The sequence below is a fragment of the Pelmatolapia mariae genome, linkage group LG10_11 (genome assembly GCF_036321145.2).
Source record: "Pelmatolapia mariae isolate MD_Pm_ZW linkage group LG10_11, Pm_UMD_F_2, whole genome shotgun sequence".
Lineage (NCBI taxonomy): Eukaryota > Metazoa > Chordata > Actinopteri > Cichliformes > Cichlidae > Pelmatolapia > Pelmatolapia mariae.
The window spans coordinates 57,798,161-57,942,339 of record NC_086236.1 but is presented as its reverse complement, the minus strand read 5'-3'; the positions used below and the strand labels follow the sequence as shown (position 1 = coordinate 57,942,339).

General features: G+C 40.8%; 6 protein-coding genes and 2 non-coding genes across 13 annotated transcripts in view; 3 read left to right on the top strand and 5 right to left on the bottom strand.

Moving 5' to 3' along the window:
* rusc1 (RUN and SH3 domain containing 1) overlaps positions 1-8,790 on the bottom strand; it is an 18,114-nt gene extending 9,324 nt beyond the window's left edge. For 2 of the 4 annotated variants that reach the window (XM_063485040.1, XM_065471729.1), the window contains exons 1-3: positions 8,680-8,790; positions 2,899-6,222; positions 1-831 (exon numbers count right to left, since the gene is read on the bottom strand). The exon at positions 1-831 is cut by the window's left edge and continues 60 nt beyond it. In XM_063485040.1, the coding sequence (XP_063341110.1) occupies positions 1-831; positions 2,899-6,103 (4,036 nt within the window). In that variant the 5' untranslated portion in view covers positions 6,104-6,222; positions 8,680-8,790. Of the gene's footprint in view, positions 832-2,898; positions 6,223-8,604 lie in introns of all 4 variants that reach the window. The other 2 variants (XM_063485039.1, XM_065471730.1) reach the window with 2 other exon arrangements.
* A 1,461-nt stretch (positions 8,791-10,251) lies between these two features.
* Positions 10,252-14,915, bottom strand: fdps (farnesyl diphosphate synthase (farnesyl pyrophosphate synthetase, dimethylallyltranstransferase, geranyltranstransferase)). Of its 2 annotated transcripts, XM_063485968.1 has the most exons (10): positions 14,757-14,915; positions 14,174-14,326; positions 13,950-14,090; positions 13,414-13,494; positions 13,166-13,288; positions 12,447-12,535; positions 12,285-12,357; positions 12,121-12,198; positions 11,863-11,997; positions 10,252-10,874 (listed from the first exon to the last, which is right to left on the bottom strand). In XM_063485968.1, exons 1-10 carry the CDS (start codon positions 14,757-14,759, stop codon positions 10,674-10,676), a joined length of 1,077 nt encoding a protein of 358 aa, XP_063342038.1. In that variant the 5' UTR covers positions 14,760-14,915; the 3' UTR covers positions 10,252-10,673. The 2 variants fall into 2 exon arrangements, with proteins under 2 accessions (XP_063342038.1, XP_063342037.1); XM_063485967.1 differs by lacking the exon at positions 14,757-14,915 and having other exon boundaries at positions 14,174-14,607.
* Positions 14,916-16,065: 1,150 nt separating this feature from the next.
* On the bottom strand, positions 16,066-27,170 carry fam189b (family with sequence similarity 189 member B). Of its 2 annotated transcripts, none has more exons than XM_063487846.1 (15): positions 26,195-27,170; positions 25,683-25,952; positions 25,527-25,583; positions 25,016-25,123; positions 24,752-24,865; positions 24,507-24,614; positions 23,097-23,257; positions 22,874-22,973; positions 22,721-22,793; positions 20,484-20,781; positions 20,050-20,387; positions 19,927-19,968; positions 18,304-18,479; positions 18,059-18,199; positions 16,066-17,971 (listed from the first exon to the last, which is right to left on the bottom strand). In XM_063487846.1, exons 2-15 carry the CDS (start codon positions 25,914-25,916, stop codon positions 17,717-17,719), a joined length of 2,205 nt encoding a protein of 734 aa, XP_063343916.1. In that variant the 5' UTR covers positions 25,917-25,952; positions 26,195-27,170; the 3' UTR covers positions 16,066-17,716. The 2 variants fall into 2 exon arrangements, with proteins under 2 accessions (XP_063343916.1, XP_063343915.1); XM_063487845.1 differs by having other exon boundaries at positions 25,683-26,644; positions 26,792-27,170.
* Positions 27,171-28,892: 1,722 nt separating this feature from the next.
* Positions 28,893-35,718, bottom strand: rab13 (RAB13, member RAS oncogene family). The gene is made up of 8 exons (XM_063487812.1): positions 35,143-35,718; positions 34,393-34,453; positions 33,242-33,302; positions 33,033-33,110; positions 31,227-31,316; positions 30,838-30,903; positions 30,662-30,712; positions 28,893-30,555 (listed from the first exon to the last, which is right to left on the bottom strand). The coding sequence occupies exons 1-8, from the start codon at positions 35,264-35,266 to the stop codon at positions 30,484-30,486; spliced, it is 603 nt and encodes a 200-aa protein (XP_063343882.1). The 5' UTR covers positions 35,267-35,718; the 3' UTR covers positions 28,893-30,483.
* A 1,700-nt stretch (positions 35,719-37,418) lies between these two features.
* rps27.2 (ribosomal protein S27, isoform 2) lies at positions 37,419-42,136 on the top strand. The gene is made up of 4 exons (XM_063485971.1): positions 37,419-37,495; positions 38,182-38,290; positions 38,701-38,811; positions 41,073-42,136. Exons 1-4 carry the CDS (start codon positions 37,490-37,492, stop codon positions 41,099-41,101), a joined length of 255 nt encoding a protein of 84 aa, XP_063342041.1. The 5' UTR covers positions 37,419-37,489; the 3' UTR covers positions 41,102-42,136.
* LOC134638060 (small nucleolar RNA SNORA13) lies at positions 38,498-38,629 on the top strand. The gene has a single exon (XR_010095232.1). It is a non-coding gene; the product is annotated as a small nucleolar RNA SNORA13 (small nucleolar RNA).
* LOC134638059 (small nucleolar RNA SNORA13) lies at positions 39,369-39,500 on the top strand. Its single transcript, XR_010095231.1, has one exon. It is a non-coding gene; the product is annotated as a small nucleolar RNA SNORA13 (small nucleolar RNA).
* Positions 42,137-60,090: 17,954 nt separating the features above from the next.
* Positions 60,091-122,865, bottom strand: kcnn3 (potassium intermediate/small conductance calcium-activated channel, subfamily N, member 3). The gene is given in 12 exon segments (XM_063485897.1): positions 60,091-64,361; positions 65,860-65,929; positions 67,076-67,203; positions 77,272-77,382; positions 84,614-84,755; positions 86,772-86,893; positions 87,978-88,274; positions 106,693-106,788; positions 120,599-121,005; positions 121,008-121,113; positions 121,115-121,719; positions 122,348-122,865. Coding segments are annotated over 11 exon segments (2,475 nt in total). The 5' UTR covers positions 121,694-121,719; positions 122,348-122,865; the 3' UTR covers positions 60,091-63,944.
* Between the last annotated feature and the right edge of the window lie 21,314 nt (positions 122,866-144,179).

Here is a 144,179-nt window from a genome sequence, read left to right as displayed (position 1 = left end):
GCGGTATAGGAGGGTAGAGGTTTGGATAGTAGAGGGGTGCAGCGAGGGCAGGCAAGGTGTGCGAGCGGGGGAAAAGCGGGGAGCTGAGGGAGGAGCCTGCTGCACCGGGAGGGGGTGCTCCGGAGCGATGGGGAGGGGAGAGGGCTCCGATAGGAGAGAGGCGGGGGGGAGCCCCCCTGTGAAGAGGGCAGTTCTTAGGGTGGTACAGGTAATAGGTGGGGAGGGGAGGGAGATCTTTGGATGTCCTAGCCTTGATGCTGTCCTGGTCTGTGTGTGAGAGTGAGCGCTTCTCTGAATACATCGAATCCCTAGCACCGATGCTGTTTGAATACATCATCATAACATCAATATTCTTATACGGTGTGGTGCAACCTGGAGCTTCAGCGGTGCTGCTAACAGACACGGCGTTGGCATCATTCTGCTTCTCTGAATCACTTTGGTAAAGGGAGTCAAGATTGCAGATTGAGTCAGTTGCAAAGTCCCTTTCATTGGTTTTGGGATCGCTGTTATATTGGTAAGCTGAATGTGTGTTTTGCTTAAACCTATCCCCACAGTCACGTGGAGACTCTACACCAAAAGCAGCCGGGGATTCATCTTTAAACCCAGAGCTTATAACAGAGCTCGATTCATCTCTGTGGATACAAGCTGAGCGGACAGCAGGGGTCCACCGTGTGTTTCTGTGTGTGTCTGTGGGCCCTTGGCCTACATGACTGCGGGGCCTGGGATCTGCAAGGGGGTGGGAGTAACAGTAGCCTGGGCGAAAGGAAGGGATAGCGGTGTGGAGGAAGTAGGGTTGGGAGGACTGGGCGAGGGAGAGCGGGGGTGAGGAAACTGCTTAGTTCAAAGGGAGAACAAGGCCAAAAAGTGCAGGAGTTCGGATGGAGAGGGCAGAGCGCACAAGCATAAATGGTAATGAGGGAGCGATGATGCCAAAATGGAGACAACCGAATGGAAACAAACCAAACGGGATGGATAAGTGAGAAAAACAAGGAAGATAAAAGTAAGAAAGAGGTGGCAAAGAAATGGGAAGGAGAGAGAGATGCAGAACATGTTAGTGTCTGTTGAGAGAAAAAATGCACATGTGTATTCTAGCAGTCATCTTCAAAACACCATGCAGTATTTATTCCAGTCAAACGTCTGATTGACAGTTACACACCGACGGTGCATGGAAGTCAATGGAGCTGATTTATGAAGAGCAATAAACACAGTCTTTCGCTTAGGAGGGGTCTGACATGACAGGAAATGACACGGAGGCTGTAAAAGAATAATTACGGAGCAGTCTCACAGCTGCACGGTAGAAGGACTCGGTCTGTCATTCACTCGCTTAATTCATCATAATTAAAATGCCATTCCTGAAGAGTCATCCTACTACAACATGTGTTAAGAATCCACGGTTTCTTTGTGACATCAGATTTCTGTTTGACACCTGAGAGTTATGAGTGATAACCACAGTCAGTGACTGGTGTTGCTAAACGTTTTGTACTTTACTGCAGTGCGTGCTGTCATCACCTCTGGATCACCTTCTCTCTCACTCTCTGCTTTTAGTTTCTATCTCTCTCTCCATTCTTCCCCACCACCCCTCCCTTCTCCACCAGTACAGCAAAAACTGTACTGCTGAGTCAGTCAGCAGATAACAGATTTCTGTTCCTTTCTGCTCAATCATCAGGCCCGCCTTTGTGGAAATTCAGAGTGGCACCACGACTCTCGTTACACTGTATTTACCTTAAACTAAAAAAGGAGCTAGAAAGCAACCATACCTTTGTTAGACTTCAGCTGTGTCTGAACTGCAATAAATACATGATACTTCCTAGTTTTCTGACCCTGGCTCACAGTAATTGGTCCATGTACTAAGATCCACCCCTTCAGCTCTTAAAGGTGTATACACCTATCCCCCCCAAACCTACCTCGCTGCAGTGGTTTTGAGAAAAGATCTGAAACTTTTGCAAAATAATCCAGTGTAATTTTTAACCTATAAATCATTTAGAAAAAATAACCCAGTCTTGGTTTTAAATACCCTGCTGTACATGAACAACTTAGTTTTAATGTAGCCTAATGTAGGACCATATGAGCTATGTAACCTGATCTGAGCTATCTGTGCTGCTCCAGGGAGCAAAGGGTGGGGTGTTGGGGTGGAGACAGCATAAGTAAAAAGCACATAAATGTCCCAAAACTGGGATTCAAAACTATTAAAGAAGCAGAGAGAGAGGGGAGAAGGAAAATATTTCAGGATGCCCACAAAGAAAGAAAAAAACAAAAACAGGAAACGGAAAAAGTCAGATTTAAAGTGAGGAAGGTAGTGAGCTCCATTATTCCTCTCCCCCTCAATCTGAAGAGTGGATGAATAATTGAATAAGTCTGTGATGACATCACACGCTGATAACCCGTACAGGAAATACTGGCTGGAAAGTTTCCAACCTCCCCTTTCTCCTCATATTACCTTCACTAGCCTCACTATATTCTTCCATCTCTTACTGTTGTGTTCACATTTCTTACTCTCCTATCTAAAATCACCCTGTTTATCCCCTGCCATCACATCATTGCATCATCCTTTTTGGTGACTCATGTTCCCACTCCATCTCTCTTCCGTGGCTCCATTTATCATTTCCACAAATGAGTGTACTTTTTTTTTTCATTTCCCTTGGCTTTCTGTTTCTTTTCATTGTAATGTCAAAGGATATTATTTGTGCATCACTGAAGAACTGAGCAAGACGACTGTGAGTGTGCCTTTTCCCCATCTGTTCCTCTCCATCATCTGCCCGTCCCAGATCTGTTCTGTCATCCAATTTGCTCTGACTTATTTTTGTGTGTTTACTTTCTTCTATGCACATGCACAGGCAGGAATGTACTTTGTGTAATTGAATATAACTTCCAATTTACTACCATTAAAATCACACTCACCTGAAGTTCTTGATTCAAAAGTCCGTCCTCCATCAGCTTGTCCTCTCACCTCCACCTCCTCCTTTTGTTTGTCCTTCCCTTCTTTTTCTTCCTTCTTAATTTCTTCCCCCTCCCACTCTCTGTCCAAGGTCCACAGGCTGCTGTCACTGACTGAGCAGCCAATCTTCTGTGATGGGCACAACTCTAGTTGCCCCCCCTCTTTATCAGCTCTCTGGAGCATTTCCTGCAGAGCAGCCATTGAGGTGAGGGCTGGCGGCGGCTGCATGAAGAGGGCCTGAGCCTGAGAGGTGTACTCCCACTGGCTGCCATCACTTCCCTCCTTGTGTTTCCTCCACTTTAAGTTGTAGAGTATATCTGGATCTGGAGTGATTATTGTGGGGTCAGGATCAGGCTCAATGATCACCTTAGTCGGTGGAGAGGCGCTCTTGTTGCGGAAACGCAACTCTTTAAAGGTTGTGACCTTTGGAGCTGACCCTGGAGAGGTACCTGACGAATTGGGCTTCTTTTGGGTTTCCACATATGCCTTTCTCTTTTCTAGGGGTGGCAGCTGTGGTGGGGCTTCACACTCAGGTGTGAATGCTATCAGCCAATCAAAACGCTCAGGTTGTTCAGAGTTGGCGGGCAGAGTGCTGACTTTGAGGGATGGCAAAGATGGAGGAATGGGTGGCAGAGGGCGAGGGGGAGGAGGAGGCGGCGGTGACTCTGGTGGCTCAGCAGAATAACGGGAAGCCCCAAAGCTCACATTCTTTGCTTTATCTTCATATATATTGCTTAAACTGTAGTACTGGTCGAATGCCAAGCCAGTGTTTTTCTTCCTTCTCCTTGCCATCTCAGTAAATGACGTTGTTCTCTGTGTGTCTCTGACCTCCTCTTTCTTTTTGTCTTCTTCAGCTATATCTGCTTTATGATCTCCCTCCAACTTTTCAGTGCCCATCCATTGATCTCTGGCCACCAGCTGTGTGTCAGGCTCACTTTCCTCTTCTCTGTACCGCAGACTGAACTCTTGTGACTCCAGAGATTTAGGTTTCATGAAATTATCTCCATCTCCCTCGTCTTCTAACCCCCCGACACAGACACCAAGCTCAGGGCTGAGTTTGAGGAGCTCGGCTTGGGTAAGTCCAGCAAGCATGAGCAGTTTCCGAATCTCTACATCCAATGCGTGGAAGGATGGCGGAGGAGGCAGCGCAGGTGGAGGTGGTATGGCAGGAGGAGAGGAAGAGGAGACTGAGATAACAGGTGGAGGAGGGAGTGGGGGGGGGCGGGTGGTAGGTGGGGGGAGGGACATGGGGGTCTTTTCCTGTTCGGCTTGAAGAGCCGCGAGGCGCTGCGCTTCCTTCCGTGCGAGGTGTCGCTTTCGAGGTGGAGGGATAGGAGGTGTTGGGGTGGGGATAGAGGGAGGTGGAGAAGGGGTGGTATACAGAGTGAGGTAAGGAACTGGCTTAGAAGCAGGGAGAGGAGGAATGGATGGTGGAGATGAAGGTAGGGATTTCTCACACCTAAAAGTGGTGAATGTGGGGGATGAGGAGTTAGGTGAGAAGGTAGACAATGTAGGAGAGGTGGAAACAGCGATGGAGGTGGTCTCTCTGCTGATATTTATGTAGGTGTGGAGGTCCGAGCTCACGCTGGCATGTCGCGCTGGAGGTTTTGGGGGTCTAGGTGGCGGTTCAACAGGGGAAGGTGTGAGGGAATCTGGAACGAGGGGATCTTCACAGTCTGACGGAGCGGTTAAGTCGACCCCAGCATCCGAAAACTCCTGAGATTCTCCCATCGTTCCATCATGTGTTTTATACAGCTTCCAGGGAATGTCAATGTTGCCCATTTCATCCATGACATCCGAAAGGTCCTGCTCATCCAGATCTCCAAGATCAAGTCCCTTCTCGTGGAGTCTGGCGATGTAGGCCAGTTTTACTTCCCTGTTCACCTTTTCCAAACGATCCAGGTGATCTAAGTGATCCCGCAGAACATCCCAGTGCTGTTCCCCGTCCAGATCCCAGCGAACCACTTGGATCACCTGGCTGAACCGCTCCATTTTCCCAAATTCTCCGACCGATTCTAGAAAGTCAAGCAAGCCTAATTTGGTGACCTCAGAATCATCTTTGACTCCTAAGTAGTCAGGGGAAGGTGTGTCAAGCGCAGAAGGGTAACCCTCATCTGGGGAGCAAGGTGGACTCGGGGAATGAGATGTTAAACAGAAGGGATTTCGGTTCAGAGGGAGGGATGGAGGTGAGCGAGCAGGAGGCTTGCTATCAGGGCCTTGTGGGAGAGAGTGGTCTTTGGAGGAAAGAGAGACGGACAGATTGTCTTGATCTTGGGAAGAGCAGATGGAGGCAGATTGATCGGCACAGTCAGACTCCAGATCAGAACAGGAGCTAATGGAAGTGGAGGAAGAGGAGGTAGAAGAGGAGAGCGAGAACTCCAGGAGGGAGGGGGGACAGTCGCAGCACGAGGGGACCAGGGTGTCATCATCTTCATCGTCATCGTCATTGTTATCTTCCTCTTCATCGTCAATCTCAATATCCCCGCTGCTCTCTTCCTCATCATCTTCCTCCACCTTTGCATTTTTCTTATTGTCTACTTCAGTGTTTTCATCTGAAATCTTCTCTTCATTTTCCAGACTGGCAGCAGGGCAGGCAGAAATTTCCATCTGGGCCTTTGCCTGTGCCTGCTCCTTGGCCCCGGTCCCATCCTGCCTCAGGGGCATCGGAGCCGGTGGAGGCGGTAGCTGCAGTTGATGTCTGAGGGAGATGGTGTTGTTGTTGTTGTGGTTGTGGTTGAACATGCTGTTGTTGTCCTGCGGGGATCGGCCATCACAGCATAGACACGGGAGGCTCGGCTCGTTGCAGTTCGGGTCAACAGGAAGAACTGAGGGAAGCGGAGGAGGCGGATCCGCTGCAGGTACAATTTGAGTTGCTGCAGATGCACGGGCATTCTTGGGTTTGGGTTTAGCTAGTTTAGAGACAGTAGAACCCTGTTTCTGTGAGCTTAACCTGGACTGGCTTACTGGAGCTCGAGGCTGTACGGCCACTCTGGTCCTGGAGGGAGCGGTGGGGCCCTTGGTGGCCCGGCGTGGGGACGGCGTGGTGATTGTGTTCATGTTTTTATCCTCCCTCTGAAACCCAGGGCCGTGAGACTTTGGTGCAGCTAAGTTATTGGTCCGCCTGCTGACGTCAAAGCGCCGTGGTTTCGGCGGCTGAGAGGACTGCATTGTGGGAATGGGACTTTTTTGGATATTCTGATATTTCTGTTGCTATGGAAACAAGTATTGTAGAGCCTCCAAACTATGACGCGCCGTGACAGTCACATCTTGGCGTGACTCCCGAGATCCTGTAACATCAAAGAAGACACACAGTGAATAACAAATATGAGCAGCTTCTGCTCATCACAGAGCGATTTCTTACTCTACACATGTTTTCATATTAGGTTTAAGCTTTGAAGCGAACCCATCATCGAGACTATTCATTAAAAGGCAACTGCTTTTGGGGGTTTTCTGTTCTGTAATTATCACAGCCCGGGAAGTCACACACTGTGACTCACAGTTAGAGTAGCACATTGTCAAGCATTGCCCCTTAAAATAAATACGTTGAGAACTCTTAGTAGTTAATTTTAATTCCTCTGTGTGTGTGTGTGTGTGTTGAGGTGGGAATTTTTCTTTTAGTATTAAAGGTGAGCATACCAATCCAAACAATAAATGCAAAACCAACCAAAAGTAAAAAACAAACAAACAAACAAATAAAATATTTAAAACCAGGTGCAGCAGATTACACTGCTGTGTAACAGGGTGTTAAATTATAACTGTACACTTTCACACAAAGTCTGGTTTACATTGTTTGAATTTTTATTATTATTTACTCCATCCTTTCAAGCATTTATCACATATATTCATCTTAAACAGGTCAAATAAGGGTTAGTTTTTCCTGCAGGAAGTCAAAAAAATCTGCTAACACATGCAGATCAACCAGGATCATTACAGACATGCAGGTTTGATAAAAATAGATAAGCCGGCGTGATGGTACTTAAATATAAGATTTGAAAACTAGATATCCGAATGCCACTCTGTCCTATCATCAAAAATATATGGAAAAAATTTGCTCTTTCCATCCCACAGCCTCTCCAGCAGTCAATTTCACTGAAAGTGAATCAGCAAGAGTCATAATCAAATAATCATTTAACCCTGTGAGGTCTTAGTCATCATTGATAAGCCCTGACCATATGCTGTGGATACAAATCAAAGGGACTTTTTCTTGAGAAAAAATGCAAATAATTTTTTAGACTTTTTTTATACTGGCAAACTGGTTCTCTAATGTGGTAGTGGTTTACATCTTTGCCTAAAAAATGAAAGATTTCCGGTTTGATCCTGGAAGGAAATCTGCCAAATTAAACATGAAGAGCTACTCACTGTGTCGGCCCCTTGAGAATAAAAGAGCAGCTAAAAGTAGCTCTATTATTTAGACTAGCAGAATTATTTTTAAAAGCCAAAAATTAAATATTCTGACAGCTTTAGAGTTAACCTTAGGAATAAGATTTAGAGGTACTATGGTAGGTACTGAGACATCTAAAGACCACAGCTGGGACTCATCTGTTTGGAAAAATGTAGCCCTAACATATAAAATGTCTTTTTATATGTTAGGGCTTAAAATGACTATTAATATGATCAAAAATATTATTCAGATCTGGGCACCTGTCCAGAGTGAACCCTACAATATCTGCGGTAAGCTCCAGCGTCCCTGGGAATAATAATATCCACATAAACAAAAAATTACATTGTCATAATGGTGAGATGATGCAAACGGTGATAATACTGTAATACAGAAGGTGGTGTCTTCCATACAAAATTTCTAATACTTAATTCCTGCAATCTTGCAGCTAAATAGATACTTTTAGAGCTTCTCTATTTGTATGCAGTGCTTCTGCAAGATACCTGCACGGCTCCTTTCATCTGCTGGTTTCACACAACACCCAACTATTCAAACACCCACCCACACACATGAAATGATTCTCCTTGTAATAATAATTGTCAACTAATTTATAGTCTGATAACTGTCATCAGTTATGCTCATCTTCACTGGGCTATGATATTCATGGAAATCTGGATGAAAAGAAACAAATCGTAAATAACAAAGAAAACACACATACCTAAAGTGATGGCTGAACATAATGCACATTTAAGTGGAGCATGAAATAATCATTCAGCGGTAGAGAACAACACCCAGTCTGCTTTTTAAAAGCCCATCTACTGAAGGCTATTGCTCATATATTCCTCCACAGTGCCCTTCACATCACTGAAGAATATAAATCACTGGAGTGCCTGTTTACACTGCTGGGCCTCCGTCGGGATGGCCCTTAGCAAACTAAGCCTTGAAATAAAATATAAAACACAGCATACCGTCATATGTAATGCAATCCGTCCTGTGCTCAGAGTTTAACCCTGTATTTATTGATCCCACAGAGCTGATGGAGACAGGGGTGGATGGGTGGAGGAGGGAGGAGGGGAGTACCTCCAACCCGCATCGCTCTGATAAACGGGCCCATACGCCCCTATTATAACTCAGACAAAAACCATCATTTTCACACTACAATTAGAACAGACAAAACAGTTATTTGCGTATTTACGCAAAGCTATCTAATCCGCCAAATGCCACCGCGAACAGAGGAATTTATTGTCTTATCCTACGCAGTCTCAGGGGGGTAAGAGGAGGATTTTCTTACCCGATCGTCTCATGCAGGTTCGCTTGAAAGACATCTACATGCACGATAGAGCTGATAAAAATGCACTTGACTCACATTCAGATAAAGATGGATGAAGGTCTCCATCTCGTCGGGCTCTCTCACATCCCCAGTCCGTGAGAATGTGAATCTCGAACAGCCTCAGCATCTGTCTTCTCGCGAGCGTCCAGCAATCCCCCCACCTCCCCCGATCAAACCGCACCCCTTACCCCTCGCCTTATCATCACATTCAGTTAATCTATAGTCCTTATTAGCTTTGCCTCCTTAAAATTATGAGTCTCAAGTGTTCACCCCCAATTATCATGAGTTATGCATTTGGTGATTATTTTAACAGAAAATTAACTCATATAAAAAAAGGTCATATTTAATTGCGTTTAACTGCAATTTAAATAAATATAGAAAATGACAAAATTATTATCCCCTCCCAACACACACACACCCACACACACACACACACACACACACACAAAATAATTTCTATTTGTACATAATAACAAAATTATTTCAGAAAAAAATACCATGACCAAAATTATTAGCCCGCTGAAAAACGGATCTTTTTACTGAGGTATATCATGAACCACTGCTGTGCAATGACATGCTATAATTTTGTAGTGCTCAAAGCTAAAGCTGACGGTTATCCTCCAAGTTAAACACAGTATAAAAATGTCAGCAAGGGTTTGAGCCGTCACTTGAGTAAAAATCATGCCAAAAACAGAAGATATCAGTTATGAGTCGAGAAAAAGAATTATTCATGCTCACAAAGAAGTAGATGGATGTAAAACGTTATCACAGTGTATCCAAGTGTCAAGAACTGGAGTGAGAAGTGTCATCAAGAAATTCAAAGGGAGCCACACAATACAGACCAAGTCTCGCAGACATAGGAAGCAAAAGATTTCAAACACTCTGGAAAAAAAAACTGCGAGAAATTTTGAAGTCAGACTAAAATATGTTAAGTATGCTGAGTGCTTTCCTCAGATGAGCTGAAACTAGAGCAGGGATGCTGCTTATGTTTGGAGAAAGAAGGGAGAGAAATACAACCCAAAGAACACCCTCCCTACAGTGAAACAAGGTATTGGGGGTACAATGCTGCGGGGATGCTTCAGTGCATTTGGAATTGGGAATCTCATGAAAGTGGAAGGAATCACAAAGAAATAAGGATATGTGAAGATTCTGAAAGAAAACCTCAAGCAGTCATCGCTTTGTTTTCCAAGGTGAAAGTGACTTAAAACATTTGTTGCCTCTGTTGAAGAACTGCTTCCAGAAGGCCAAAGTGAACATTACAGACTGGTCTGCACAAAGCCCTGACTTTGAAAATCTGTCGGGAAGACCGAGGTCCATGCCAGAAGACCATCAAATCTGGAGGAGCTTGAGAGCTGGGCTGAGATTGCTCAGACGTATGTGAGGCTTCGTGAAAACTAGAACAACTGACTACAGGCTGCAAATTGGACACACCATTGACTATTAGCATCATGGTGGCTAATAATTTTGATTTGTGTGAGGAAAGTAAAATAACGTAAGCATACAAAATAAAACCAGGATGTTTGGAAAAGCTGTGCTAAAAAATCCTTTGTCTCTTTAAACAACATAACACCACACAAAAAGATGACATGTACACAACCATGTTTGTTGATACACTATATATTATTTATTAAAAGCAATAAATTCTTGGCTAGTACGGACTTTAAACACTATAAAACATATGGAACAGTTTGTCAGTTTTCATCATCTGTCCTCTGCCATCAGCATTCACCCATTTATTATGCAATCAAAAAAAACATTAACCTATCATCCCTCTCATGTGTTCCTCAGTTCAGGCAAACACTGAAGTTAAATCAGACCCTTTGTGATTCACTCCAAAGTTATCCTTCTATCAGTCAGATTCCTCTGACAGAGGACATCGTCTATTAAACAAAGTCCTGACTGGGTTACACTGCTGAAGCCTGAAACACTTTATTTAAATAAGAGAGGACCTGATTGTGCGTATTCATAAGAGTCACCAGACTTGTGTATTTGATGCTGTTAACATATTTTCTACAAAGCAGCAAGCCCTCTCACTTGTTTCTCTTGTAGATTTTTTGGGCAAAATTGAGGAAAACAGAGTGAGGAAGATTTTGTGCGTGGCTGGCGATGAGTTTCTGTAGGCGCTGGTAGCTTTCCTCTTCATATTTTTGGTACAATGATGGAATCTGCAGGCTGTTGTACAGTGCTTTGACCTTTTCCACACTGGCTTCATCATGTTGTCCATAACATCCCTGAGGAGGAGATCAAAATGAACTTGTTAACACTAACAAATGACTCTAGTCATGAGTCTAAACAAGGTGGGAACAGATGACGTCAAAGAATTAAAGGTGTAGACGTTTTAATACTGACTTAAACTGTACCAATGATTACATACATCAGGGGAATTTTCTGGATGCCCAGAACATTGAATATCGGCTAGTAAGCAAAGTTAAGGGTAAGATTAGCAATTTTATGTCATATGACGCAAACAGAGCTGAACCACTACTCCACCAGAAACTAGTATTGATTTCTTATAGAAGACGCAAGCCAGCAATGCGAGCTTTAGAGCATAGAGCTGCATAACTGCCAGCACTAAATCAAGCTGCTGTGTAGTTTGTTATAGTTGGATGTATCTCAACTTGTTGTACAACAAGCAGACAATAGAGTATAACCGTTGACTGGTCTCTATGGCATGTGACTGAGGCCCTAGCAACATCTGGCGATGCCAAGGACTAATTTCTGCAACCAGCTGACATGAATAATGAAGCTAGCCCGGCAGCAGATCTAGATGTTTATTCTATCCTACTGCAGAGTCTAACGACGGTATACACAAACAGTGGTTACTCTCTTGTCCGTATGAAAATTCTCTCTAGATGAGATGCTATGTTAACTCAAAATCAGCACCTTAATTACAAATTAATATTACAAGAATGTAAGGAACAGGGCTAGATGGAGAGATTGCTACTTTCTCTGCAACATAATGTATTAATACTGTTAATATTATTATTATTTTGCTCATTATATCAGTTGATTTAAAAAAGAAAAGTTTTAAAACTAACAACCATACAAATTGCACATTTAAAGGATAAAAAAAAACAAGGGCACGTACAGCTAAGCATCATCAAAATCAAAATTCTACACAGTGGAATTCCTGCACAGTATGTGCAGCAACCCAACTCTGCCACATATTTATTAATTTTACGTGATCAGAAGAGAAGCATTTATTTAATGAGGCCCAACCTCTAGCTCTTCTCTCTGCTTAGGAGTCATGATTTCCAAGGCTGTCACTACCAGCCAGCTGCATTTGTTGTCCTGAATGTCTGTGCCAATCTTTCCTGTCACAGCAGGGTCACCGTAACAGTCCAAGTAATCATCCTGTGACAGAATACATCAGATGGTCATTAAAACAGAATAGTCAGCAGCGTATTATGCAACACGTGCAGCTAACGAATGGGAAATATTATGCTATGAAGGTCAATGATGAGGAAAAGTAGCTACTTGTATTTGAAAGAACTCCCCCATCTCAAGTAAGATGTGCTTGGCGTTGCTGTGCTCTTCTTCACTGTTGATTCCTGCCTGGAAAAGAAAAAAGGTACAAAGAGTGTTTTAAAGCTGTATTATTTTACCTCCATTTTTATGCAACATGAAGTTGACACACTCACCATATACATTGCAGCTGCCACTGGGAGGTAAAATGAATAAAAGGCAGTCTTGTATTTTACGATTGCTTTATACCTTTAAGACAAAAAAAGAAAAAGAAAAAAGAAATAAATACTTATTGCAATAAACAACAGTCATCTTTCAACACTCTCTCCCTTTCTTACCTTTCGATGGTGAATCTGTTGAGGTCAATTTGTCTGGGTGGAGCAGTCATGAGATCCAGAGCCTGACCGAGTTCTGTCTGGAAAGTGACCTGAGGGAAAAAGAAAGAAGAAAACACACAGGGTAAATAAAAACTTGCAAGTACTTGAGTTTCTGAAATAACTGGTCGGTCACTTAATATGCAAATATTTTGACAGCTGATGAATCATTTGAGACATTTTAATTAAAGAATTAGGAAACTGTGTTGAAAATTTTGTGGTTCGTTTTTATGACAATCTAAATATGCAGGCTGATTAAATTGGTTGGCTGAACAAAACACACATCAGCAAGATGACAGTGTTGGCTTGAGGAAAATATTGTAAAGGACATTTTTTCCTCTTCCCTCTATGGCAGCTGGGAAAGGCTCCAGCCACCTCCCCACTGCCACGAACGGGATAAGCGGTAAAGAAAATGGATTGATGGATGTTTTGCATTTTCTGAGGAGTAGTTTGTGGACAGTGGACAATGTGGAAGATGACGATGAAGTGTTGAGCTGGATTTAACTATGTAATAATATATTGCTCAAGCTGGACATTTGAGTGAAATCATGCATAACCACAGTCATAACCTCTTCAGCAGTCTCTCGGTTGGCTTTTAAGAGCCGTTACTGCATACATTTTACGAACAAAGTGATTAATTTGCTGCCAGATGCACAAGCACACTTTCAGCCAAGAAGACCCACTTCGTTGAACAGCTCCAGGAGGTGAACATAGTAGGGCTGATCTCTGCAATATCTGCGAAGCAGTCTGTAGATCGACCCCTCTAACAGAAAGGAATCATTAATGGCATCCAGACCTATTCCATCCTAAAAAAAACAAAAAACAAACAAACCAATAGGTAGGATTTATATAGGTAACCAGAGGGAAGTGGGAAAATAACCACAGCACAAACTCATACTAGTCTCTTTTTCTGGAATATATTAAGTTTCACCTTCTTGTACCAGCAGGGTTGCCCTCTCCGAGTGACAGATCCATCCATGATGTCATCTGCCACGAGGAAAAATGCTTGAAGCTGCAAGTATCAGACACACAGTGGCAACACCTAAATTAGAAAACGTAGCACTTGTGAAAAGTGTCAATGCTACAGTCAAGAGTCTGCTCGTGAGAGAAAGTTTTAAAGAGACACGACCTGCATATGCCAGCTACCTTCCTGTCAATTTAGTAAAATCCAGCCTCAACGATGATTAAAGATAAATCACGATTTAACATGTGTAAATTTATTGGTTAAAATAGTAACAATATTGTTTGTGCTGATTATTGTGGTCCCAAGCCCCCACTGAAGACTGCAGACTTTAAAGGAGGTCATAACTATGTAGTGCAATCTTTTAAAGCAGCTTAACATCTTGATGCTTAATTAGGTTGGAACAGAATTAAAATCACCTGTGACCGACACGGACTTTTAATGGGTAAAAAAATTAATGAAATACTGTCAGACTTTTAATTTAGCATGCCATACCAAACCCTCACCAGTTCAATGCACCAGCCGACCAACAGAGCCCGCTGCACTGTGTCCTGGGTAAGCTGGGAGGGCGGGACAAGCTCCCTGAGTGAGCCAATCACAGAAAGGCCTCGGTTCCTCTTTCCTCCAGGAGTGTTGTATACCAAAACCTTAAACAAAAACACATATGAACCTCTACATATCATTGTCCCCGTCTGCTAAACGAAACAAGAGACCAGTCATACATACTTACCTCTCTCAGTCTTTTCAATGCGTCTGCCAGCACGGGATCTGTAAAGTCTCTCTCTGTGAGCTCTGTGACGAGCTCCTCAAACTGGTCTTCAAACAGCTGAGGGTCTGAAAGCAGAGCCTTCTTGTTGTGCGTCCCATTGCAAACTCTGTCTCCCTGCAAAGACGAGATGCACAGCAGGTGAGAGGTGTTTCTTGGCCTGAGGGGGGACACGGTCAGCCAAACGGTCCGGATAATTTTATGGGCACTGGTGACCCAGCTCAGCAAGCGTCTCATTACCCTTCAACCGTGCAATTGTGCCGACCAGTAACAAACGTTTAGGTAAAGGTAAATCACATGGTTGCTCCAGATGAGGATCAACCAGGTGACTGTAACACTACCAGGTTACTTTAACACTACTAGGCCATGGTCTATCCGGCAGAGTGGATTAAGAGAAACTATTATTAGCTAGCTAGTTCCGTTATCATGAAAAGAAGCGTTTGCTGACTTTAGCTTACATCGTTTTCCTTCATTCACTCTGTCTTCTAGGCTAGTTATAACATAACGAATGAAAATGTTTCTTATTCATACAAATGCATTTACTCACCATAATAACACCGCCCTGTAATCCCAGACTACACGATGTAATACAGTATAAAATGCCGGTCTTCACTTTCTCAGTCTTGTTGTCAAACTGGAGTCTGTGAACGTCTCCTAAAACCAGGATATCAGACTGTAGTTTGCTGTCGCGCTGCTGTCTGTTTTATTACACCGCAGTCGAACTAAATGTCCCAGTGTTCCTTGCGAGTGGTTAAATATGGGCGGAGATTTTAAAAGGCTCCATTTGACATTAAGGGGTTTCATTGGTTTGGTGCATCGAACCAGGATGGGCTTTCACAATGGCTAACCAATAGGACTTGAGAAGAGGCGGAGCTTAAGTGGAGTGGCAAGAGTGGAGAGAGGAGTATGATAAAGGAAATGAAGAAATTTCTATACTGTATTATAGTACACAGTAGTATACAGTACATAAGAAAATTATATGATCCTATTCAATACATAGATAATTTCTATACTGTATTTTTGTACTCATATACATCCCACCAACATAGGTATTTTACAGTGTCTTGAGCCACCCCTAATTTCTTTCTATTTTGCTTGCATGGAGCAAGTAATTTTTTAAAGTGATCTTGAGCAATAGCTGAAGCTTTTTTAAAGGTTTGTTTTTCCTTGGACACTAACCACTTTTTCATTCATTTTCACTCCAGTCATTGTATCTGGCCATTTTGAGATTATTATTATTATTATTATTATTATTATTATTATAAATATTATTTTATTTTATTGTTTGTTTTATTGTATTTTTCTTGTTTCTTTAGCTGAATCTGGAAAACAGGTCTTTTGATCCATGCAATACCATCTGGAAAGTATCTGATTGGTTAAAAACGTAATTTTTTCAGCACGACAGTGAACCCAAATACACTGCCAATGCATTACAAGCACACCTGGAAAAAAAACACACACACGATTAGTCAAGGACTGGCCTCCCCAGAGCCCAGACCTTAACATTACTGAAGAATCGTGGCTTCATGTTGATAGAGAATTAAATGAAAAAGCAGCCAACACCCAAAGAAAGGATTTGATTGTCCTTCTAGAAGCCTGGACAACAATCCATCAAGACTACATAAGAAATCTTGCCTAAGAGAGTTCAGGCTCTGTTGTATATTTAATATTAGCTAAATAATAGCTGCTTTAAAATTGACCTTATACACTGTATTTCCATTTATGTTTGCATATATTTCAATAAAACACTGAAGCTACTTTACAGTTTACTAGCAAAATATAAATAAATGAGGAGTTGAAGACTTTTACACAACACTGCATTTTGTCTATCATTTATTTCATTTCATGAAATACATTGACACTGCATTTAAAATCTGGAATAGGTGTCATACTTAGATTACATTTATTGTTCAGGTCTAAAGGCTCTGTCCTGTTAAGCCTGCAATACAGATATACATTTCTTGAAATAAATTATGTTTTATGCAAGACAGGAGGTAGAAACACAGCTCAGTGCCTTTATAGGTGTATGCATGTGCCTGTAAGTGTGTATGTGTGTAAATCTTTAAACTTAGTTACATACGTATGAGTGTATCCAAAATGTGCCTTTACTGATACGTATTCAGTATCATCACTTGGTGAGCACACCAGAAAGTCTTTCTAAAGAAAAAAAGAAATCCAATCTGATACAAATATATTATTACACTTCAAAATTCAGTACCCAGAGCTGCCAGACCCATCACAAATTCCCTGTCATGAGAGTATCTGGAAGATTTTCTTTTTTTTTTTTTTGTCATTCAACTAACCACCAGCAACCCGTAGAGTCCACAGGGACATGTGCTAACACATTTTGTGAAGCCTGACCACATAATGAATTCATCTGTACATTTACTGTGAGAGACTCTTCATATCATCGGAGTACAAGTTACACCTATTTATCTTACAGGATCAAGCTGCTTTAGCCAGTGTCACATATTGAAACTCGATTAAAATCAAATTGGACACAGAGGCATGTTTGGAGCCTGTGGGAGTGCTGCAGATCCTTGTCCTTAGAGCTAGCTATTAAAACAAATACATTTTAACTGCCGACTATCACAGGTCTTGGGTGCAAGGGGAGGAAAAAAAAGGAAGCATAGTCAAAACATGCAGATAAAGACATTCTGAAGGACATGTTACTTAATTACACAGACAGTCAGGATTCAATGCACAAGGTTTCTGCTGTATCGCCGGTTGTAGCAAAACATGCGCACGGGCAAACGAAATGACCGTGTCCAGGGGCCACCCACAGAGAGTACATTTCACAGGCTGAGCATGTGTCTGTGGCGTGCATTAATGTCAGTGTCTGAATGCTGGCTGCCTTATTTTTCGAAGGCCATCGTGTAGGTGGAAAAAGTGTGACTGAATTAGAAAAACACAAAATTAGCAACTCAGTAATGTGAAAGCATTTCTCATGTGTTGTCCGTTTATCTTACATTGTACTCAGCTGACTATATGATGATGCATTTTGTTTAATCAATGGAAGACAAAGTAAGAGCTTTCCTTGATCACTTCACCTGAGCGATCCCGTGAATGAATAGCAATGTACAAAAGGGCCAGAAGCATATTGCAACCCATTGTGTAACAGACTGAGATTAAAAGTAAGTTGTCTGAATGCTAGTTGAGTTCCATTTCCAGTCAGCGTTAGGAGCTCATTGGTGTGGCAGAAAAGATGCTTCTGGTAGGTTGATCTTGGCCAATAGGTTCTCTAAAGAGAGCCCATCAGAAATAAACATCTACAGAGCACGGCACTGCTGTTGATCTGTGAGGGAGCTCTAAGGTGTTGTTCACATGATAAAGAGCACCACTAAGTAAGGCCATTTGCACAGCTTGCTCCAAGAAACGGAAGTGAATAAGAGACAAAGGAGGGAAGACAATATCTCAATAGGCTTCTAGATATTTCCCCCTACAGCCCTGTCATCTTGCGTGCCACCTATTTTCCTCCTCCACCCCTCCTTCACTCTCCTCTTCTTTTCACAGTGCAGACTCTGAGTAGAGAGCTCCCGATGACCCATGTGGTGCATGAGGTGTCACTAATCGACGCAGTGACGCTGAGGAGGAGAAGCTTAAATCTCCACAGCTACGCAGGTGGATCCCTTCAGGCGCCCGGCTGCTGTAGTGTCGGTTGTGACGACTGTCACTGTGGGAATGGTGATGTCCGCGTCGATGAGGATGATGGGAATGATGGTTGGCTTGTCCGCGGCTTGTGCTCCAAGGCGTTCGCAACACCTGAAGATATTTTTATGAAGTTGTGAGAAAGGGCAGAAGGTTTGCTGCAAAGGGACATAACAGCGTAATCAGGACTTCTTTTTATACCTGCTCCAAGGGCAAGTGGTTGGCACCCTCAGCTCCACTCCTTCTCTTAGGTCCCTGCCCTGCGCTGCCAGTATACTCAGATGGGGGCGCCAGGTTACGTTTGGAGCGCTGCAAGAAGCGAGCCACCAGAACCCGAGTGACCTGACGGAAACACAAGGAGATCAGAGAATGAGCAGACTGCACAGCCATTCATATTTGCCAGCTTACTGCTCCTGTAACTTCCTTCAAGAATTTTTTTGACTTGCCTTAAGGTCTCCGAGAGAACGGTGGCAGTCTTTAGGTAAACGTAACGGTGAAGTGGGTGCAGGTTTGGAGGGGACCTGCACCCCCGTGGCTGCTAGTTTGATGGTGCCTTTCCTGGGCAGAGCAGCAACCGGAGGCACAGAAGTGCGGGGCAACAGACATGCTTCAGAGGATGGGCCTTTGCATAAGAAGAAAAAGAAAATGTTACATGCAGAGCTATAATACCCTTTTAGCTGATCCAGCAGCAGAGTTGCCAGGTCTGTGCGACAAAACAAGCCCAATGCCAAGTCAAAAATAACCTTAAAAAACAGACACAGGCACAGAGCTGTGCAGACCATTATAGCAACCTGCATAATGCTGATCTGCAGGGGGCTAAGTATGAATAAATTATCTATCTATCCATCCTCCCATCCTATCCCAGCTGTCATAGGGCAAAAGGCAAGGTACACCTTAGAAAAGTTGCCAGGGGCAGGCCCATTTACTTGATTTAAAATAAGGATCTCTGTTCATTCTAGACATTCAGCTAATTTTACCCAACCAGCAGACAAAAAGAAAAAAAATGTGACTGCAGCAGTATATAGTAGTTGCAGTTTGATTGGCGAGATGCCACAGGAAAACTGTAGATCCCTCCACAGTACAGTACAATATGTGTTGATATTTTTATTCTTGCTGTATAATCTATATAAATAAAGATGTAGGCAGAGTCCAAGACAAAATTGCAAACCATAAAGCTCTGAGCCGATAGAAAAACAAAATGGTGAAAAACAACCTTAACATATACTTAGAAAGGGGGGAAGTGAGGGAAACAACATACAGGTAGACATAACTGAAATTTAACAGCTAAATTACAAACATTCTGACTTTTGCTGCATAGAAAAAGCAGATGAAACAGCTGCAAAAACACAAATATTGCTGCTGATGATTCAAAGAGGTATAGTGTATATAGACTGTAGGAAGTGCTGCATGGTATTACAGAATGTACCAGACTGTCCCCCTGCTCTACTAGACAGTAAAGAGCATACTATTTAGTGTGTCTGATGGAATAATCCATTATAATAAATTAGGCTACCTAAAATCTTATGCCTGTGATAGTGACATTAAGGCCTGTATCATGGATAATCATGGATTATTGCATTTTTCCATGACGTACTGTATCCATGACTTTGCTGCTTGAGCATCCATCCATTGGGGTCTGTCATTTGAAAAAGAAAATGCAGATAAGAAGGCACATTACTGTTTCCACAAAGTGATGTCATTTATCAATATGTAATCAAATCACTGCTAATTTTGATGTTCTGGAAAAGTTTCATAAATCACGTGCACATAAGGCTAGATCTCCATGTCTCCTCTGAAGCGTACGTTTCCAGTCGTTGCTAAGAGGCTTTGATGAATGAGGGCAATTAGCGGTAAATGAGCTGAGCTATGTCTCATCAAAACAACTTAGACATGATTTCTTTTGGGGTTTCTCCTTCTAATTAGACAATCTCAAGTAAAGAGGAAGAAAGGATGACAGAGGTGCTGATGAAATGCAGCAAAGGTTCAGCTCTTTAACTAAGAACATTTGTACATTACACTGCCTGATAAAGTTTATCTCATCTTTAAGGTCCATAGGAGTGAGCTCTTACCTGTGTCTATAGATGCCTTGCTGCTTCCAGAGCCAAAGTCAACTAGAGAAATGTAAGTTCAGACAGGTTATGGGATCTATAAAGCTAGTTTAAGACATGTGTTTACGTTGGTGTCTGACTTACCTGTCTCAGTTGAGGAGCCCAGACCTGGCTCACTGTGTGACCTCACAAGGCGTAGGAAGCCTTCCCGGTCTTTTTGTACATTCTCTCCATCTCTTTCATTCTTCCCAGCTCTCCGGTGAAGATACAGGGGTTGGTGCGGATGGGGTTGCTCACTGGTAGCAGAGGAGGATGAGGTAAGGGGAGCAGAAGAGGCTGGGATGGCTCCTTGGACTGAAGGGGTGGAGGGGTGAACTCGAATCTCTGGGATCGAGGATTGGTGTTGAGAGGTGCAACTCCCTACTGCTTCCAGCTGGGAACAGCTACTAGCCAGGATGGTCTGGCGCCGCAACACTGGAGACCTGGATGACAAAACCGGATAATGCCAAAACATATGTTGGCATGTGTTTGCAGTTTCAACTTCTGATTTTAACCCGGCATCGGGCGTTTGCACTCACCTGTATGTGGTGGTGGCTGTGCTGGGTGAGGAGCAGGAGTTGGACCGCTCTCCTCTGAGGAATCGCCTGGCTCTTGGCCCTCCTGCCAGAGGACTCTCTGGTGTTTGAGACGGTGGGCCACCTAAGTTAATATACTCCCTACCATCTCCTCCGTCTCCACCCTCACTAGCATTCCTGTTACGCCTCTCCCCTTGGTTTCTCAGCCCAACCTCCAAGAGGCAGGAGTCCTCAGAGGGGGAGGAATCATCAGGGATGTCCACAATCTCTGACATTAACAGAGATCCACTGTCCATGGACACTAAGAAAAAAAGGTAATCCTTTATTATGTAGGGAAAATGTTACATTTTGATTTCATTTATAGGACTTTTTAAATAATCGAAGAAAATTCCTTACTATACCTCAGCAATAATATTGTCAGTAATAATTATGATTTAATGCTTTTTTGTTTTCTGTTGTACAACACTGCACAGAGTTTGTGGAGTTTTAATGAGCTTGAAAGCGAAAATTTGATATGACCACCTTACTTCTTCGACATAGCCTGAAATCTTTTTACGCAAGCTTTCTTGGCATTTATTTAAATAGTGTTCAGGAATAGTTCTAGGATTTTTGAGGGACATTCGAAGCTCTTCTTTGGCTGTTGGCTGCCTTTTGATCCATTTACTGTCGAGATGATCCCAAACTGCTTCAATAATGTTGAGTTCTGGGCTCTGAGGAGGTCAGCCTGCAACTGAGTGTTCCCTTGTGTGTTTTTCTATCCAGGTGTGGTTTCACTCCATTGGCAGTGTGTTTGAGATCATTGTCATGCTGGAAAATGAGCCGTTACCAATCAGAAGTTTCCAGCTGGTGTTGCATGGTGGATCAAAATTCTAGGGTACTTCTGCGTGATCATATTTTCATTAGTTTTGGGAAGATCACCAACACCTGTGGCTGAACTGCAGCCCCAAACCATCGCAGAGCTTCAACCATAATTTACAGGCAGCTGTAGATCATTGTACCCGACCTCCTCTGTACATATTATTGATGATTTGAACCAAAGACTTCACATTTGGATTCATCACTCAATAAGACCTAATGCCACTGGTTTTCTGTCCAGTTCTTGTGTAACTTGGCATACCTCAGCCTTTTGTCCCTGTTTCCCTTGCTTAACAATGGCTTCTTGACAGCCACACTTCCACTGAGACCATTTCTGATGAGGTTTCACTTCTCTTTGAGAATCACCTTGTTGGTGGAAAAATACTGTGTGAACAAATTATCTGTTTTTGTGACAGGCTGTTAATAACAAAGTGTCTAAAGACACAGTTAAAAATGGATTCTTTGTTAAGTTCTCTGTTATGTGCAGATACAACACTAGTTCCTCCCTTGAATTAGGTGGCTTTTCATGCCTGAATGGTCAGTCTTAAGAGGCATGATAAGCACAACCTTAACCCTAACTCCATAAATAAACATTAATCTGAAAATGGTCAGGTAGAAACTGGACTGAAAATAAGTGGCAAAGGAGCCAATCCTCAAATAAACACTTAGCAAGAACTTCAGAAAGCCTGGAGAAATATTCCTTATGATCACTGAAAAAAAAGGAGACAATATGTGGCTCCTTGGAAGCAAAATATAAAGAAATGAGAGGTGGTGCAGGACTTTTACACAGTACTTTATGTTTCATTTTCAGTTTGTCTTCATTTGAAATATAGATCTGATTAATTCAATATATTTACTGTCAGTGAATACTGATTTTAGTACATTGCTGACATTTGAAAAACGTCACTGGCAGAAGAGGTTTAACACTTGTGTTAAATTCAAGGTATAATCTAATATAAAATTAACCACACTTGTAATGTAATGTCATAACAAGAGTACTGTCCCGTTTCTGAAATTATGACGAACAAAAAAAGAAAAAGATAGACAGAGTTCACACCAGTCATATTTTTTAATAGCAGGCTAACACTGGTGTACCTAAAACATCTGTTTGTGTACCTGTATGTCTATCTTGTATGGTTTGAAAATTGCTTTAATTAAAAAATGTTTATTAATGTTTTTGTCTTTTTACAATCATGTAAGCAAGGCTAAATAAAAATCTGTATATTTGGTTTGGGAGTGAACCACCCTTTCAAGTTTGGAACTACTTTTTAAAATGATAATTATGTTGATTTTTAGTAACTTTTTCTAATAATTTTCTAATAATAGTTGTTTTTTAATATTCCAAATGCAAATGGCTCTGTAAAAAATATGTTCCATTAGCTAACCTTCTCCACTGAAGGCGGTGGAAGTTCCTCTCTCTCCAGACAGCTCAGTGCCTTGGGGGTCAAACACTGTGGCCTTGATAGTCACAAAAGACAAGGATCAGCTTCTCACTAAGTCCATCACACAAACACCGATACAAGTACACACATACTTACCTGGCTGGCAGCTCTCTGTCCCATCACAGCTTCATAAGGAGGAGGGCAGTCAGTGGGGTAAAGGGGAACGGGGCTCTCCATGGAGCCATTATAGGTGATGCTAAATGTGGATGCAAAAATATAATCGTTTAGATTTACAAAATGTAGCCTGATCATGTAAGTGAATGGCTACTAAATGTCGAACACAAGTGATATTGATGCATTTTAAGTGCATGTTTAGTACCTCTGAGCATCTGTCTCAGAGCTGCAGGTGTACTCAGGAGGATAGTAGGGGGGTGGAGGGATGGGTGGAACAAACTCCTCAAAGTCCATGATGTTGGTCAGGAAGGCATCCTGAGGAGTGGTGCATTCTGGGTTGACAGACCGAGAGCGATGTGGGGCCAGCTGGGCAGGAATAAAAAATTGGGTACATCTTTAAAAGATACGGTGTTGTGACAAAGTATCTTCTATCTTTCTGATTTCTTATTTTTGGCATATCTGTCACACTTACATGTTTCAGATCAGCAAACAAATTTCAACATTAGAGAAAGATAAACTGAGTAAATACAAAATGCAGTTTTTAAAGGATGAATTCAGCTATTAAGGGAAAATAATATGCAAACCTACCTGCCCTACGTGAAAAATTAATTGCCACCATTATTAAATCATTAATTCATTGTGATTAACATTTTTTGGAAAGTTGAGTTTAATTTAATCAGCTACACCCGGGCTGGATTTCTACCAAACCTGTTGAATCAAGAAATCACTCAAACAGAATCATTTGCCAAAAATCAACTTGATGATCCCCAAGACTTTGGGAAAAATATTCTGTGGACTGATGAGACAAAAGTTGAACCTTTTGGCATATTTGAGTCCTGTTACATCTGCATTAAACGAACACAACATTTCATAAAAAGGACATTATATCAATAGTCAAACATGGCGGTGGTAGTGTGATGGTCTGATTTGCTGCAGTACCTGGACAACCTGCCTTAGCTGAATGAACCATGAATTCTGCTCTCTATCAGAAAATCCTGAAGGACAATGTCCAACCATCATTTCATGCCCTGAAGCTCAAGCACACTTGGGTTATGCAGGAGCACAATGATCCGAAACACACCAGAATGTCCATCTTTGAAATGCTAAAAATGACAAAATTAAGGTTTTGGAGTGGCCTAGTCAAAGTCCAGACTTAAATCCGATTGAGATTATCTTAAACAGGCTGTGCATGCTGGAAAACCCTCCAGTGTGGGTGAATTAAAACAGTTCTGCAAAGAACAGTTGGGTCTAATGGCGAGTTTGAAAAACCCATTGCCTATTACTGCAAACAGTTGATTGCAGTTCTTGCTGCCAACGGCGGCACAACCAGTTATTAGGCTTCGGAGGCAATTACTTTTTCACAGAGGGCCAGGTGGGTTTGGACGTTTTATTCCCTTAATAAATCATTTAAAAACTGAATTTTGTATTTATTTGAGTTATCTTTATCTAAACGTTTAAACATTTTTCAAAATCAGAAACAGGTAAGTGTGACAAATATGCAAGAAAGAAATCAGGAAGGGAGCAAATGCTTCTTCACAGCAATATATATATTCTAATCTCTTAAGGCAGCAGTCCAGCACATTTTAAATGTAAAATGTGCTGCATCTGTTCCTACCAGGTGCAGGAGGTCCAGGGAGAATATGTGGATACTGCAGGTCACGGTGGACAGGGTACAAATGATGGTGGAGAGAATGCTGAGACCACACGCACTGAACAAAAGGTCCTGTAAAGACGATGCATTCAAAAGAAAACAAAATCTACATCGTACAAGCGTTGTCTTTCAGCATTTTAGGCATTAGTTTGTGAAATCTTTTATGTGCAAAATGGATTTCCAGTGTAGTCAAAAAATATTCTACCTACCTTCAGCTGTTTTCTGACTGAGTGGCACCCATTATCCTGGTTGAGGACCAGCTTTTCCTCATCTGTGGAGCAGGGGTCTGTGCGTGCACAGCACACACACAGACCATTTTCCACCTAAACACATTGGATTGGTGTAAAGCACTAATCGGTAGATCAAAAGTGGATATTTGCAGCTATTCCTGTCACGTTCTCCATGCATCTGGCTAGAAGGGCATCTAAGCATGAAGGTAGAAGACAAAGCTCGCATAATATTGCTCACTGTACCTGGCAGGTGAGCATGGACTTGACCATCTGTGCATTCTGACAGGACAGCATTGAGCCAGCTAGACTGAGTATCACACACACTGCAGACAGCAGCATAAACAGTGACACCTGTGGAGATACACAGAGATGATGTTTGAGTTAGAGCGTGGCATTCAACCAAAGACCACAGCAGGATATCTCATGGTTTAAAATGCTTTCAACCAGAGTAAAGAACATGTTCAATGAAAGTGCCTGTTTTAGATCCTGGTCCTGTTTTTGGTCCTGAATGCACTGAAATCTTAAGCCTGCTAAGTGTTTTACTTCATGTGCACAGTGTAATCAAAATATAAAATATAGTTTTTTTCATGCAGATATAGAATTGTTTAAACCACATAGTGACAAAACACCCCACTGCAAAGACCCTCAGTTATCAGTTATGCAAGAATGCACATTTTAAACTCCCCCTTTTATGCCAAAAAGGATGAAAAGTTTGAAATTCTCAGAAAAATTTGATGCAATGTGCTACACATACCACCAGCGTCAGAGGTCTCCTCCATGAGATTATTCCAACAATCCCCGATGCCACCACCTGGAAACAAAAAGCATGTGCACCATGAAATACCTCCTTTAGTATATCTGCTGTAACATACTCTAAATGTTGTTTGTTTTCAGTATGAGTTACACTTACAAAGAAACCAGCCCAGAATGGACAGGACTGCCTTACGCGGGGAGTGGTGGTGAAGGCCATGCTGGTGAAAGAGAAGGCCAGGACCATTGCTCCCAAGCCCAGGTGGCACAGCCCCAGGTAAAGGAGCAGTCGGGCCCCACCAGGCCCCCGGCCAGACATGCCCCTGCGGCTGTCTGACCAACCCCGGGACCCAGAGGCTGAAGCCACGCTGCTAGAGTCTGAAGGTGAAGGCATGTTTGGCTTGTGGAGGAGGCAGGGAAAGGTTTTACACTTACAGCGGGTTCATAAAACAAGTTGTGTGGGCAGAAGCACAGGAGAGTAGGAGAGAGAGAGACATAAATGCTGGCTTCAGAGCTTTGCTCTGTCACAGTTATGCACCAAATTCTCCACTGGCAGGTTCTGCGCAATGTCCCATGGTGCGCACTGTAGTCCAGTCAGTGAGTCCAAGAACTTTGTCAGCAGAAAGTTGAAAAAATGAGCTGCTACCACACAGTCGCAGGCACCATACTCACCTCATCTGACGTTTCAGCTTTTATACTTTTAAGTCCACACAGCGTCTCTTTCACCCCACTCAGTTCAGAAGCCAATGTAGCTTATATAGTACAGTCTACGCCATTCTGCTGCCCAGCCATTCTTTGATTAAAACGCTAACAGGCAAACTGGGCAATTCGTTTTCCTTTTAAATCTTCACATTATTGCTATTATTAATCATTTGCTTTTTGCTGCTTCCTCCTCTCCACCTCCTCTCGTCCCTCTCTCCCTCCTCTAGCCCGTGGCATTGCGGTAACTGGAGACCAGAGCAGGCCGCAAATTCTAAAGCATCTCAGAGATAGCAGCTGTTCGCTTGTAGTTTTACTCCCAGCAGAGGCGGCATGTGGGGGTCAGTCCGTGCGTCCAGTCTTGAGGAACATCATCTGAACATGTGCGCTCCCCTCCCGCGACCTTTTTATCAGCTCCTTATCCTGTCACGGAAGAGAAAAAAAGACGGCGAGGAGATCAAAACCCTAAGATCACCCTAAGACTAATTAGCTATCCCGGCATGAACAGGAAATAAATGTTCCATCGATTTTCAAACTGCACCAAAATAGCAGCCAGGCTGGAATATTTACCAGCAGACTATCTATCTTTGTTAACTCCACCTCGGAGGTTTTTGCGGCGGTCCACACAAGCACCTAGACCCCCCTCCTCCTCTCGTTCTTCCTCCTCCGCCGCCTCTTTCCTCCCTGCAGTCACGCGGGCATCCCGTTCAGCCCGTGTGTTTGTGAATGTGTGTATGTACCCCCGACGTTTACCTCACAGCCTTTCACCAGACATCACACCAATACAGCCGCTTAGCCTTCCCGTGCCCCCTCATAGCACAGCAACTTAAGTTTATCTTTCATTATCGTGTTTACTCGCCCCTCCCCTCTGCTGCCCTCGCATCTCTTCCGCTGTTTCCAAGCCGAGCTGTGACTCTGGCAGAGGAACGGATCGTGTTTGCAAACCACAACCTGCCCTATACGTGATGACAAGGCACGCAGAACGTGCAGCCAACTCGGTGATGCGGCAGAGAGCGTTAACACAGTCCTGGTGCTGATGCTGGGAAGGAGGGGTGGTTGCCTAGCGACAGGATCCAGCTTTTACTGCTGCAGCGACGATTAAAACAACAACAACAACAAACACACACAAAAACCCGAAGCAGTTGCTGTTGCTGTTGGCAGGAGATTTAAAAAAAGAAAGAAAGAAAAAAGAGAAATAGACGGTAGCAGAGATTCTTTGTAGTGAGAATGTGTGTCCTGTAGGTGGCTCGTCTAATACAACCAGCGATGTGTCTATCACATGTAATGTTTCTTGTTCGTTCAAAGACCCTCATAGTGACTAACAGATCTTGGTGTCAGATTCTCAAAATAAATACTAAGGGACTTACAGGACCTTACCATTATACTTGGATGATAGATTTTCACAGTAAAAGCCCTAATTTTTGTGTGTGTGGAATGTCCAGTATGCTTTAACCACAGACAAAATAAAAGATGGAGATATCTTCCAGGTCGGAAAAACAAAGCTAATGTGGAAGTGTTGAATACTCTGAGAAGGTGATAACTTTCAAAAACACTTCCAGTTCTATAGAAGTCACAAAACTGCTTTCTAACTTGAACTCTGACAACAGTTTCCTGTTGAGTTTAAAGGCTTGGTCACTCATGTGGGGTTGTATTGAATAATAATAATTTTTAATGAGTGTATTTTGTAAATCTTTGTCATATTATGTCTCAAAATAAATTTGTGGTGTGAAACCACAGCTCATTGGCGAACAATGTCTTAATCTCAAGTCCTTAGCCAATGAGCACAGTTTCACAGTCAGTCATCACATCACATAATTTTTCTTTTTCTTTTGGAAATCAAGATGGTGATAGCAAATCTCAAGGCTTCACAAACCAGTGGATGATGTTATGGTAGCTATGTGCATCGTTTATACTCACTATGGCTTAAATGCATTTGAAATTTCCAAAATAAAAGCCCCCCCCCCCCCCCCACTCAGTGATAAGAAAATGATAGCTTTAACTGGTGTTATAACCAGAGGTATGTCAGACAGCCCCCCCCAAACCCCCTAAATTAATAAATAAATAAAGTCCCCCAATTTTAAAGAATGCTTTAAAATGTGCTTTTGAAAAATTAAAGCCACCACTTACTTGTTGAATATCATGAAATTGCTTTCACACTGAAGAATTTTCAAAACAAAACAAAAGACCCCAACAACACAGTTTTATAACCTATGTCCCTCTTTTCTATAAAGTCTATGGACTAGGACACAGAGTTTAACATCCCTTAATTGATGTCAATTAAGGTATTTAATTAAAGAAAAAAAGATTTTCTGCCTAGCTAAATCTTTCAGAATACAACACTATATCCATATTTTTCATAAATGATAACATTATGATTTTCAGTATTGAAATTGTGCAGCTGTCATTTCACTATTTCACATATCTGGGATCACTGCTCTGTTCCTGAGGTTTCCTTCATTTTTTCCCTTTAAATGGATTCTGAGGGGAGCTTTTCCCTTATCGAGATTGAGAATCTAAAGATAGAGGATGTTGGATGCTGTACAAACTGTAAAGCCCCTTAAGGCAAATGTGAATACAGAGAATAACATTTATGACAATGCTAAACCAGGAAGGAAAAACTATTGTGTCACTGTGCCAACAGGAACTTAAAAAAATACAACAAACAATATAGTTATAGTTTTGCAATTTTATTCATCAAGCGTCAGGTCTTGCATACAATCTGGCAGGTGTAAGAAAACTAACAATGTGGAGGAAATTACAAAAGAAAACAGAAATTTAGAGCGTGTGTGCAGAGAAAAAAAAAGATCTGTCAGAATCAGATGAAGACCTGCAATCAGTTATTTTGAACGATCATCAAACTGCCTGAACAGAGAGGCTGCCATGTCAGATGTCGCTAATATGTGGTAGTGTTTAGTAAGAGCTTTCCCAGGCACTTCAGATAAAAGGCAAGACCCACTAAATCAATTCGCTATGAGGGACACATGAACACGCTGCTGCTTCCTAGGCTTTTACATCCTGCCCATTCACTTGCTTAATCCATCTTTTTTTTTTCTCATCTCTCCACTCATCTTCTCATATTGCACTTATCACTGTCCATATCTAATATCTATATCCACATTCTCAATCCATTCATCTATTAAAACAAGGTGTTGTTTTACACAGAACTTGTTTCACATTCAAGTCCAGCGACCAACTTGTGTCATCATCAATGTGTACGTCATGTTTTTACCTTCGCTCTAACAATTCTGGTCATTTTATCATTTAGAACTTAAAGCAGACCTATCATGCTTTTCCTTTTTGTTATGCATATGCCACTGTGCTAATGCCAAAACTTCAAATAATGAGGTCACTGTTTATGCAAGCAATTCACGTGAGCCAAAAACTCAGTTTTATACATTTTTTTTCTACTCCTGGATCTGTATGATGTCAGAGACCACACATTCCTAATATGGTTGACTTGGACACACAGATATCACAGTAGCCCCACCAACCTGCAGTTCAAGTCTTTTGTTTGCAGTGGGCAGCTAATGTGGCTTCAAGGGAAGGTCTGCACAAAGGTCACGCATTAAAAAAAAAAGTGTGAATCATGTAAAGCTACTTTAGCAGAGACCAAGACTAAAAAAATATGAATTTGGAAATTAGCATAATAGGTCCTCTTTAATAAATTTGAATTCCCCTGTAGTATTTAAACCTCAATTTCTCAGATGCTTATGACCACTTGAACTCTAAATAAAACCCTGTGTCCATCATGTGAATCAAAACAGACCACATTAGTGTTTTACAGCCAACTGAGCTCCATAAACTCCTGCACATGCTCACACATTAGAAATGAATGAAATGGTAGCATTAAGAGACAGCTGCAGTTCTTTTAAGTGCTGCTGTAGGAACGATAAAGTAAGCGAGAAAGATATACGGTTCAGTGACAGCAATGTATGCCATGGTGGGGACCTTTTTTTTTTTTTTTTTTTTTTTAAAAAGGTCTCGGAGTCAGACTCCAACTTTTTGTGGAATCATCGCTATTGCAGTAGATGTCACATAAAGGATATGTTCAGTTTGAAAAACTGGGGCTGCTTTATCCATATATTATTTTGGAGACAGCAGAATTCTTGTGGAAGAACTTATAAAGGGAGTATAATGTAGTTTAACAGAGCTTTAGCACCTCTCTGTTTTTGATATTTGCAAACCCTGCCACATTTTTCCTTGTCAACACAGGCGCTCCTAAGTTTCTATGTTCTTTCTTCCATACACTAGTGAAATCATGTCTAGAGAAGAACGCACTTGGAGGATTTTTTCTCTGTGCTGCTGGTGATTTTCACCTGTTGACCTCCGGGGCCCTGACAAACAAACAGACGAAAAAATTACGTTACCGTCATACAGTATGTAGAGCATGCAAAATTACTTTTTATAGCGCTGCATTACTGATCTTGTGTTTTGACTTACTGGCTTCTTGCTGGATTGTTGTAGTATGTCTCGTGCCAAAGCCAGAAAAGACTGCAGGACAGATAGATTGAAACACAGAAAGAGAGAAAATATAGGTCTGTTGCATATTAACACATAACAAACATTAACAAAAGAGCTATAATAAAACAAGCTCAATGTATGGAGAAACTGCTCACCTCCTCGACATTAATGCTGGACTTCGCACTGGTCTCAAAGAACCTGATGCCGTGATCTTTGGCCAGCTGTTAACATTAGGAACAGAGATGGTTACAGGAGGACAGGATATGGGTAATAATCACTTCCTGGGTTTTATCTCGAGTAAATTTAGCAACTTTGACCATTTCCCAAGCATTCTTGTCCGCTAAAGTTTAACAGGGAGGAATCCATGCAATAATCTTTCTCAAAATGAAATCTTTGCAAAGTAGCCCCACAAATGATAAATTTTAAATCAATCTACTCATGTGTATCTTACCCTGTATGATCTTTACTACTTTAACTACCATCAAAGTACACCTACACCTCTGCTGTTTCATTGCAAGTAAAAAAAACGCAAGCAACATCTTACCTTTTCTCCTGTCTCTTTGGAAACTTTCCGCTTTGCCTCAATGTCACACTTATTACCTAGTAACATCCGACTGACCCCAGCTGATGCATTCTGGGAAAGAGGGAATGTGATTAACTGATCAAAATGACTTCAGCAAAGTGTTTTGCACAGAGAGCAAAAACCTCAACAGAGACACTAACAGCAGCTGTTTGTCAGCAGAGCGGTTTCTCCCTTTAAACCAAGACCATTTCCCTGAAATGCTCCATTGCCATCTTTCCGCAGTTCGTCAGTGCTGCCGTCTACAGTTTGTTTACAGGCAAAACAAGCCGCCTGTTACCCAAAACAAATCTCTCAGAGTCGCTGACAACTTGCGGGCCACAAATACATGAAATCATAACAGTTGCTTTATGAAAATGTGACTGAATCATTCATATGTTTAACAGCTGTAAACAGACTGAAAACAGCTATAAAAGCGATTTTCAGTTCAGCTCAGTTGTGATGCTTACATGAAAGTGGGTAAAAAAACAAAAAGAAAATGAAAAAGGTAAGCAAGTGCCATGTATATCTGTAAACAATGACACTGGTTATGCATTTATAGCCATAATATGTTCTTAATTTTACTTGATGTAAAGATATTGAACACCACGTGTTTGCATATTGTCTGTTTAATTGAAATATTAAAATGGGCAGCATTCACTTATTGAAAAAGTTTCTTATAGTTTTGCAATTAGTCTCATTAGTTTTTATTTTTATTTCATTTTGAGTTTTTGCTTCTAAATCAGTTTAGTTTCAGTCAGTTTGCCCATTTCAGTTCATTTTTTATTTATGGAAAAAGTTTCTATTAGTTTCAGTTTTACTTTTAGTCTTTGTTATTATTCCTGTGTGTGGAGGGCATATGCCAGTGTCAATAAACACATCTATCAAAGCCTCATAGGGCAAGTTCTTATATGTTTTTTTTAACCAAAGTAACAAACACTCGAGTTCACAAAATCATTTGTTAGCTTTGTTTCAAAAGTCTAGTTTTTATTTTATTTTAGTTAGCTGATTTTTTTTAACATCTAGTTTTAGTTCAGTTTTAATAACCTTGCTTCCTGCATTATCTTTAGCTTTTCTTGAACATCTGAGCAACATTAAAAATCCAACTGAGAGTTCCCGGGTGCGGTGCCTACCCCCAGCTGCCACTGGGTGGGCAGAGGTCCCGCACGGGGCTAACAAAAACACATATACACATGCTTGGTCAAATCTACACCTATGTCCAATTAACAATCATCGGTCAACCTTATTTCAAAGGACCAGAAATCTGTGGACTGTGGGAGAAAGCTGGAGCCACAGGGAGAAGATGTAAACTCCACACAGAAAGGTCCCAGTCGACCAGGAGGCTCAAAGCACCTTCTTGCTGTGAGACAACAGCGGTAACTTTCCTTTCATGTTATGCCCTTGTTAGCTTGGCTCCTAGCAGATAGCCAGTTCTTTAGAAAGTTGTACATTTATCTGAGGTCTCCCACACAGCGTGACACCTAGCCGACAGGTGAGTAGAAAACCTTTTCAGGCCTTAATCAACTAAAAGTTTTACTTTGGTTGAAAAATATCATTAACAAAGTGAGCACAAGAGGCCATGCTGGATAGTTTTATGCTAGTTTATAAACAAGGAAGGTTATCCTGAGGACAATCCACATACATAATGGCGTAGAGATGACTGTTTCCTCAGTAGAAGATACAGGAATTTTGCTTCTTTGATTTAAATGAACTGACCAGATAAACTCATTAGTTTTGCGGTCTCGGTTTTTCCTAGTTATCTTTGTCATGGCTAATAGAAAATCGGCTTACTTCTCTGATGCTCTTCATCCAGTTCTGAATGTTTTCAAAGGACTTCTCGTCAGTGATGTCGTACACCAGGATGATGCCCTGATGAACAGAGAACAGACAGGAGAGAGAGGATTTAAGGAGTCAGTCAAAGGTGCAGACTGAGCACAAAGAGGCAGTGATGTCAGCCTGATTATCCAGGCCTGATTGTCCTGGAGGCATACTGCGCTCACCATGGCTCCTCTGTAGTAGGCTGTTGTAATGGTCTTGAATCTCTCCTGCCCTGCCGTGTCCCTACAAAAAGCACACACTTAGAATCAAAAAGATGCTGCAAGGTCTTTAGAATACTTCTATCATATGACAAAAACCTGGAGTATAGCAGAATGCAGAAAGATTCATTTGAGGTGAGACACTACAGGCTACAAGCTACAGGGTAAGTTTGCACTAACAGATACTTTCCCACTAAAATACTTCCAGTAAGAATATTTTTTTGCATCACAGGTTTTCTGAAACTATGTGTTAATATCAAAATGTATAAATTTAAACTTTTTTGCAAACTTCTACAGGTGAGAAATGTAAACATTCGATGAAGCCTGGATCAAAGTTCTCGTTTGAATTTTGCTGGCATCCCAGAGCCGACGGTTTTTATAGAGGGGATTTTGGATCTCTTATTTTCTGTACTCCATAAATCAGAAAGATCTGTCAACAGTCATAAAAGGTTTATTTTCACCATGTATTCAGAAAGAAAACTTCTATAAATTTGGTTCTGAATTATATATGAGCAAACCTCTCTTTAAAAAAGAAGAAAAACAGCAGAATAGAGAGAATCGCTCAGCAATGATTGGTGTCTGTAGGTGCTACTGAAAAGGAGAGTTTAGGCTCTAAAATGAGGGAAAAAAATCATTTTGAGAAACTGTTTTGTAAAAATCCATACGTTTCTTTGCTGTAATTGTAGACAGATTACCTGCATGCATTAAAAGGAATTTACAGCAAGATTAAACACATTTACGTTTGTATTTTAAATACTTCCTTTATATTGATCTGGAAGAAGGAATCAAAACAGGCCAGATCTGACCAAAAAAACCCCAACAAAAAATAAATGTGTTTTTGCCTGTGCTGGTATTTGACGCTGCTATATCTTCTCTAGCAGCACCCTTAAATGACATGGAGTAGCTCTCTGTGGTGGCCATGTGTGATGGACTTGGACATGAACCCTGTCATAAAATCCTGATTTGGACAAGAAGAGGGAGGTTCCTCCTTCCTCTCAGGAAAACGAGCCGGAGGCAGTCAGAGGGCAGAGAAAGATAACTCAACAAATCAGGGTTTATCTGCCTCACCATATCACAAACCGTTTGCAGACAAACAACCACATGGCACTTCTTACCAGACTTGCAGTTTCACTTTCTTTCCATCCACTTCAATGGTTTTTACTTTAAAGTCAATTCCTGGGAGACAAGGGGGGGGGGGGGGGGGGGGCAAAGACTGGATTAAATACCCCTATTGGAGACAAAAACTCACACATTGCAGTTGATATGAGTCACCCTCACTCAGGTGGCAACACTGAACATACACCCACCTACCCCCCAGGGAGTTACCATCCACAAGCAAACATAAAGATCAGACATACAGACCTGCAAACTGCTACAGACTGCTGTGTTTTTGTTTTTTTTTCTGCTGGATGGACAAGCTGACAGACACATAGACAGTGCGGGGCAGAAGAGGGGGTTGACTGTGCAAAACTGTGCATGCCAGAAAGCCAGCCATTCTTCTGGGAACGTAGAGATGGTAAAAGAGATAGGAATGAGGGTGGGTGGACCCTCTGTGAGCCAAATGAGAGGAATGAGATCTGAGGGAGAGATGGGGGAGAGGGTCAGGGAAGAGAGAGCACACACATTCAGCAGGGAGAAAAGAAAAAAAAGGAGAGAGAGACTAAATAAAGAAAAAGAAAATAAGAGAGCACAGACTAGTTGGGACATGAAAGCAGTCCGGGAAACCAGCTCTTACAGTAAACAGAGGCAGAACGGAGCTTGAAATGTCAGCAAACATTTGTCTTGCTCATATCCCAAGTTTCACAGAAGCCAATCATAAGCTGAAGCAGAAATGTCGCAGACTGTAATTCAAACATTAAACGTACCGATGGTGGAAATGTACGTAGAGTTGAAATTGTCCTCAGCAAAACGAATGATCAGACAGGTTTTTCCCACTCCGCTGTCCCCGATGAGTAACAGTTTGAAAAGGAAATCATACTTTTTCGCCATGGTCGGAGTTGTTCTTCAAGCAGAACTCAAAGCAGGAGCGGGGAAAGTTTGGTCTGTCTCTTCACCGGAGATCTTCTCATCCACCACCAAACGCGTTAAATCTCGATTTCTTTTCCTTGTGACTTAAAATAAGCAATCTCCTGAAAAGGGGCGCTCCATGTAGCGAGTGGATCCTCTTCTTTTTCCTCTTTTCACTCTCAGACTTGTCACCGGTAAATTCCGATCCTCCTCCGTGTTGTGTTTGGACTGCGCAGGATAAAGTTGTACAGACTCTTTCAGATCAGCCCTCATGTATTAAAGTTTCATTCCGCTGCCATTAGAAAGTCGTTATTATCCCGCTTACAAGCATACCGGGGTGGAAACAAGTTTATCCAGTCTGCAGAAATACCAATTTTTTAAAAAAAGAAAAGGGAACTTGCTGTCGGCCCCAATCCCACATCGGCTACGTGTGGGAGAGCTTTATGGGAGTGAACGGTTCACAGTTCGCAGGCACTCACTCAGCACGGACACTAGGTGGCACCATTTGATCAGTAAACACGTGTATATGGACCGATACAAGTGAAAAAGTTGGTTTAAGCAACATATGCTCTTTCCCTACATCCTCCATGAAATAAAATAATAATAATAAAAAGTCGTTCCTGTAAAAACATCAAACCAGTGAAAGGTCATAGGACTATTCAGCGTTTGTATCTGTAGATAAATCATGTAAGGTTATAAATGCACAGCTCACGTAAATGCTACACTGTATCCTTATGAACACCTGATCAACTGAATACAAAAAAATACTGTAAAATCTTTTATATAGTACTATATTGTTTTTTTTATTTGTTTGTTTTGCAAACAAACACAAAGTGTTTTTGAAAATATTTGTTTCAAATCACTGTCAGTACATTCATGAGCTGACTGCCAAAAACGTTGTTTGGATATTAATTTCAAGTACTTTTTATGCTACCAGCTTCTAAAATATGACATTTGTTACATTTAAAAAAAAATGTAATTTATAATCTATAATCATGGGGTTTTCTTGTTGAGAAATGCTCTTGGATAACTCTAACAGCATTGCTCAACTTTGATTTCTTCTCAGTCATTTGATTATTAAAGGAAATAATCAGGAATTGAGGTTGAAGTAAAAAAAATTCAAAAACAGTAAAATGCTGCTTAAAGTTCTGCATTCATGTAATTCTCCCTCACTGAATAGTACTTTTACTTAAACCTTTACTTAAGTAACATAATGCAGGGCCTTTACTTGGAGTACGTTTTAAGTAAATACTTTGTACCCTTAATAAGACAAAGCAATACAAAGCTAACATTGTTTATGAAGCGTAATCAAATAACAACTAATGTTCTACATCCATGCAAGAAAGAGACTGTTGGATATCAGAGTCATCGTTTAAAATGTGACTACCAAGCATGAAAGTTGGCCTTGACAGAAGAATATATGTAAAATCACACTTTCTTAATTCTGCTCAGTGCTTTTGTACCTCCAGTCTAACCTGCACCACCTACAGGAAGAGAAGCACACTGAAATTGTAAACTTTCCCCAGGTGTCACCTGCAGGTAACAACAGTTCCCCTCTGACTTTCTCAGGTGTTTATGTCTTTAGACCGGAGGTCATTTTAGTTCATGGGCCACATACAGGCCGGACCACTAAAGCCAACTTAGATTTATTTATCTAATATCTCTGTTTGTGTGTTACCATCTAACCCTGCAGTTTACAGCGGGTTCACAGAAGCACAAAGCTTTTTACATGTAAAGTATTTTGGAACATAACAAATTATATTTTTACTGTCCTTTATTTTCCACTCCTAGTGGATGCTGACATCATTACATTGCATTTATTTTATTGAGTAAAAAAACAAACATGTTTTAAAGACTTCTTTCACGTGTAGATGATGAGGGGTCTGACCTACTTTTTCAACAATTCTAATTGTTGAAAAAAGTATTTAAATTACAGGATAATCGTCTGCTTTGTCAGGAAATCGCTATACAGTTAGAAGATTTAATCAAATGCGACAGAAAAACACATGAAAATTGTATTCACGGTGTATTTACACGATTAAGTTATTTTCATGCATTCATTTGATGTTATCTAACGGATAATTTCACGTAAACACCGACGAGAATTTTTATTTTTTCTTCCTCCAGGTCTTCCTCCCAGTCAGTCAGCAGTTTCCGGTACGTGGACAGCGAGTCTTTTTCCGGTGAGAGTCCAAACACGCAGACATGCCTGTAAGTAACAAAAGCGTCTTTGTACCTACTAACTTGCCTCAGTCGATAAAGTGTGCTTTTATAACGCGGTTAAAATATTTTACAGCTTAAAAAGTGCGTTTAAAAAAATCCGTCAGCAGTTTTTTTCCCTTTAATGTAAACGTAAAGATCTGAACGAGCGCAATATGGCGAAACACGTGTTCAACGAGCAACCCACGAGGCTCGCTGACAGCACACAGTATAGCTTTAAGTCTCAGCATTGAGTGTATTTAATGTCTTTATTGGAGAGGAAGCTGGTTAATGTCGCGCATTAATGTTAGTCAGCAGTCTGATAACTGGGTGTCGTGCTCGTTTGTTTGTTTACTTGTGACATATGTTGGGTGTTTTGGGGGTTAATTAAACTCTTAGCGATGTTTCATCTGATTTCTTTTTTTTAACGGCATCGCTGCGATTGCTTCAAGATTATTCCGATAATTTCATTTTAACACTTTCCAGTTTCCTTGGAAAGTGTATCGAGGTCTCGACCTTTGCCTCGCTGTAACTGAGGCCTACAACCGCAGTAGTTTAATTACATGTTAAAGTCAATTCAGCACCTTCTGGCTCATTTTTTTCATTAATAATTTATTTATGTATTTATTTATTTATTTTCAAAGCTCGTGTTTAAAAAAAAAAAAAAAAAAAAAAAAATGTTGCTTTCTCCCCCCCAGCTCGCAAAGGATCTTTTGCACCCAACCCCCGAGCAGGAAAAGAGACGACACAAGAAAAAGCGTCTTGTTCAGAGTCCTAACTCCTATTTTATGGATGTCAAGTGTCCAGGTCAGTTTACTTATGAGTAGTACTTAAGATTTAAATGGAAACATGTCCACTAACAATAAGCACATTTGCTTGAGTTGATTTAATTACAGTTTTAAATCAAAGTGGTGTATTTCCCATTTGCAAGTCGTGGTGCAGGAGAAGTATTTACTTGGGTAATTTAATGTTTTGGAAAACCTTTGAGCACTTCTTCCACTCCTGTGCTACATTTGCCTTTATGTGTTGCCCTTTCATTGCTTCGTTGGTGATTGGGGTGTCAAGTAAGGCATACAGTGACGGTTGTGGCCATTTGTGACATGAGCTTCAAGTGACTCTTCTACACAAACGGCTGCAACGACACACCAGTCATCAGGAGTACTCCTGACATCATCTTGTTGTTGTTGTTGTTTAACTGGTTTGTGTGCTGTTTGCAGGGTGCTACAAGATCACCACAGTCTTCAGTCATGCTCAGACTGTAGTTCTGTGTGTCGGCTGCTCCACGGTCCTGTGCCAGCCGACAGGAGGGAAAGCTCGCCTGACAGAAGGTACAGGGAAACCAGAAATCTCAACTATATGTGTAGAACTACACAAATGGCACTGGTGGTACTGGAGCATACCTGTGCTAGATGCTTGTGCACGGCTGAGCTGTGGCTTGTTACCGAGTTATGACATTTTATATGAGATGGAGGCGAGGGGGGGGCGGTGCTTAAAGATTTAAATTTGGGATTCTTTTGGAGGATTCTCTAATGGCAAAAATAGAGAGGGGAAACAACTTTTAAAAGCTTGTTTTTAAAAACATTTTCGGGAGTTTTTGTCTAAATCTAATATTTTTTTTGCATTTGATGGAAATTTAGACGGAAGCTACTTTTAGCTGCTCCCATGTTTGTTTCGGCAGAGTTGTGTTGGGTGGTGTTCTTCCTGATGTAATCTAGATTTGTCTCCCCTCTGGGGTGACTGTTGCTCTGGATTGGCACTATGTAAATAAAACTGAATTATATTTTAATGACCCAAGGCAGAAGCTTTTCCCAAAATCCCCAGATTTTGTGGCCGGAGATGAGTGGTCGAACTTGACTGTACACACACTCAGTTACTCTTTCACATTTGCCTTTGTGTTGCCCTTTCATTGTTTTCTTCATGAACAGGGTGTCAACTAAGGCATACAGTAACTCTTGTGGTTGTGAGAGGAATTCATCATCACTGATCCATTCCTACACAATCAGCTGCAAGCACAACTTTTCATTTACACACATTTTATTTAATTTATTTTTTTCAGATTAACAGGTAGGCCCAGTATAGATTTAAGGTGATGGATCGTCTCTTCTATTTAATAAAAGATTCAAAAATTGCTCATTTCCAGCTTTGTATTTTTATTGTTGGACTCTACTAGCCTGAGCTTTTACATTGTTGTAATTAGTAAACGGTTAATGCAAAACATCCTTGAATTAAAGTTGGTAGTTCACTTCACATCTTTGAGTGTTTGATTTAAAATCCACTCCTCTGGTGTACATAGTGAATTATTTAAAAAAAACAAAAAACGTCATTGTTTAAATATCTATGGGCTTTACTCTGTGTGCTTTTGGACAGCTTGTAAAACAAAGCTGAATAGGTCTCCTTTAAAGAGGACATGAAATGAAATGGGGAAAATCCAGCTGTTACCTGTAATATTTGGGTTTGTAAAGCACTGTATAAATGAGGAGCGTTTGGAGGAGAGCCTGTTTGAGTCACCAGACCGACAAGCTGGAGTCCAGCATTTCCAGCTTTTCCTTATCAGGCCGGGTGTACCGAGCTGTGCAGTCAAGCAAAGCAGATGTTCGCATGATGCGATCAGCACTTTTTTTGTGCAATAAAATATTTTCTTTTCCCAACACAGCCAAGCAGTTTACAATATAACGAGTCACTACATGTGTATCACACCAAAAACATAACTATTTCTTAACAAATGCAACTGGAAATCCCAACATTCATCAGCATGTACGCAGGGAAAAAAATCTCCACCTTACAGTCTCCTTCACTTACATTTCAGCTTCGCTTTTCCTCACTTCTAAACTGAAGTAATCCAGTCAGTGAGATGACGTGAGGAAAATACAAAAGATCTCCAAAAAGTATGGCATCTCTTCCTCTGAGCCTCGACTACTTTTTTTTTTCTCCTTTTGCACACATTGACCTATTTTCCCTGCAGACGTGGTGATGGGATTCCTGGTCGTGCTTCGGTAAGAAACACAGTTATATTTGTGGTGTGTATGTAGTGGCCTGGATGTGCTTGAGAAGAGGGAGATTATTTTATTGCATAAAATAGCGCTGATCGCATCAGCTCATTGCACCGCTCAGCCCGACACCCGGCCCGATGAGGAAAAATCAGTTTCTGTCGGTCCGTTTAACAACCTGTCACCTGTATGTAAATTAGCCTTTATATGTGTAGCGTTTCATGTCCTCAGGGTTCAAGGTTCAATTTTACTGATATTCTCATCGTCACACCCACCCCACCCTCTGCTGCTGTGGTAACAGGAGCTTCTTAGCAGGAACTCTGAGCAATAAAACCACGAGTGTGGTGGTGATTCAGCCTTTGTGAAGGCAGATGGTGGCATGAGATTCACTGTTATCTTATGTCTTCTTGTTAGGGAGTCAGTTGATACACCTTGCTGCACTGATTGGCTTTTGCAAGATTGGCCGTTTTTATAGGCTGTCGATATTTATGGAGGATTATAAGGTTATAATATAACCAAGACTTCTCTAAGTGTTTTATAATAAAGCTGTCTTGTTGATTTCTATCAGTGTCTGAGCCACAATCTCTCGCCTCTTTCTTTAGGATGCTCATTCAGGAGGAAACAGCACTAACCTGATCAGACGTGGTTCGACATCCTTGAGGAGAAGAGTAAGAACTTGATGGACATCAAGTGACACTGCCATAGAACTGATGCAGGGAATGGGGAATGGCTAAATCATGTAATATAAGAGGGAGTCTATCTACTTAATATGCAGAAAAATGCCTGGCCTTGTTGAGAGACCACCAACAGCTTATATGATTCATTCTTCACTTTAAATAAAGTTTCATTTGATAAATAATCTCGTTAGGTATCTTTCAATTCATCATTTTATCTGGAAAAACACATCTTTTGTCCGCTGACAACCCTTTAAAGATGACACGATGCATGTGGGGTTTCCGTTTGACTTGCATTTGTTTGCATTACACCCTTCATCAACTAAGCAATGATTTACAGGACGGTGTGGTCAGAGATGAGGCCCGGCACTAGATGCAAAGTTCCCCTGGAAACGGGGCCAGCTCTAGAAAAGGAAGCAAACTGTGGCTACGTCTCAAGAAAACTGACTTGACTGCAGAGTTTTGTTGTGTAAAAAGGGCACTCTGCATGAATAATAATTAATACATTTCTTGTGTCTTATGTTTTAATGCCACAGTGATGTCAGCACTATAAAGTAGGCGATGATGTCAGTGGCATCAGTGCAGGGTTCCCTCAGTCTGAATGAGGGTCGATTCAGGGAAGGTCACTGTTTGGTCTGCTTTGAAGAAAAAAAAAAAAAAAAAAGGAAGTTAATTAAATTTCAATGAACAGTGTGGTTGTGCATTTATGTGTGCTTGCGAGCTTTCTGTGCAAATGATAATGTGGGATGAATTCTTGTCAGGTTGTGAAAAATCAGTAGTTCTGAAAGGACCGACACTGCAGGAGCAGGTTGTGGCTGCAGGTTACTCTCACCTGTGGTTTACGCTTGCGCGCACGTAGGCCCTGTGCACAGCCTCTGTGACAGCAGTGATTTGTACACTGAATAAATATGAAAATTAAATTAGGAGACGGAGGGATTTGATAACTTTGTTGTTGCTATGGTTACATTTTTATTGTCTTGCTTGTATTGGACACTAACAAATAAAATTATGGTAAACAGGAAATGAGATTCTGGTGCGGCTTGTGTTTATTGAATGACTAACACAGGATAAGCATTGTATTCTATATGATCTTTTTTTAATATTAATGTCACTATCACCATTCTAATTTTCTATTTTATTCATACTTTTAATCATGTAGTACCCTTATACAACCACTTTTTCACTATTCAAATATAAGGAGTTTAGATTTAATGTGTAGGCTTTTATAAAGGTGCAGTACTGTGAAAAAGTCTTGAGGCACCCCTCACTTTTTTATTTAGCTTTTCTTGTTTGATAAGCTGCTTGATACTAACCTATGAATCATTCAATCATAAAATGATACATAACCTGTGGGATTAACCAGTCATGTGTCTACACATTACAGACAGCTTTGCAAAGAACCAATTTTAAATAGCATGTTACTAGCAGCAAGTTGAATACCCAATAACCAAATTTCCCCTTGTGGGACAATTAAAGGATTATTCTATTCTATTCTAATAAACATGAAACATGCCAAAGATGACATCGTTTGACAGGAATAAAATAGTATTTCTGCACCAGTAAGGTGATTCCCAAAGACCTATCAGTCGTAATCTTGGCGTATCTGTCAGATACTACAGCCAAATTTTGATCCACCATGCTATACTGTTGTGAAAGCATCTTCAATGATCCCAAACAAACGGCCAATTTATTAGAAGCACCCGAATAAGAAAACACACAACAGAACATCATCAGTCATGGATCGACCTCACCAGAGCGTAGACCCCAACCAACATTTCAATAAATTGCTGCATCTATTTTCCATTTTCCTGGCAAAACAACTCACAGAAGCCCCAAACCTACATATCCAGAAAAAATAAGTTCAGTAACTGAAAGCATGTGGTTTTACCATACTGTCACACCTGAGCACAGTAATGATGAGCTTACTGGTTTACTGCAGGAGAACCCATGAATCTGACCAGTGGACACGAGGCTGTCATAAGGTCACTGACTATTTTGATGTATGTCTGCTCAGTGTAATTATACTGGGGGAGTGGAGATGGGGTCTGAACTCTACTCGGTGAGGTGGTGACATTCAGTGGATTCAGCTGTGGAAATCTACTCAAGAGAAAGTATGGCTGTCACTATGTGGTCATGTCATAAAAAAGAAATAGAAAAAGAAGAGCCAAACCTGTCCTCAGCTGAAAAAGTTGTTTTAATAACAACTTCTCTGAACTACTGAAATTTAACACTAAATATTGATTTAACTCAGAACCTCTTAACAGTAACAGGGAGAGAGAGAGGCTAGACTGACTTATTTCAGACAGAGGATAAACTGAGATTCTGCACAAAAGCATGGTGTAAGACAAATAAGGATTACTTTGAACTGTGAGTCATGCAAAGCCACTCTAGTATAGCTCAAAAAATAAAACTATGGAGCAGAAAAAGAGCACGATAGGTTAACTCTAATGAATGTCCAGGTTGCTGAGTTTGGATACATATCATATAACCTCAGTGTCACCAGAGAAATTTCTGCCCCTCACTTATGTCGGTCTCCAGACTGCAATCAATGAACGGATGAATGAGAGAGAATAATTAACTATTGTTTGGAGCTCAGGCATCCACTGAACACTGACCTATATTTGAAATTTTAACAGCAGGAATTTAAATGTTACATCCACAACAATTCCACTTCTTTCAGCTTCCAAAATGAGTCTTTACTCGAAACAATGAAAGCAGATAATGCATGTCTGTCAAAGAAATTACATGATGTCAAGAAGACTGCAGTTCATGTTCCCTCTGTTTTGATTGATTTTTCACTCACGCTTTAGTTTTTTTTTCCCACAGTGCATTTCATAAATGTCCTAATTTGTGGGTAAGTACACGAAAGGCTCAAATAATCTATTCTGTGGATGTTTGCGTGTCATACCGATGAAAGCATGTTCTTGCTGCCCATCACCGTAAACTCAACCCCAGGCTGAGTGACAGGGAGCAACACAGATCGGTGGAGTGCCAACAGGTCGGGCAGCACCTCTGGGACACCTGAGAGCAGCTCTGACAGAAAGGGGACTGACCCCACAAAGAGAGGGCCCATCAAGAGCAGCTGGTAACAAACCCCTCCTGAGACAGACACAGTGACTGTCCGTAAACAACTGCAGGGAATGAATGACGGGGGAAGAGTTTGTTAGCAGCAAGCCATGAATTGTAAAAGCTGTTGTTTTAGGGCTGACTGTAAAAATGCAAAATTGAAGGTAGGGGGAGCTAAAGTGCAACACTAACTAAGCTTTCTTACAAGATGGTGCATAAAGGTGACAGACATTAAGAGTGAAAGGATGGAAAAAGATGCATGCTCATGGTAATTTTTCCTCACATGCTTCAGTTTCATGTGTGCTTGGAACCCCCCCCCCCCACCTGCAGAGGTTAAAAGAGTAGGGACTGTGGAAGCTTCTATTTCACCCAGAAGACAGAGGACATGAGCCCATTGATTAGACACTAGCAGCCCAAACTCTACCCATTTGTGCCCATTAAATTTCTCTACCTGTAGCAAGCTTTCCCTCTCCCCAGATGCTATAGGTCTGCCCTGTAATGCCTGATTAAATACCCATTGCTGAAACCTTTTGCTTGTTACAGAGTGTCATGCATTCTCCTTCTGGACTGATGCAGAGATGGAAAACATTAAATTATTGGGGATTATAGTCACTAAGGGAGGTATTATTGGCCCTGCTGAAAATCTTTGTTCTGCAAAGTCTGGACACCAAAAACATCTGTCAAAATCTGAAGTAATCAGCGTCAGGTCATCTCTGAGTGGGAGGCAGAGTGGAGGATGGGACAGGAGGATCGATAGAGAAGGGCAGAAAAATCACTGAAAGACATGGCAGATGACTTTTTATAGTATTGATCTGAGCAGTTTGGATTCTCTTTTCAGCGTTAAATTTGGCAAAATGAGAGCTGCAGTAGAATGAAAAATTGACATGAAAGAAGGCTGTTGAGAAAGAAAGAAAAATCCAGAGCCAGAAACTGTGGAGAAATTAAACGAGTGTACGGGAAAGGCTGTGGGGATGTGTGCGTGTTGTGAGTGTAGCTCTACTGACCAAGGTTATCGCAGAATAGTGACTTATAACAAAGGAAAGACAGGCTGACTGGGCCCTCCCACGCTGTAGCAGAAGCACAAACCACTCTGGTGAGACACAGTTCATCTGTACACATATGTCTCTTTGTTTGAGTTTTCCTTTGCCAAGGCCAGAGTCATTACACATCATTAGTATACCCTACTTAATTAACTGACCTGAACACTTATGAACAAGGTCTGGCTGACCCTACGTCTCCACAGCAACGACCTCCAGCAGAGGAGAGTCAGTGTTTGAGCCACTAGTCAGCATCCCCTGGGAGCCCACAGTGACAAGTCGTGTCCTGTCACATGCTGACACAAAGCGTGGCGCACAGGCCAGATGGCATCTCTGGGACACAAGACAACAACAACACACAAGTTATGTCAAACAGACTTCTGGGTATTTTTTTTGTCAGTGTCCAAAAAGTACCCCAAGATTTTATTTATTTTTGTTAGCTGAAAGTAACCAGCTGGCACGACTAAAAATCAAAAATGAAAGTACTGTTTATTTCCAGATGAATGTTTTAATTGTGTTTGGCAGAATAACTGGGAGAAACTGTGAGAGAAGCAAGATTAAGGAATTATCCATTCCAAAATGGAGGTAGTAATTGTGCAAAACACAATTGCAAGCACTCTCAGTTTAATTTATTACCATATGGACACTTAATATCGATGAATGATTTTATTATCATCCAGTCTTCCCCACTACTGAGTGTTCTGCCACTATAATAGGGACTGTTTACCTTAAACCTTATAACAAGAGTACCTTAGTCATACTGTGCTACAGAGAGAGCTAAAATTTTTATATGTGAAGGTAAAAATGTGGTAAAGATGATGAAATGTAAAAGCACGGCCCCCTGCCAGGTCATGTCAGGAAAGCTAGTTTCAGGTAGTGTTGTGCTCTGCTAAATATCTTTTACTATCGCAGAACAGTAACCCGTCACGTCCACAGTCACAAGGTCAATGAATTAGTAAACATATGCTTAATGATACACAGCTTGTTTTAAGGTGTTTTACATAAAGTCAAGTATTGCAATTCTGCATTTGAGCACCAATTTATGCATTTAGGCTCATCAGGCTTCATTAATTTGTTCATTGTTTATGCCCATACGTCACAGATATCTGGGACCTTTCCATGCAGGGAAGCACAAAACACACTCACAACAATAGGCAATTTACCGTCTCCAGTCCACCTGACCTACATTTGTCTGGAAAGTAAGAGAGCACCACAGCAGCACACCGGCAGAGAGACAAGCATATCAAGAAGAATGCTACAAACAAAACACAGCACAGACAAAAATGGTCACAGTCACAGTATACTGTGCAACAAAGACAAGCGTATTCATGTATTTATCCTAAATTTTGATGTCACCCCTCTCAGGAAAATAACTATAACCTAGTGTGCAATCCAAAACCTGGAACAGTCACATCTACAATTAAAGTCTTCACACAATCAAGTTCACTTTTCTCACATTACAAAAATTCCATCTGATGAAATGTGAAAGCTCGTGCCCCTGGCAGGTCATGTCAGGAAAGCTGCAGAGGTCTCAGGTGGTTGTGCTCTGCTAAATATCTTTTACTATCTCAGAATAGTAACCCCTTACCTCCACAGTCACAAGGCTGATAAATTAGTAAACATATGCTTAATGATACACACACATACGCTGGCATTCACACCCACCTAAAAACACACACTGAACACATCTCTGCAGGAGTGAGGGTCACCGTGATGGATGCTATCCCTGGATGGCCGTGAGCATTAAAAGCCTGGTGGCCCAGCACCAACAATCGGTCATGTCGGTGTTGTCAGAGCTCAAAATTAATCATTCTTGTCTCGGTGATCATTTCCTGCATTAATTATTCTGACGATGTAGCTGAAATAGTCTGCAAGCTGTGAATGTCCCTGTGTGCGAGAACATTTAGGGAGATGGAGTGGAGCTTGCAGAGTCACTGGGAGGGATCGGAGGTTGTCAAACTGTACCCCCTTCTGGTCACACTCTGCTAACTGCAGCTCTACATCCTTACTACATGACATCAGGAGGAAAAGAGAGAAGAAAGGTGGAGAAAGAAAATATAATTGGTAGAATATCTGTGCAGATATTTGGCAAAGCAACAAGTAGAGTGAGTGAGAGAAATGAGTTGGAGGAAGAAAAACAAGGCGGCAGAGAAGAGCTGTAAACACAGGCTGTTTCTGCTTTGTGTCAGCCAATCACAGGCTAGCTCTTAATGGAGGAGACAAATAATGTGCTAGGACCGTTGTCAATACTTAACAAGAGGGAGAGGCTTAGAAAATGTAAATATGTAATCACTCGCCAGATGCCGCTTAGTTGTTTTATGGTCGTCCAAGTCGTTACCAAATACGTTTACGCAGGGATCAAAATGATTTATTTCCCCTGTCAGAAATGTTCTGCAGTATATTAATGCATATTTCAGTCGGTGTTTTACATAAAGTCAAGTATCGCAATTCTGCATTTGAGCAACAATTTATGCAAAGTGCATTAATGTGAAAATGATGAGTCTGAACGAGCTGGTGCAAAGTTCAGTCTGGCTTGTCGGGCTTCATTAATTTGTCCATTGTTTATGCCCATACGTCACAGATATCTGGGACCTTTCCATGCAGGGAAGCACAAAACACACTCACAACAATAGGCAATTTACAGTCTCCAGTCCACCTGACCTACATTTCTTTGAAAAGTAAGAGAGCACCGGGGCAGCACACCAACAGAGAGACGAGCATATCAAGAAGAATGCTACAAACAAAACACAACACAGACAAAAATAGTCACAGTCATAGTTCTGTGCAACAAAGACAAGCGTATTCATGTATTTATCCTAAATTTTGATGTCACTTCTCTCAGGAAAATACTTAAGTGCAAAATAATAAGAGAAGTCTTCACACATTCAAGTTCACTTTTCTCACATTACATAAAGGGCCACAAAAATTCCATCTGATGTGAATACTCAATTTGTAATATGCTGCGTGTTATTCCTGTTGGAATCACCCAATCAACATATTGTTCTGAGCTCATTAAAAATAAACACTTAGTGTGAAGGACACAGTGATTGCTAATCAACAGTTTTACGAATGCACGCATGTGAGTGAGGGAGAGTGTGTGTATTTCCGTGGCTCCCCGTGCTCAACATCGTTTTCAGCGTGAGGAAACTCCCCTCTAACATAGACACAGGCGGTTACTATAGAAACCAACATCACTTTTCAGGGAAGTAAGCTGAGGAAGGTCGGAAGAAGGCAGCGAGGAGTGGAGCCACGTCAAAGCACTGTTCAAATGAATATGAAACTCTAATGTAGTTCTGTCCATGTCTCTGCTTGTGTGTGTGTGTGTGTGTGTGTGTGGATGCATGCAGCTCATTGTCTGTCTGTGAGTGCATAACTGTGATAAGCAGACGAAGGTGTAGCAGCTAGCAGCAGGGAGGTAAGATAGAAAAGAGCAGAGGAAATTAAACTAAATGAAAAAAAAAAAAACTTGCTGTGCTTGTGGGGTACTGGGACTGAGGGTGGGATTTGGGTCAAACAGAGGAGGAGGAGGAGGGGGACAGAGACAGAGAAGAAGCACAAATTATAGGTCACTTTCAACCTTTTAATAAAAATGGAAACAGCCTAGGTGTTTTAAAAGTGAAGTCAATGGACCTTTTTCCTCAGCAGCACTGTCACTAACCAACAAATATGAGAATATCAGTCTGATCCACTCCTCACGCAAAGCATTTGGGTTTAAAAAAAAAAGCCAAATGCCAAAAAAGCATTTGGCTTTTGGTTATCCCAGCCGAGATGGCGTTGCTTAAAAAGGTGAGTTCACAAGATAATTGGTGACATAAGGTTCTATCTGGATGCTAAGAATGAGATTCTATCTACATTATACAGGCTTCACACTAGGCAATATTATTAGGAAGGCATAGCATACATTTTAGTTGCTATGCAGATGATACCCAGCTTATAGATCCATGAACCTGATGACATACACCATAGTGAAACTGCAGGGATGTCTTAAAGATATAAAGGCCTGGATGACCTAGAATTTCCTGCTTATAAACTCAGATAAACTGTTGCTATTGTACTTTGTCCTAAAAATCTATTAATACCGTGAGGAATCGAACTATTTTTGACCAGGATATGTCCTTCAGTGCGCAGATTAAATAAATAAGTATGACTGCTTTCTTACATTTACAAAATATTTCTAAAATAGAAACATCCTGTCTCAGAGTGAAGCTGAAGATGTTTATGCATTTATTACTTCTAGGTTGGACTTCTGTAATTCATTGTTATCAGGCTGTCCTAAAAACTTCCTTAAAAGCCTTTAGTTGAAGCTGCAGCAAGAGTATTGTCTTGCTCTAGAAAGAGAGATCATATTAATCCCACATTAGACCTCATAGTATCATAGTGTCCTCTCTCTCTGCCTTGACTCTCTTTCTGCTCTTTCTCTCTCTCCCCACCCCCATCCACTCTCAGAAGACGTCTGCTTCTTCCTGAGCCAGATTCTGCAATTTCTTCCATTTAAAAGGGAGTTTTTCCTTCCCACTGTTGCCAAGTGCTTTCTCATAGTGGGTTGTCTGCTTGTTGGGGGTTCTTTCTCATACTGTAAGATCTTTACCCTATAATATAAAGGACCTTGTGGTGACGGTTGTGATTTACTGCTATATAAATGAAATAAAACTGAACTGAAATTGAATGAGTACCAGTTTACTGCTGGCTATTCCTAGCCTCTAATTAGCTGACTGTCTTCACCTTCACCAAGAACACTCTCACCCCTAAGGGACTGGAGTCGCCAGCTTGAGACGTGCCTCATATACAATGAGGGCTGAAACACACACACACACACACACACACACACACACACACACACACACACACACACACACACACACACATGTCTGGTTTGCTATCCTCGTGGGGACATCCCATTGACATAATGCTTTCCCTAGCCCCTTACCCTAACCCTAACCATTAAAAATGAATGCCTAACCCTAACCCTTACCCTAAACCTAACCATAACCTAATTGTAACCCTGACAGTAAAACCGCATTTTGAGTGTGAAAATTGCTTTCAACCCCGAGGGGACCTGGATTTTGGTCCCCACGGTGCAGAAAGTCCCCACCAGGATAGTAAAAGTCAGATTTTGGTCCCCACCAGGATAGTACGAACCCGTACACACACACACACACACACACACACACACACACACACACACAAAGTCAAATAAGACACACAGAGAAAAAGTGAACTGGGACTTCAAGATACAAGTGGGTCTGGGTCTTCACTGTGGGTATAATATGCAGAGGGTTTACAAGTAGCCCAGTTATGTCAGTTATGTCAGTGGTAGTCGTATCAGGAGAGGAAGCAATGCACAAGTCCCCTGCGGCATCATTAAAAACCCCATCATTTCTCCCTTCATCCCAATTCATACAAACAGCCTGAAAATAGGTCAATCAGCAACCTCTGCTCTCATACCCCCTTCTCTCTCACACGCACATATGCAGCACAGGCAAGTCCCCTGAATGCAGACTGAGCGAAGTGTGGGAGGCCAGCGTTACCATGGAGCCGATATTGTACTGGTCCACTTCTGTGGTGACAATGGCATGGCCTTGCTTCACTGTTTCTACCTGCACATCAACCTGAACAACGATCATCACGCTTTACAGACATGCAGACATCATTTTTACTTCCTCACCACACTGAGAAGGTTTATCACACATTGAGGACAAGAAAAAAGACAACTCATGCATAGCAGCCTGCTCCCTAGAGAATAAAGCATTTCAACTTTGCCAGTTCTTTCTAAGAACAATAATCCCCTTTTTAAGTGCCTGACTGAAAATATATATGCAGTCCACATTACTGTATAAATTTCTCTTTGGGTACTGGCCAGTCTTCTTATGTGTACATAAAACATTAATAGACTTTGAAAATAAAATTACTGTTGTATAGTCAGGGTGTGTTAGTCAGATTTTAATGCAGAGGAAGCTGACTGCCCATTCAGCTAAAGCTTGAATGGACCAGGCAGACATTTAAGAGCCTGTAATCTGATCTGGAATACCAACAAAACAACTCATTAATATTTCAAACACATTACTCCTAAGATTGAATGTGTATTATAGAACCTGCTGATCTAGTTATATTTGTAATGGATTTAGCGTGAGAAAGGTTAATTGAACAGAAAAGGCTGGACGTATATTGCTCTTTAGTAATATATTTTATGCATCAAGCATTAAAAAATAATGCTCATACAGGTGTCTATGAAATGAGGGCTTGAGAGTAAGTAGGTGAGGGATGGCGATGTGCTTCCACAACTCTTCGGCTTACTCAGGTCAATCTGATGACCAAACACACCCACCACTAATGTAAGATGTTGAAGTGCTGAGGTAACTAAGAGATGTGGAGGTGTTGGGCAGATGCTGAGTCAGAGAAAAAAGCAGGCTGGGCTAACACAGATGAGTTCAAAGGTTCACAGGAAGAACACAAAGGCAGTATGGCACATAAAGATGGGAAAATGGTTGGTATGAATATATAATCTCAATAAGTGAATTTGTGACCACTAAAAAAACATTACAGGATCTAGTTACTCATGCCAGTGGCAGTGCCTAATCTAGAAATGGCTCCATCCAATTCAGCGAAAAAGCATTGATGTCGGTGCCAAACGAGCTGGCTTGAGCAGAGCGCTGACTAATTGCTGGGCCCAAAGTTGGAACCACTGACGTCATTGGCTATGAGAGGGGCTAATGTAAAAAGATTCACAGATGATTTGCGCATGAAGCATGCAGATTCGGTTGAGCATGATTTTCTTCAAACAAATTATCCCTAACTTTGTCTTCATCTTCTCAAAATGCAACAAATTAGCCAGCATTTGCACTGTGTAAGTGGGAAAGTGTTATATAGTGAGAAAAAGAGTCACAAAGAAAGGTGTCACTATGAGACAAGAGCTAAGTGCGTATTTCGCTTTTGTTTATACAGCTTTATTTGAATTTGTATCTTTGCAATTGTGTGTGTATCTGTGTGTCATTCATCTTCTCTGAGGTGGCGTTTTAATGTTTAACTGTATCGACTTTCTGAACTGCAGTCTTGCCCAGCTTCTTTCGCAGCTATTGCAGTATTTTTCCTTTGATCATCACCACAGCAACATCACTGTCCAGGCTCAGAGTAAAGGCTCCCCGCATCTACCTGCTCACACATTTAGACACATACACACACACATGCAACAAACACAGTGGCTGTGAAGTCAATACTGCCTCTACTAGTAAATATACAAAGCACATATGTGCACTGTGTAATATCTGTTCCTGTGGTTATCAGGTAAACACCTGGACGGAGCATGAAAATGATCTGCACATGAGTCTGCACATCAGCCCTTGCAGTCACCTGAAGGGCAGTAATGTCATGAAAAGTAGTAGTAATTCAACAGTATGTGCACATATATGTCCTTTCTCACATAAATCCATATGAATAAATGTGTGTTTCTGACCTGCTGAGGACAATACTATGGTTAGTTTGCAGAAGCCCCCAGTACAGAACAGCTTATCTCTAAGAAGGTGGAGATAACAGATTCGGCCATAAGTCTCCTGCTGACAGAACCTGGTGATATTTGACCCGACTCTAAAATGATGACATTACATTTGACAGGTATACCAGTACAGCATGGACCAGTCCAGACCTCCAGCAACTTTTCCACTTACAAAGCTCCATGTCGTGCACACTCATTAGTCATCTTCGCTGATACAGAAGTGTAGTGTTAGGTGACCGTTTTTTATTCTTAATGAGGCAGCTGGTGTTCATTATGCAGAAGCAGCAGTAGAATCAGTTAGGATGGAGAAAAAAGACATGAATAAACTAACATATTCATGAATAGAGCATAGTATATATATATATATGTGTGTGTGTGTGTGTGTTTGTGAGTATATATATGCTTGGTTAATGCTGGGTACGTAAGCCCAGCACATTCTTGTAAAAGACCACTATTGCAGTCTAGGTGAGTCAAACAGACTCCTTTAAACTACTAAAAACCCAGATGACACCTGATATACTGGACTTGGAACCTTAAATTGGTTTTCAGATGGGCGTCTTCAAAGAACAGCTCGCAAATCCCAGACACCAGAAGTAAGTGATTTAAAAACATTTCCCTAACAGTCCTGAATATTGCACACATTTGCAACAATTTAATATCCAGCCTTTCAGTTCAATCATTTTGGCTAAGGTAAAGCAATCCTGAAACAACATTCATGTTGGGGAACCAAACTAAATGTATGTTTTCCCTCACATGAATGGCCTTCAATCAGTTCCAGCTTCCTAAAAACACACCACATAAAAATGCAAATAAGAAACCATTAAAATATATCTAATATTTGAAAGTTCTCTGTGCTGTTATTTTCATCCACTATTTAAGACTATAAATTACAATCACTCAATGGTATTTAAAGGGTTGACTGCACACAGGAGTTTGGTCTGTCTGCATACACTAATGGTATTAAGTCTGTCCTTCATTCGTTGACAGAAAGCTATTGTTTAATAAAATTCTATGCAGTACTGGATATTGTGTGCAATGCTTCAGCTAATATTCACAAGAGCAAGATAACACCTCAAGGTACCCTATAATATCAGGGAGAACAAACCAACAATCAGATCAGATCAGATCTATGAGCAGCACTTTGGTGACAGTGGGAAGGAAAAACTTGCATTTACCAGGAAGAAACCTCCAGCAGAACCAGACTGAGGGTGAAGTAGCTACCTGTTAGGGGGAGGAGGAAAAGAGGAGACAGAAAAGGAGAGTGTAGCAAGACAAAATAAATAGGGAGACTAGGGCAGGCTATAGCAGGAGAATTAAGGGATTGTTAAGGCTTACTGGATCCAGCTCTAACTATAAAGCTATAAACCTGGAAACTCCAGGAACCACATGAAAGCCTGCAGTCTGAAAACTGGTGCTCATGATGTCTGAGCAGTAGTATGGATAATGAGATGTAAAACACGTAGATTAGCAGTTCTTGTCTAGACACATTAAATATCAATGTTATCATATTTTAGGTGTAATATCTGATGCTCCTATTCAAAGTGATTTGTGGTTTTGTTTTGTTGGATTGCATTTATATAGTGCTTTTATTGTAAGTGCTCTACAAGCTGCCTCTCATTCACCCACTGGCAGCACACCTATGGCAGCAAGCCACTATGCAATCCACTAATCAAGGCATTAAAGCCAATGTCTTACTCAACGTGTGGAAAGGAGCCTGGGATTGAACTGCCAACACTGTTATCAATCCACAACCTGCCTCCAGCTAGTCATTATTTCAGAGACTGAACACACAGTTCAAAGTGATCAGCCGAGGTATTAAGTTTTTTTTGTTTTTTAAACTTTAAAAATGCCAGTTTTTCTCACTCCTTTAGCGTGTTCTTTCATGTCCTTTAACGTGTCTCATTCTTGCCATTTTCTTGCTTTTGCATTTAGTGAATTGTACCTATGTAATAAAATGTCTTGCAGACATATTTTCACTATTTTCGGCTAAAAATGAGTGAATGTATATGTTAAATTTTCAATTTTGTCTGTATTCTTTGCTACCCTTGGCTCAGACAGAGAACCTGAAAGTGTAATTGGGTTTCCAGAGAAATGGAGAGAGGCCGAGAGACCGGTGGAAAGAGGAAGAGGGAAAAAGACTAGACTACAGACATTACCTTGGCCTTAAAATTATAGAACCCAATCATGAAAATTCACATCGCCTGAGAGAGATGATGAAAGCCCTGGGGGCAGTAGAGCCTGCCAGTAAATAACACAGATAACAAGCTCATCACATCTGGGTATGTGCAGTGCCCGGGGCAGAGCACTGCCTCAGGCTGCCTGGCTTTCACACCTCTGTTGTTCTGCTTTATTTTCACTCTTGGCTAAACACCCAACAGGCCAGTTTATATGAAACCTGTTTCATGAAAAAATAACAAACACTCTCATATATCAAGGAAGCAATGTGTGAATATTGTGACAGATGAATTTATTTACTCATAATAAGCCATTAGATTAAGGTGTGATCACCTTTGGGATGAGCATCAGTGTGAACTAATTGGAAGGTGTTTAATTTAAATAGCTTTGACTCTCATCAACATCTATCACTCATCTGTAAGAACGACGACTTTGAGAAAGCTATGAACCACATAAAACATTGCTGTTAGGATCTCACTTAGACAAATTCTCAGTAATCAGTTAAAAAAAGTTACGGAAGTTTAATAATACAAACACATTTATGTGTCAAACTTAAGCGTATTCAATAGATAAGACAAAACTGAAAAAGTGAAGTCAAAGAGAAAACTTACTTCTCCTTATTTCCATGTCTATTATGAGCTGAAACTTTACTCCAAACGCACTCTGCTAGGCCTGCAACAGTGAGATTATACACCAAACAAAGGATTACACCTAATTAGAACCAATATGCCCGACAAACAATAAGCAAGAAAGACTTCCAAACACAATTTAAATGACAGAAAAATGTAAAGTAAGACAAACTGTGTCACAGTATGAGTGAATGAGCGACCTGCGAGTCTGTCACCACAGTTATTTTTACACGTTAATTAGGCAAGGTCCAAACCGGAGATCAGTTCTGCTGCTATATCAGCCACTGAAGTAAATACAAGCACGCCGTGGCCTTTCTTCTTGTATTTGTGTGTTTTTGTTCTCATTATTGTCACTGAAGAGTTCCTTCAATCTTCTAAAGCTTTTGTAAGAAGGCAGAGTATGCTACAGCCCTGTTTATATTTCATTTGAGTCTTATTTCTCAGCACCAGCAAAAGGTCAGTTGTTTCTTACTTCTGTGATGCAGCAAGTTTATTGCAAACCTCAGTAGCATCAGAGCCACAAAATGAAAAATTTTTCTTTTAACTGTTTCATTCTGAAAATAAATATAATCTCGAGAATGAGGTCAACTCCCTTAGTCCATGGGCATTTCTCAAGTCACAGCCTGATCTTCTGATACAACATACATCCTTTGTACTTGCTAAAGCTGTATCCATCGATATTGTTGTGTTTGTCCATTACCAATTATTTCACTCTGCACAAATGCAGCCAACTCTTCCAAGTTTGTGTTTTTTTCTCTCTTCTGAACAGTTTTCTGCACCATCTCTTTAAAGCCCTCATACTTATTTCACACTGTGTTTGTGTGCTGAAAATTCTGAAGTGTGCTTTCATTAACTCATCTACACAAGGCATTTTGTAGAGGATCCAGCAGCGATGCACTAATGATACAGTTGGATTTGAAACAACTTTATTCTCAACAATTTAACTTTTGCTTCCCTCAGAATAGTATTTTGTTTTTTTCCTTTTTCCTTTTTTTCTATTGTCTATTCTCCAGCCATTCATCTATTTGCTTCTGCTTATCCAATTCAGGGTTGAGGGATGGCAGGAGCCTATCCCAGCTGTCATAGGATGAGAGGCAGGGTACGCACTAGACAGCTTGCCAGTCTATAACAGGGCTAACGCTTCTCTATTCTCAAAATACAATGTTAAACAAAAATCCTTCTAATGCGTATACAGTTGTGGTCACAAGTTTACACTCACTCATCATCAGCATGAGTGTTACAGTAATTTTAGGGGTTTTTATGATTTCTTTCTTCTTTTTCCAGGGCTTAATGATTGTGCATATACATCTTTAATGGCTTTAAAAACAAGAATTGAGTGCACACATTTGAATTTATTTAAGATTTTCTCTAAGTCACAGACTACACATACAGGGTCAAACATATACATACACTCACTTAAATCTTTTGTGATCCTGAAGGTTCTACAATGTCTTTTAACTTGACAAGGCGACAGCCTATTAACATCTCATTAGCGATCATGATTGACTGCAACTGGTATTTCCTCTTTGCAGCCATATAAAGGATTTGCATGGCGGTTATTGCACTGACCAATACTCAGAACAATGGAGTTCTGAGTAAGTCCAAGGAACTCAGTGAAGATCTAAGAAGGAGAAATGTAGATTTACACAAGTTGGGAAGGTCTTTTGGAGCCATTTCTAAACAACTACAGAGTCCAAGATCATCCATTCAAACAAATGTATGCAAGTACAAGTTATTAAGCTCTGGAAAAACCAGAATATGAATTTTTTATTGTCACTGTAGCAATGAAACACTGAACTACAAAACTGAGGTGCAATTCTCTCAGTGCAAAATATTAAACAATCAGTCAATAAAATTAAAATTAAATTAGAAAATACTATATATATATATATATATATATATATATACACAAATATGTTTAGAAACAACAAACACAATTGCTTTCATATTGCACTAGTCCCCATTTGCCAGTGTTACTGTACCAGTGGTAAAATGCAGTTGTAAACATGTAAATATGAGACTGTGTTGTAACACTGTAAACATCATACACAAAGATTATATTGGATCAGATTAATTTAGCAGCATTTAGCATAGTGATGGCTAAGGGATATAAGCTGTTCCTTAGTCTGTTAGTTTTTTGTCCTTATGGATCTGAATGGTGAGGCTTTCAAATCTAAAAAGCACCGTACCAACTGTCAAGCATGGTGATGGTAGCATCGTGCTCTGGGGCTACTTTGTTCCCTATGATAATAGTACACTGCTTAAAGTTGACAGCATAATGGAGGAGGACTACGTCCAAATTCTTCAACTCTTAAATCAACAGCTAGATGAAACTTGGACACAGCTGTTTGTTCCAACAGGACATTGATTCCAAACACATGTCAAAACTGGCTTTGGAGTGGATCAAGAAGGCTAACATAATGCATCTGGAACGGCATTCCCAAAGCCCCAACCTCAGTGCTATTAAAAATTTGTGGACTAGGCTTAAAAGCCAGATCTGCACCAGGAAATGAACCAATTTAAATGAACTGTTCTATTCTGTCAAGAAGAATGATCAAATATCCAGACAGCATTATGCCAGAAGCTTGCTGATGGCTACCAAAAGCATCTGATTGAGGTGTAACTTCCTAAGGGACAATATGTCTGTGACAGTTCTCAGTCATCCAGGTCATCGTAGTCATTGTAGTCTAAGGAGCTTGGAAAGAAAAGCGTCTGGACTTCTTTAAGTTGCTTGAAGACGTTTCACCTCTCATCCGAGAAGCTTCTTCAGTTCTAGTTTAAATCTGGGACTCTCCACCATTTGACCCTAGAACTGAAGAAGCTTCTCGGATGAGAGGTGAAACGTCTTAAAGCAACTTAAAGTCCAGACACTTTTCTTTCCAAGCTCCTTAGACTTCCTAAGGGACAATTTACCAAATATTAATAGGGTGTATTTGAGTCTGTATGCATACTTTTAACTCTAACATTTGATTGTTTTTTTTTTAAGTCATTAAAGACGTGTGCTGTACAATCATTCCACCTTGAAAAGAGAAATGTTCAAGTAAATCATTAAAAGCCTCAAATTGTCATAACATTCATGCCCATGATGAATGTATGAAAACTTCTGACCTCCACATTTACAATGTGGCTGTAATACTACATACTGTTGTATGACATACAACATAACCCAATTTCCTGCGGGGTCAACCTTCAGGATCAATAAAGTTTTACTGAATTTTATTGAACAACATTTCTATGTACTTAATTGTAACTCAATCTAAAGTAAGAAACACCTCATCATGCATTTGTGCTGAATGCAAAAAAAAGTACGAATGAATTGAGGGTTACAGCTGCAGCCCTTATTAGCTGGATGACAATGTTAAATGTCACACTTTACTTGGGTTAAACCACAGAAAGAAATAAACCAACAGTTTATACTTACCCTCACCAGAATCCCACATTCATTTATAATGCTGTTGGTGCCAGCATAGAGGACACTGGTAAAGCGGAAAGGAGGACCTGCTTCACACACAGAAATAATGAATAGAGGGAGGCTTGGCCACTGGAAAAGACTGGACACTGAATGTTTACACACCCCCTCACCACCCACTAATACATCATGTCTCTTTCTGTTTTTCTTCCAAACACTGTCCTCTCAGTTAGAATTGGATTCACATACATTCAAAGTCATATATCACAGCGCCCACTAACTTTATTAAAACCCAATGAATGACTTTGTGTTATGCCACAGTACATATTTTCTCTTCAGTACCAATCCGGTATGTTTTAATGACAGTGAGTACTTTTCTAAGTAGACAAGCCACCTCTAATCATATTAATATTGTATTGTGACATCAAAAACACAATTTTTTTTAATCAAGACTGATAATGTCACCGTGATTTGGCAAGCTAACAGTATTCAACAAGCCCAAGAAAGCAAAATATACTGCTATAAAGTGTGCCTGGTTATAATGGGGTACTTCACAGTAGCTTAATTTTGTAGCATCTTACCATACTGAAGTTAGCCTATCAATACTTATATAATTATAGGACTTAACAAATAAACGACTTAGCTAGCGTAAAGCTTCCACAAAAAAGCCTATTTTAATAAAACAAACAAACAAGCAAACAAACTTCCAGCTCTCTACTGCCCCCAGAGGTGTGCCCCTGTGCTTAAAGACAGCGTTAAGTTGCTGTTTCCAAACATCGCGAGAATGAGCGAGAGAAACGCTCAAATTCAAGTTGGGGGAGATTTTTTCCCCCTTTTGACAGTGAAAGATACAAAGACAACAGAAAAATAAATAAAACGTGGTAGCAATTCTTAAAATTCCTACAGTATTTATATATTTAATAAATTACTCTACTGAACAGAACATAATCTCTACAGGGTGAGTTAGTGTTTACAGCTGTTTTAAAATTACATGAATCCCCGAGGAATATGAAGTACCCGAAAAAAAAAAAGCATACAAACGAAATAAATAAATGATAAAATAAATAAATAGAATAAAAACTTAGACTCATTAAACATGAAAGCTGTAATGTTATAGATATATACTTTATTAATTCTCTCTGATAAAATAAAATTACAAAATAATTTCAACCTCAAACGGCACTTTCCTTGTTCGTGATTATTTAACGTATTGATAATACATATATTATAATTGTCATGACGAATGAGAAGAATACTATAGTTTAATAAGGTAAGATATCAGCTATAACTGCTTTTAATCATAATGGTAGAAAAGACTAAGCAATACAAAGCTATATTTCGTTAACAGCATACTGTACAATATTCCAAGCGTATGTAATTCAGTATTCCGGCCACAGCGTGTCGCTAAAAGATAGTTTTCAATATTGTCTCCAATGTAAAGGTAGGCTTGTCTCTTTTCCCATCACGTCATTACAATTCCTCTCAGATATATCTCAGTCTTTCATTTTATTTATTTCATGAACATCTGTTCCTTCATGGCCATTTATCCTTTGTAAGGTTTATTTGTGTTCCCTTGTGTTCATCCATAGTCCACCTTCATCTGTTACAGCAGTCCATGTACAGCACTGTAACAAGTCCATGCTGAGATTTTCACAGTTATTCCCTCAGAAATATTGTCAAGATATCTGCAACGCCTCCTGCTATCTTTTGTCCCCAGTGACAGCAGCGTTCCCTGCCTCTTATTGAAGTCCATTTAAGAGAGAGCACTTTGGTTGTCGAGGTGTGTGTGTGTGCGTGCGCGTGTGGGTGTCTGTTCCTGTGTCTGTGTGGCAGTTTAAGTGATTGAGCAAGCGAGTTTGAGTGTATTTCTTCACACAGAATACATTCATGATAACAGTGAGCTGTTTTTCGGACCACAAGTTTGACAAAGAATGGCAGTAAAGTACTACTACTTCCCTTTATGAAAGGTCATAAAAAAATCAACTAATAAAAACAACTTAGAGTAATACAGCTAAATCACTGCTGGATTTTAACAAGTGCCAATGACAGACAATATTTATAGAGTTGCATGTAGGTCGGTCTGACTTTAGTCAAGTAAAGGATTTTTTAAAATTGTTTTGATTGTTTTCAGTGCAGTTAGGCCCATAATTTGTTGGATAAAGAGACAACTTTTGTGATTTTGCCTCTGTACACCTCCACAGTGAATTTTAAATCAAGTAATCAGGATGTGATTGAAGTGCAGACTTTCAGCTTTGACTCACGGCGCTTTCCTAAGTTTTTGCATTAACTGTTTAGACACAGTCCCCCATTTTCAAAGGCTCAAACGTTAATTGGACAAACTAACATGATTTTAAAAGTAAGGACTGTTTTAAATACTTGAATGAAAATCCTTTGCAGCCTTGGACATCACTAAACGCTGTGTTTCCTCTCTTGAGATGCCAGGCTTTTACTGGAGCTGCCTTCAGTTGCTGCTTGTTCGTGGGTCTCTCTGCATTCAGTTTTTGTCTTCAGTAACTGAAAAGCTGCTCCGTTGGGCTGAGATCAGGTGAATAACTTGGTTATTGACGAATACTCCATGTCTTTTTGAGTATAGCCCTGTACACTTTACAATTCATCCTGGCACTTCTGTTAGTCACGCCATCAATAAACACTAGTGATGGGGTTCCACCAACACTTCTCCCACTGTTTCTGACAGATAATGTGTTATGTTCAAATCAATAGGTGTTTCTCTCTTTCCTTCTCCTTACTTCTTTCTTCCCATAATTCTGCCGCAGGCTCATCTTTATTTAAATATTAATTTTTTAGATGTTTTTTTAGGAAGTATAATCTAACCTACTTGTTTTTAAGTGTAACCACTGGTTTGCAGCTTGTTGTAAACCCTCTGGATTAACAGTTACAAACTTACAGATGTAGACTTTGACAGTGATACATCTACTGTACATCCTGGTGAGAGGTTTTTTTTTTTTTTGACTCAGTTAGATGCTGTGAAGTTGTTTTTTAGCCATTCTTTCATCATCCATTTCAGTTGTTTTCTGTTGTCTTTCTTTTCAAGAATGTACCAGACGGTTAATTTGGCCACTCAGCAGTTGACAGTTATTGACTTATTTTGAATTTTTAAGCCTAATGACGACCTCCCTCACTTGGAATGACAATGAAAAATTATGAAATACAAATTCCACTCTTTGAATCATGTCACGAAATAACAAGGCAACAGGCCCCACCTAGCTATGAAGAAGCATGTCAACTGTCAAGATACTTTTGAGCCTCTGAAAATGGGGGACTGTGTATACAAATGTGGATAATTCTTAAACAGTTAATGCATTTTTTTTGGGTAAAACCTCTTAAATTAAAGCTGAATTCTGCACGTTAATCACAACCTGTTTGATTTCTAATCCACATGGAGAGACAAAAAGACAAAAAAATGTGTTTTTGCCCAACAAGTTATGGACCTAACTGCATCTGCGGTAGATCTTTGGGTCAAAACACCCAAATTTAGTGGCATTAAACGAGTACTCGCACTAAATGTGGAGCATCAAGATTGTGCAAAGAGCCAACTTTAGAGTTCTGCAGGGTTTGTTTTAACGGGTATCATCTTCAGAAATTAATCAACCATTTTTAAATGCCAGTACAAAAAATACGTGTATAACAAGCTAATCTTTCTTCTAATAGCCGCCCCAGTATTAATGCACTTAATACAACTACTAATTGTCCACTTTCTGCTGCTGTCATACCAAACGTCCACAGAAATGAAACAAGATCAAAGTCTTATTTCAGCACAGCAAAGTACACTTTAAACATCAGTTCATTTCAATCTGTAATTCTGTAAATGCAGTAATAAAGTCCTGTAGTAGTTGTGTTAGGTTATTTTACCATCAGCTACTGTCTTCATCATCACAAACAGACATTATGATGACTCACGTCCCTCTGTATCAGCTTGTTTCAGCTTGATCTATAATTTGTGTAGTTCACTGAACGGTTACAATTCTCCCGGCTGAGTAGTTAAAATGTCACAACTATGCATCGTAAGTCTAAACTACTGCATCAGCTCACACCCACAAAAGATAAATTGTTAAGATGAACATTTTTTACAGTGTGTCTACATCGCTTGGCAGTGCTCTATGGAGATTGACAGTGCATCATGTGCTTGGCAGTATTGGCTTTTAGTATCATCTTGTGGGCTAGTGCATTATTTTCTGTGTGTGAGCGTAAATAGGGCCTTTGTGAGAGTCTGTATATTTGTGTTTGTGCTGTGCTAGCTCGTATTGCGTGGATGACATGATTTGTGTGTGTGTGTGTGGTGCATGCCACTAGTTATTTATTTTTTTATTTTTCATTTTTTTAAATGGTGGTCGTATTGATCGAACCTTTTGTTAAAGGGATGCTCGTTAATACACAATTAGCATTCAGATAGAAAATACATCATAAGGATAAAAAGTCATGGTCATTAATTCCTGATGACGGGAGTGAGGGATTGGGAAGGGGGAAGGAAAGAGAGGGAGAAAGAGAGACGTAGAAGAGAGAGAGATAGAGATAATAAAAGGCATTCTTCAGTAATTGGAGTGGATTCCATTTAGGAGTTCATATAATTATTCTTCGTTATTTCTCCTCCTCTCTCTTTCGTCCTCCTCATTCTCTCTACCTCCATTTCTCACCCTCTTGGCATCCTTCCTCCCCCTCACACCTTTTAGAGTCTCCATTTTATCCCCATTTTTCTTCTCCTTCCCTCATCAAGTAAAGCGCCCCAAAGTCCCTAACATGTCTCATCACTCATACAGGCCCTCCATCTTAATCCCATTATTTCTCCTCATAGTCTTTCTCCCTCCCTCTTGGAGCGTTAGTTTCCGAGGATCACCAGACATTTCTCTCATCTCCCATTTCTCTCCTTTAGTCTGAAGTGTGAGGACTAGCGCAGCCCCCGTCCTTCCTCCCTGTTTTTTCCTTATATTTGTCCTCTCCTGGTCCAAGAAAAAAAAAGAAAAGAAAAAAAAGCTGTCCTCAGCAGCTAGAGGTGCACGTGTTGGGGTTGGAGCTAGCCTCCAAGCTCCCCTCTGGGCTCAGGGGTGGGGGCGACAGAGGGGACTCCAACGCCAAAGTAGAAACCGGAGCTGAGGGTGGTGCAGGAGCTGTGACCTGGACTGGAGAAACTGAAGCTGGCGCAGTGGTTAAAGAAGCAGCAGGGGACAGTGGAACCACAGCACCTCCTCCTCCTCTACCATCCCTTGCATCCCTCTCCCGGAGCAGGTGAACCAGGGCAGCATGCTGGGCGCTGAGGGTTGCAGACAGGTGAGCGGGCAAGGCGTTGAAGCCCGCCGTGAGCTGCTCCACCCGCTGCTCCAGGGACAGCATCTGACGCTCCAAGTCCTCGCTGCGGTCGTTGAGCTCGGACATGAGCTCATACATGACACTCTGCATCTATGACAGGAGAGAGTGGAGAGTGAGAGATGAGTCAGTGCACACTGCGTACTTTGAAGAAGGGAGACAGACTGCAAACACGTAAAAACAGGAAGATAACACAGCCGCTCTATGAAAGCTTGTTTAAAAAAAAATAAATATAAATGTTGGTATTGAATAAGGAGAGACACTAAGTAGAGCAGGGATGTCAAATTCATTTTAGCTGGGCCACACGCGGCCCAGTTTGATCTGAAGTGTGCTGGATGAGTAAAACCACTGCATAAAGGTAAAAAAAAAGAAGAAAACACCTTGAAACATTTTCCCTGTCTTTTAGCATAAAAAGTACATTCTGACAAACTTTAATGAAAAATGAACAGCCTGAGGTGTAAAAATAGGTGAAATTTTAATAATATGCCTCAGTTTTTCCACAATTGACAGCCTGCTGACAATACAAAGAAATGCCACAGTTGTAAATGAAGCACTTCAGCACGGCTCCTTGGCTTAACCACCTTAGTAAGAAAGCTTTAAAACTGGCCGTTCAGGGCAACGACTCTAACAAATCTGGAGCAGTGACTGCCTGTCTAGAACTACCAATGCAATGCCAAATGAATAATAAACTTTTTAATTATGATGTTTTTCTGCTGTTTTAACTTTGTGTGTGTTACATATGCCAATACATATACATACATATTTTGTATGCAATTTTCTGTAACTACTGTCTTTGTCTTCACGAGGGTATTTTAAATCCTATCAGCCCTGCCTCCTGTCCCTGCAAATTTTTACACTTAGGTGAGTCAGTTTGTGGACAGACCGCAACTGGTCACCCATGGTTACAGAATAAGGTAAAGTATAAGAAAGAGAAAGACTAAGCAAAAATGACAAAAAAACCTAAGAGGGATTAGAAGTTAGAAATCACACTAGGCCGGGCTTTATAACACTGTGAAGAAAGAAAAAGAGCGAGAAGAGAGAGGATGAAAGGAAGCCAACAGAATGTCCCTGCCTTGCACATCCCTGTCTCTGTAACCATGGTAAATGCACAAGTGGCCAATTGAGACTGAGATTGCAAAATTGCAAAATATTTGGTGCTAAAGGCATCGCTCCTCTGAAAGAACACACACACACACACACACACACACACATGCACCCTCGCTCAATCTTTGTCTCCTTCTGATTCAAATCTGTATCTCACTCACTCTCCTCTGTTTGCCTCTCTCTCTTTCACACACACACACACACACACACACACACACACACACACACACACACACACGTGCGCTTACATTCTCACTCAAACACCCACACAGTAACAGAAAAAACACGAGCACTCCCCTCCCTCCTCACTCAGTCATCCCTGTTTTAACACTTCTTCTGGTTGCTAGGAGACGCAAAGCCACAGAAACAGGCAGGTCAGCATGGAAACGGAGAAATGCTGTGCAAAATTTTTGGGGGGAGCAAAAGCATGTCAGGTATGAGCGACTAACCTGTATGCAAAAATGAAGAGCACTGATGTGTGCCTCACCTTTGAGAGATCCACTAGTGTGTTGGCCTGATCGCTGAGTTTCCTCTGCTCCATTTTCACGCTGCGTAATCTGCAAACAGATGCACACATAAAACACACATACAGGGTGGAAACCCAGTAAATATGCTGTGGTTGGACCAGAGAGTTAATCCCTCAGGGTTCAGACAACACCACTCTGGAGCGGTCACCTTGCCAAGTTGAGCTTCATTTCTACCTGCAGTGTGTCCCTTGATTTGAATGTACAATAACAGCAAGCACACAGTGTGGACTGAAACATAGTAATCTTATCATGAAGTAGAGAATCCATATATTTGTATATATATAATGAATGCAGAAAAAGAAATATTAAAAGTTAAAAGATAGTTATTATTAAGGAAAACTTCAGGGGCACAAGACCTACAGGGAAATAAACCAACAGGAAAAAATCAGATTAAAAAAAATCATTGTACTTCAGTCCAATTAAAAGCCTATTGGACTCTCAAAGCACAATACAATAATTGGTGAACTAACCTGTGTTTTCATAAAACAAACCCTGTGAGGCTGACTTTATGAGACTGCACCCCCAGCTGAGCCCGTCTCCCTGTTATGCTAACAGATTTTAACCACAGAATGGGATGCAATTCCCATCGAGTCAGCCCGGTTACTGTGTTGACACAACCAGTCCACAGTCCACATGAATAAGGATTAGCCTTTGAATGTTAGAATTAAAACAGCCTTACATCTCTTGACTCTGGCTTTTGAACTGTCCTTGAGTTGAACAGTTAAAGATCAAAGGATCAGGAAACATTAAAGGGATCCTTCATTTAGATGCTGGACAGAGGATATACAAAAAATCTTTTTCTTTATGTGTGTGAATTACGCTCTGTGCACTTGTAACAGCAGCAGCACTTTTTGGGAGAGATGACAGGATGATCGGAGTGTCTCTAACAGCACACAATGCACTGATTATCCATGCCCACAAGTGTATTTGCCTGGATTGAACCTGCCCTTTCGTAGATGATGAATCACATCATGCGTGTGTGTGTGTGTTTGTGTGTGCGGGGATTAATGCATTTTATCTGATGATCAGCGTTGATTCAACCTGTGGGTGGATAGAAAGTACAGCTGATTTCAAAGGCTTCATCAGCTCAGCAGCGCCGTCGTGCGCATGTGCTCGTGTGCACGGGTGTGCTTGCGTGCGTGAGTGTATGTAGTTGTGTGTGAGGTGCGGTCTCACTGATGTATAGCCTGGAGGAACTTCCGCTGGTGTTTGCGGACTCTCGAATGGTCGATCTTCTTCATCAGCTTGGTGTGTTTGTAGATGAGCCAAGTCTCTCTTAGTACGTTAGCAGCTGCATTCTTTATCTGCTCCCAAAAAAGAATAAGCACACATATACACACTTATTGTTAGCAACAGGTGGTCCTTGGCAACTGAAACTGGCAACAGGTTTGCCCAGCCCTCTCGTCTTTCTCTTTTTTCCCCTGGTTTTGCTATTATCTATGCAAAGAAGAAAAAAAAACACTAAACCATCATTCTCTTCTTAGAGGCTGCCCTCATTCTCTCTGTCTCTCTCTCATGCTCCCTCTCTCTCTACACATACCGGCTTGCCTGCCAATGCTTTTCATGTGTGCATAAACAGCTCTCTCCTTAGGGAGATTGGCAATGAGAACCAACAGGAGTCTCCCCCTCACACACACTTCTCTCTTCTCTTGGTTTGTCTACATGCCACATTATATCTTAGACTTATTCAAATGGGGCTGCATTATCTTGGCTGGCTGAAGTAATTCAGCGCAGCACCATCGCAGTGTATTAAAACCAGTGATCTTCTGTTTAATTATGACAACAACTGAAAGCAACAATCGCTGCACAGTCACTGCACTCAAACTAGCTGTCAAAGGCATTCCCCATCTCTACAGAGGAGGAACATTAGCCTATGTAATGATGCTCAGTTGTGGCGAGCCACTCCAAGACGGTTATTTTTCTTAACTTCATTTGTTTGGACCAGCAAAATGGGAGATTTCTTTGATTTAATAAAATGCCTATTTGAAATGTCAGTTTCTGGTCATTTTCTATAGATAAATATCGGGATTCTTCTACTTTCTTGTGGCTCCATACTTGTTCCTGTATGTTTCATGTATTTTATAGGTTGCTATGTAATTACAACACAGGGGTCTGACACCCATCGAAAAAAGCGAGGGTGGACACCATAGAGAAGGGAGAGAGAATCTGTAAGGACATAAATTGAATGAGAGACTTCAAAGAGATGCTGAGCATTGAACAAAGAACAATTATACCCCCGTCTGAGGAGCACAAAAGACCCCGGCAGCTTGGCTAATCAGCACCCATCCACCGCAGTCAAGGACTGCTCACTCACATACACGCCTACACATACACACATGCAGACACACACACACACTATTGGCTACAGATGAAGAGAGTAGGAGGCCGTGGGCCTTGCAGATGTGTTTTCAATAACACAGAGGAAGTCAAACCAAATAGAGCTCATCGAGCGAACTATAGATAATATATAAGGCCCCCGTGATTCAGCAAATTCCACACGTTATCCATTTTTTTATTTTTTAAAGACAGTAAAGATAAAAAAAATTATCTTTATACTGCTTAATTTAAAAAAACAACAACACAACAACAAAACTTACAGTAACCCTACAAAATAAAACACATTTATGTTAAAATTCATGGAATGACATAATTTGAATGTGCGAGCATCACCTTCCAGTGTGCATAAATGGGATTACAGAACTCCCAACCGTGTGGCAAACACAGACAGTGACAGACCGGCAAAGATCTTAAAGAGGCATCACAACCATGACATGCTGTTTAATAGGCCTGGGGCGCTAATGTTGTTTATATATAATATGTTTATAGCAGCACTTTTTGAGACACTACATCTAAACTACATTACATTACATATGCTGCTGAAGGATACATGTAAGATTAATTAGTATTAACTTACTTAGATTATGTTGGAATAAATAGAGTTCATTATTGCTCTCTCTTTTTTTTTTATTTATTTATTTTTTTACAGGCACTAAAGAGCACATCCAGTACTGTTTAAAGCTGTGGGCCCTTTGCTAGACTGAAATGCCAGGTCTTGTTTATCACATGATTAATGGCTGCAGGGTGAGTGAAAGATGATGATTGATGGCATCTTGTGTCTGACTGAATGGCAGGCTGCGGAAGTTTTTCCACAATTTTCAAGCACAGGTCCAGCAGTGCAGAGGGAGTCTCTACCGCTGCTGGACATTTTTTTTCTTTCTTTTTTGTGCAGATGATTATAAAGCATCATTTAAATCCTGGAAACAAAAAAATGAAACCCAACTGTGTATTTTTTGCAAAGACGCCACCACCACCGGCACACTGTATTTAATTGTCTCTCTCCTCCTGTGAATCAATGTAGATATCGATGCAAAGACAGCTACTCCATTAACAAAGCTAACAGACTCAACATGAACCGCTAAGAATACGCCACGAGAAACCAAACGACAGCAGCGGCAGCCATTCCTGGACCATATGGCTTGTACTCGGGCAACCATGTTAGGGCCATCTGGCTGGTTTGGGTCAAAGATCTGTTCTGGCTGCTCCCCTGTGTGGCACACCTTATGGCAGGTACACGCAAAGTCTGTTAACGCATGGGGCTCCCACTTCTCAGCATGCTAGGCAGTTGATGACATGTTGCAGAATATAAATTAATCAGCAGAAATAGAAACATTTTACTGAAATTACTATATATATGTAATCCCAGTTTATAATACATTAAAAACAGAACATTTACATTTACTAAATAAACATTAACTGAAATACCAAAACTGGGAAAAGAAGGTAAAAAGAGAAATAGACTTTTTTTCTCATCAGTTTCTGTACTGCTGGAAACAAGATCAGAGGTAAAGCTAAATTGCTAAACCAAGAAAGACAACCTTTTTCACCCTGGAGGTCCACATACCAGGATTATAAAGACACAACCACTGCCATTTTCAAAGGTTGCCAAGTGTGGCACTTTCACTTAAAATGAAATCAGCTTCTTATTGCTGCTGTGACTAAAATGGATGTAGAATTGTTGAGAATTTTTAGACCAGGTTCAACACCAATAGTGTCACTGACTTACATAACCTCGCTGGCTATTTTATTAGGTACACCTGTTCAGCTGTTTGTAAACCTATCATTAACGGGAATATCTAATCACACGGCAGCAGCTCAATATACTCAGGCATGTAGACATGGTCAAGTTGACCTGCTGAAGTTCAAGCTGAGCATCAGAATGGAGAAGAAAGGGAATTTAAGTGATTTTAAAATTAGCATGGTTCTTGGTGCCAGATTTGCTGCTAATCTACTCTGATTTTACCACACAACCATCTCTAAAGTTTACAAAGACTGGCATGCAAAAGAGAAAATATCCAGCGAGCAGTAGTTCTCTGGGTGAAAAAGTCTTGGTGATGTCTGAGGTCAGACTGCTTTCAGCAGATAGGAAGGTAAAAATGAGTTAAAAAAGAAAACACAACCAGGGTATGCAGAAGAGCATCTCTGGGCAGCAAACGACCACACTTCTGTCAGGTAGGAACAGGAAACTGATGCTAAAATTCCCACACAGGCTCATCAAAATTGGACATAAGATACGAAAAATGTTTCCTGGTTTAATGAGTCTTGCTTTCTGCTGTGACATTCAGATGGTAAGGTTTTAATTTGGTGTAAACGACATAAAAGCATGGATCCATCCTGGCTTCAGTCAATGATTCAGACTGGAAGTAGTGGTGTAATGTTGTGGGGGATATTTTCTTGGCACAATTTATGTCCTTTAGTATCAGTTGAACATCATTTAAACACCACAGCCTGCCCAGCTAATGCTGCTGACCATGTCCACCCTTTCATGATCATAGAGTACCCTTCTTCTGATTGCTGCTTTCAGCATGTCAAAGCTTCATTCATCTCTAACTGGTTTCTTTGACATGACATTGAATTCACTGTACTCAAATGGCATCCATAGTCACCAGATCTCAATCCAATAGAGCATATTTGGGATGTGGTGGAATCGGAAACTCCCATAATGAATGTGCAGCCGACAAATGTGCAGCAACTGCGTAAAACTATCATATCATGTTAGTAATTTATAGTGTTGAGAGATAATACATTTTTTTGCTGGAGATTTTCAAGTCTCACAGATGCAGAAACATTATATATCAAAATTAATCCTAAATGTATTAATTTTGGCTCTACAGTTTTATAGCTGTAGAATAGAACTGGAGATTTTTACTCAATTGGACATTTAAATAAAAGCCTAGCACTTATAGGGTTAATGACCTGTGCATGCAATTAGTAATTAGGCTCTGAGATGCTGGACACACAGTGGTGTTTTTCCGGTGATCAGAAAACAAACAGACGAATTGCCTTGGCAACAAACTCATCCATGTGCCACTGTGACACGTGGCCTTACCTGCTCTGACCTTCCCCTCACAGACGCACTGACAATGGGACAAGGAGACACTTAGGCAGACACACAAACATGGCCACACACAAGGACAATGGTCGCTATTTCAGCATCCAAAGCAAAGGAGAGTGATGCCCTTAGGCTCAAGTTAAAGGTGAAACAAATCAATAAAATCACAGAACATTAAATTACAGTTAAAATAATCACTGGACCTTATTAGGGGGCTAACACATTTTCTAAATTAGAAGGAAGCTCACATGCAGGTTCAACTGGCAAAAACTGAAAAAACATCAATGAGATATGCAAATGCACTCGTGGAGCATTGAATGAATTGTCACCATCACAATATGACTATAATAATAATGAATAAAACGGTATGCTTATAAATGAAAAGGCTGCTAAAAGTTATTTTTATTACGTGGAGTGGAAGCTAGCTTAGTGGAAATCTTCGGGGGTTAGATTGCTCCCATTTGGCTACTGGTGTAAACATTGGAAGGCACTGCAGCACCTCCTCCTTGGCCAGAGTCCAGACTGCACTCTGAATATTCAGACAGGCCGAAGCTCTGAAATGTGCCGGAGGGACTCGTAAAAGTGCCCTGAATTAAATAGTCGTCCAGTGTGAAAGCAGAATATGCATCCAGAGTGCAAATTTCTAGAAAGATTTTTTTTCCAGCTTCTAACTTGGAACGAGAGTTTAAAAGCCTGAAAAAAAAACCCAGTAATGACCTCAGATACAGACAGTGTCAGCCACAGTCACACAGTCAACTGGCTTACTGCTTCAATAAAAGGAATTTAACACTGGAATTTGACATCCTAGCGCCATCAAAAGGAAGGAGATGTTAGCCCACTGACTTAGCGCCTGAGCAAGCATGTCCTGCTTTTCTCGGTGTTGAGTGCGCTCTCTGAAAGTTGAGGGTGAAATTTTGACCAAATGGGTTTCCAGCAGTGCTCTGAATCAACAGTGCTTCGGTACACAGCCACAAAAAACAGCGGCGACAAACCAAGCATCGAGAAGAAAAAACAGTCCTGGCATCAAACATCAACAAATCACACCTCACAGACATAGTCAACTTAAGGACTAGGTTAACTGCTATTTAATTAACATTTGCATTAATCCTATCAGAGGGAGAGACTTCACTGAGCACTGCATGAAAATTAACTCGGTGCATCAGTCTTTGGAAGGAAATCATTCTCCCCGATAAGGTTATTAGGCCCTCCACACGCAATGTGCACTGCACAGGGGTTCAAAATATCAACTTCAGTCTTGACATTGCTCTGCATAAAAAACTGATCGAGGATGAAAGCAGCAAGTATTCATCAATCATGAAAATAGAAAGGATTTTAAAAAATTGTCAAAAAGTGTCAAAATCATAAGAAAAAGTTGCGGCTAGATTTTTGGGCTCAGATTTTCATGCTGGTGATGAACCACACCCTATTCTTTACTCAACATTACAAAATTACATTAGATTGCACAACACCTCGTTCAGATCAGCTAAGAGCGTCTCTCTGGCATTTAATTGACATTCTTGTTAATCCTTCAAAGGGAAGTAGACAGCATTGCAGTGAGTTAGAAAGACAGACTGTGTGCTTTCCTGTCTGTTTGTGTGTGTGCGCACATATGATGATGGCAAGATGCTGAAGCTATTGTTGCATTATTTATTATAAAGCTTTGACTGATTGTATTCTCTTGGTACAAAGATGTGGCAAAGAATGGCCCCGGCTATGTAAATCAATGTGCACACAACAGCTTCAATCATTGGTCTCTCAGTGATAGAGGGCAGGAGACAATTACCGCAGCATAAACCGTAGACCCTTTGAAGGGAAATGTCACCAAGCAGCATGCTGCATATTGCTCTAGGAGGCCTCCGTTACTTGATGAGCGGCTTTATTAAGATCATGAATTACCTGTATTGATGATGGCATTTGCTTTAAAATATGAACTATAATCTTTTTGCTTGAGGGGCTAATAAAATTGATCAGTGTGACAAAAAATACAATACTTTTTTTAGCTACCAGTTAAAAATTTGGGATTTGATGTGACTTTCCTCAACCTTTAAACCTTAAGGTACACATGTACCGCAGCAGGTACTTTTGTAATTACCAGGGGATTGTGAAAAAATTGTAGGTTAGCTGAATAAACGATAAAAATTCATTTGATTATAGTATTTAGCACATTTACGGTCACAATTACCAGCTACACAAATCACACAGCCTCCACATAACCTGATCTGCATCGAGTTTAGCAGAAAAGCTGAAAAGGCTAAAAAACTAATGGAAAAATGATTGATATGTACACTGTCTGCCACTTGAAGAGGTGAAGATGAATTTGCATTTCAATGAGGAGTATGAATGCAAATTAAGGTAACCTGCTGAAACAAGAATCTTTAGGCCTGCTAGCAGCGCGGTGAAGCTGTGCTTTGAGCTAAATGCTAAACTGATCATGCTAATATGATCAGGCTATAGCGTTTCACCAGGCTGTTAGCAGGACCAAGAACTCACATTCACTGTACTAACAAAGAAACTTTTGAACATTAAAACAAAAGCCAAGTTTCTACAGCCAAGGTGGTAAAACACTTTGATTAGCAAAACTTCTAACATTAGCTGAGTACTGCTGCAAAATTTAAATAGCTATTAATTTGATAATTAAGCCCCAATCACACTGGTCGCTAGGGAAAAAGATATATACCCGACTGTTTGGGAGTGATTGCTGGAGGTTGGTGGCAGTCGCTGTGAATTGCTAAGCCCTCTATTCACACAGGCCATGAGACCAGTCAGTGAGCCCGTGGTAATCATGGGTTACTAGAGAAAAGTGCATATTAGCAAGTTGCTTCTGTAGCTAAGAGAAATTGGTTGCAAAGAGGTATATGGTGTTGCATTGAAAACCCTCTTACGATTGCTTTGGTCACTAGCAGGTTGCCGTGATCACTTGTTGTTTACATGGAAAATGGTAACTTGTCTGCAGACACTCAAAAACTATATGGCACGTTAGGGCAGTGTTGCCAACTCCTCAGTAAGGAAAATCGCTATTGGCTGTCGTAAAAGTCGCTAGAAGTCGCTAAATGACGTCATTGCCTAATTTGCATAATTGGTCATGCTAATGTAATTGTAACCTACGTTGTTGGAGAGAGAAACAACATCGTGGAAGAGACATAAAGTGAGTAAAAAAACGTCCTAAATCCAGTTAGAATTTATTTAGAACTACAAATTAAATTTCTTTTAGCAATTATTGTTTTTTAATGTCACAATTCCAACCCTGCTCCTTTATCCGGGCTTGGACCGGCAAAAGTGACCCAAAATTGGCACTCTGGTGGAGTTACTTTGTGTGTGTGTGTGTTTATAATTAGTTTTAAACCTTGTGATCCACAAAACAGCATAAGAGTAAAAGAAGAACTGACTGCGTTACAGTCAGTGCGGGAGCAGCGGCTTCGCTCATGCGCGATTCATTTGCAGTTTGGACGCATAGGTGTGAACATCTCCTGCCCTGATAGCAGCTGGGGGAGGACTGTCCCAAGTTGGCAACACTGCGTTAGGGAAATTGTCAAAAAAAATGCAACATAAACCATAAACAGAGAGTAAAACTTGTGCCTTTTAAAACGTTTTGACTGTTGCAGTAAGGCCTGTACAGTTTTTACTTTGAAGCGAACGCTCACTGTTTTAGGTTTGCTTTGCACTTCAAACAATGTCACCACCAATCGGCGAGTAGTTAGCGACAGACTGTGGACAAATTTGTGCCTTCCATGAAAACAATGGGCAACCATTACAACATGCTGGCAACCAAAGCAATCACAAGATCACAAAATTTTGGGTTTACCATTCTGTATACAACTGCTTTCACTTAGTGAAAATGTTGGAAACTGGTCAGGGAATACAGATTTTACCCTAGTGACAACAGATTTTAGGGGAGCTGCTGGCTGATTTCTAGACCAGTGTGACTGAGACCTTATTAAACTAAAATGAAAACCACCTGATTTGAAAAATGACACCAATGTGGTCAAAAAACTGCAAATCGTTGGATGCTCAATTGAGATTAGCTGCAAAAGCAAGTCTATCTCCAAAGACTCATGAGGCCTGGCTTTAAAGCAGAGATATATTTAGCTTGGAATTTTTGGTCTCTATAGCAAATTTTACAATTTATGAAAGCAAAAACAAAAAAACAGAAAACAAACAAAAAACGTCCCAACTGACAATGTTGGTTGGGTAAAAATCTGTTTTTCAGCAGATATTATGTAACATTTCAGGTAGGGGTGTTTTTTTTTATGTTTTTCCAGCATCATTTTTTAAGGGCCATTTTAAATTTTCATTATCTAGAAAAACTGCTTGAACTTGGTCCTTTATATTTTTCAGGGGTAATATCTGGTATTCCTGCTCTCAGGAGAGAATTTCAAGTTAACAAAATATTGACGGATGCTTGAAAGTCCCTAAAATATTTGAAAGCCTGATCTATGACAACAGTTTTGGAGGACTGTAGAGAACCACAATTTTACAGGGTGGAGACTGATATTTTTTTTTACAGCTTCTCATATACAAAGCACATAATATTCTTTTTAACAGTCCAAACTGGGCAAATAGCTTCATAGACATTAAAGCTTGAATATGGAAGAAAAAAATGCATTGAAATGTGATATTTCCCAGGTGTGACACCACATACAATATCTAAATTAACTTTAGATAATTTAAGATAAAGCAAGTGTGTAACAGCATTCTCTGTCATTTTCTCGTTGTGAATTTTGAAATGCTCATGGCAGCCAAACATTGTTTCAGAAGCAGAAGAAGAGGTTTTAATTCAGTGTACCAACAATCATTTACAAAAGGCAGACTGGAGGCTTGAATACAGCTGCCAACTAAACAATTTATGGTCACGTGGGCAACATCCATCTTTAAACTAAAAAGGCAGGAAGCCAAAAGATCTCAAACTGATACGTCACATGCAAAAATCAGGGGGTTACCAAACTCACTGAGTCGTCCTCTAAGGAATATATGCCTAAAATTCAAGGCAAGCCTTTGAATTATGTTAGGATATTTCAGCCCAGACCAAATAATAGACAACTAAATGATTCAAAATGAATATGTTGTATAATAACAAAGGTAGCTAAATCTTATTTTCAATAATAAACTGTTAATTTCAGATTCAGTTTGCAAAATATCGCCGATCTTGCAAACACTTGTGGAGCACATGGTTAAGGATGGTAAACATCTTGTGAAAACAGACCTGGCCAAAGACCGCAGGAACATGAAGAGAGAGCCTGGCTACAACTGACACACAGAGTCTATTTGGTTTCTTTGTCGATATCTTATCCACGCTCAAATTATTGATCACCCCACTCCGTTCAGTCACCCAGATAACCCTGCTGCCATCATGCACCCTACATATTTGATATGGGAGCTATTTTTAAAACTTGGGTCTTTCAACTGTATGAAAAATTGAAAAGGACCAGAGGAGGGAGGGAGGGAGTTGGGAGAGATGGGGTGTGGGGAACGGAGGCTGGGAGGGGGCAAAAGAAGAAGGAGAAAGCGGTGGAGGAAGGAGAGAAGCAAATGTGACACACAGAGAGAGAAAAGGATTTACTGTAAGAGAGACAAATGTCAGAGGAGAGGGGAGGTGTGGGAGGGAAAAGATCGGCGATGGAAAGAAAAAGAGAGCGGCGGTAAGTGAGGGAGCGGAACAGAGAGAGTGAGACAGAGATGACCTTTTATTGCCTTCGCTCACTCAAATAACATGGCACTCTGTCACAACAATACAGGGTGTAATGTGCTAGTTGGGGAGGGTGACGCAGTGGCAGTGAAAGAACAATCCGTTTAGCTGGGCTCTCGATGCCAAAGAAATTCTACTGTGTAAAATCACCTGCACTGCACATAAAAACCGCACTTTTACAAATGACAGCTGCAGGGAGAACGAGTGCTCTTTACACTCTGTAGTTTTGCCTTATTGCTGCTACAGACGACACACTCATTCACACGCACGCACTCACTGACATCGAGCATGCCTACACACCCTCTTGGTGAGTTGTGTGTCCATCATGAAGTTGTGTACATGTTTCTCGGCCTTGGTCAGCTCCAACTTCCTGGCTACCACGGCAACCACCAGAGCCGTACAGCCCGCACCCTATGAGAGACAAGAGAGGAGGGAGGGAGGAGGACAGAGTCAGCCAGTACAGAGGTGGAACTGGTAAATCTGTGGTTTTTGGACAGGGAATTAGTTCAGATGATTGAAGGGAGCAAGGACAAATATGAAGATGACAGAAGGAGAAGTGAATGGGAGAGAGGAGAGGATTAGGAGGAATAGCTCTGTTCCAGATCCACATTTCCTCATGTTGAGAGGCAAGCCAAATCTATTTTCACCTCCAATCCATCTGGTGTGAGATGCCTTCTATATCGCCTCTATAGGATGCTGAAAATGTGCCCCTTAAAGATAAAACCAGAAAAAAAATATCACCGATTGACACCAACTAATTTAATTTAATTGGATGTTGTCAATCCGAATTACGTGGTGTCAGTCTTCTCCTGTCACTGGTGGCTTGAGGCCTGCAGGATGTGTAAAAGTGTAAAACAGCACTAGTTTGTCTGTATCCCAGCTCAACCCACGTGGGACTCACGGCAAATTCATTTGGGAGAGAATGACAGCAGTCTCTCAACCAAAAAAGACATGCTTGAGAGGAGAAGAGGAGCAGGAACACAGGGAAGAAGACAGACTTAATTAACTTTTAGATTAGACACTGTATTCAATGGGGCTGTTGAGTGCTCACAGGTTCCTCTGAAGGGGCAGGCACCGAGAGGGAAAAAAAAGAGAGAGGGGAAGAAAAGATAAAGAAAGTGAAGAGCAATGAGTAAATATAAATGGGGAAGGGAAGAAACATGGGCGGATGAATATATGAGGCGAGGGTGTGTGCACGGAATAGGAGGAGAGAAAGATGGAGAAGAAGGCAATGTTAATGAGGTCACATATCTCCTGATAAGTAATGAATTAAGATTAAGAGTGTTTAATGAAAATGTATGAGTGCCTTCCTTCCTGCTTGTAAGTGTGCGAAACTCACAGTTGGCAGAGGATAGGAGTGACAGAATAAAGAGATATAAGGAGAGAAACATAGTGACTTAGAGCAACAGCGAGGGAGCACGCAACATTTTGAAGCGTGCAGGAAATAGCCGGGACTTCATCATGCACACTCCTGAACGACAAGACAGGTTTGCCAAAAATAACCTTGGCTGGGTTCAGTGAAATGTAACGCACAAACAGGCCTTAGTGCCCACGTCTATACACTCATCCACTCTATTTGTGTTTATTCAAAAACTATGAATAAAATATGATGAGAGCCAATGGAAACCCCTTAGAGCATTTGTACATGTCTGCGCTTTAGGGAACAGAGCCCTCAGCTAACAAACAGCACAAAATGCAGCGCAGTGTGCACGTGTTCACAAATGACCTCCTTGGTCAGAAACAGCGGGGCACTGATTGGTTTGTCGGGGCAGCCTTTGTGTGTGTGTATGTGCAAGCATGTGTTGACAAAGTGGCTGTATATGTGTGTATGTGTCAATTTGTTTGCACATGCATCTGCATCTATTTGCTTCCAGCAGCGCTCCCTGTGAAATGTCCATGCAGTGACACGACTGATGACGGCTGTGCTGCTGTGATTTCTTCCATTTACCAGGGTGTTCCCCTTGTTTTCTTCAGTACAGCACAGCCGTCTACCCACTCAGAAAAGGGGGAATCACCCATCTGTGCCTTTGTGTAACACCCACGCGGTCCAGGTAAAAAGTGAATGCAAATAGCAGTGGAAAATTCTTTCCAAAACCAGTCAGTGGGAACATGCAGAGGGAGGAAAAAATACGGTTGAAAAAAACCAAACAAAACCATTTAATATGCTCAATTAGTGTTCAAAATGCAAGCACTTAGAACAGAAAAGCCACAAAAAGGTTAAAAATGATAGCTTGTCTGCATCCGTTTAACCTGCAAGCCATCCACAACTACAGTATGACTGCAGTTAAGAAGCTGTAGGAAATAAAAATAATTATGCACAGTCATATGGTAAAACTTAAATGTAACACCTACATTTAGGATTAATCTACATGTTAAAAATATTGGAAATATAGCCCACTGTAATGCAGGACATTTTAAAGGAGACCTCTTGCTCCTGAATTTATACTATACATCATGCAGTCACAATAAATGAATATTATTTTTATGATTTATTTTTCCAGCACCATATATATTTTTAAGGTCTCTTTTCTTGATTTACAGTTCAAAAATGCCTTATTTATCTCATATTGGCTCTTGATGTAGCCCCCCTGAAATCGTCTACTGAAAACAGGCAATCTCTGTAAAGAGCCATTTCTGAAAGCCTACCTTCTTCTGATTGTCTGTCTCTCGAATTGTTTCTGCAGCACAATGATTCTTATGGGTACTGCAGTTTCCTGTAACCAGTGTGGATGTTCTTGAAAGAAATTGTAAATCTTCTACAAAACATAATTTCTTGATCTCTAGTGGAAATGTTTTAAACGCACCTCCACTTGTTTGAGTCAGAGATTAATCTGAAGACTGGACTCAAGGAACAAAAGCTTTGACTGACAGACGGCTCTAGCGTAAGCTATATGCTAAGCTTTGCCACTGCTAATCTGATTTAGCTGAACTGCTTGTGGGTTAAAGCATTTTTAATGCACGTATCCATAAAATAATACGGCTTGTGTGGCTAACCAACATTCCAAAGCATACATCCAAATCAACAAAAGAATGGCTTCACTAGAAGATTATGGTTATACAATTGCAGAGCCCAAACCAATATCCAATTAAATATCTGCCCAGATGAGCTGATGAGGGGTGCGCACAGGAGATGCCTTTGTAATCTTGAAGCACCTTTGCAAGTCAAGTTGTGCTAAATATATTGCCAATTATTGTCAAGTCATGATGTGCCATACTTTCAGACTCCGACCCAAAAAGAACAAATATGAGCCATCCATACAAGCAGTTATTAGCTTGTTGTACATAAATTTGTCGCAGACAGTTGTTCATAAGTGGCGATTCTAGGCTCCGGTTGCCTAGGTAACCTTCTAATGTATTTACCAGTCTGTCAAATGTTGATCGACAGTATCCTTTGCTCTCATTGATAGCTGCTTCAGTCAGTCGCCTTGACTGAGAAGCTGAGAAAAGTTCAACTCGGGACTCACACGTTCTCACTTGACGTCACTTAATCTCATTAACTTCAATTGATATCTGGTCAGCACCTTACTGCAAACTGCTTCCTTTGTAGATTACCTTTAATTTAAACGTGCATATATATATGAAAAGAGGTTATTGTTAGAAAATATTATTTTTTCCCCACTATATGATTTCAGTTTGTTTTACAATTGGATTGAATGCCAAGGTTTCGCACCACAAAAACCTGGCATGTAAACATAGACTTTTGGAATCCACTGTATTATTTCACAGTAAAAATAGGTAAAGCACATTAAATTTTTATTCATGTATACAGTAGTGCTCTCCAACAACAAGTCCTTGAATAATAAAATGTCATATAACTACAGCTGTGTCTTACTATACTGCCATTCATTTATTTGTTTATAGACCAAGCCCTACTTCTCAGTGCAGTTTAATAAACACTTCATGTTGTACACACTACCTGTGTACAACATGAAGTGCAGTATCACATATGCTGTACACAACATTTGTGGTATAGTGTACCTAACCTCCATCTTTCTATCCACCCACACACAACAACACACGACCACACACAAATACACACTAACACCTGGCACACCCCCAGGTAGCCTCAGGGCAGTGGTATATTCCAACACCGTTGGCCTTCATGTGTTGTCATAGTAACAACAGTGAGAATTTCTCATTACAGTAATTTTAGGCAGTCAAAAAACAAAACAAAACAAACAACAACAACAAAATAAAATAAATAAATAAAAGTTTTCTGCCTTAACCTGTCACCCCTGCGCTCCCCTCCAACCCACCAATCCCTGTAGTTTCATAACATTGCTACACCTGGTCTCTTTCTCGTATAGTTATGCTTTAACTTTCTCTTTCCACCTGCAGCCTCACTCCATCTCTGATGATCAACAAAAATAAAGCACTTTGACCACTGTGAAGAGTGTGATGAGAGTGTGTTTGTGTGTGACAGGGTTAGCGAGTGTGTGGGAGCTGTACTCAGAGTGTATGTCAAGTTCTGTGTCAGTGTTGTGTGGAGGATGTGGAGTCTGTAGCAGTGGGCTTGGGACCATTTGTATGCACCCCATTTTGTGTCTGTTTTTGTGTGCGCGTTACGGTAAAAGTAGTACTCTATCTCAAACACAGACTGGATGATTCATCCAGAAAATGGGGGTATGTGTGTGTAAGTGTGTTTTTATTCACACATTTAATGGGCTATACAGTGAGCCGGCAGAAACAGAGAGAGTGGACAAAGTGAGGATGAAAGAATACACATGCAGGGTTTGGGCTCTTATGGAGATAAGAAATCTATTTGAATTAACTTTTTCAATCTAACAGATAACTTCAAAGACCAAAGTACATACTACAGAAGATGCAAAAGAAAGGAAAAAATGTAGTTTGGATTGTGAGAGTTATTTTAAGTTGTTCCCTTGATTTTTTCTTCTTCAAACCGACGTCTAGCAGTCATTAAATTACATCTCAAGGCACTTCTCAGCTGCCTTCAATACTGTTATAAATGGCATTGGCAATAAAACGCTGTAGGTGTTCAAAGAAAGTGGAGAGATTTCACATTTCTAATCCTTTTTCCTGGTGGTCTTATGACTACTATAACGAAAAGAAGGCTCTTAAAATATTTCAAACTGAGCATTTGCACACTTTATGCAACTGTTTTATTTGTGCAACACCTCCAACTGTCTTGGAGGTCCCAGTCTGCTCATGTGGACAACTGCCTGACAGTGGAGACATTGGGATGTGCCTGGTCCTTCAGACTGTGGGGGCTGGCTCATGTTTGGGCCCATTTGCCCAGTTTTCTATCTGACATCGACCACTATTGCACTTGTGTTTGTTTGCAAAGATGGTTGATATATTAATAACAATACAGTGTGACAAAAAATGGCTGCAATGTTTGCATTTTGTGTATGTATAAAAGAAAGCAAAAGGTGATGTGATATCACACTACAGTCACCTTTAGCAGCATTAACTTAAAATAATCATTTCCTGTATGACAATTAATCTCTTACATCATTGTGGAGCATTTTTGTCCGCTTTACAACATTGCTTGGGTTTATTGAGGTTTGTAGGCATTAATTTATAAACAGCGAGCTTAAGGACACTTGGACTTTGACTGGGTAACACATTGTAACACCTGATTCATTTCTTTTTCACTTATTTTGTTGTAGATTTGCTGCTGTATTTGGGGCATCGTTGTTGTTGCATGGACTAAGCTTTAGCAGTACTAGTTGTTTCTAGTAATACTTTGGTATACAGAGGAGTTAATGGCCAACAATGGTCCCCTGACCAATGAACCCCCGACCTTCCGATCGTGGCGCAAACACTCTACCTACTGAGCTATCGCCTCATCTTGTCTGTCCAAATGACATTTTTAGAAGTTTTGTGGTTTATTCAAAAGCAACTTGCGACCCTAAGCTGTGTTACCATGTTCTATTTTGAGAGAAGAGGCTTTCTGCCGTAAAGCCTTCCAAACAAGCCATACTTGTTCAGTCTTTTTCCAATTGTACTGTCATGAACTTTAACATTTAACACGTTATCCGAGGTCTGTATAAACTTAGCTGTAGCTCTTGGGTTTTTGCTGTTTCTCTAGAGCATTGCATAATCTGACCTTGGAGCGCATTTGCTGGGATGTCCACTGCTGGGAAGATTGTGGCACTGTCTTAACACACAGCTGAATGCTCCAGACCAACAAACTGGAAAAAATATGTGCTTTATAGTGGTGACCAGACATGCTGATAATCAAGTAATCAAATGCATTTGATTAGCAGCTACCCTCCACCCTATCCTAATTCCCATGGAAACAGTAAGAGCGCCTAAGTCCCGTGGAAACTTTCTTTTTTCACATGAGTGTATTTACATGACGCCTACTCGTGTCAATCTTGTCAATGTCATATACTGAGGTTATATTTGTGATCATATAATCAAGTTTTACCTTATACCCTGATTCATCTAAGGACTGGTTCTAAGTATTTTTGTTTAAATTGTCTTCTTTCATATGAACACACTGCTTTTATAAGTACAAGAAAAAATCTTATATGTAACGATGTCTTCTATTTTCAAGAATGAATGAAGACAAACAGCATATTACATTATTATTTACAGTTCATGGCAACCAACCTTTCCAGTGTCTAATACAATCTTTCTCATGTCCTCTACTTAAGGATTTCTAAGAAACACAGTGATAAATTGGGACTTGGCAATAATAATGGGCAAAAGCCAATTTGTAAAATGAATATGTATTCTGTTAATTACAGCAATTCCCCCAAATAAGCTGAGGGACCACTGAACAGTGAAGTTCAGCTTTTAATCTGAATAAAGTCTCCCATCAGTCATCGTATTCTCCTCTGGCAACAAGTACGAGGACCATTGTGTCCTTTGGGAAATGTATTCCCAGAAAATCATATTATTATTTTTAAACCCTATTTTCCTTTCATGACCTTATCTGCACAGGTTAACATACTTATCACATTTAATTTGAGAATATGCAATATTTAGTTATAGAGTTATTTAAAAAAAAATCAAATTTTCTTGCATTTCAAAAGACACAAATTGCCTCGACTCATTCAGAGAAGTGTTAAAATAATAGTGACAAAGATGGAGAGCAAGAAACAGAGTGAAAGAAATGTTCGAAGGAGGAAAGAACACCTGTGAAGTGAAGCAAATAGAGGATCAGTCGGCAGCTTAAACATTGACAGATGGATGGTAGATAGAAATAAACACATGGCCTCAGGGAAGGGGAGATGGACAGTAAGAAAAAAGATAGAAGGAGAAACACAAAAAAGAGAGATAGCACAAGAGAGGAGGAAAGTGGTAAAGAAAAAAAAAGAAAGACCGACAGAGGAAAAAAATGAGAGTGGGAGGACATGGCACACTGAAAGGTAGGACCTTCATTATGCAATGAGGACAGACAAGGGAATAACACGCATAGAAACACACACACACACATAAAAAAACACACACACACACAAACCACTAACATGCTCTTGTTTGCACGCCTACACACCCAAAACACACAGAAGCACAGATGCAGGCTAATTCAGAGAGGATTGCCCAAATTACACAAATGGGAGAATTTCTCTTGCAAATGACAGCATGCGCTCTAATCTGCTGACCTTTGAACAAGGGGAGGACAGCACTACTGGGAGAGCAGAGAGAGGGGAAGGAGAGGAAATGTACTGACCATGATGCCTGTGAGCAGACAGACTCCTTTGCCACAGTAAGTATGAGGAACCATGTCTCCATAGCCAATAGACAAGAAAGTAATAGAGATAAGCCACATGGCTCCCAGGAAGTTACTGGTCACATCCTGGGCATCATGATACCTAAAAAAAAACCAACATGTTTATTGTTAGAGGATAAAGTCAGTCAATAGTAAAACATCTAAATAATAATAATGAATAAAAAAAACAAACAATAACTGTCCCACTGGTCCTGTCTGCAAATGTGGGCGTCTAACCTAAAAAATGTTTCCAGCAATTTTGTCTGACACATTACACATAACTGCATCTTTTGCCTCCATCGTTCTTGCCCTACGCGCAACACTGTTACCATAGCAACCAAACCTGGTGCAGATCTGAAACAAAGTTTTTCTTTCAATAAACTATTCAGCAGAAATATAATAAGATGTAACCTTGCTTGGTAGCAACAGATATATTTGCTCTGAAGTCTCTCTATTCTCTAAGACTGAAAAGTCACATCTTTGGACGCTGTCTGAAGCCATTTTGTTTTTTTTTTCTTCATTAATTTGATTTGGAAAGAAGCAAAATGCCAGTTTCTGCCAGTTGGATACGGACCAACCGAGGACTCCCCAGCAGCCGGGCAGTGATGCATTTAATCAAGCCTATTAACCAGCTGACATTTTCCTACATTTCCTTGATTTATCTCCAAAAACATTTGAATACATCTCCTTTTGCTTTGCACTTGATGGCACATTACAAGCATTAAATAATCTGTAAAATTTAATTATCAATCTCTTAAATGTAACTGAACAACTGGATTTAGTGCTCTTTAATAACAACAGAGAAACAGATATGTTTGTAAGCCGTTTCATTTCTGAGCGTCTGCCTGCTGGATGCAAGAGCGGTCGATAAATCACCAGTCTGTACTGCCATATGTTTGCTGCTGTATTGAGTATGATATGGATTTCTCGTAATGTTTTTTTCATGTCATATATATATATATATATATATATATATATATATATATATATATATATGGCATGAAAAACACATATTGTGAGATGTTAACTGGGAAAGAATGAAAATAAAGCTGTAACACATTGTACTGTAACAACAAGCTGATATAAGCATACTTTTAGGTGTTAATTAATATCTTTGTTAACAACTATACATCCTTGTGTAAAACATCTGCGACTGGTGTATTAAATTACAGGAACTGTATGACTTTTTGAGAAATACCACTCTGATCACAGCCAGAAGCACGTTTGCTTATCTAATCATAAAAACCAGTAAAAAACAAAAACCCCAGCTCTGTCTGCTTTTCAGAGTCACTGCATCTGTAAAACCATAATTTTGTGTACATTTTTACATTAAATCAAAAAAATGAGATATAACATGTCAGTTGGTGATCTAACAGCCGCAGCTATGGTTTTAAATCAAAAAGAAAGACTTAAAAGCGGCATCAGTCACATCTCTGTCATAATAAAAGTCAGTAAGCTTATTCAACGTGATATTTCCAAGGTCAGGAAGGAACATTTGAGCTCAGAATGTCTTCAGGAATTTTAATACACATTTTTGATGTGGGTGCTTAAACATGCCTGTGGGTTAGTTATTCTCGTGTAAATGTATGAATCTCTATGAGGATTTGGCATCGTGTTTGTTCATGTAATGTTTCATTACACTGTGGTGATGAGAGCTATATTGTACTGTTATTGCTATTTCTTTTTTACTCTTGACAAATGATCAACTATTAAGTCCTTAATTAGGTCCTTAGTGTCTGACAAACTATGTTCGAGTGTCCCGTAACAATATCAGATTGTTTATTGCTTAGAAATGCCTTATTGGAGGGTCATTAATGTTAATGAATGTTTTCTTCAGACACTATTATATTGATTTTTAATTTTTATTTTTAGTCTGACAAACAGACAAATGAAGTAACAAATCCATTGCCTGAACAACTGTTGAGAAAGCCTCATAAACTGAAGTCTAAAGAGGGATTATGTTGCACAGACGTCTCAGATTATAGATTCTGCCAGTTGAATTTAATTTCTGAGTTGAATTCCTCATCTGATCACAGTCCAACACTCACACTCATGTACGCTCATGTACACGCAATAAACACCAAATCACAATCGCAAACGGACCAGCTTTAGTGCTAACCTCTCACACACTCGTACGGTCCAGGCAGCAATGATCCACAGAGAGATGCTGAAGACCAGCAGCACCGTCCCAGGGCAGATCGTCATAAGGGTTTTCATTACAAACCGCGTGTTAAAATGGACCTAAAAGACATTTAGAGACACACACATACACACATTGCTTCACTTTTTTTTTTCCAGGAGTTAATCTTGTGCTGCTCTGAATCCTTATCCTGCACACTGTTTCCCAAGCGGACTTGATGTTTTACTAATTAGTCCTCTGAGTAGCTTTTGATAGCGGCAGCACTCAGAGAATCTCCACTATAATTGGAGTCGAGATCAGGGCTTGCCCTCTGACTCGGGTCAGGCTATACGGTGTCTTTGAGTAACTGGCCTGTGTCAGTGTACTTTTTTATCTCTGGCTCATTCATCAATAAGAGGCAGACCATCAACTTCTGGCAGATGGATCATTTGATGCTTGAGCCCTGGAAGGCTAAAGCAGCTGATAAATGAGTTGTCATTTACAGCTGCACTTCAGTGGCAGCTTCACCTTCCCTCCACGTCGATGCTGCCTGAGGGTCAGAAGAGAGCCGTCGCCGATACACGCGCCACCTGCTAAATTACTCATCTAAAAAAATCTCCTCTATATCTCTCCTGCTGCACTTGCTCTCCTCCACCTAGTTTGCACATTTGCAACATGCAACATCTCTACTTCCTGATCTTACAGCAATGTTTGTCGTATAAAGTCATTACAAATCTGGCATCAGCCATTTGTTGCACGACTTCAACATATTTCTGCACTCATACTGCAATTTCATTCTAGTTCTTTCTCTTCATGGCCCATTTGAGCTGTATGCAATAACTTGTTTCCATTTCACGCTCTTGTCTCATATTGTATTATGAAAGATCCACCACAGCTTAGATCTAAGTCTCTAAGCACAGTGACAACAAAAGGACAGGAAGGGGATTTGAAGCGGTAGATGAAAAGAAACAGCTGGACTAGAAGGACAGAAGGGGAAGGAAGAACTTCAGATAGTTAGAGCGAAAGAGGCCAAGGATAAAAGGCACAACATAGACACAGGCTTAATTCAGAGAGAGAGAGAAGAGAACTCTTGACCTTAATACCTTTACAACTCCATCACCTGTTTCCAGCGAAACCTTTCACAGGTGCATACCTTTGAATGCATACCGCTCAGAGAAACATCTACAAGATTAAAACTCTCCTGACCTTATTGAGGGCACCTATACTCCTGGAGGAAGCATCGGTGAACAGTTTGCTGTGCAGAAGCATGACTCTGGCAATGAGGTAGAGGCGCAGGAACATGGGCACGCTCAACACCATGTCCAGGTCAGCCTCGGCCTGCGAAGGCGCATACGAGAAGGCCAGCCGTGCCCGCCACTGAAACTTAAAGTCCCCAGGCACCGGATGCACAGCAGAAACGAGCAGCTCCAGGGCGATTAGCAGAACCCTCTCCATCGTCATGGCGATTCGCCAGTCGTCTGCTCCGTTGTCGATGACAAACAGCTGCGGGGACAGGAAGGACATGTGGAGAGTCAATTGAGGAAAGGAGTTACACTTCTTTTAATGTGTCGCTGAGAAAACTTTTCATCGTGATGCTCTGTTGGCACGGTCCTTTTCTCATCAGTACAGCTGACTGATCTGATGATTAAAGAACGCACCCGCAATTCAGAATAAATGTCTTCCCTGAGACGGAAAACACCATCCATTTAATCAGTAATCTATTCAGTCCCCACACAGTGCTTTGGCTCATTTTCATATAACCTGCAACTCTTCTCTTGCTAAAATTAAACCAAAGATGCTGAGTCATCTGGAGCAGTGGCTCTTAAGCTAAACAGGTTTCTAATGATCAGAGAGACAATATTTAAAAAACAAGGGCAGTATGCTGCGATTTCAGCCGGTCTCATGGGCACATGCCAGCCATGACTCTGAAACCGGTGGGACACTGAGCCACTGCAGATGGGGCTTGGACGACCAGGGGAAAAATATGGAGCGAAACTAAGTTGAATGAATGTGATTTATTTGTTTATTTTTTGCAGAGAAAATAAATACACAAGAGTCTGCAAATGGTACGGAGCTGACTTTTTTCATTAAAATTAAACTTGGATCCTTTTTTTATTATTAACTATTGTTAAAAAAAATAAATAGAAAAATTGTGTTGTAGGGTGTGAACATTTTTCAGCTGTGTAAGTGGGCCAGAAAGTTTAAGTTTAATAAAAAAGGCCACTTTAATTGTGGTTTTCCCTCCTCGTATGTTGACGTTCGGGTTCGTAATTGCTGTGGTTACACTTGATATTGTCACCAAAGCCATCGTTATAAGGAAGTGGTAAGAGCAGGTTTCATTACGGGGCCGTCCTCCAGACGGTGCTGACAAGAGCTAGGGGTTAGGGAGGAGGAGGAGGTGGTGGGGTTGATGAGAGGAGAAGGCGGAGGAAAGAGATGGATGAAGTGCAGAGGAAATGAAGAGATAAAGATAGGAATGAGGAAATATCAGGTCAGAAAGGGCACTGCAAAAAATCTCTTTGTTCTTTAGACACTTTTGACTTATTTGAGGATTATTTTTGTTAACGCAAAATAATATTTTTTTTTTAAGAAAGCAGCATTTTTGAAGCTCTGTATTTGGGATAAGTTGGAATTTCGCAGTGCACTGGCATACATTTTTCACTTCTTAAAACAAAATGCTTGGACTCAATTGTAAAATTTGTAAAGAGATTACTGCTGGGGGGAGAAAAGGTTAAGGAGCGAGAGAGAACCAGAAAGCAGAGACTAAAGAGAAAGGTCGGGGCATGGGGAGAGAAATGAGGAACTCCCCTGCTGGAAGTCAGCTGAGTTTACCAATTGATGTACTGCCTGGAGAAACAGCCAGTGCTAACAATTGCTCTTTACCACATGATTCATCTCAAGGGCTTTTAGCCCACACCAACATTTATTTAGGAAAACAAAACAAATACAACAAGAGGTCAAATGAAAGAGCAAGCGGCCATGACAGCTGTATGTGTGTCACAGCCACCTGGTCACTGTCGTGATGAAGCCGAACTGAAGCTTTCTCAACCACCTACATGCATGCACCTCCACATTAATCATCACCTTCGTCTAGCACGGTCGGTTGCATGTTGTTCTACTTTTATTACATGTATGCACACATGCTGACTACATGTGTACAGATACACACATATGTAGCCTGCGCACACACCTGAGCCATTTTGCAAGCTATCATTTGAACCAAGGGTCAAACTCTGGCTGTATTCTTTAATGGTCTCACACAGCCTATGTGTGCGTGCGCGTATTTGCATGTGTGTGTGTGTGTTTGTGTGCGTGCACTGTACTTGTGGGTATCTGTGTATGCCTGGGCGAGTTGGTGAGAGAGTGTGCAGACCCAGCCTCGTCATGGTGACTGTTGCCAAGGCGACAACATCAAAGAGCAGCCAAGCTTAATTAGGATCCCCAGTGCGAGAGAGAGGAGAGAGAGAGAGAGAGAGCCAAAAAGATGGAAGGGAGAGACGAGGCAAGAAGACGGAAAAAGGAGACACAAGAAAAGAGACTGAGGTGTGTACGACAGCGAGTGAAGAGGTACAGAGACGAAAGCACAGACAGGTTGTCTAGCACCCATGTTCCCCGCAATGGTTTTGTGTGTGTGTGACTCCTCAGATTTAGGTGACAAAAATCTGTTCACACTGTCACATTATTGGGACTCACCAGCCATTTAGAGCAATAGACTTAATGTTTATGGCTCATGTTTGGGAGTTGTGTTATGTAATCATAGTTGTGTTTAAGTTTAGAATAAGTATCTGGTGTAAGTCATGAACTCCTGTGTGATAAAGACAGGTTTTTCGTGTTCACATGAGTGTTATCCATGCAGTAAAATGTATGTATATTCATTCATACTCACACATTTTGCCCACAAGCCACCTGTCATTCATTCTTTTCTCCCTCTGTATGAATTTGTGTTTCTTGGTGTCTTTCTGCCTCCATTTTTCTTTCACCATCCCTCACTCCTGTTCCCTTTCTCGCTGAATGACATTTCTCCAAATCAAAACGGAGGTGATCCAGTTTCTTGCCACAGGAGGAAATGAGCACCTCTCCCTTCCTCTCTTTCTCTCCCCCCTCCTCGCCTTCCCCTTCTGCCCTGTCCTCCCGCACACTGCTCCTGCTGCTGTCGGTCTTTTCCTGGCTAAATCGCCATGAGGAAGGGATGAATAATTAAATTCCATTAGGAAAGTAATCTGTCAATTGGAATGAGTGAGTGCCACTGCCCCCACATGACCAAGACAGAGGGAAAGGATGAGGGAAGAGAGTGTGGGAAAAGTGTATGCATGTGTGCACAGCCATCAGGAGACAAAAAAGAGAGGAAGAGAGTGAAAAAAAAACATAAAGCGCCTGGTAACAATGATGAGGATGAAGAGAAACTAGATAAATTTAAAGTCTGTGCCATTACAGGCTGAGGGCAAGGGGCAAAGAATATAATGGAAAGCAGACAGGACAGAAGGAGGTTAAAGGAAGAGGAAAAAAATAAGCCTGACAGCAAAAGACAACGGGGATAAAAAGGAAAAGGAGAAATGTGTGAAAATGACAGCACTAAACATAGACTGAGATTTCTCCACAGGTGAAGGTGTGAGGTCTGACAGGACACTCTCCACCTAAAGCATTCCCTGCTCCAGCTGCTATGTCTGTGGCCCGCTGGTCAGTTTGTGACCTCTCCATCTTTTCTTCTCAGCCATCCAGCCATCCAACCATGCCTTAACCGTTTCTTGCTCCCCCCAGGCCATCGTACCTCTCTAATCGGGTTAAGTCCCCGATTGCAGATGTCTCTCATCACGGAACCAGATGCAGCACTGGTCAGACCCTACCAAGCGAGCAAGCAAGGACAATTTTGCACACTCGCATGCACACAAGCACGCATACGCGTGCACATGCACACATCCAGACGATCCTGCAAAGTGCAGCACAGACTGAAAAAAGAGACAGTTGCATGCAAATCAGCCTCAAGTCTCCATTTCCCATGGGAGGGAAAAAAGACTAAACCCCAGTCTGGGGCAGAGACAGTCCTAATCACTGAAGGAGATGATGATAGAGCGTACACTAAAAAGCATGCACACATACTCTTACACACAGTCACAGCTCTGGGGGGATGTCTGGGTCCTACAGCATGGAAATCCCTAGAACAGGCAGAAAATAGATTCACACACCCTGATATACGTGAATATTCAGAGAGGATAACACACTTTCCCTGACTGTGATTGCAGCTCTGAGGGAACACCCCTGTGGCTGTTTCTATGAAAGAGGAAACGAAGGGGAGAGGGTTCACCAAAGTGAAAAGGAAGTGTTGGAAAGTGCGAGAGATGAGGAAAGGTACGTGTGCATGTGTGATGCTGCCTCGTTTGCCACCAGTCTAAAAACAGTAAGTGGGAGAGAGTGAGGAGAGGTTTCCAGCAGCGTTGTCTGGAGACCAGGAATTTCCTCAGCGCAAATACACGAAAGACAAACTGAGATGTGAGCAATGGCCAGAGGCTTCAAATGGCATGTGATAAATTAACAATTCCTGGAAGTAAATGGTCAAAATGCTTCCTGCATGTTACGAGTCCAAAGTGGATGCTGTAGTTTACCTCTTGGTTGCAGTTTCAAGGGCAGATGTACATTGTGCCAAAACTGAGAGCAAGACATCATGAAATGACCGTCCCACTATTAGACATCTTATGGCTGCACTTCACTTTAAATAACAGAACACAGCCTTTTTGGAGGGCTGCTGCTCACTTTATTTCCCTAATGCCATCCTGCTTGCATTTGAGTAGCTGTGAGTGCCAAGCTCGTGTCTTCTTGATCAATGGACTGCTTCTAAAATTCTCCAAAAGTAACTGAATAGTACAGCTCTGTAATGCTTAAAGTGCACTAATGGACTGGAGAAACATCCCTTTCTCACACACTCTCTTAGCGTTTCTATTTGATTAATTTCAACAACAATTCAATTTTTGCCTTTCACGTCTGGATTTCTTTCAAGTTTATGAGCTAAAATGAATGCTTTCATTTTAGAGAAGTGTCTTACTTGTTGCTGGGTATGTAAAAGGATGCATGTGTGTGTGTGTGTGTGTGTGTGTGTGTGTGTGTGTGTGTGAAGAACAGAGGCGACTAGTGAGTTATCAGAGTGAATCACATAACAGAACTTCAAATACATGGAAGTCTCTGGACGCCACATCAAACACAGCTGAGATAAGGTGAAACCTTCTGAAATATTCTTTTTCTAAGCAAACATTTAGCCTTTGAAATCATCTATCATTATCTTTCGAATCAGCCAAAGGATGCTTGCAAACTTTGGTTTTAAAAATTCATCACTGGCTAGACTAATGCTACTGTACATAAATCTCCAGTAATGCTCCATTATTTCTATCCATACTCATGCATCATTTAGATTTAAACTAAAGGTGTGTGGTGATGCTGAAGCTCAGTAACCACAATACTGGGATAAAAATCTTCTATAGTTTGTTTACTGACTTTATCTGGTTACAGTTGAACAAAAGCAAGGTCAAACTCAATCATCAAAAATAGAAATCCTTCACTAAAGAAACGTATTGTCAAGGATGACAAATTAACTATGATTAGATTATTGGACAGTGTTGATTTTCATGCTGAGGACCGAAGAGGCCGAACCCTGGTTGTTTTGCATTTTTGATACACTTCACTCTTCAGTAATCAGACAGGTGTTTCAGACAGCAAGCACAATCAACTGAGCTTTCTGTTAAGCATGCAAGAAAATGACTAAATGATTCTTCTTTTGGCTGATTCCTGTGGGTGTCACCACAGCGGATTATCTGCCTCCATCTCACCTATTCCAAGCATCCTCCTCTGTCACACCAACCCCTTTTCACCTCCTCTGAGGGTTTCCTCTTTTCCTCCTGCCTCACAGCTCCATCTTTAACACCCTTTGTCCAATACATCCACGATCCTTCCTGTCCATGTCCAAACCAGCTCAGCCTTTTGTCTCTAACTTTGTCTCCAAGCTCCAGCCTGAGCTGTCCCTCTGATATGCTCTTTTCTAATCCTGTACTCACAGGATAATAACTGACATGATAATGCACATTATCTGTGCACTATCCTGTCAAATATTGCACATGACTCCACAATGTTGATTGTTATTATAAAATAATGACACCATCAGCACCTAGATTGGTTCTCTCTAACCCCCACTTCTAAGTTCTGCAACTACCACTGGTCACAAAATCAAGTTGGAAAATAAATGCAACTGCCAGCTATCAGTAGGCCAAAAAGCAGATGTTAGAACAACTGGAGTAACTCTGGAAACTCTACGAAGGCAAAAGGGAAGAAGGGACCTACGTGAACAGATAAAGAAAGAGAAGATGGAGAGTGACAGAACCGGAAAGTAAAACTTTTCCTTTCATAGGCATTCACTCAGTGGAGAGTGCTCTGGTAATTGAGTTGGTTCAAATAGTGACATTCATTTGGGAATATTTCTCCGCGATCAGTAGGTAACAAAATCTTTCTACTCATTAGCCAAATAGAGCAGGTGTTTTAAAACAGAATGTGGACCTTTAAGCAAGCGCAAGAGGCAGGGGTGCACAGGAAGGTGTCGACTGCCACTTAAAATTCTCCTTGAAGCCCAGGAATTAATTTGAATACCACCCAATTTTGCTGAATTTATCATTCATCCTTATGCCTGCTTACTTTTTAATAATATCAAGTTCCCAAACGTAAACTGTGAACTCGGAAGCAACTTGGAACTTTTGACAGCACACAGTCTTTAGAAACTGGCGACTAATACGAGTCAATTAGGATATTATGAACAGTGTCGGCTGTAACAAGTCACCATAATACCTTTGCATTTTTCAGTAATGCAGTAATTTAACGAGTTACCGTACTAAATTCAGTAAACACATTAAAGTCACAATTATGTTGTTACTTTTGTTATAAAAGATCCTCAGTTATGTGCGTAACGGGTGGATATATGAACCCTGCCCCCCCCCATTACTTTTAGTTTTATTGCAAGTAAAGACAAGTGTGCGATGGTAAAGTGCAAACTGGACAGAAACAACACCGCTCTGGCTCTTTGCAAACATCTGCACGAGCAGCATGCTGGCATAAAGTGGTGAAGAACCATGTTAAATCTGAGTGTATACTGACCCCCAGCCCAGCAGCCAGAGCTTGATCTTCAATGGGTAACAAAGGCAGTGATGAGCTGTCAGATTGCAGCTTTGTAGACCTCATTTCTATCTATTCGTGCTTCTAAAGTAGAATCACAGTGCAAATCATTTTCAGTCTTTTTGGGTTGGTTTTCAACTGCTTTGTGTTCAGATGGATACACTTAAAGACAGACCGTGTCTCCAGATAAGGATTAGGATTCCTGTGGTGGTTGTGTGAAAATGCATTTGAATTCCTGTTAAAGAGTAATGTGGAAGTAATGTAACAAACTGACTAACAATTTACTTTCTCTGGTGAGGGATTCAGTCATGTACTGCATTCATTTTATAAAAAGTAACAAGTAATGTGTAATACATCACTTTTCTTGGAGTAACGACAGCAACACTGGTTATGATAGCACATGCTTATGTAGCCACTGACTGGGATCACGTCAATTCAGGCAAATAAACAGACCTCACACAGATTCACTTGTAACCAAAATGACAGAAATACAAAAACATATATGATTGTTTATTTGAACTAAACAATCTTATATGTTCCTCCTCCCCGTAATTGAAGCACACATGTACAGCAAGTGTTGCTGAAAATACAAAAAGAACAGAGAGTGCACACACATTTGACTTTTGACCAGATTTAGGCATCACGATGCAGGTTCAAATGGAGAAAAACATTTCCAGGGTGGTAACTTGCAGAGTACCCAGCACACATTTAACATGCACTTTTCCCTTATCCACTGAAGGTCACTTAACATTAAAATGTAATTATTGGCCATAACACAATTTGCAAAAATGACCTGTGGACAGTTTCATGCTTTTCTGACACATGCAGGAGAAGCTGTGCACTAACCCTCTAAAGAAGTCTTAAAACTACTACAAAGACAAAAAAGACCCAAAAAAGGAAAACAAACAACAAAAAACACGCATCACAGCTGTTAATGCAATACTACCCAGCAGGCATCTGAACTGGAACTGGAAGAAATAAACTGCTCCATTAGAAGCTCAAAGTATTTGTTCCAGACTGCTCTCTGATAAAATGTCATAACTTCTTCAACAAGCCCCATGCAGCAGGGTCTGATGGCCACTTGCAGTCCATTCTTGTGCTCTGATGCAAATCATACAGTGGAGTTGGAAATATCAGGCAAGAGGTACCAATGAGCACCTGAAAGAGCACTTGAGAAGTGTAGATTTTTGCAGAGACATTATCAGAAAAAGAAGAGACTTTATTTTTCCTCACTGAGGAAAATAAGGAGAAAAGAAGGAAACGTTTTGTTCAGCTGTACAGATTCGCACGTTTTTCGAGGATCATATCAACATTTCAGCAATTTGTAGGTTTTCGTGACATAAGGACTCAGATTAATGCAGCATCGTGGATGCTTTAGGAATGTCTGAAAAAAATATAGGGTAAAAACACAGCCTTATTTATCATGTATTATTTTATCAATGAAGGCAGTTTCTTCTATAAGTCTATAATTAGTAAAAGCTTAATATAATTTACTAATGTTAAAGATTAAACCAGCATCTGTCAGGAATTTTAAATAAATAAAACAGAATGTAGACATTCAAATACAGTTCACACGCTCTAATACTGAAGGTCTCAAACCCATCTGTGCTGCAAAAACAATTTACGAATTAGTTTTAGAAATCTTCTAAAATTAATAATTCTTATGTTCCACAATGAGACTAAGATGCTTCTTTGTTTATTTTTAAAGGTTTAAAAGGGGATTTCTGAGGTGCATAAGCTCAATAAAGTGTGTAATAACAACCGAGAAAACATAAGACAGAAGGTTTTTGTGAAAACCAGCAGCAATCTGGGAATAAATTCTGGAACGTTATTGGAACATTTGGGTGTTTTAGCAGTTTGGCAGTTTTGGTGAACAGGCCAATTTGTACTCCACTGAGTGCATCTAAACAAGTATGGGTAATGAAAATCAAAGTTACAACAGGAGCATCTTGTGAAAGTTTGTATTTGCCCTTTCTTTGGGGGGGGAGGGAGACGGTATTGTAGCATTCCGGTTTGCTGAATTAAAAATGAAAGAAGCAAACCCAGGAATGTCAGCGGGGCTCAGCTGACAGAGCACAAAATGTTCTGACAAATCAAACATTTCTCATGTCAGCTCCTTGTCTCTTTTCACTGTCACTTTTCACTGTGAAGCCAAAAGTGACAACACGCACACGCACAAACACTTCTGCTTCACTTAACACTGAAGGGCAAAAACTTCATCTTGAACCCCTACTTACCCCTATTTTATTTCTGCAGGCACCCAGATGCCAACCAGTGCTCCAGCTGAACGAAACACTGAAATAACGAATCAATTAGCTAAGCAACAGCAGGCAACTTAAGTCATTCAGTCTTCTTCCTGTTACTCCCTTTAGGGGCCGACACAGCAGCTCATCTGCCTCCTTCTCCATCTCCATCCCTACATTCTATCACACCACCCTCTGTGTGTCCTCCCTCACTACATCCATAAACCTCCTCTGTTGTCTTCATCTTTTCCTCCTGCCTGAAAACTCCATCTTCAGCATTCTTTTTCCAGTATATCCACTGCCCCTCCTCTACACATGTCCATCTCAGCCTCGGCTCTCTAACTATCCCATCAAACTCGACCTGAGCCATCCCACTGACATACCCATTTCTAATCTTGTCCGTTCTGGTTACTCCCAGTGTAAATCTGAGCCTCCCGAGTTACTGTTACTCATTTCCCCCCAGTTTCGTTATACATTCATGCAAAAAAGAAAGTTTTCGCAGTATTTTGTGCAGCGCTATGAAAACTGAGCGCACCTCATAAATCAGTAGCTTGTAGAACCACCTTTAGCAAAATAACTTGATGTAATCATTTCCTGTACGACTCTATCGGTCTCTCACATTGTTGTGGAGGAGTTTTGGCCCAGTTTTCTTTACAATATTGCTTCAGTTCATTGAAGTTTGGAGGCATTTGTTTATGCGCAGCACTTTTAAGGTCACACCGCAGCATTTCAGTTGGGTTAAGGCCTGAACTTTGGCTGGACCACTGCAACAGCAGGACTGCATATGGCCTTTCTTTTTTAACGTAGCTGTAATTTTCTGACTGTAACTTTGAGTTTGTTGTGATAATAAACTCCTCTTTTTGTTGTTGGAGAGAATTAACTGATCTCAAAGAGCAGATCAGTTTTTCAAGCAAATCACTAACAGATTTTAGTGAAATTACCAATTTTTGGAAACAAATGTCACATGATTAGAATTACAGTATGTAGTGGTTGCAACCATAGAGAATGCCCACGATTAAGTAATAAGACTTTGGCGAAGGTTTTCTGAGGTTTAAAGCAATGTACAAGCAAAAAAACGCAAAGCTACTGGTCCGGACGGGATTCCCGGCCGCGTCCTCAAGTCATGCGCGGCTCAGCTGGCTGGAGTGTTTACACACATCTTCAACCTTTCCCTCTCTCTGTCTGTAGTCCCAGCCTGCTTCAAAATGGCCACCATCGTCCCTGTACCCAAATCCTCCACCATCTCCTCATTGAACGACTGGCGACCCGTAGCCCTGACCCCCATCGTGAGCAAATGCTTCGAGAAGCTGGTCAGGGACTTCATCTGCTCTGCACTACCCGACTCACTGGACCCTCTACAGTTCGCATACCGCCACAACAGGTCCACTGATGATGCCATAGCCCTGACACTCCATGCTGCCCTGTCACACCTGGAGAAGAGAGACACGTATGTGAGAATGCTGTTTGTAGATTACAGCTCAGCATTCAACACCATCGTTCCCTCGAAGCTGGACAGGAAACTGCAGGATCTAGGACTGAGCAGCTCCCTCGGCAGCTGGATCCTTAACTTCCTGTCTGACAGACGCCAAGTGGTCAGACTGGGCAGCACCACCTCATCCCCCATCACACTGAACACTGGTGCTCCACAGGGGTGTGTACTGAGCCCTCTCCTGTACTCACTCTACACCTACGACTGCACGGCCACTAGAAACTCCAACATCATTGTGATTTTTGCGGACGACACTACAGTGGTGGGTCTTATTACCAACGGTGATGAGACGGCCTACAGGGAGGAGGTCAGCGCCCTGACCCACTGGTGTCAAGACAACCATCTCACCCTCAACGTCGCAAAGACAAAGGAGTTGATAGTGGACTTCCGGAGGTGCAGAGGAGTACACACCCCCATCACCATCAACGGCGCCGCTGTGGAGAGAGTGAGCAGCTTCCGCTTCCTTGGTGTACATCTGGCTGAGGATCTTACGTGGTCAGTACACATAAACAAAACAGTGAAGAAGGCGCAGCAGCGCCTCTTCTTTCTCAGGAGACTGAAGAGATTCGGCATGAGCCCCCGCATCCTCAGGACCTTCTATCGCTGTGCCATTGAGAGCATCCTCGCTGGATGCATCACCACCTGGTACGGCAACAGCACCGCTCACAACCGCAAAGCTCTCCAGAGAGTGGTGCGGTGCTCTGAACGGATAATTGGAGGTGAGCTTCCCTCCCTCCAAGACATCTACAGGAAGCGGTGCCTGAGGAAAGCGGGGAGGATCATCAAGGACTCCAGTCACCCCAGCCATAAACTGTTCAGACTACTACCATCAGGAAGGAGGTTCTGCAGCATCCGGTCCCGTACCAGCAGACTGAGAGACAGCTTTTTCCATCAGGCCATCAGACTGCTGAACACTTCATAGACACCTCACCCTCACTACTGGAACTTCAACATTATGCACTCCATACTGTATATAAATACCACTGTTTTGCACATACCAACCTCTGTATATTTTATATATCTTATTTTATTGTTTACTTTATTTCATTTGTAAAACATGTATATACATACTATATACACACTCAAACACACACACGTAGAAAAACATATTTAGTATACACATTCAGTAATGTATATACCTTTACATATTGTACATATATTTATTACTTTTTAGATTAGCCATTTTTATATTTTGCTTGTTTTACATTATTGTATTTTGCACAACTCTGTTGCTTGTGAAGCTCGCACACAAGAATTTCACTCACATGTACTGTACCAGTGTACCTGCACATGTGATGTGACAATAAAAGTGATTTGATTTGATTTGATTTGAAAACAAAAAAAAAGACAAATTGGTAGCGCTTTATTTTAATGTCAAACTATTAAGCCCTATTAAGGTATAAGCAAGTGCTTATTTCATCATTTATTTAGCATCAGTCCTCCTTAGTATTTACAGTTATATTATTACTAGCAGTTATAGGTGTACAGGGTGTAACAGTAAAAGATGGATAAACATATCAAAAGTTACTAATAATAATACTAAGGAGGAGTAATGATATGAGGTGCTTGCTAATAGCTTACTAATGCTTAATAGTGTGACATTATAAACTTTACCGACAAATGATTATGGTCTAAAACTATATTTTTACAGTCGTCACAATCAGTTTGAGCGCCGCACTGCTATATTTCGAAGTAGAGGATATTTATAACAAAAATCACCACTTAATCAAAACAGACTCAAGTACTGAGGTGATCCTGGTCTCTATTAAATCACCTATTATATTTGTCTGACAATGTGGCCTTGCTTCATTTTATTAATTATCACTTTTCGCCAACAAGATTATTACTGTCAGAGCTCTTTTTTCCCCCTTTGATGGCTGCGAATAAGGGGAAATATTTGTAATCTGTGATGATTACCGATGAGCTGCACTGTAGTCAAGATGGATTGTTTTTCCTTGTTTCATGCTGAGCACAATTACTTTGGGCTGTCCCCTGACAGATTAGACAAGACAGAAAGAGGAGGAAGACGAGAGAAACTTCCAAAAGAGGAAGGCAGGGAGGAAAGATGCAGCGAAAAGGGGGCAAGATAAAAGAAGAAGATAAATGTGGATGAGTGTTAAAGTACAGCAGGAGAAGGGTGAATAGGTGAGAAGCTGAATGCTGTGTAACAAGGGAGGAGAGCTGTCTGGGAGAAGGAGGATATGTAACTTAACAACAAAATTGAATTGAGGCTCCGTAGAGAAGGAGGGAGATAGATCTAATGTGATAATGACGGAAAAGCAGGAGGAGAGAGAAGGAAGAAAGAAAGGCAAAGAGAAACATCTTAATGGTGGTAAACAGAAATGCAGAATAAAGACTTACACAGGCACAAACGAACCGAAAGCAGTAAAAGAAAGTGAGGGGAATGAATCTGGAATAATAACCACCAGTTAAACCCAAAACAGTTTCCTGCTCTCATGAGACTGCAGCTACTCTGAACCATATATACACTGATCAGCCATAACAGTAAACCACTGATGAATGACACTTATCACTTTGTTATGTTCCTTGGATGGTGGCATTCATCTGGATGTTACTTTGAAGTGTACCTAAACATTAGCACAAGCGCACACTCAGTGGTTTCTAAATACGCCTCACCACACCCCAAAAATTACTAAAGAAGAGCCCGAGGTGTTCTCCAGTAGCTCCAGTCTGGGAGATGAGCAGGACCAAGCCCGATCAATGAATGCCCCACCCTGCAACCCACAGGACCCAAAGGATGTGCTGCCAACATCCCAGTGCCAGATATCACAGTACACCCTGAGTGGTCTTGTGCCAGTCCTCTGACGGGCTGCAGCTGTTTTGGCATCACTGCAGGGACCAATCCAGTATTAGACTGGCAGTTTTAATGTTGCTGGTTATTGTGTGCATGAATGAGTCTCTCATTCTCTCTCTCTCTCTCTGTGTGTGTGTGTGTGTGTGTGTACTTGTAATATCCTGTTACATGCTGGACAAAATGCACCAGCAGAGTGTGTCATAATCTGAAAATGAGATCTTTATTGAACAATACCTTTCATTTTGCACAGCATTACTTCTCGTGTGTGTGCGTGTGTGTGTGTGTGTGTGTGTGCGCGTGTGTGTGTGTGTGTGTGTGTGTGTGTGTGTGTGTGTGTGTGTGTGTGTGTGTGTTTGAACCATCCAACAATAAAAGGCAGAGGCACATGGGCACATTTTATGTTGACATGCATCTAAGCAAACAGGCAGCCTTGAGCAGCCAGTATAACTAGCATGCATTTAGTGGATGCATCTCAACATTTAAGCACATTTGTAAGCATACAAAAAAACTACAAAAAAATAAACTGCTACCTCTCACTCTCATGACACACTTTATGTTCTAATTCCTGTTTTAATTACATTTTGTTTTGAAAAAACAAAACAAAGACATATTTAGGAGTAAACCCCACAAATAAAACCCATGCAAATTTACAAGAAAGAACTAAACATTTATGAGAGAACACTTGAAAAGTTTTATGTCTTAGAAAAGTCCTGCAAGTTTACAGGAAAAAAAAATCACAAATTTATGGGAAAAAGATCCATTCAATGGCACTGACTAATCTACTGTGAAAATGTTCAGTTTTACAGTGGAAATAAGCTTGTTTACAGTCTCATATAAAAGGCGTTTTGCCCTCTAAAGCTAACTTCACCATTTGTGATGAGTGTACAAAGAAACTTTTATCCAAGTCACCCATAATTAAGGGCCTCATTTTCTACATTAACGAAAAGCACACTGAAGAGAGAGCTGCTCAGTATCTCAAGCAGGTACACCACATCTAAGCCTATTTTTCTAGAAAAAAAGATCAACATCCCATTTAGTATTGTAGTGAATTATAGTACACCTTGCTAAATAGGCAAGTAAGCCAGTGATCGGATTAGCTGATAATTCCCCAGCTGTAGTACAAACTGGCCAGTTGTGGTTTTAAAACACATTAAAAAATGAATGTGACGGCCACAATACCAAATTACAGGACTGTATTTGAGTTGTTTGCTAGTACACTATATAATGAGCGAGCTGTTTTTTTAGTGTACACTACAAACCTTTGCTCATTATGGTCTATCTGTCTCTACTTAGATGCAACAAAAGCAGCAGTAAAATAAAGATTTTGTTACTGGTCATCAGTGCCTGGTAAGCATAACACTGATCAGCCATCTCAACCATTGCAGTGGTTTGTCTCTTTCTGGGCATCAGGATTTCAAAAATGATTATTAAAATGAGTTAAGTAGCTAAAGATATATTTGCACACAGGCTATAACTATGGAACTAAAATAAAAAGGGTTACTTTATTGCATTTGAGTGCTCTGAAGGAGTACTCAATTCGCTTTTATTTTTATAATTTTATAATTTATAAGATTATTATATATTGGTACAGCTGCAGTCTCCACTGTGTTTGTGTAGGTGGAAACAGTTCACTTAAAGTGTTCTGTAAATAAAGTTTACCTGTAGAGAAGTTTGTGTTATAAATTTTTCTTTTGTGTTGTGGAGAAATATGTCAATTACAACATGTACTTATCGAAAAACAGCTGCGCTTTAAGGCCTCAAGTACAAGTGGCGTTCTGCAGTTTGTTTATGTGACTGATATAATTATAAATATCTGCTGTATAGTTATGTGGCAGCATTACATCAAGTGGAGTGTAAATAATGTAGCAGCAGCTGTCAGCACTTGTTCTCTATAAGTTCACTTTGTTGCAAACGCAGGATGAGTGACTGAGTCGATGGAGAAGTGGAAAGACAAAACACACCCTAAGGTTCAAAACAGTAGTCAGCATCAGTCATTGTAACATTTCTAAACAGGAGATACACACAATCAATATTTAATCATCCTTAATTTTTTGTGGCTGCTCTGGTTCGCCAGGCACCAGGAGCAGCCAGACACGTCACGATCTCTACATGATATACTGCTGAGAAAGGCTCTGTTCCAGGAAGTATTATTACTTCTAGACCAGAAAAAACGTGGAATTTAAGGCTTTTACTTCCACATTTGTTCATTTAAAAGGTAGTTTCTGTGTTTCTATACACAGCGCTTCTGGCCAAATGCTGGCCAAACATTTGAGGAAATGTTACGATTATTTTAGGTTTCTGGCCAAACTGTTTTTTTGTGTTATTTAAATTCATCCAACAGCAATGCCAGATCTTAGGTCGCAGTCACACAGGTCTAGAGACCGCTCAGAGATCACAAGAATATGTATTCCCCCCTAATTGGTGTGTGGTTGCTAGAGGTTACTGGGAGAAATTGAGTGTGAAGATGATGCTGCATTAAAATCCCTGTGATTGCTTTGGTTTAAGGTAGACTGCCATTATCGGCGGTAGTTTGCATGGAAGATGTTGACGCTGCAAACACTTGCCAACTAACCAGCTAACAATATTGAAACTTAAGAAATCTGATGGCGCTGGTTTAGCTTACTTGGTGGAGCAAATCACCCATATGGCATAAGGCTAATGCAGAAGCCATTTACTTACTGAAAACAAAGACAGTTCATCTTCAAATTAAAAATTGTGCCTTACTGCTGAAACCAACATATTTGAAACGGGGCAGCTTTTACTTTTACTTTCTCTGTTTCCAGTTTGCATCAGTTTCACAGTTAGTAAAATGTGTAGTTTGCAAGTGTTTGCACAGAAAGTGTGCTAAGTTTTCAAATTACTGTTAGCGAGTAATTTGCAGACAAGTTGATGTCTTCCATACAAACTATGGGCGACTGCATCAGTCTCCTAGCAACCAAAGCAATTGCATGCAGGTTTACAGTACACCACCACATACACATCTTTGCGACCAGTTTCACTTAGCAACGGGGATGGGGGGAGGCTGTATGACAGGTGGCTGGGTCTTAGCAACCAATTTCATTGTGATTCCCAGCAACCACTGGTTGACAGGAACTCGGCAACCAGGTCTCTAGGCTTAGCAATTCTTGTAAGTACAGAGTTAGCACTGTTAGTATTAGAAACAACATCCAAAGGAAGAAAGAACAAATATATAAACGTCTGTCAGCTTATGTAATGTGTGTAAATTAAAACTATTCTCATTCACCCATGAAAAGTGATTTTAGGTAAACCTCAACATTACCACCGCCATCCATCTGGCATTCCCACCCAAGCATACCTTGATGGTATTTTCCCCAAACTCCTAACTTCATTTAATCAAAAGGAATTATTCCTGAAGTAGATTAACAGAACACCCTTTTATCTCTCTCTGTTGGCCTGACAGTAGCCGCTCTCAATCTCCTGTTCTTCTGTCGGTATTAGCGTTCCTGTCACGTGTGGAAGCCACAGCGTGTGTGGGTGGATGACTGACTCTGTATGTGAATGAGACAACACATTTGTGAGCAGAAACGAAGGGTCTTTTATCAATGAATGCTAAACCGCATCCACGTTTATTCACTCGCACCACTTCCGTGCACTGTTCTGGCTTCTTAATACTGTCCAAGACTAATTACCAGCCTATCAGTGCCTGTGTACGACAGTGAATAAAAAATCACCGAGCAGTTATTGATCTGCGAACGGAGAGCCTGAACCTCAGAGCAGAACTTTAATAGACATTTCCAGCAACAGCCAAGCTGTGATGTAATAAAAAAAAAATCACAGCATTAAACCAGTACATCGTTAGATGGATGAGTGTGGCTCCTTGGTTTCGCTGGTGGGTGTAATAGCTGGTGTGGGGGTATTCATTGGGTCTGATTCCCGCGAGGCTCCCATAAATAGTCAATGCACATCGATTGCAAATGGCTTCGGATGAAATCCCCGGCTAAATGACTTTGCTACCATTGTATTAGTAAAATGACAAACAGCAAAACAGATATCATGAAGCATGAAAGGCTTTCTGATTGATCATTTCAAACTTACAAGGGGTTGTAAGGCTGTGTTTGTGTGACTCGTGTGTGAGTGTTTGCATATTTATTTGTGCTTTTTGTGCAGCTATTGAATGACAGGGCTGTAATTGGCTGAATATGTATTTAACATTCGGTGTGTATGTACTTCACGCAAAGCCACGCGGACTGTTTTGTCGATCCCACAAAGACTGTCATTAATGCCATTAATTGGCTGGATTTGACACACATCTGGGTCCCTTTGTCTCAGAGGGCTACGGGATGATAACATAATGTGTACAATCTGGACAGAGCACAGATGAGGCTCATAAGAAAAAACTCCTAAAGAGAAACACAATAAACATAGCTGCCGTTTCAGGAACTTCCCAGATGCTAAAATGTAGGAATCTAGAAAAAGAAAAAGAAATGCCAGAACTTTAAACTAGACACCCGTCTTCATGCAGCTCTCCCCTCCCACCAGATGAGCATGGGCTCATCATATGCTATTGGCGTCACAAAGGATTCAACCCCTGGTCTCCAAACTGACAGTTCTCTGCCTAACCCACTGCATCACATCTTATTTCCATCCTTGGATTTCTTTGGTGTTTATAACATCTTACACAAGTCACTCCACCTGTCCTGAAGAGACCTCAGACTGTATGTAAAAGACATATCTGAGTGAGAACTGAGGATGCTCCAGACTGACTATTTTACTCTAAATTGGACCATAAATTACAAAATAAGACTTGACGCCACTCATTAGAACGTGTTTACTGAGGCTGTAAATAAAGAAAGGAGTTTTGATTTGTTGTATGTTGCAATAAAAATCAGGCTTCTTTTTGTGACCTGAGGGGTTGCCCCCGGCTGGCCAGTAGAAAAAAGTGCAGGTTTAAGGGGTACAAACCTTCACTTGTCAGACTCCCTTTGTTGACCAAAGGCTGGCATTATGAGCTAAATTTTCTAAAGCCCGGAAGCAAAGCCCAGGGGAGGTGCAGACGTCTGGTTCCCTCTTAATTTGAATTACAATATGCAGAAAGGTTATCATGGATTTTCTTTGTCCAGTAGTGCAAAGGAGATATTACCTACCCAGAGATTTAATAGCAACTTGTTGTTTTACAGTCTGCTATGTGTGTGTGATTTTTTTTATTTTAACTTCATCTTTTTGTCTGGATCAGTAAAGCGAGACACAACACATGCACATATGTTTTACCTGAACCTCCCGTGCGTGGTAAGCTATGATGAGCCCCAGCAGGATGACAGTGGACAGGCTGATCAGACACTTCAGGGCCAGAGAGTACATGGAGCTCTGTAGAGAGAAAATTGAAACACTTATCATTGGAGACACGACATTAGAGCACAAATGTAATATGCACAGATTGACTTTGCCATGACGGTTGGTTTAATATTCAGAGTACAATGACGGACGACAACACACGCTAACAGCCCCTCGGGAGCACTGGGACATTTCTCCGTGGCCTGAGGGTCATTCTGACCTGCCATGAACAGTCAACTTGACTAGCAATATATAGCATGCAGGAACGACCTCGCACTGACCTCTGCTAAAGCACACACAGACTGGCACGCACACATATGGACACACAATTAGCCTTATATTATTATATAGCCTTATATTATTATACTTATATTATTACTTATACTGCTTATATTATTATAGTGAGCGATGTGCATATTTGGATGCAGTTTTTTGAGACTGAAATGTTTAATGGTTGAATAGGAAGAAAATTATTTAACATTTAAACTAACTATGGATACTGATCTTCATAAAAAGTAAGGGGTAGTGCTACTGCTATTCTGATTTTTAATAGTGCAGAGTGCATCCACAGGCATGGGATATTTTGAAAACTAAACATGCTTTTCAGTCACAAAACTAGTTTGGTACCTGCTACAATAAGAGTTGCCATCAAAAATTAGTTTTGCATGAACAAGGTGAACTTGAATAGTATCTGATTCCCAGCCTGATTAAGAGGGGAGCTATGACTATTTCCAACTCTGTATGTTTTTATGTTTGGTAGCATGATTCACAGTTCAAAGTAATACTTATTAATCTGATGCTGGGCTGTGGTGCCGTCTCTTGGTTCATCTATTGTCTGAAACAATAGACGAAAAGTGTTCGCTCATTTGTCTTCACGTGCGTGACATGCCACTCTTAAGCCATAGAATGTAATATGATGTCGGCCTACCCTTTGAAGCTACAACAGCTTAAACTCTTCTGGAAAGGGTTTCCACAAGGTTTACGGGTGTGTTTGTAGGAATGTTTGACCATTCTACTGTGAGGTCAGACACTGATCGGTTCACAGTTTCCACTCTACTTCATCCCAAAGGTGTTTTATCAGGTTGAGGTTAGGACTATGCAGGGCAGTCAAGTTCTTCCACACCAAAGTCGCTCACCCATGTCTTCATGGACCTTGCTTAATGCACTGGTGCTCAGTCATGTTGGAACAAGAAGGGGTCATCCCCAAATTGTTCCTGCAATGTTAGGAGCATGAAATCGTCCAAAATGTCTTGGAATGCTGACGTATTAAGAGTTTGTATTACTGGAACTAAGTGAAAGGAACTCTTCATACACTAAGCCCAAACCCTGAAAAACAGCCCCACACCATAATCCCCCTCCACACTTAGCACAGTGCAGTCAAAAAAGTGTTTAAGCACTTCAACTGGGTAATTCAAAGTTAGCATCAAAAATAGGGTGAATTTCCACAGCAAATATTACTAATGAAGTGGCCGGTGAGTTTATATATACACTCAGACCCACTTCATACTGGGTTGGACCTCTTTTGCCTTCAGAACTGCCTTAATTCTTCATGGCATAGACCCAGCAAGGTGCTGGAAACACATTTTGCTCCATATTACAATGATAACATCACACATGCACATCCACAATGTGAATCTCCTGTTCTACCACATCCCAAAGGGGCTCTATTGGATTGAAATCTGTTCACGGTGGAGTTCATTTGAGTGCATTGAACTCCTTTCTGTGTTCCAGAAACCAGTATTTCTAATGATTTGTGCTTTTTGACATGGTGCATTATCCTCCTGGAAGGAGCACTCCGAAGATGGGTACACTGTGGTCATAAAGGGATGGACATGGTCAGCAGCAATACCAGCAGCCTGAGCCACTGATGCAAGGCAGGATGGATCCATACATTTATGTTGTTTGTGACAATCGAATGACCCTACCATCCAAATGTCAAAGCAGAAATCAAGACTCATCAGACCAGGCAATGTTTTTCTTCTATTGTCCAAACTGCTGCTAACTGGCTATGTTTTCTTTTTCAAACCATTCTCTGTAAACCCTACAGATGTATGTCGGGAAATCCCAAAAGATCAGCTGTTTTTCAGATACTGTGTGATAAAAACAACCGTGCCATTCAAAGTCACATAAATTACTTTCTTCCCCATGATGTTCAGTTTAAACCTCAGCCTGTCTTTTATGAGTACATGTCTACATGCTTAAATGCATTTAGCTGCAGCCACATGATTGGCTGATATTTCTGTTAATGTGCAGTTGAACAGGTGTGTATGCATACATACAAAACAAAAAATAAGAAAAACGTCTCATCCATGTCCATGGACCTTGGTTTGTGCACTGGTGCACAGTCATGTTGGAACAGCAAGGAGCCATCACCAAACTGCTCCCACAAAGTTAAGAGCATGAAATTGTCCAAAATGTCTTGTTATGATGAAGCATTGCGAGTTTGTTTTACTGGAACCAAGTGAAGGAACCTCTTCTCTAACTAAGCCCAAATCCTGATCCTTGAAAAATGTTTTATAGAAGCTGTGTGTTTGATTTTACACTGATTTTATTTCCACTCAGTTCAGTCCGCTTCACCTAAAACAACAGAGTCTTAAAAAAAACTTGAATGTCCAGACTCAGTCACTAGGCTGGTTTCACAGATGTCCCGCTCACTCACTCCTCTCTCACTCCTTTGCTAAAATAGCATCAGCACTGTTGTTGCAATTTCTCAGCAAAGACAAAACAAAATAACCCTTTCAAAAGCCAGTTTCAAAGAACAGAAGTTGAATGGTTGCTTTTCGCCTGTCAATATCTTTCTGCAGTCGAGCGTTAAGTCCTTGTCTGGTTTCACAGGGCTTATAATCAACGCCCAGTATCTTCCAATCAATACGACTCATAGCACTTCTTTGGCTTCTTTAACCCCCTCACCTTTCACACTGCGAGAGCAGCAACACTTACGTGAGCTATCATACGCATGTTTGCACACATGTACACAACACATTTGTACATTTGGTCAGAATACACTGGGCTACACACATCTGATCTACACAAAGAGATTCAAAGGGGAAAGTGCATTAGATTAATTTTTTAGCTGCTCTCTGGAGAGTCTGGTTGTCCATTGGAGAATACATCTATACTGATAATGACGTATCTGGTTGTGTTAATATAATGTAAATACAGGAATGAATCAGTGAATGAACGTGAGAAAGAAAGATTTCAGCGTACATTTGCTAACAGTATTAAATGCAGATCGACAGACTTACTAAACCTATAAAAACTTCATAAGCTTCAGATCAAACTACACTGTTTTCACGCTTCCTTTTCATCCGTCACCAGTAAAACAAGTTTTAAGTGTATGACCTTTTATCAGAAATTGCATTTCTTCATAGCAGTACACTGGATGGGTTTAAGGAGTTCATTACATTTTCATTCATTGCAATTGCTCAGTTTCAAAGGCAAAAAAAATCAGCACATAAAAGCAAAAGCTCAGAAACTCAAACAAAACAGTCAGCTTGATTCATTTTCTAATTCTTTAAAATAAAGCTTGCCAATCCGACTCATTTGTCCACATCAGCTCAAGGTCTGTGTTTTGAAATGCAAAATTGAATAGACACACGCACATCAAAAGAAGAAAAAAGAAACTCAAAGCACATTCGTGGAACCAGCAAGGTCACACACCGAGCGCAACAGCCTTATGTCCTCCACCAGAAAAGACCTGAGCCACCTTAAGACTTAGGCGGTAGGTTGGGGGTAAAGTGGGAGACTGTTGAGCATTAATCACCACTCTTTAATCCGGGTCTGCACTCTGAGTTTAGACACATATTACTCAGTCTTTCCTCCGTGGTGCTATTAGACAGAATCCACATTGCATTTTGGGTTCATGAATATATATTGCAACTCAGCCTCCTGGAAAATAGAGTGTGTTAGTGTGTTATTGTGTTTATTTAGGGTCTCTGTCTATGCTTCGTGGCCTTAATGGTATTAATTCAATGTCAAACAAACACACAGAAGCACGCACAGAGTCTAGTTGGTTAATACACACTGACGTGCTCCTCTGTTGACTGTAATTAGAGCAATCTGAGAATGAATCTGAGACTGGGTTCCCCTTCCGCCATTCATATAATACACTAAAATGCACATGCTGTATGGATGTATTCACATTTGTCACTCATGTCAGTGCATTTATGAGCCAGCGCACAACACTGGGAAAATATCTAGCTTTGCCTCACACTGATTTCCTGATTTCCTCTATCAGCTTACCCGAAGCTCTGTTGTCTTTCTGTCTTTATTTGCTTGTGCTTGCTTGTCTTGTCTCGGTCTCCCTCTCCACTGCTGCTAACATCTCATTTGTACCCACTGAAGCAAACTAGGTGCAAAGGAAGCCAACATTGTTGTGCTAATGAGAAAAATGCTGGTTTCACTCTTGGCTTTCAGCACCATATCTGTTTAAACACAGTCACACTAGTGAATTGCAATGTGATGGGAGATTACGTCCCCCTTCTCTCCCTCTCTCTCTCTCTACGGTCTCCCTTCTCGCTCTGTTCGTTTACACCCAGCAGTCTGTTGGTCGTTGGGATTTTTTGACAGTTGTCCCATTACACTGTCAAAAGCATTTTGTTTGCCTGTTTCCACTTCACTTATTCCACCTGTATAGTGAATAACTTAACTGCAAAAAGGAGATATATGCGCCTACTGGCTCGCCTTCTGTTCATTTCAGCTTTTTTAAAGTCATGATTTTTTTTTAAACTCTAACAGGCTGGCATGGGTCTATTAGTTTTTAGTGCCAGACACCTTTTGATTCAAGTGTTTGCATTATAAATGAATGCACCAACGTTAAAGTCTTTATAGACAAAAGCAGCTTCACTTTAATGTCAGTACAGATGCGAAATTGGTGGGATGCAGGCTTGATGGCACGCACGTACTGCACACGCGCTACAGTCTGTACTCTGTGTATGCGCGCTCCTTTCGTCTTCTAGAGCCTGTGCACATATTTGCAGACACGGGTAGATGATGAACTTTACATCACATGATTCCTTACAACAAGCATGACTTGTGCCTTAATTAAAAAAGTTAAAAAGCTTTGAAACTGTGATGTTTCTGGAACAAGTTAACTTTCTGCCACTTGGAAAATGTTTGCTATCTTGCTGAGAGAGCAGCTTAGCATGAAGGCTGGAAGCAGTGGGGAAACGGCTGTAATGGTCTGTCCAAAGTTCAAAAAGCTCCCACCTGCCGGCACCTCTAGCACTCACTAATTAATGACAAGCTGCGGTTTCACAGGCGGATTATGTGCAGGGAAATTTCTGGGTGTGTCCTGATGGCTTTCTTTCCTTACCTACCTACGATTTGTTTAATCCTTAAATATATATACCATGAGACAATATTACACCCTGTCTAATTAAATCATGTAATTCAATTAAGCTCTCAGCTTCCTTGTTTTCTTCAAAGTGTTTTTTTCATTAATGTTCTGGAGTAGAAATTTCATAAATGACAAAAAGCTTTGTTCATTTTTCCATTTTTTTCTCCAATAAAAAGTAAATGTCACTCCAGAGTTTTCCTTTTTTCCCTTATTTTAAGAAGGTGAAAGCTCTTAAAGTTATCTCTCCTAGCTTGACTTCACCGGGGACATAAATAAATACACTGACCATCTGCGCTCCTCTGCAAAGCATGCATGCATATTGCACAGCCAAGTTGAAATGACCACAAGCAACTGACTGGGATTAGTGTTTACTGTGCTGACTAATTTTGGATTGTAGATCCCAGACCATACAGTGTTACAGACCTTATATGAGAGAGACATGCCACTCAAAGAGTGCTGAATACAAATCTATGGAAGAAATCTGTAAGATGCTGCCACTCCCTCCAAAGAGCCAATCACCTGCTTTATCAGGAAACAAATGAACCAATCATGTTAATTCACTGACCCCAGCTAATAGTCGAGGATCAGTTTCTGTGTGGTAGCAGGAATGTCTACATGTTGTAAAGTCATAGTTTTTCTTGGCGTACTGTAAACATTAAGTGTGTCAAAGTGTGTGTAGTAGAACAAAATCTAAAAATGAAAAGTTTCACTTTAATTGAACTCATTTGAGGACATATTCGGGATTGTTTGCTAGTTTTTGTTCAGTTTAACTTGAAATTCAAGTCGATTTTAATGTGTTGGCAACCAAATAAAATGCAGTTTTGCCTCTTCTGATTCATTTCGATTGTGTCTGAATCTTTTTAAGACGAAGTAACTTCCCAGCTGCGTTAATAAGACGGGTGCTGATTGGTGAAACTTGCTTCCAAAAGGATTTTGTTACAACAGCATATGAAGGAGTAGGCTGCCTGTAGAAACAAATGATCAAAACAGACTTCAACTTTATTTGGTATTGTTATTTTAAATTATGTTTGCAAGCAGAATGATATTGATACCTGCCTCGTATTGGTGCTGGATTGCTGGTTAGAGAAAAGCAGATGCATTAAAGGTTTAATCTGCTCATAAACAGAAATGTAAGGATTAATTGTTTATTGAGTTACATGCTCATCAAGTGATTTCGTGATGAATAACACCAACTGGATTTTTGTCACAGTGGGGTTGCCAGGCAACGAGCAATGTGCAAACACAGGTGTAATTCATTAAAAAAAAAGTGATAAATGGCTGAATTTCATTTGGCTGCTTTAGTTTTAAGAGTACTTTTACTGTAGGCTCAATAACACACTGCCATCACTTATAGTGAGACCTGAAAAAACTGCAATCATTGCAAATGCTCTTAGTAACACCTGTGCTTTAGCGGTGCTCATCTATGGAAACAGCATGCAGCTCCCTACCACAAATCATATATGCAAGCTGAAGGGAAATTTTCTGTGTCGCACTTAACCTCTTAACATTCATAGAGTCACCTGTGACCTGTTTAGGGTTAGGCTGCGCTTTACCCTCATCCTGGACAAGCACAGTTTAGGAAACTGGAATATAAACATAGAAGCATTTTGACCTCAGAGATAACAGCGTTGATAAAAAATGGGTGAATGTTAACCTAACACTTCACCGTCCCACACAAAAGTGGCTGATATGGTTCATATAGACCATATCTTGTGCATCTGACTGTTTTAGGTCAATAAGCCTGTATAACTGTATAATAAAACAGGGAGAGGCATGGCTTTTACTTCAATGGCCACTGGGACATTAAAAAAAACCCATTCAAATGTGATGAAAACAGACAAAGCAGATACAAAAAAGTGTGGTAAATCATCTCAAAATAAGGTGTTAAAAAACTCCCTGCATGTTCTACTTTTACTATACACAAGATTACAGCTAAATTTATGGCTCAATCCACGGTGCTAACATTATTCGATGCCTCTGGCCCATCCCACCAACAACAATGACTTAAGTTCATTAATGGCTGCAGAAGACTTAGTTATAGAGGTTATTTAATACACTGTTTTTAGCCACATGGATTCTAGAAACCGCACTGCACATCCACCATAATCAAAACCTAAACACTGAAATAATGAACTCAGCATGGCTAAATTAAGGTTTTCTAAGTAAAAACAGTCCCTTGAGTCTTCAAGCTTACAGAAGTCAGCAAGTAAGCAAACTTCCAAAATGTGCACATATTTGGTTTAATACACCAATTTAAATTAAGGACCTTTTTTTTAAACAGTTGTGAACATGAACTGTGTGTCCATCTCTGCAAAAACTAGGAAGGTAACTTTGAAGTTTAACTCGGGGTTTTCAGTTTTAAAAAAGTGGTTCAGTTGCTACTGGGGGACATCGTCATGGTAACTTCTGCTGCTGATATGACCTGCTCTGGAGCGGGTTATGTTCAAGATTATAAATCAAGAGGTATAAAATCACCACCTACTAAATAGTGTCACCATTCTTGGACTCTGTGGAAGGATAACATGAGGGTCTACAGTTTTTTAACAGTGTCTAAAGTCTTTGTTTCTCTGATAAAATTCAATAAGAATTCGAAGATTCTTAGATGAAACAATTTTATTTTCCTACACTGAATTTTATTTTTATATTTAATCTTTCGGCGACTCTCAGAGCCTTAAACTGCACCAGGGCTGCAGCAGAAAAAATACAAACTAAAACTCATGCACATCTAAATATTACTTTGGTGGAATAACACAGATTGTCCTGTGCCCTAATGACCGAGCATTCATCCTAACTTACACAGTCAGGATTTTATCAGCTTTCCTTCTTGCTTTCAAATAGGCTAAACCTAATGAATGCACTATGTGTCTTCTAGTCTTACCGACTAAAGCAGTTAAAACACTCGCACGTGCATACAGCACTATTTAAGTCTCGTCTACAGTTCAGTGCTTCCCCTGCTGCAGACACTCATGCTGATTTGCCTTCAACTACCGTGATGGTTTCAATCTGCATTGTGTGTTTAGCGTCTTCAGATTTTTGTATTATTATATTTTTATCTTTTGTAAAACCAGGCGCTCTGCTGCCAGTTGACGCATCCATGTTTGTGATTGGTCAGATGCTACTAATGGCACTCTTTCATGTGAACGTGCTCGAAGCTAGGTTGATAATTGAGTCAATAAGCACTGTCACTGGTGTGACCGCTTAGCCTGATTGCCAATGTTAGTGTAAGTGAAGCCAGATAACAGAAAGATATCCTGGGTATGTTAACAGGGCCCAGACTGACTGACATGATTCCTGGTTTGGCTGTTTTGAAGCTGATGATTGGCTCTTTGGTGCTCCTTTGTTGGAAATACAACTTACATATGCTTGTGTTTCTTCTTTTTCCTTTCTTTCTTAGCCAGCTGTGCATAAGTGTGTGATTAGCGTATATTGATCACTGGCTCTGTGGACAACATGCAGGGATAATGAGCTTTTTGAGCTTCTTTAGTTCAATTAGCAGGGAGACACACACACACACATACACAGACAGGTAGTATCTAGAGGGTTTCCCCCAATTGCCCCTACCTCAACCTTATTGACACAGACATGAGAGAAAATACATGTCGCTTACCATGCGGTTGTAATGAGTATGATTGTGCATGTGTGCGTGTGTGTGCACATGTGTCTGTGTGTGATGTAATGGCTTAGCCTTGGGGGTCTCTCCCTGTCAGAGTGATGCCTTCTTGCAATCAGTCTCCAGGGAAACAGGGAATAGACAGAAGCGATGTCACCCTTCCAGGATAAACACACACACACACGCACCATACGCATACACTCGAATGCACATCGGCACACACCATTACGGCCATACACACTCAATTAAATCCAGACAAAGGGAGATGTGGACACACACACATTAGCAGGTGCATCCACGGGTACTAACGTGACAGAGCTAAATACATAAAGACACGCACTCCATATGTGTGCGTGTACACAGAGGAGACACCATACACCATGTGACGTGAATGTTTACCATCAGAGCACACAAGTTTTAACATAACCATGTAAGTACCAGCACTTCCACATACAGCCAGAGGTTACTTAGCCTTGTTATGCTCAAACAAGCATATTTGTACCTGTTAGTTGTAGGACCTCTGGGATCTACAGTCGCTTAGAAGTCTGTGATCTAGAAGATGAAGGCAGTGTGTAATGGACTAAAGGAAAGGGGAGAAGGTTGAGAAGGAGAGGAGGTGCAGTTGCACAAAAATGCAGAGATGGCTGATATCTCCTTTAGAGAATATGGTGGGAGTTTAATTCCCTGATCGACCTCATGTACTGTCTCTAAAGCAGCGTGCAGCCACTGTAAGTGGACCAGCAGAGAAAATGTGCAGAAAGGTCTACCAGTAAATGTCAGAGATAGCAGAGCGAGGGCAGAACGGGAGGGATGGCGGTGCTGCAGAGGGACTGAGGAAGAGGTTTTAAGGCTTCTGAGAAGGCAATGACTCTCGTGGGGGAATGGAGGCATATTTAAGACTCGCCAAGGGAGGGACTTAAACACTCTCTGACAGTGAAAGGAAGGAAGGAATCGAGGAAGCAAAGGGGAAATAGGAGGCAGCATTGCTGATGCTTGAGTTGAGAAGCAAACAGAGGGTACATACTCACACTTGATACCCTCACACATGCCAAGTGCACGCATTGATAGTGTGACAGGTGAAGTCGACAACTGCTGGGCATCGCCTCAGAATAGCAGCGTTGCATTGCAACCCTGAAATGTGGCTTGGAGCTTGGCCCCGAGGAGCTATGTGAGCCTCTGTGAAAGATCTATTGATCTGACTGTGACAGCCCACATGCTAAGGTCCCAAGTGTCCAAGGGCCCCAGTTATTCTCAGACAGAGACACGTGTCAGACCAGGACCCCCTGTTCCTCATCAAAATAATAATAGAAGCATATAGAAGGCTGTCCTCACACTGCTGTTAAAATTTTGACATGTCAAGATCCTGGGTGTGTGGCAGTGACACTGATCATGAGGAGAGGTCACAGAACATGCAGAGCTAAAAATGCATGACAACAAATTAAAGGCTCAGGCTTTTTTTTGTTTTTTCTTTGAAGCCTTTTGGGCAAAAAGTCACCACGAGCCAAAAATGTAATTATTTCACATTCATGAATTATTTCATCATTTAATATTCTCTCTACATAATCTATCTAGGCTCAACAACCGTGCCTGAATATTTACAATGCAGGAATTTACAGCTGTGCCTTAGAGCGCTGAAGGCTGTACAAGATAATAATTTTTATCTGCAATCAAACTTTGTCCTACAGAAGTGGCCTTCATCATGGACTTGAACTTAACTTAAATTGCAAAGGCTGATAACTGAAGATAGAGGCTGCACAGCAATGAATGGAAAAATCTTAGATGTGGCAAAAAGAGTGTGCTGATAGGGTTTGTGCTGTTTCTGCACAGGAATATAGCTTACTCACAATACCCACAGTCACGAAACACTGTGTCCTCCTCAGTTAACCTCTCTCCATTTACCCTTCCAACACACAGAAACATGCACGCTCCACACAATCCAGCCAACTCTGTTTGGTTCCATTCTTATTCTTCATCTCTATTTTTGGGAGCAAAGCTAGAGCAGCTGGACCTTCAGAAAAAAAGTGCAGAAGCTTAGGTAGAGCTACACAGACTGATCAGTATACAGTGACATTTGCTTTGTAGCCACTGTCAAAGAAGGGAGACCTAAAGGAGCCATTAAGAGGCTATATTTATACACGTGCATTATATATTTTCAATCTATGACGAATGATCTTCACCGATCATATTTCAACACGAGCTCTCAAGGATGGCTTCTCTGAAAGGCAGCATCCATTTTCAATAAAGCAGTTTGCACAGCATGTGTATGCGGAGGTGCACGGTGCATGTGTGTGGGTGTGATTATCAATAATCAATGGAAGAAATCACTCAAACCTCGCCCCCTAGACTCGTTTAAAGCAGCGCGCGAACCTCTCCTCCTTCCACCCATTCATCTTCCCAGCCCGATCGTTCTTTCATCCTCGGGATCTCGATCCATTTTTTTTCCCACAACAGCCAGCAGGCTTCTATCCACCTCAATTATCTAAGTGAGGGTTTTAGCTGTCTGATGGGACTCCAGTGTCTGTTGGAGTCAAACCAAATACGCAGCCATAAAGAAGACAGAAAATTTTACAGTCTCCATTTAAGATGAATTTTGATGCACACTTAACTCTCCGGATTCTCTCTTTAGAAATGCAAGATGCTGAAGACAGACCGCGATGTTTTGCTACGTTTCACATACGATTTCTTTTCCCCCCAATATGCCCTGATGATCAGAAATTAATTATTATGGTGAGAGTGCTGACAAACACTTTGATTACCCTGCTCGAAATCACTCAGTCCATTGATTCGTATTGATAGATAACGCAGCCTGTTTGAGATGAGGGCTAAATTGATTGTAGCTTAAGAACCTAAATCAGGCTTTTCATTATCGCCTTTTTCCTTTTTTTCTCTCCTTCCACAGACTTTCATTCTCACCCAGCCGCTTCTCTCTTCCGATCACACTCCCCCAGTTTGACGCCCACTGGAAGAGCAGCGGAGCAGAGGGAGAGAGATAGTGAAGGAGGAAAAAAAAGAAAGAAAGAAAGGAATGAAGAAAACAGGACAAAGAGACAGGCGTGGAGTTGAAATAGAAAAGGCCCAGGCAGAAAAAGAGGACATAAGTCTCTGCCATCTCCTTCAGGAAAAAAAAGAAAGAAAAGGCAGACAGAAGAGAATAAAAGAGAAGAGGAGGGATTGAAAGGGAATTAGAGACCGTGCACTTTCATTAATAAAAAAAGGACCTCTAAAGCAGTGATTTTTGTAAAGTAGAAGAAAAGACACAGCAGGGAGATTTTTCTAGCAACGGCATTAACAGAAAGAGTCCGGAGATCGCAGACTGCAAACAGAAACACAGGAGGAGGGTGAGAAAGATGGGGAGACACACCCAGTTGGGCTATTCTAACAGGCTACCTGTTAATCTGTGCACTCAGCTGATCTCACAGATTATTTCACATCATCGGTGATCCATGTATGACAAGCTGCATAAGCAGAAGTCATGTTTCCACCTTATGAACTAAAGAAAGCAAAGCCTGTGTCATATCTCTGACCAAAAAGGGAGGCTAGAATGAGGACAAAAGTGTCTCACAGCAAGGTGAGCACAACATGGTCCGAGGCTTCCTGACACACACGCACACACACAAAATAAACAGAGAACAGCAGCCAGGGGCCTATTCAGCTTATTACACCCCCCATTACACAAACAAATGAGATCCTGGCCTCCTTCTGATAATCTGCCCCCTCCATGTCCTTAGCATCCTTGCATTACATCACCCAAAAGCAGTAACTGTCAAGCTTGGTCATTGCAATAGTTGTTGCAATCATGAATTCAGTGACTAAAAGGTTAATCTGCACCGCCTAAACCGGGTAAAAAATGGGGTGTCCTAGTGACTTGGAGGGTCAATAATCGTACTACCTAATGTTCAAATCTGCCTGGTGACCTTTGGGACATGTAATCTTCTTTCTTTCTTTATCCCCTACATTTCCTGTCAGTGTTTATGGGCTGCTTGTAAAATAAAAAAAATAAAAAAAGCAAAAGGCAAAAAAGCCCAAATAAGACAAAGTTAACCCAGGAGATTCTAGATAAGCACCAGCGGTATAACCATGACATACATGACAGCCGTCAGTCATTATGCAAATGTACTGTTTATAAGGTTGGGGAAACCTGCAGTCCGCTGAGACTGATGAAGTCACTTGGATGAGTGACAAAAGGTTTCTCCCACTGAAAACGCCACGTCCAGATGAACAGAATCAACTTTTTGGGACACGACAGCCTGGTTTCATAATTGTTACTCATATGCAATGTAGCTACATTAACGTGGCACTCTGGTAATTTTGTGTCATACCTCTAAAAGCCTGGGGGGATTGATGACAGACAAATTAAAACAAAACAAAACAACAGCCAAAACTAAAGCAGCAGAGGCAAAGATATTGTGAGTATCAGTCCTTAGCTAAAGACACTGGCTCCTACAATTCCCACAGGGGAACTTCATAATGTCTTTCTCTAGACCCTTCTGCCTGATAAATTCACAGGCTTGTCCACACTCCAAGTTTCTAATGCATGCTTTCTTGTATTAATTTTCAAGTGTGAGCTGAGGTAACCCTCTTCACTGTGCTATGTCATCATCAGGCTTATTTTCTAAGACATGGCTGGAGTGCAGCTTGGTTTCCCCAAAGACAATGCACTACCGACTGCGCTCAGTTATCAGCGATTGGATGACTTCTGGGCAGTATTTTCTGATGGAGAGCTGTCAGTTTATGTTTCTAATTTTGTGGTCTGCCTCCTTAAGATTTCAACTCAGTAAATAATTAATTTTATTGATGGTTAGAGCATTTCAACACATGGCCCAGCCCTAGTACTAAGCACAAGTGATCTTTTTATTGGTGTGTCTTTTTAAGTGTCACTCATTTGTGTCCCTCACCTTCGTGTACACGCCCCACGACAGCTCTGTCTCAATCACCATGACTACGATGCCAAACATTCCAAAGATGAGGGCGTAGTCGCTCAGCCGCTTCCTCTTCTCGAACAGCGCTCTGCGGTGCCCCAGTTTATACCCAATGTTTTGGTTCTTTCGTTTGGGAGCCTTGGAGGTGCTGCCCCTGGCCCCGGTACCCACTGCCCCAACTACTCCCTGCCTGCTGCCCCTCCCTGACTGCGAACGCCTGCTCTCCACTAGTGCGTGGTTCTGGTGGTAGATGGACATCTGGTTGGATGTGGAGTCGGTGATGTCATAACCTCCTCTGAGGTACGGGGAATCTTCTTTGGATGAAATCACAATCTCTGGTGGGCTCTGAATTGGGGGTTGGTTGGTGGAGGACTGGGTCACCGAACAGGTAGGGGGGGCTTCTCGCTGCCGGTCATGCCCCCCAGCAGCAGTTGCGCCAGCAACAGCTGAAACGGCGCCCTCTTTGGTTTCGCTGCTGCTGTCTGACTCGATTAGGTTTCTCCGGGATGCGCTGAGGCGGCTCAGGGGCTTCATGACGCCACCTGTGTACTTACAGGAACTCATGGCAATCTCTGTGAAGGGGTTACTGTCCCTACGGTGAACCAGAGGGCTGGCCTGTCTGTGTTTGCACCCCCTCTCCCTGTCCCTGTCACGCTCTCTGTCCCTCTCCCGCTCCATAGACGGCGAATGGGACGAGTAAAAAAGGGCGTTGTAGACTGGGGAGTTGTCCCCACTCAGGCTGTGCTGTGAGCCCAGACAGGAAGAGAGTGGGGTGCTGGTGGGGTGCAGGGCATTGGGGATGGGTGGAGGCAAAGGCTGAGCTCCAGCGGAGGAAAGTGGTAACTTTGGGAGAGATGCTGGGGGCAAGTTGGGCGTGGCAGGCGAGGGGGATGAGGTGCTGCCGTTTAGACGGTCGAGGCTTGATCCTCCCATGTGGTTGGAGTGGTTTGATCCTGGCTGGGCGCCAGCGGTGGACGGATGGGAAATACTGCCCAGGGGAAGGAGGAATCGCTGGTCCTCATCCTCGCTCCCTCCTAGCAGAGCCAAGCTCAGAGAAGGGGGAGGCTCCATGATCACAGCTGTGGCCGCACACCTTTCTAGGAAGAGAAAAGAGAAGAAATATGAAGTGGCCCGCGGAGAAAACGATAGAGAATACAGGTTCCTTATCATAATGTGGTAATGAAGGACATACAGAAAAAAACAAAGGAAGGAGCGGGAAAACATCGTGATGGATGGTTAAAACAAATGAGGGAGAAGACTGAACTCCAAAAGCTGAGGATGTGTGACAAAGAGGGAACACAGAGTGAAGACAAGTGGTCATAATTGGGGAATATGTTATTCCTTGAGTCACATTTGAGTCAGTTGCCCAGTCAGCCTCTCTCAGCACTTCCCCTCTCGGTTTCCCAGTGTCTTCTTGTTCTCTCACATCCCACAGTGCTTCCAGCAATCTATTCCATAAATGTCATCTGTGTTGTTAGCCAGGAGGATGGTGCAAATCCTCTGGCTTTACACTATGAAAATGAGATCAGCCTCAGAGACTAAAGGATAATAATTCCAGATCAGAGCAGGAGAAGTGTGACTGTGCGAAAGCCTCAGTTAACCATAAGTTGGCTTGCGTTTTGGTATCCTCTGATTGATCCAAAACAATAGCCTACTTTCAGTATGATATAACCAGACACCTTCACGATCACCCATCTCCTCCTTGACTGTTTCCCATATACCTACCTCCGACCTCTCCTGCCTCGGTCCCTTTCCCCCCAGGTTAGTTGTGTCGAATCACGGACTGGATGAAAGCAGACCACAGCACTTTTTCTTTTTCATGTTGTCACGGCCATCCCATCATCTTTTCGCTTCGTCTCCCTTCATATAGGTCCTCCACAGGTCTTATCTCTCGAAAATGCGCGTCGCTTCCCCGCTGATGATGGCTCCGTCTTCCGCTCACCTGATAAGATCAGTTTGTCTCTCTCCCAGTCATCGGTGATGTATTGATCGTTCCCATTTTGATCCTGTCAGTGACAATCGGCAGTGGATGAAGCGGAATAATCCATGGTGACTGGGATAAATTGGTCAACCTGTGGCTGCACGTAAGCAGCATGAAACAGGAGGTGGTGGGGGGGAAAGACGACGGCGTGGATGTGAAGTAAGAGTCCCCAGATGAGCTGTAAAGTCTGCGATTTAATATGTGACTCCACCGACAAACACTCAATCTACGGCTCTCCGTCTCTCCGACTCTGTCTCTCACTCTCTCCTCCAACTTCTCTCCCTCTTTTCTCCGCCTCCAGACCTGCCGCTCACTCCCATTGGACGGAGTCGGAAAGGCGAAATAACAGGTGGCAGGATTTTTAAGATGTGGCCACCAAACGGTTGTCTAGATTTATTGTACCCGGGTTATTTCTGGGTTATTATTTTTACTGTAGCCTCGGAAAACCAGTGATCCGTGTGGCATTCGTAGCTGCTGCCTCTGTAATAAAGACTATATGAGCCATTTGTTGTTGTTGTTTTTCTTTATGGCACCTGTTGAAATACGGCACTGAAGGATGCTGGGACCGCCAAATCCACGTCAGAAATACACGCAGAGAAACATTTCCAGAACAAACACACGTGTAAATCAAAACTGGAGTGGAGGGGAGACACATGCCTAAGACAAATATAGATGTTAATGCGGGTCTATAAAAGCAAACCTGCAACATAGCTTATGCAATATATGTTTGAAATCATTTCATCAAATTTTGATTGATTATAAGGTGAAACGAATTACTTTCAGAAAACCAGTTTAGATAATGCCGATACATTTCTGATATATAATCAGTCAAATCTGAGACCATTGGCTGGTATATTGTCCTTGTCTTGAGCCACCTCTCAGAGGGGTTCAGAGACTTACATGGAAATACACTATATAAGGTCAAAATATCGTTTTTCAATTCTAATGAGGTTGAGTTGACCACCTTTATTCATTAGCACAGCCTGAACTCTCTTAGGAAAACTTTCTTGTAGTTGTCTTTAAGAAGTCTCCAGAAACAGTTCTACAGGCTTCTTGAAGGACAGTCAAGGCTCGTTTTTTTTCTTTCATATTGGCTGCCTTTTCTTCTCTTCTCTGTCAAGATGATCTCACATTGCCTCAATAATGTTGAGGTAAGATTAAGAGTTCTCCTTTGTGTGTTTTTCTATCTGGGCTTTTACTGCACTGGCAGTGTGTTTGGGATCATTCTCATGCTGCAGAATGAAGCTGCTGCCAATCAGATGCTTTCCAGGTGGCACTGCATGGTGGATCAAAATCTGATGGTACTTTTCTGCATTCATAATTCCAACAGTTTCAACAAGATCCCCAACACCACTGGCTAAAATGCAGCCTCGAACCATAACAGAGCCTCCACTGTGATGAACAGATGGCTGTACACACACTGGTGTACCTCTCTCCTGACCTCCTCTGGACATATTGACAATAATGTAAACCAAAAATGTTGCATTTGAATTCAGCACTCCATCCTGTTGATTGAAGTTCTTGTGTAATTTGGCATACCTCAGCCTTTCCCCTGTTGCCCTTCTGTAAGAATGGCTTCTTGACAGCCACCCTTCCATTTAGACCATTTCTGATGAGGCTTCAGTGAATGGTAGATGCATCGACTGAAGGGAGAGCTGGATCTCTCAGGTCAAACAAACAAACAAAAAATGTTCGGATATAAGGATGGGACTGAAAAAAAATGAAAAAGCAGCCGATGTCCAAAGAGAACTATTGATCAAGACCGCTTAAAAAAATGTGAGGCTCTGGTGCCTTGAAAGTAAGATATAAAGAATGAAGGGTGGCTCAAGACTTTTGCACAGTACTGTATGTATATTTTGTGACAACTCTGAGATATCTAAGGAAACTATTCAAAATTCTAACTTCTTACTGTGAATATTTTCCAAGTTACAGTCCCAAAAGTGCACACATTAGAGGTAAGTTGAAATTTGGCACTTTCTGTGAGTCGCCTTATTTTTTCCAGCATTGTGATCCGTCATAACTTCTTAAGTGCGGAGGAGAGCCACATGAAAATTGCAGAGCTGAAAAACACATTTAGGTTCTGTTAAAAACTGTGACCAAATCACTCTTACACCAACTCCAAGTGTTACAATCTAAAGCCAAAACCTCTTTTTATTTTTTTCCCAGAGCATCTTTTTTCTCTGACAAACTTTGAGCATCAGGATCATGAGGATATATCATAGCTTCAACAGCATCTGAAACCAGTACTAATGTTTATAATCACTGGTACCTTGGATGATTTTTGTTTTTGTTTTTTCCTGATAATTCAGTGAAGAAAACTTGAAAAAGTGTAGTTTGGGTAGCCATGTGGGATGGGTGGTTGGTCAAAACAAGTTATATAATCTGAAATATCTCCTTTTTATCTACATTTTCATGTCAAGCTCATCGTCTAGCTGTGATTTCTTCTGTGTCAAAATATTTTTTAATGCAGATTTTTTTTTTAACACACAGAAATTTGGGGTCTGGTTGAGAATCTTTTGAATTCTCCTCCTGTAGTCCTCTCGTTAAGTTGTTGTCCTCTCATTTTGTGCTGCTGTCCCGCTTCTATTGTCAGACTCCGTAAAGCTGTGATGATCTGCAGTCTTGGCATCCAGCACTTTTCTTTTATAAAGCACCAGGAAAATGTTTCATCTTCAAGAAATCTAGATGGATATATTTTTTCTCAAATATATCCTCTTGCAAGGTACCATGCATAGTCATGGATGATAGCCACGTGTTGACCAGGGTTAAGTATAACACGAGTATCACTACTTGTGTTATTGTAATGATATTCCTGCTGGGCAATGGGTTTTAGATTGTTGCATGACATCACTGACATATTAAAGTTATTCTACAGGAAAATAATTTAAAAAAATCTATAAGATCTACAATATATAAGAGACTACTTATACTAGATTTTCACTGGGATTCTCTGATTTGATTCCTATAGACTTATCAGGTTATAATCCCAATTCAGCCAAGTCTATATCCTCAGGTATAATCTTATATAATTAGACTATTCTACCTGGCCTAATCGGTTTAACATTAGGCTGTGGCTTTCTGGGTACGGTATAATCTGATGAGAGCAGACAGAGAACTGTGTGGGAGCGGATTAGATCGTTTCCTTATGACAGGTCAGCCTATCCTGCCATTATGCAACATGACAGACATCAATAAAGCAAATCATAGCATGTGAAGGATGAGTCCAAGTATTTATATAGCAGCAGCCATACACCAACACCTCGCTCACTGTGCGCTCACTGTGAAAGAAAGACAGTAGTCCTTCAGTGATAGAGAAAATGATGGTGACCTTATACATCTAAGTTTTAATCTTCTCTCAGTACGCCTCTGTATTTGTATATCTTGTCCAGTCTGAATGCTCTAAATGTGATATTTTATTCATGATTTTCATTGCCGTGACTTGTATCAGTGTCTTTTTCTGTGGGTAACGGTTGGAAAGTGGCTGGTTCAACACATTATTTGTAAGGGTTTGTTGCATGCTCCTCTACAAATAATATCTATTTGATTATTTATGGGATTGCTGTAGCCTAAGAGTGAGAGTTAGTTAGATCAACAAGGGGAAAAAAGGATGTGTGGGTTTTAGTGTAGAAAGCGAGTTTTATGATCAAGCTTCAAGTTTCAAATGAGGAATGCAAAGCTGCAAAAATGTTTTTATTAAAAATTTCGACAAATCTTTTTTAATATAATTCATGTCTTTTATGTCTTTCATCAAACGCTTTTCAGTTCCAGCTCCATCCTTTATACCAACTATTTGAACTATCCCTTCAGATGTCATGTTGCATAAAAACTGTTCTTGACGAGAACATTTTTACAATTCCTCAAAATTTAACAGATCCAATTTTTTTTCTTTTTCAAACAACCGTATTATATCTAGAAATAGGCGATTAAAATGACACAATAGACGGTGCGAAGGCTGATTGTGAAGGAGCGTTAACCGGCAAAGTCGGTCTGTTTCTCTCTTATGTGTTGTTTCATCTCATCTGCTGAAATAAAACCCTTAAGTACATTATGTAAAACAGCATTAATCCCACCTGAACCTGAATGTTCTGGCATGATTTTTTCAAACAGGTGTTTGGTCAGCAGAACACAGAGGAGAAAGTTGGAAAACAAAAAAGAGAAAGAGAAAGAGGGGGAGTCTGACAAACGCAACACAACACAGTGAAGCTTGGTAAATGGAAAAAGGAGTGTCAGAGGCCCGGAGGGAGATTAGAACTGACAGGAAATGGGAACAGTGGCCGGCCACAATGTATACCCTTCACAAGTCTTAATATTGTGCACAGCGGTTAGGGGGCAGGAGGAAAAGATGGAGAGTGGGGAGTCACGAGGAAGAGAAATGATGGGCCCTTTGAATGAAAAGGTTAGTCCACAGTCTTGCCCTGCGGCATGTGTCATATGTATGGTGTGAGAAATATGTAAAAGAGAAAGTGAATAATAGAATACAAAGAGAAATAATAAAGTGGGTTGACAGTTGCTATGCCAACGCTGTAGCGTACAGATGAGTTCTCACTCTGCCGATCCATCTTTCTTCCTGGTCTCCCTCTGAGTTTAAAGCCACATAAAAGCCCGACTACAGGAAATGATACTGTATAAATCACATAAAACTTCTAAATGACACAACAAGCAGGTGGGTGGAAGAGGAAATGGAAGATGGGAGTAATGTGCAATCGGACAGAGGAGAATTTGGACGAGGAAGCTCATGAGTGAAAAGAGAGAGGGGCTGATTAGATTCTAACTGAAAGGACAGCTGACCCTCTGTCCCTCCACACACACAAAGCAGCAATCACACATGCATTTCCTCCGTTCATATTTCTCACAAACCTACTCACATTTGTTTTACACATTTTATTTCCTGTTGCTGAAATATACAGGTTCATTCATTCAGAAAACACTGGTTTGCTTTTCCCTTTACATCTTCTGGCTGTTAAGTCTCCCTTTCAACAACAAGAGGGGTGGAAAAAGTACTCGATTCAAGTCCTGTACTTAGGAGGGATAGCTAGATGAGAGTGAGAAGATCGATACCACTCTCATGTCTCTCCAGTAAATATGAAATTGCTTGTGCTTGCATGGCACAAAGACTGGAAACAGGAGAAATAGTGAGGCTGGCTTTGCTTAAAGAAACAAAATCAGCTTACCAGTACTGCATAAAAAGCTGAAATGTATTGCACGTTGTGGTTTTATGTGACCACCACTAGAACTATTTCTTGGGCAGGTGTAGCCTTGTAGCTTCCTGCAGTGTAGTCATTACAGGAAGTAACAGGGAGGCACATATAGCTGAGGCCTTCTTGAACAAGATGTGACACAGTGAACCATTAGAGTTGTGGGAAGTGGGTTTTTTCACCAGATGGGGTAACGTACATTCATGTTTACTACAGACATGTGAGTGGTAGTGGTCTTCTTTAACTCTCAGCACAATTGATACGTAGAGACTATTAACATAAAAAACTATATGAATGGGAAGATTGTTAATGTAAGCACTCTGATTCAGTGAGTCTAATACATAATGCACAGCATTTATCTAAAGGTTACAAACATTACCAGCATTTCCATAAGCTGCTGATCACTGAAGCAGGATCCTCTAGATGTGAAAAAAAAAAATGAAGCCAATACAAAGTGGTAAAAACTGCAGCTCCTCAAATGAGGCTTAATCTGAAAGTGAGTCAATTTCACCATGTTTTTACATGTTTACAGCATGGTACAAAAAGGGTTTTGGTGCCCGTCCCCTGAGGAAACAATAACACAAACAAAGTATGTGTGGTAATTTGGGTGCAAGTCTCACTACGGCCAAAAACAACGTCCCAACATTTACTGTTAATAAATTTAGGGCCGGTGCAATTTTTGCAGTACCTAAAACTATTTACTGAACCTTTTTATGCTTAAATTTGTAGGTGTAGTAGAACAAGGGAGTAACAGTTGACAGACTTATAGCCACAAACATAAAGGCTCAACTCATCTCAGTGACAGCAACATATAAAGAGGACACACAATGGGCTGTAGGACCCAGAAATTCCCCTCCTAAACTAATGAAATAACAAAACTGGATTATCAAATAAAGCCACAAAAAACTGACTGCCTTTCAGGCTCAATCCTGAAAGGAAATAAAAATCAAAATACTCATGAAAAAAAACCCCAATGATCTGAGGATGCTGGAGAGCTGCACGGTCTGGTCACAAGCTTTTTCTAGTCTGGGGCAGTACAATCAGCTGAGAAAGAGAAAGGAGAGAAAAGAAGGAAAGAGGACACAAACACAAGAGGAAGGAACATAACCGATTTAAAGGAAAGGAGAATCCATAATTTTAACATTCAGTTTAACCATGTATGTTGAAAACTTATGCCTCCTTTCCTTCGAAACTGCAATTCTACCCCCTTGTTCTGTTGTACCTCCTGGTATTTTTAGGTACTTAAAAATTACATCTGAAACTTAAAGAATTATATAGCAAATATTTGGAAATTATATCCCAAGTCACAGATTGTATTAAGAAGTGCTACCTTCACTTTCTGTTAACATTTCTGTGACTAAGCCGGAAGAACTAAATGCTCACTTGTCCAGCTGGTTTAATTCAAAATGCAAAGTAGAGATTTACAGGCAATTTGGCAGGCAAGAGAAAAGAATTAGGAATTGAGAACACAGCATGAGCATGTGAGAGAATCTGGCAGAAAACAATAGCAAGATGGCAGGTATAAATACAACATGGCTGATTGAGAAATTGGGAATAAGTGACGTGGGTGTGTGTCAGGTGACTGGGAACAGAAGGAAGGCGCTGGAGAGCTAGTGGGTGGATAGGGTAAAGGAAGGAGTGGAAGAATAAAAACAAAAGCAGGGCAAAGATAAGGACTGCGACAGTTCTGCATTTTGAAAGGTGGGCTTTATTGCTTAGACATTAAATTTTCATTGGTGATAAGAAACACACATTTATTATATCTGAATTTTCCCTCTTTAATCAAAAGTAGCACACTGAAAAATTAAATCACAAGTAAAAGTTCTGCTGTAAAAGGTTTTGCTTGAGAAACCATATAAAGATATTAAATATATAAACAGAAAAGTGTATTTACTGTGTAAAAAATCATTATACCAAATGCCTCTATAATATGCATTTTTTATGACTGAATCAGTCTTATGCTTGCATCAATGTATAGCCATCATTTTAATGGCATAGCTACACTGTAAAATATAACTTGTTGTTTCAACTTAAAAATATGAGGTAAAGGGCTGCCTTAAAATTTTAAGTTAAGTCAAGAAATAGAGTTTGTTCTTATAACACAACCAATTGTTATCTTAATGAAAAATCACATGTTGTCTAAACTTTCATCTTAGTTTAGTTGACTGAGATTTATTAGTCAGTTCAACTCCTTTAATTGTCATCTTTACTTGGGAAAACCCTTTCAGCTAAATTAAAATAATCTATTGTTTAAACTCTTGTCCTAGTTCAGTTGACTTGGGTTTTTAGTTAATTCAAATACTTTAGTAGTTCTTTTAACTTAGGAATCTATTTTAGCTTAACTAACATAATCTGTTAGCTAAGTTGATTTAAGTTTATTAATTAACTGAGCTCCTTAAGGTAGCTGAGTGAACTTGTAAATCAGTTTCATTTTAATTATCAGAGTTGATTGACTGGATGTAAAGAAAAATGTGTATTAAACATCTTAAGTTTTGTTTTGTTTTTTTTTGGCTTTCTAACATCCATTTCAGCAAAACTACCTGTTAGGTTTATCTTAGATCTCAGGTTTAAATATCTACATTCCTTTAAATTAATTTTCTGTTGTTTACAGAAAAAAAATAAAACCCCACAGATTCCATTAAAGTCTATCTGATCATTTCATACAGAAAGTTTGTTTTAAGAACATGACAAGACAATTACTCATGAGCACCCAACATTCACCATTTATTGTGCCATCTTAGTCATCTGAGAAACAGAAAAATCAGTGACGTAGCTCATCAGGCTCACAATCCATCAAAACTCAAAGGCTGCTCCCTGTGAAACAATAAATTTGAACTTGGTCTTGAGCCCAGTTTGGGTGAAGATGAAATTCTGACCAATACTCTAGGAGCAGTAGTGATTCTTGTGAAGTAACAACATAAAGTCTGCATTAATGTAATGTATCAACGGGACACTTGCTATTTTAGAAAAGTTATTCTTTACATTTACAAAATTTTTAAACTTCATTGTGCTCAGTCACACCTGTTAGCATAAAACTTGAAATATTAAAATAGTACAAAACCTTTGATAAGTGACAGTAAAGATCAGTTTATAACAACTAAGACATCAAACTCTTGTATTTGTCTTCGTTTACAATTGCAACAAATTCCACAGAACCAATATCTCTGAAAATGACTGCATGCTTCTGAAACATTTGATAATATGAATATTTCAGAAACATTAGTTTCAGTCTGCTCAATTGCAAAACAAAGGAAAAACTACTGACTTGCATGAGATAAGCATCTGCAAAGTCCAGCATTATATTGTTGTTCACATAAGTTTCTTAAACCATGAACAAATGAGTAATTGTCTAATCTGGAATGTAAAGTGTAGTCATTTAGTGACATACAAAAGTGAGAATGAGAACTTGCAAGAATAAAAAAACAAACAGTAAAATAAAAACTGTCCTTAACACTAAGGATCATACAATTACAGTTCTGCATGGCTTTCTGCAAGAGTCTGTTTCTTAGACCATGCACTAGTGAGATGCACTGCCTTCCACCAATGTTCATTAGGATGTTCTGAATGACTTCAAAGATGTCCTTAAGTTCCTTTGGATAGTGTATGTTGAGGGCAAAAAGAAGGCCCATCAGCATGGAAATGGCACTTGAGACATCCCTCAGATTAGACAGGATTACTGCTGCCTCAAGGACAACCAACACATCGATGTCTTCTTCTTTCACCATCGCAATGCCAACTTTCATCCTCTTAGAAAACGTGTCTTCAATACCTGTCGGCTATAAAAGGGTTCAAAGACAAAAAAAAAAAAAAAATTACACAATTACAATTACACAATATCCCGTGTGCTTAACAATTCATGTCTTTCCAAAGAAGAGCCATACTGATGCTTTGGATGATGGTGATTGGCTTTGGGTAACACTTATTAGTTGTTAAAGTTTTTTCAGAATGAGATATGCACCCCCATGTTACAAATCCATTTCTTGCTTTAAACAAAGACCATGTTCATAAATAACTGAGCATGTCTTCAATTGCAGAATTCAAACAAAATTTTCAATTTAAATGGTAAATGGCCTGTATTTGTATAGTGCTTTACTAGTCCCCTAAGGACTCCAAAGTGCTTTACACATTCAGTCATTCACACACATGGGTGGATGACTGAATCGTGACTCAAGAGTTGACAGTTCGTCTTATAATTGGAAGGTTGCCGGTTCGAGCCCTGGCTCCGACAGTTTCAGTCGTTGTGTCCTTGGGCAAGACACTTCACCTGTTGCCTACTGGTGGTGGTCAGAAGGCCCGGTGGTGCCAGTGTCCGGCAGCCTCGCCTCTGTCAGTGCGCCCCAGGGTGGCTGTGGCTACAATGTAGCTTGCCATCACCAGTGTGTGAATTTAAATCTACTTATGCTAAATATTGGCTGTGCTCTAAACCAAATCTGGCTGAGAATACATGAAATGTGCAAACTGCAGCTACACTACAGGATCAGATTATGGCTCCATAGACAATGCTTCTTTAATCAGTTTATTGATTAAAGTTTATTTTTTCCCCCTATATTAACAGCATGAAAAAAGAGCATATAGACATGGCTGAACAGGTTGCATAATTGGCACTGAATATCAACATCCACCTTTACCCAGCTGCCCAATGACTCTCGGCCAGTAACCTTTAATTGCTTACCCAGTCTACACAGTCTCTTTTCCAGGGTCCAGGACATTTCACCAAAGTATTGCCCCCCACAGCTGTAGCAGCCACTGCAGCCCCTTAAATATCCTAATATCTCTGCCATTACAATATACAATGTGAGAAATCAAACGTAAAGCTGAAGTGAACAGTACAGCAGCGAAATGTCAAAGACCCTGGTGAAGACATGAATAAACACAAGACACTAATAATATCAATGCTAGCTTGCCAGTTAGTTTCTCTGAAACCCAGACCAAATCCGGTGTCAAAGATCTTGTAATAATACATTTGGTGAGGAAAAAGTACACATGTACTTTTTAATTTAAAATCCACTGTGGTGCTGTCATTATTAAATTTACTAAAAGAAACAATGCTAACCTTCACAGTCTTGAAAGTGTGTGAGGGATCTTCCTTTAGAAAATGAGGTCCTCTGTCCTCTTCCTTTGTGTAGGGCTCTGGTCAAAGAAGTCAAAAAGAAAACAAAAACACTTTTTAAACAGTGTTTATGAAGCATGTAGACAGCTCCAAATTCACAGCTTTTTGATGCATAATTCCATCAATATATGATTATCATTGGAGATTTTGAATCAGGCTTATCAGGACATTCAAGTAGAATATGATATCCAACCTACCACCAATATACATAGATTCTGTAAAAGTTACCACACTAAATGTCCAGTTGTGAAATATGATGACAGACTTTACTTATCAGCTTTCTTTCAATGAGTTCATCAGTTGAACTGGATAACCTAAAACTTAAACAAAGGATTAGATTTCGCAGTTGAACACTTACATCATCTCCGAAGCATCTTATGAGCCTAGTTAGCCTTTCTATGCCGCTCTTGATTTTGTACAGCTCCACGAACCTCTCCATAATGGTCAAGCACAGCAAAAAGGAACCCTTTCAGGTCAACAGATGTAAGACGGGCAAATTCTGCTTCAACCTGAGCAATAGAAGAAGAGGGGTGGAGAGTACAGGCAGAATTAAAAAAAGATTCTTTGAGACCCAAATTTAAGCAAACAGTCATCTGAGGCCCATTAGAGAAAACACAAACACACAAAAGCAAACAAACAAAAAGATGCACTTTACCTGCCGTTCAGCAAACAAGGAAGTTCAGAGAACAATAAGCTCTGTCTTGAAATCTTTTAAAGTAGAATGATTGTGAAAATGACTTATGTGATGTAAAACTTTAGTAAACGTGCGATTAAAAGAACACTGAGTAAAAGGACAAGTAACAGTTTCCTTATTCCTCAGATGTTTACCTTGATGAGCAATACTGTTTTAGTCCAACTGCCTCATTAAAGTTACACAACAGGCTTTTTACATTAAAGCCAGCAAGTCCATTACATACTCCCTTTTTAGATCTGAAATACTGTGCAGATTCTGTGTATATGTAGTGGACAGCAATTTACCCCAAAGAGCGCAAAGTTTGCAAGTCCACCTCATTTAAATGACAAAGTCAAATGTGATCACCTAGACCTGTGAAAATAAATTAATGACAAACTTGCAGTTATGGATGTTATTACAACCACAAGAACCTAAACAGTCTGCTCCATTGCTTTTGTTAATGAATCATTTGTTGGTAACACGTCTGAATATTTAGTTTATGCCACCTGCATGTGATCATCAATAGTGCCATATTACTTCTTAAGAAGTACCCTGACACTACAATCTTTATATCATTTGTTCTACAGAGCTATTAAATTACAATATAATCTGAGGTGTTTCCAGTATGACAAAATGCACAAATTGTAACTTACCATTTGACTCCACTGACAAAAATAAATCCCCAGCATCAAGTTTGGCTTCACAGACCTAAAATAAGTAAAATAAAAATATATGTTATAATTATATTGTTTTCGCCATTTATTCATGTTTGCTAATTTTCTGACATATAAACAATGTTAGTTTTGTTACAATACAGAGAATGCAGTTTAATTAAAAGGTAAATTATGCAAAAAAAAAAAAAACTTCTGCAGTATACCATGCCAAAAATCAGTGTCTCTGATGCCAATTATTTTATCACTACAGCTCGTTTAGTATGGAAACTCACACAATCTAGTCATACTGATCACAAGAGTTCAAAAATAAGTCAAAATAGTGAACTGTTGTTAAGCATAAAGCATTTCAGGGTAACAAATAACTGCACAATATAATTAAAGCAAAAAATAAGCACACTGGAGGACTATCTGATAAAAACTAATATAATGCTGGTTTGTAGACCATATTTTGTCTCTGTCCTCAGTGCACTCTTGCAGCTTAGCATGCAGCAGTTAATAACACCTTAAGTGATTACATAGGGATAAACAGATGACAACAAGCATCGGAGTCCTGCCAAAAAGGTCTTTTTGAACCCAGCCAGTTATTGGAAATATTGCCAAAATGAATTAATTATTAATAAAGCTTATTTCATATTGTCTCTGTACTTGAAAGGAATTTACAAGTACAGAGACAATATGAAATAAGCTTTATTAATTAGCTGAGTTAGCTTGCTAATATCGCAACAGTGGTTGAGTGCACAACCTTAAAGCTAGCGGCACAATACTTGTGATTTGCTCAGCGCCACATTAAACCCATAAAAAAGGCCATATGTCAGTTTATTAGGTCAAGTTTGGTCATGACACACAAGCTGGACCTTGTCGGCTAAAGTTACATTAGCTAAAGCAAACATTTCGGTAAAAGAGAAAAACACACGTCATGCCATAAATTCAAAACATGTTCCAACTTTTGTAGCTCTCTTTCCTTATAGTTATAACCAATGTTACTCACCTTGAAAGCATATTCCAAAGAAGACGATTAGAAAACGTCCAAGTAAAGTGAGCATGTCGTTAACCGCCAATTCCCCATGATGCACCTCGGTAGCAGTCACGTGAGGCAGTTTTGAATCCTGCTGTGCTCAACTTACCCGCATTGTCAAGTTCACATAAGTTTCTGATTTAGCTGGACATGAGTTTTCAAGTTAGCTTTTTTGGTGTAATTGGGACGTTTTTAACTTGTAATTCTATGTTATAACAACAACTTCAGTCATCTATCGTCAAACTGATATAGAATAATATGTTGAAATAACAAACAGCTAGAATTACATTTTACAGTGTAGGGGAAGAAAGCAATTTCAAGTAGTTCATACACCAATGGGCAGTTTAATGAATTACAACTCATCATATTTTTAAATATTTACAGATATTTTTGTCTAACGAGTTTCTCCACTGTCACACAAAAACAGAGCAGACCTGCTAAAACATTTTAAAGGAGTGTCATGGAGTGCAAGTAGGAAAGGAAGGAGGGAAGAAGGAGGAGGTATAAATTGTGTAACATGTAAATAAAAACAGAATGCAATGATGTGAAAATCTCACAAACCCAAAGAAAACATATCAAATGTTTGAACCGAGATACTTCAATCGTTAACGAAAAAACATTATATCATTTTTAATTTTGATGACTAGGAACCACTGAGTGAGAATGCAGTTCGCTGTACCGGCCACAAACGCACATTAAAGCTCTGTCAACGAAACAAGAAGCCACGTGAACGTGAACCACAAACACTCGTCTGGTCCCAAGCTCATTTAAAATGGACTGAGGCAAAGTGGAAAGCTGTGGTGTGGTCAGAAAATCTAAATTTTAAATTCCTTTTAGAAAATATGAATGCCGTGTCCTCTGAACTAAAGAGAAGAGGGACCATCCAGCAGCACTTAGTTCAAAAGGCTGCATATTGCTGGTATGGGGGTGCATTAGTGCCTATGGAACTGGGAGCTTGGATCATAGCGCTCATCCCAGCAAATCAGTAATAAACTGCACACTCCATACACCAATTTAAAACATTTGGCATGTCATGAAGCAAACAAACAAAAAAACCACACAACAAAGATTGCTGAGAATCCTAAATTCCTCTCCCAAAAAATCCAGCACCTGGTCTCCTCAGTTCCCAGATGTTTACTGATGTTGTTTGGAGAAGAGGGGATGCTACATAGTGGTAAACATGGCCCTGTCGCAAATCTTTTGAGATGTATTGCTGCCATCACATTCAAAATGAGCTAAGATATAGTAAAATCTCAGATTAAACACTTGACATATTTCCTATCTTCTTTTGTTAATAAAATATGGGTTTATGAGATTTGAAAATCGTTGCCTTCTGGGGTTTTTGTGTGTTTTTTTTTTACACGCAGTGTGCCAGCTATTTGGACTTGGGGTTGCAAAATACACAAGTAAAGCTAAAAAATGGAACAAAGGAAATGTTCTGCAAACATTTCCTTTTCTGAAAGATAAACCCACTCTGGCCGAACTACAAAGCCACTGAATGAAAGGAAATGGAGAAGCCGATTTTTCTCTCTGTCCAAATAATGAACCTGTTGTTGACTGCATTTACAGTGGCTTGCAAAAGTATTCGGCCCCCTTGAACTTTTCCACATTTTGTCACATTACAGCCACAAACATGAATCAATTTTATTGGAATTCCACGTGAAAGACCAATACAAAGTGGTGTACACGTGAGAAGTGGAACGAAAATCATACATGATTCCAAACATTTTTTACAAATAAATAACTGCAAAGTGGGGTGTGCGTAATTATTCAGCCCCCTGAGTCAATACTTTGTAGAACCACCTTTTGCTACAATTACAGCTGCCAGTCTTTTAGGGTATGTCTCTACCAGCTTTGCACATCTACAGACTGAAATCCTTGCCCATTCTTCTTTGCAAAACAGCTCCAGCTCAGTCAGATTAGATGGACAGCGTTTGTGAACAGCAGTTTTCAGATCTTGCCACAGATTCTCGATTGGATTTAGATCTGGACTTTGACTGGGCCATTCTAACACATGGATATGTTTTGTTTTAAACCATTCCATTGTTGCCCTGGCTTTATGTTTAGGGTCGTTGTCCTGCTGGAAGGTGAATCTCCGCCCCAGTCTCAAGTCTTTTTCAGACTCCAAGAGGTTTTCTTCCAAGATTGCCCTGTATCTGGCTCCATCCATCTTCCCATCAACTCTGACCAGCTTCCCTGTCCCTGCTGAAGACAAGCACCCCCAGAGCATGATGCTGCCACCACCATATTTGACAGTGGGGATGGTGTGTTCAGAGTGATGTGCAGTGTTAGTTTTCCGCCACACATAGCGTTTTGCATTTTGGCCAAAAAGTTCCATTTTGGTCTCATCTGACCAGAGCACCTTCTTCCACATGTTTGCTGTGTCCCCCACATGGCTTGTGGCAAACTGCAAACAGGACTTCTTATGGTTTTCTGTTAACAATGGCTTTCTTCTTGCCACTCTTCCATAAAGGCCAACTTTGTGCAGTGCACGACTAATAGTTGTCCTATGGACAGATTCCCCCACCTGAGCTGTAGATCTCTGCAGCTCGTCCAGAGTCACCATGGGCCTCTTGGCTGCATTTCTGATCAGCGCTCTCCTTGTTCGGCCTGTGAGTTTAGGTGGACGGCCTTGTCTTGGTAGGTTTACAGTTGTGCCATACTCCTTCCATTTCTGAATGATGGCTTGAACAGTGCTCCGTGGGATGTTCAAGGCTTGGGAAATCTTTTTGTAGCCTAAGCCTGCTTTAAATTTCTCAATAACTTTATCCCTGACCTGTCTGGTGTGTTCTTTGGACTTCATGGTGTTGTTGCTCCCAGTATTCTCTTAGACAACCTCCGAGGCTGTCACAGGGCAGTTGTGGAGCTGTTTTGCAAAGAAGAATGGGCAAGGATTTCAGTCTGTAGATGTGCAAAGCTGGTAGAGACATACCCTAAAAGACTGGCAGCTGTAATTGTAGCAAAAGGTGGTTCTACAAAGTATTGACTCAGGGGGCTGAATAATTACGCACACCCCACTTTGCAGTTATTTATTTGTAAAAAATGTTTGGAATCATGTGTGATTTTCGTTCCACTTCTCACGTGTACACCACTTTGTATTGGTCTTTCACGTGGAATTCCAATAAAATTGATTCATGTTTGTGGCTGTAATGTGACAAAATGTGGAAAAGTTCAAGGGGGCCAAATACTTTTGCAAGCCACTGTATGATAGATGTCAGGGAAGTGATGAGTAAGTGCATTGCATAGCTGCATGACTCTTCTTAATAGACCACTGGGCTGGCCTCACTCTATCAGACATGCTCTAATCGCTGCCCTACACCGACTCCAGTGTATCCTAATGGCCCAGATTGCACTATAGAGCCCTAGAAGCTGTGTAGTCTAACCTGCAGCCTAGAAACGATGGATGTATGCAGATGGATTTCTGCAGAGCAAACAGCTCCCTGAACATGCTGCCTGAGACAGACTAATCAAATCCGGAGAATGGGAGACTGCAGGGGGTAAAAGATACAGGGAGGGAGAGGCGTAAAGAGAGGGGGAGTGAATGGTGGAGCTTGCGGAAAGCCGCGGGTAATGCGTCCGCGCTCTCCTGTTTAAGAGGCGGGCAATCAGTGCAGAACATCTCGCCTCCAAACAACTGTGCCCTTTTAATGAAAGGACTGACACACATTCAGACACACAAACATATGTAAATGCAGCATATTTGCGCAGCTTTATCAGAATCTGTGTCTGTCAGAAACTGTATCATATGCCAAGCAAAATATTAGTCACCACTCCATCTTTTCTAAAATGTATATAGAAAAGGGCATCATCAACCCCTGACTGAAGAGCCGGTTGGTTAAGTGCGCCGCTCACAAGTGTGTGCAGCTGTCATGTTAGTAATAGTCGATGTTTGAAGAGTTCAGGGGGTAACTACAGTTTCACAGTGTCAGCATGAAACCAAAGTGTGTGCTGTGGTGATGCTGATGTACTGGATGAGTGTTTGTGTCAGCTGTCTGCTGACTAAAAAAAAGAAGGAAAAAAACCCCAGCAGTCAGCAGACTAGTGTCACTGCCGGATTTCCACTTATTCACACTTTTCCTGACACTTTCAAGTTCAAGGACCATTTTCCCTCTTTCATAGTCATGCATGGCTTTAAGGTTTGAAGTCAGGGATACCACAAGTAAGGTAATTAGTAATTAGTTTTGGCTTTCGATTTAGAAATCTATCACAGGGCCGGAGAAGCTGGTAAGCTCATATTCCGGGGTGCACTGTCAACCCAGCTCGTGGCCTGAGGCGGTAACTCCTTTATTGAACGTCTCTCTTCCAGATTTTACAGTCCATGCTGCTCAGCTCCTCTAAAACAATTTCTGGCTTGGTATCCTCTCTGCTGAATGAAATTCAATACGCTTTCAAGATGTCTTGGATGTGTAAAGGAGTGTTTTGATGTGCTGTTTCTTGCTTCTCCAGCTCTTGTTGCCTACAGCTGCTTCTAACAGACCCCAACAAAGTTATTTTGTGGCAAAGACTCGAGCTAGACGTTCTTCATCTGGGTTGATGGATAGAATTCATTTCACAGCATAATTATTGTCCCCATATTCAGTGTTTTTTTCCAAAAATAAATGACTTTACTGTCTCATTGACGTCATTGTCAAGCTGTACTGACTAAAGAATTGTTGCTGATATCTTTAGGGATTTTTATTCTTACTTGGTGTCGAAAATGGCGAGTGATAATAAGTGAACGTACCTGGTTGGGATGTTGCGCTTCATGGTTTGTGCCTTAAACCCGCAGGCCTGAAGAAAATGACATTCCTGTCCCCTAATCTGTATTTTTTTTTCTCCAACCAGCTGAAGCAGCCATTAAGGAGCCTAGTTGAGTCCATGAAAATATGGGAGCTGTATCTGGAGTCATGCTTGTTATGGAAATTTTGTGAGACCAGGCTTTCTCATGCAGAAATGGTCTTTCGGGGAGATTAACACATAGAAAATAGACAACTTTATTACAGGAACACTTAATATCATGAGAAGAGAAACAGGAGGAAAAGGAGGAATTATCCTCGTTCTAAGTTTCTTCCCCCTCCACAGGAAGTTTCTTTATGCCCACTTCAATGGCTACTCATTCCCTCAAGATTAAGTAGCAGAGCAGGTTCTGAATTATCACTTTAACTTTTCCTGACACGTCCAGGTTTCTGTTTCCTCACAGCTCATCGGGAGAGGCTGTGGCTCAGGAGGTAGAGCATGTCATCTACTAATCAGAAGCTTAATGGTTTGATCCCTAGCTGCTCCGGTCTGCATGCCAAAGTATCCTTGGACAAGATGGCAAATCCTGAGTTGTGAATGTTAGCCAGAAAGCACTTAAATACAGAAAAAAGTGCTTGTATGAATGTGTGATTGTGAATGAATGAATGAGACAAATTGTATTAAAGCACTCCGAGCGCTCGAGTAGAAAGGCGCTATATAGGACCAGCCCATGTTACTACATAGGCTTTTCTTAAGACGTCAACAAAGGCAAACAGAAGATGATCAGGTTATTAGCTAAAATACTTCCAGGCCTCTATCAACCTTACCACTATTCTGAATCTACAGATCAACTGCAAAAAAAGAAGAAGAGAGCAGCATGTGCTTGTCTCTTATTTCCCTCCTTGCTGCCCTTTTCCCACTGATAGTAACGACGGTCACGTTTTTTGTGATGTAGGGGGTGTGAGAAATATGTGGCCTTTTCTCTTTCTTCACAGATCAGAGAGGTGGTCTCAAATTTAGATATCTTTTATGTATAGGTAGCAGGAGGTCAAGGGCTCCCTCCAGGCCTCCAAGAAAAGGAATGCTGTGGTATGCTGTGTGCTACGTGCCACCCTGGATTGAAGAGGCAGCTCACTAAGTATGCCTGCAAGTGTGTGCAGATGACCTCATTCTAACATTTTAAAGTATTACAGGGAGTTCAGAGGCGAAGCCCAGCTTTAAAGCGTCACGATGACAGTAAAATCCATGCAGCGCTGGTGATCGTATGTCTCTGAGGTGATCGCAATATTCCTTAGTCAGCTGTCTACTGTCTCTCAGCTGAGCAACTCTGCTTTATTTTGGTCACAACAGTACCATTGCACAATAAAATCAATTTTCCTTGATTTAAGGTACTTTGACAATCATGGCAGAGTCCAAATTACAATGTCACTCGACCTAAAAAAAAATCACTGGTACCATAGAGTCAAATGAGCAAACTGCTAAAGAATCAACACCTCAAAGGCCAGTGTGTAATGTTAATATGAATTAAGTAAAATACAAATAACTGGTTCTATGTATTCGTTATGGTTTAAAAAGTAGATAGAAGTACATAAATAGTTAGATACAGTTTTAACTATTCAGGCTCTTAAACTGTTTTCTTAAGCTTCTTCCCTATTAGCAAGTTCATCTTTCTGCTTTCCACCCTTTTATGGCTGAATAACCTGATAAATTAGGCTATAAAATATGTCTCTAATTAGCAATATACTGTAGCGCTCACAAATGAAAAAGGTTCACGGTTGGCCAATCTGAAGTAACAAAAAGGGAAAAAACTACTTGATCTAGAACGTTAGACCGTACACCAGGCTGAAATTTCTCAGAGCCATAGAAAGGCAATACAGTCTTCAATTTTTGCATTGCTTCTTACAATCCACAGTTTTCATTTTATTATATTACAGGAATAGACTCACCACCCCCCACCCCCTACTCCTCAGGTCTTCCCATTGGTTGTTGTCCTCCTGATATGTCTCGAGGACAGATTTTTTTATGTACATACTAATAATTCCCAAATCGGGGGCATGCCCCTCATTTTTCATTTCCTAAATGGGCTTTTATTGTATTTCTGCTTTACTGGTTGCAGTAGCAGAACAAAATCTATTTACCTCTACCAATCCTAGGTCACAACTAAAATACCATGTATAGGTTTTTAGCATTCAACCTCAACTACTACATCTGCATTATCAATAAAGCATTAGATATGTTTCATAGATTTAGTCAGCCCAAAGGTCAATACAAAGCTACCAGACCATTCTAATAATGACACTTTGTGGCATTACTCATGGTTCAGCCTGTGGCAAAATACATTTCCAGTGGTTCAGCTTGTCATTATGTTTTAATGCAGTACTAGTCTTTAAGTATAATTTCTCTGAGAACCACTTCAAAGTGATCAACACCACTGCAAACAATGCTCTACATGCATACATGCCCCTGCACTGACTACACCACTGCGGCACTAACACTGCAAGTTTTAGGCACATTAACCATGTCAGGCATACATCATTTTGTGCCACAGGAAGAAGCATTGCAGTACAACTGCCATTAACTCAAAATACCATCCATTACCCTCACAGCACCGTGATACTTTTCAGGCTCTCTCTTTTCCTCCCTGGTGCCTCAATGATCTGACACTCCACCCGGTCACGCCTCAGATGACCATGATCTTGTGCTTTTTTAGCTTAGCTTTTAAGCCACTCCTCTCCTCTCTCAGCCTCCATGTATTCTCTCCCTCTCTCATTTATTTCCATTGGAGAGCATCGATTGGCTTGTTTAAGCCCCTCGGTCCTGACTAATATTTCACTTCATGCAGCCTCATTCCACTCGTCTATCCTTTCCTCCACCCGTGCTTTACTCCTCTCCCCCTATCATTAGTCCTGCCCTCCCACCATCCAAACACTTGCCTTGAGAGACAGTAGGAATCCAACTCGATGGGTCGAGATCCCAAGTGAAACAGGCCTTTTCTATAGCACACTGACCACCGGGAACAGCAAAAACATGCTTATGTAAAGGTTTTGAATACAACACCAGAGAAACCTCTCTTATTTCTTAGCTCCAAACTGTAGTTAAATATGATTGTGTGTACACATAAATCAGCGGGGGCATTCTATGCCTTTAAATGACTTTTTCTTAGGGTGTTCGTGATTCGACTTGTGTGCACCCACATCTAATAAAATGTAATAAAAATACTGCACTGATTGGCTCGTGATATCACTGCCACTCACTGTTTTCTCCCAGTGAGATGTTGCAGAGAGCGGCAGCTCTAAACAGCTTGCTTAAATGTTTGCTGTGTTATTGCATCCTATTATGACACTGCTAAAACAGCGTGAAGTATCAGGAAATCTGCTTTTATGATTTACACATAACTAAAATCTCATGCAATTTCTCCCCAATATTCTAATATCCACTGTTCATTTATCTTTACTGTAGATGTATATATATATATACATACACACATATATGCATTTTCACATCATGCAGTGACAATCAAGTTGAATCTAGGGTACACTATTTCTCTACTCAGTGTGACTCTAATGCAGTTGGTCAGAAAAGACAGAGTATAGGGCTATAAATGTACTCTTACAAAAAATGAGTGAAAATAAGCGCATCTCTAAACATCTACAGCTTAGAAAATGACACAGTTAATGCTGGCATATCGCTGAATGCAATGAGCTAATCTACAGATCAAAACTCTGCAAGTCACAAATCATATCTACCCAGAAATCTGTCTTGCATCCACCATGAATATCAGGTCACCCATGGCTGGTTTCATGTAGGCTTTCCCTGATGCATGCATTCAAAAACAGACCCGCAGGCTTAAGGTGTGCACACGTTTCCATCTGCTGATCCTTTGGAGCACTGCAATAGGCTTTGCAGCTATCAGAAGGCAGATCGGATCAAAACACCACCCTGAGGGGAAGAGTCCCTGCTGTAGAAATTACCATCTTCCTCACACTTGAAATTCTCTTCTCCACTCATTGTTTCTGCATAGGTGTAATCCACAGCTTAGTCACAGATGAAGAGTGAGCAACAAGGGCATTGCAAGTAATTTTTTTAGCACTCATAAAACACTTCAACAGCAGCTCTGAGCTGCAAATTTTAAATGCCCTTGTATCATTCAGACACTTCAAACCCCAGGCCTTTCAAGGCCTCCCACAAAGAAA

Coding starts and splice junctions, on each gene's coding strand:
- fdps (XM_063485967.1), bottom strand. CDS start 14,446: ATGAGACGCTTGCTGAGCTGGGTCACCAGTGCCCATAAAATTATCCGG. Junction 13,289..13,413: donor AACCCTGCTGGTACAAGAAG/GTGAAACTTAAT, acceptor TGTTTTTTTTAG/GATGGAATAGGTCTGGATGC. Junction 11,998..12,120: donor GGGAGTTCTTTCAAATACAA/GTAGCTACTTTT, acceptor ATTCTGTCACAG/GATGATTACTTGGACTGTTA.
- fam189b (XM_063487846.1), bottom strand. CDS start 25,916: ATGCCTTCACCTTCAGACTCTAGCAGCGTGGCTTCAGCCTCTGGGTCC. Junction 25,584..25,682: donor CATTCTGGGCTGGTTTCTTT/GTAAGTGTAACT, acceptor TTTTGTTTCCAG/GTGGTGGCATCGGGGATTGT. Junction 17,972..18,058: donor ACCACTTGCCCTTGGAGCAG/GTATAAAAAGAA, acceptor AAATATCTTCAG/GTGTTGCGAACGCCTTGGAG.
- rab13 (XM_063487812.1), bottom strand. CDS start 35,266: ATGGCGAAAAAGTATGATTTCCTTTTCAAACTGTTACTCATCGGGGAC. Junction 30,904..31,226: donor CCAAAGAGACAGGAGAAAAG/GTAAGATGTTGC, acceptor TAATGTTAACAG/CTGGCCAAAGATCACGGCAT. Junction 30,713..30,837: donor CCAGCATTAATGTCGAGGAG/GTGAGCAGTTTC, acceptor TCTGTCCTGCAG/TCTTTTCTGGCTTTGGCACG.
- rps27.2 (XM_063485971.1), top strand. Junction 38,291..38,700: donor TATGGATGTCAAGTGTCCAG/GTCAGTTTACTT, acceptor TGCTGTTTGCAG/GGTGCTACAAGATCACCACA. Junction 38,812..41,072: donor GAAAGCTCGCCTGACAGAAG/GTACAGGGAAAC, acceptor CTCTTTCTTTAG/GATGCTCATTCAGGAGGAAA.